This window comes from Argopecten irradians, chromosome 13, assembly GCF_041381155.1.
Source record: "Argopecten irradians isolate NY chromosome 13, Ai_NY, whole genome shotgun sequence".
Taxonomy (NCBI): Eukaryota; Metazoa; Mollusca; class Bivalvia; order Pectinida; family Pectinidae; genus Argopecten; species Argopecten irradians.
The window spans coordinates 38728410-38872588 of record NC_091146.1 but is presented as its reverse complement, the minus strand read 5'-3'; the positions used below and the strand labels follow the sequence as shown (position 1 = coordinate 38872588).

General features: G+C 35.3%; 1 protein-coding gene across 1 annotated transcript; it reads right to left on the bottom strand.

Annotated features, from left to right (window-relative positions):
• Positions 1 to 25559: 25559 nt before the first annotated feature.
• On the bottom strand, positions 25560 to 118960 carry LOC138305875 (aminopeptidase N-like). Its single transcript, XM_069246138.1, has 15 exons — positions 118805 to 118960; positions 113686 to 113799; positions 110587 to 110721; positions 108559 to 108666; positions 94380 to 94564; positions 93260 to 93360; positions 90250 to 90383; positions 89405 to 89460; positions 71773 to 71920; positions 57730 to 57794; positions 56870 to 56983; positions 53473 to 53640; positions 47284 to 47424; positions 34534 to 34615; positions 25560 to 29407 (listed from the first exon to the last, which is right to left on the bottom strand). Exons 1-15 carry the CDS (start codon positions 118955 to 118957, stop codon positions 29261 to 29263), a joined length of 1851 nt encoding a protein of 616 aa, XP_069102239.1. The 5' UTR covers positions 118958 to 118960; the 3' UTR covers positions 25560 to 29260.
• Between the last annotated feature and the right edge of the window lie 25219 nt (positions 118961 to 144179).

Genomic DNA, 144179 nt, shown 5'->3' with positions numbered 1-144179 from the left:
GTAACTCTGTTGGTACTTTGTTATGTAACTCTGTTGGTACTTTGTTATGTAACTCTGTTGGTACTTTGTTATGTAACTCTGTTGGTACTTTGTTATGTAACTCTGTTGGTACTTTGTTATGTAACTCTGTTGGTACTTTGTTATGTAACTCTGTTGGTACTTTGTTATGTAACTCTGTTGGTACTTTGTTATGTAACTCTGTTGGTACTTTGTTATGTAACTCTGTTGGTACTTTGTTATGTAACTCTGTTGGTACTTTGTTATGTAACTCTGTTGGTACTTTGTTATGTAACTCTGTTGGTACTTTGTTATGTAACTCTGTTGGTACTTTGTTATGTAACTCTGTTGGTACTTTGTTATGTAACTCTGTTGGTACTTTGTTATGTAACTCTGTTGGTACTTTGTTATGTAACTCTGTTGGTACTTTGTTATGTAACTCTGTTGGTACTTTGTTATGTAACTATGTTGGTACTTTGTTATGTAACTCTGTTGGTACTTTGTTATGTAACTCTGTTGGTACTTTGTTATGTAACTTTGTTTTGTATGTAACTCTGTTGGTACTTTGTTATGTAACTCTGTTGGTACTTTGTTATGTAACTAACTTTGTTATGTAACTCTGTTGGTACTTTGTTATGTAACTCTGTTGGTACTTTGTTATGTAACTCTGTTGGTACTTTGTTATGTAACTCTCTGTTGGTACTTTGTTATGTAACTCTGTTGGTACTTTGTTATGTAACTCTGTTGGTACTTTGTTATGTAACTCTGTTGGTACTTTGTTATGTAACTCTGTTGGTACTTTGTTATGTAACTCTGTTGGTACTTTGTTATGTAACTCTGTTGGTACTTTGTTATGTAACTCTGTTGGTACTTTGTTATGTAACTCTGTTGGTACTTTGTTATGTAACTATGTTGGTACTTTGTTATGTAACTCTGTTGGTACTTTGTTATGTAACTCTGTTGGTACTTTGTTATGTAACTCTGTTGGTACTTTGTTATGTAACTCTGTTGGTATGTAACTTTTGGTTTTGTTATGTAACTCTGTTGGTACTTTGTTATGTAACTCTGTTGGTACTTTGTTATGTAACTCTGTTGGTACTTTGTTATGTAACTCTGTTGGTACTTTGTTATGTAACTCTGTTGGTACTTTGTTATGTAACTCTGTTGGTACTTTGTTATGTAACTCTGTTGGTACTTTGTTATGTAACTCTGTTGGTACTTTGTTATGTAACTCTGTTGGTACTTTGTTATGTAACTCTGTTGGTACTTTGTTATGTAACTTGTTGGTACTTTGTTATGTAACTCTGTTGGTACTTTGTTATGTAACTCTGTTTGTACTTTTATGTAACTCTGTTGGTACTTTGTTATGTAACTCTGTTGGTACTTTGTTATGTAACTCTGTTGGTACTTGTTATGTAACTCTGTTGGTACTTTGTTATGTAACTCTGTTGGTACTTTGTTATGTAACTCTGTTGGTACTTTGTTATGTAACTCTGTTGGTACTTTGTTATGTAACTCTGTTGGTACTTTGTTATGTAACTCTGTTGGTACTTTGTTATGTAACTCTGTTGGTACTTTGTTATGTAACTATGTTGGTACTTTGTTATGTAACTCTGTTGGTACTTTGTTATGTAACTCTGTTGGTACTTTGTTATGTAACTCTGTTGGTACTTTGTTATGTAACTCTGTTGGTACTTTGTTATGTAACTCTGTTGGTACTTTGTTATGTAACTCTGTTGGTACTTTGTTATGTAACTCTGTTGGTACTTTGTTATGTAACTATGTTGGTACTTTGTTATGTAACTCTGTTGGTACTTTGTTATGTAACTCTGTTGGTACTTTGTTATGTAACTCTGTTGGTACTTTGTTATGTAACTCTGTTGGTACTTTGTTATGTAACTCTGTTGGTACTTTGTTATGTAACTCTGTTGGTACTTTGTTATGTAACTCTGTTGATACTTTGTTATTTAACTCTGTTGGTACTTTGTTATGTAACTATGTTGGTACTTTGTTATGTAACTCTGTTTCGTACTTTGTTATGTAACTCTGATGGTACTTTGTTACAACTCTGTTGGTACTTTGTTATGTAACTCTGTTGGTACTTTGTTATGTAACTCTGTTGGTACTTTGTTATGTAACTCTTTGTTGGTGGTACTTTGTTATGTAACTCTGTTGGTACTTTGTTATGTAACTCTGTTGGTACTTTGTTATGTAACTCTGTTGGTACTTTGTTATGTAACTCTGTTGGTACTTTGTTATGTAACTCTGTTGGTACTTTGTTATGTAACTCTGTTGGTACTTTGTTATGTAACTCTGTTGGTACTTTGTTATGTAACTCTGTTGGTACTTTGTTATGTAACTCTGTTGGTACTTTGTTATGTAACTCTGTTGGTACTTTGTTATGTAACTCTGTTGGTACTTTGTTATGTAACTCTGTTGGTACTTTGTTATGTAACTATGTTGGTACTTTGTTATGTAACTCTGTTGGTACTTTGTTATGTAACTCTGTTGGTACTTTGTTATGTAACTCTGTTGGTACTTTGTTATGTAAACTATGTTGGTACTTTGTTATGTAACTCTGTTGGTACTTTGTTATGTAACTCTGTTGGTACTTTGTTATGTAACTCTGTTGGTACTTTGTTATGTAACTCTGTTGGTACTTTGTTATGTAACTCTGTTGGTACTTTGTTATGTAACTCTGTTGGTACTTTGTTATGTAACTCTGTTGGTACTTTGTTATGTAACTCTGTTGGTACTTTGTTACAACTCTGTTGGTACTTTGTTATGTAACTCTGTTGGTACTTTGTTATGTAACTCTGTTGGTACTTTGTTATGTAACTCTGTTGGTACTTTGTTATGTAACTCTGTTGGTACTTTGTTATGTAACTCTGTTGGTACTTTGTTATGTAACTCTGTTGGTACTTTGTTATGTAACTCTGTTGGTACTTTGTTATGTAACTCTGTTGGTACTTTGTTATGTAACTCTGTTGGTACTTTGTTATGAAACTATGTTGGTACTTTGTTATGTAACTCTGTTGGTACTTTGTTATGTAACTCTGTTGGTACTTTGTTATGTAACTTGTTGGTACTTTGTTATGTAACTCTGTGTGTATTGTTGGTACTTTGTTATGTAACTCTGTTGGTACTTTGTTATGTAACTCTGTTGGTACTTTGTTATGTAACTCTGTTGGTACTTTGTTATGTAACTCTGTTGGTACTTTGTTATGTAACTCTGTTGGTACTTTGTTATGTAACTCTGTTGGTACTTTGTTATGTAACCTTGTTGGTACTTTGTTATGTAACTCTGTTGGTACTTTGTTATGTAACTCTGTTGGTACTTTGTTATGTAACTCTGTTGTTACTTTGTTATGTAACTCTGTTGTTACTTTGTTATGTAACTCTGTTGGTACTTTGTTATGTAACTCTGTTGGTACTTTGTTATGTAACTCTGTTGGTACTTTGTTATGTAACTCTGTTGGTACTTTGTTATGTAACTCTGTTGGTACTTTGTTATGTAACTCTGTTGGTACTTTGTTATGTAACTCTGTTGGTACTTTGTTATGTAACTATGTTGGTACTTTGTTATGTAACTCTGTTGGTACTTTGTTATGTAACTCTGTTGGTACTTTGTTATGTAACTATGTTGGTACTTTGTTATGTAACTCTGTTGGTACTTTGTTATGTAACTCTGTTGGTACTTTGTTATGTAACTCTGTTGGTACTTTGTTATGTAACTCTGTTGGTACTTTGTTATGTAACTCTGTTGGTACTTTGTTATGTAACTCTGTTGGTACTTTGTTATGTAACTCTGTTGGTACTTTGTTATGTAACTCTGTTGGTACTTTGTTATGTAACTCTGTTGGTACTTTGTTATGTAACTCTGTTGGTACTTTGTTATGTAACTCTGTTGGTACTTTGTTATGTAACTCTGTTGGTACTTTGTTATGTAACTCTGTTGGTACTTTGTTATGTAACTTTGTTGTTTGTATGTAACTCTGTTGGTACTTTGTTATGTAACTTTGTTGGTACTTTGTTATGTAACTCTGTTGGTACTTTGTTATGTAACTCTGTTGGTACTTTGTTATGTAACTCTGTTGGTACTTTGTTATGTAACTCTGTTGGTACTTTGTTATGTAACTCTGTTGGTACTTTGTTATGTAACTCTGTTGGTACTTTGTTATGTAACTCTGTTGGTACTTTGTTATTAACTCTGTTGGTACTTTGTTATGTAACTCTGTTGGTACTTTGTTATGTAACTCTGTTGGTACTTTGTTATGTAACTCTGTTGGTACTTTGTTATGTAACTCTGTTGGTACTTTGTTATGTAACTCTGTTGGTACTTTGTTATGTAACTCTGTTGGTACTTTGTTATGTAACTCTGTTGGTACTTTGTTATGTAACTTGTTGTTGGTACTTTGTTATGTAACTCTGTTGGTACTTTGTTATGTAACTCTGTTGGTACTTTGTTATGTAACTCTGTTGGTACTTTGTTATGTAACTCTGTTGGTACTTTGTTATGTAACTCTGTTTGGTACTTTGTTATGTAACTCTGTTGGTACTTTGTTATGTAACTCTGTTGGTACTTTGTTATGTAACTCTGTTGGTACTTTGTTATGTAACTCTGTTGGTACTTTGTTATGTAACTCTGTTGGTACTTTGTTATGTAACTCTGTTGGTACTTTGTTATGTAACTCTGTTGGTACTTTGTTATGTAACTCTGTTGGTACTTTGTTATGTAACTCTGTTGGTACTTTGTTATGTAACTCTGTTGGTACTTTGTTATGTAACTCTGTTGGTACTTTGTTATGTAACTCTGTTGGTACTTTGTTATGTAACTCTGTTGGTACTTTGTTATGTAACTCTGTTGGTACTTTGTTATGTAACTCTGTTGGTACTTTGTTATGTAACTCTGTTGGTACTTTGTTATGTAACTCTGTTGGTACTTTGTTATGTAACTCTGTTGGTACTTTGTTATGTAACTCTGTTGGTACTTTGTTATGTAACTCTGTTGGTACTTTGTTATGTAACTCTGTTGGTACTTTGTTATGTAACTCTGTTGGTACTTTGTTATGTAACTCTGTTGGTACTTTGTTATGTAACTCTGTTGGTACTTTGTTATGTAACTCTGTTGGTACTTTGTTATGTAACTCTGTTGGTACTTTGTTATGTAACTCTGTTGGTACTTTGTTATGTAACTCTGTTGGTACTTTGTTATGTAACTCTGTTGGTACTTTGTTATGTAACTCTGTTGGTACTTTGTTATGTAACTCTGTTGGTACTTTGTTATGTAACTCTGTTGGTACTTTGTTATGTAACTCTGTTGGTACTTTGTTATGTAACTCTGTTGGTACTTTGTTATGTAACTCTGTTGGTACTTTGTTATGTAACTCTGTTGGTACTTTGTTATGTAACTCTGTTGGTACTTTGTTATGTAACTCTGTTGGTACTTTGTTATGTAACTCTGTTGGTACTTTGTTATGTAACTCTGTTGGTACTTTGTTATGTAACTCTGTTGGTACTTTGTTATGTAACTCTGTTGGTACTTTGTTATGTAACTCTGTTGGTACTTTGTTATGTAACTCTGTTGGTACTTTGTTATGTAACTCTGTTGGTACTTTGTTATGTAACTCTGTTGGTACTTTGTTATGTAACTCTGTTGGTACTTTTGTTATGTAACTCTGTTGGTACTTTGTTATGTAACTCTGTTGGTACTTTGTTATGTAACTCTGTTGGTACTTTGTTATGTAACTCTGTTGGTACTTTGTTATGTAACTCTGTTGGTACTTTGTTATGTAACTCTGTTGGTACTTTGTTATGTAACTCTGTTGGTACTTTGTTATGTAACTCTGTTGGTACTTTGTTATGTAACTCTGTTGGTACTTTGTTATGTAACTCTGTTGGTACTTTGTTATGTAACTCTGTTGGTACTTTGTTATGTAACTCTGTTGGTACTTTGTTATGTAACTCTGTTGGTACTTTGTTATGTAACTCTGTTGGTACTTTGTTATGTAACTCTGTTGGTACTTTGTTATGTAACTCTGTTGGTACTTTGTTATGTAACTCTGTTGGTACTTTGTTATGTAACTCTGTTGGTACTTTGTTATGTAACTCTGTTGGTACTTTGTTATGTAACTCTGTACTTTGTTATGTAACTCTGTTGTTTACTCTGTTGGTACTTTGTTATGTAACTCTGTTGGTACTTTGTTATGTAACTATGTTGGTACTTTGTTATGTAACTCTGTTGGTACTTTGTTATGTAACTCTGTTGGTACTTTGTTATGTAACTCTGTTGGTACTTTGTTATGTAACTCTGTTGGTACTTTGTTATGTAACTCTGTTGGTACTTTGTTATGTAACTCTGTTGGTACTTTGTTATGTAACTCTGTTGGTACTTTGTTATGTAACTCTGTTGGTACTTTGTTATGTAACTCTGTTGGTACTTTGTTATGTAACTCTGTTGGTACTTTGTTATGTAACTCTGTTGGTACTTTGTTATGTAACTCTGTTGGTACTTTGTTATGTAACTCTGTTGGTACTTTGTTATGTAACTCTGTTGGTACTTTGTTATGTAACTCTCTGTTGGTACTTTGTTATGTAACTCTGTTGGTACTTTGTTATGTAACTCTGTTGGTACTTTGTTATGTAACTCTGTTGGTACTTTGTTATGTAACTCTGTTGGTACTTTGTTATGTAACTCTGTTGGTACTTTGTTATGTAACTCTGTTGGTACTTTGTTATGTAACTCTGTTGGTACTTTGTTATGTAACTCTGTTGGTACTTTGTTATGTAACTCTGTTGGTACTTTGTTATGTAACTCTGTTGGTACTTTGTTATGTAACTCTGTTGGTTGTTGGTACTTTGTTATGTAACTCTGTTGGTACTTTGTTATATAACTCTGTTGGTACTTTGTTATGTAACTCTGTTGGTACTTTGTTATGTAACTCTGTTGGTACTTTGTTATGTAACTCTGTTGGTACTTTGTTATGTAACTATGTTGTTGGTACTTTGTTATGTAACTCTGTTGGTACTTTGTTATGTAACTCTGTTGGTACTTTGTTATGTAACTCTGTTGGTACTTTGTTATGTAACTCTGTTTGTACTTTGTTATGTAACTCTGTTGGTACTTTGTTATGTAACTCTGTTGGTACTTTGTTATGTAACTCTGTTGATACTTTGTTATGTAACTCTGTTGGTACTTTGTTATGTAACTCTGTTGGTACTTTGTTATGTAACTCTGTTGGTACTTTGTTATGTAACTCTGTTGGTACTTTGTTTGTTATGTAACTCTGTTGGTACTTTGTTATGTAACTCTGTTGGTACTTTGTTATGTAACTCTGTTGGTACTTTGTTATGTAACTATGTTGGTACTTTGTTATGTAACTCTGTTGGTACTTTGTTATGTAACTCTGTTGGTACTTTGTTATGTAACTATGTTGGTACTTTGTTATGTAACTCTGTTGGTACTTTGTTATGTAACTCTGTTGGTACTTTGTTATGTAACTCTGTTGGTACTTTGTTATGTAACTCTGTTGGTACTTTGTTATGTAACTCTGTTGATACTTTGTTATGTAACTCTGTTGGTACTTTGTTATGCAACTCTGTTGTTGGTACTTTGTTATGTAACTCTGTTGGTACTTTGTTATGTAACTCTGTTGGTACTTTGTTATGTAACTCTGTTGGTACTTTGTTATGTAACTCTGTTGGTACTTTGTTATGTACCTCTGTTGGTACTTTGTTATGTAACTCTGTTGGTACTTTGTTATGTAACTCTGTTGGTACTTTGTTATGTAACTCTGTTGGTACTTTGTTATGTAACTCTGTTGGTACTTTGTTATGTAACTCTGTTGGTACTTTGTTATGTAACTCTGTTGGTACTTTGTTATGTAACTCTGTTGGTACTTTGTTATGTAACTCTGTTGGTACTTTGTTATGTAACTCTGTTGGTACTTTGTTATGTAACTCTGTTGGTACTTTGTTATGTAACTCTGTTGGTACTTTGTTATGTAACTCTGTTGGTACTTTGTTATGTAACTCTGTTGGTACTTTGTTATGTAACTCTGTTGGTACTTTGTTATGTAACTATGTTGGTACTTTGTTATGTAACTCTGTTGGTACTTTGTTATGTAACTATGTTGGTACTTTGTTATGTAACTCTGTTGGTACTTTGTTATGTAACTCTGTTGGTACTTTGTTATGTAACTCTGTTGGTACTTTGTTATGTAACTCTGTTGGTACTTTGTTATGTAACTCTGTTGGTACTTTGTTATGTAACTCTGTTGGTACTTTGTTATGTAACTCTGTTGGTACTTTGTTATGTAACTCTGTTGGTACTTTGTTATGTAACTCTGTTGGTACTTTGTTATGTAACTCTGTTGGTACTTTGTTATGTAACTCTGTTGGTACTTTGTTATGTAACTCTGTTGGTACTTTGTTATGTAACTCTGTTGGTACTTTGTTATGTAACTCTGTTGGTACTTTGTTATTAACTCTGTTGGTACTTTGTTATGTAACTCTGTTGGTACTTTGTTATGTAACTCTGTTGGTACTTTGTTATGTAACTCTGTTGGTACTTTGTTATGTAACTCTGTTGGTACTTTGTTATGTAACTCTGTTGGTACTTTGTTATGTAACTCTGTTGGTACTTTGTTATGTAACTCTGTTGATACTTTGTTATGTAACTCTGTTGGTACTTTGTTATGTAACTATGTTGGTACTTTGTTATGTAACTCTGTTGGTACTTTGTTATGTAACTCTGTTGGTACTTTGTTATGTAACTCTGTTGGTACTTTGTTATGTAACTCTGTTGGTACTTTGTTATGTAACTCTGTTGGTACTTTGTTATGTAACTCTGTTGGTACTTTGTTATGTAACTCTGTTGGTACTTTGTTATGTAACTCTGTTGGTACTTTGTTATGTAACTCTGTTGGTACTTTGTTATGTAACTCTGTTGGTACTTTGTTATGTAACTCTGTTGGTACTTTGTTATGTAACTCTGTTGGTACTTTGTTATGTAACTCTGTTGGTACTTTGTTATGTAACTCTGTTGGTACTTTGTTATGTAACTCTGTTGGTACTTTGTTATGTAACTCTGTTGGTACTTTGTTATGTAACTCTGTTGGTACTTTGTTATGTAACTCTGTTGGTACTTTGTTATGTAACTCTGTTGGTACTTTGTTATGTAACTCTGTTGGTACTTTGTTATGTAACTCTGTTGGTACTTTGTTATGTAACTCTGTTGGTACTTTGTTATGTAACTCTGTTGGTACTTTGTTATGTAACTCTGTTGGTACTTTGTTATGTAACTCTGTTGGTACTTTGTTATGTAACTCTGTTGGTACTTTGTTATGTAACTCTGTTGGTACTTTGTTATGTAACTCTGTTGGTACTTTGTTATGTAACTCTGTTGGTACTTTGTTATGTAACTCTGTTGGTACTTTGTTATGTAACTCTGTTGGTACTTTGTTATGTAACTCTGTTGGTACTTTGTTATGTAACTCTGTTGGTACTTTGTTATGTAACTCTGTTGGTACTTTGTTATGTAACTCTGTTGGTACTTTGTTATGTAACTCTGTTGGTACTTTGTTATGTAACTCTGTTGGTACTTTGTTATGTAACTCTGTTGGTACTTTGTTATGTAACTCTGTTGGTACTTTGTTATGTAACTCTGTTGGTACTTTGTTATGTAACTCTGTTGTACTTTGTTATGTAACTCTGTTGGTACTTTGTTATGTAACTCTGTTGGTACTTTGTTATGTAACTCTGTTGGTACTTTGTTATGTAACTCTGTTGGTACTTTGTTATGTAACTCTGTTGGTACTTTGTTATGTAACTCTGTTGGTACTTTGTTATGTAACTCTGTTGGTACTTTGTTATGTAACTCTGTTGGTACTTTGTTATGTAACTCTGTTGGTACTTTGTTATGTAACTCTGTTGGTACTTTGTTATGTAACTCTGTTGGTACTTTGTTATGTAACTCTGTTGGTACTTTGTATACGTTATGTAACTCTGTTGGTACTTTGTTATGTAACTCTGTTGGTACTTTGTTATGTAACTCTGTTGGTACTTTGTTATGTAACTCTGTTGGTACTTTGTTATGTACCTCTGTTGGTACTTTGTTATGTAACTCTGTTGGTACTTTGTTATGTAACTCTGTTGGTACTTTGTTATATAACTCTGTTGGTACTTTGTTATGTAACTCTGTTGGTACTTTGTTATGTAACTCTGTTGGTACTTTGTTATGTAACTCTGTTGGTACTTTGTTATATAACTCTGTTGGTACTTTGTTATGTAACTCTGTTGGTACTTTGTTATGTAACTCTGTTGGTACTTTGTTATGTAACTCTGTTGGTACTTTGTTATGTAACTCTGTTGGTACTTTGTTATGTAACTATGTTGGTACTTTGTTATGTAACTCTGTTGGTACTTTGTTATGTAACTATGTTGTACTTTGTTATGTAACTCTGTTGGTACTTTGTTATGTAACTCTGTTGGTACTTTGTTATGTAACTCTGTTGGTACTTTGTTATGTAACTCTGTTGGTACTTTGTTATGTAACTCTGTTGGTACTTTGTTATGTAACTCTGTTGGTACTTTGTTATGTAACTCTGTTGGTACTTTGTTATGTAACTCTGTTGGTACTTTGTTATTAACTCTGTTGGTACTTTGTTATGTAACTCTGTTGTACTTTGTTATGTAACTCTGTTGGTACTTTGTTATGTAACTCTGTTGGTACTTTGTTATGTAACTCTGTTGGTACTTTGTTATGTAACTCTGTTGGTACTTTGTTATGTAACTCTGTTGGTACTTTGTTATGTAACTATGTTGGTACTTTGTTATGTAACTCTGTTGGTACTTTGTTATGTAACTCTGTTGGTACTTTGTTATGTAACTCTGTTGGTACTTTGTTATGTAACTCTGTTGGTACTTTGTTATGTAACTCTGTTGGTACTTTGTTATGTAACTCTGTTGGTACTTTGTTATGTAACTCTGTTGGTACTTTGTTATGTAACTCTGTTGGTACTTTGTTATGTAACTCTGTTGGTACTTTGTTATGTAACTCTGTTGGTACTTTGTTATGTAACTCTGTTGGTACTTTGTTATGTAACCTTGTTGGTACTTTGTTATGTAACTCTGTTGGTACTTTGTTATGTAACTCTGTTGGTACTTTGTTATGTAACTCTGTTGGTACTTTGTTATGTAACTCTGTTGGTACTTTGTTATGTAACTCTGTTGGTACTTTGTTATGTAACTATGTTGATACTTTGTTATTTAACTCTGTTGTTACTTTGTTATGTAACTCTGTTGGTACTTTGTTATGTAACTCTGTTGGTACTTTGTTATGTAACTCTGTTGGTACTTTGTTATGTAACTCTGTTGGTACTTTGTTATGTAACTCTGTTGGTACTTTGTTATGTAACTCTGTTGGTACTTTGTTATGTAACTCTGTTGGTACTTTGTTATGTAACTCTGTTGGTACTTTGTTATGTAACTCTGTTGGTACTTTGTTATGTAACTCTGTTGGTACTTTGTTATGTAACTCTGTTGGTACTTTGTTACAACTCTGTTGGTACTTTGTTATGTAACTCTGTTGGTACTTTGTTATGTAACTCTGTTGGTACTTTGTTATGTAACTCTGTTGGTACTTTGTTATGTAACTATGTTGGTACTTTGTTATGTAACTCTGTTGGTACTTTGTTATGTAACTCTGTTGGTACTTTGTTATGTAACTCTGTTGTACTTTGTTATGTAACTCTGTTGGTACTTTGTTATGTAACTCTGTTGGTACTTTGTTATGTAACTCTGTTGGTACTTTGTTATGTAACTCTGTTGGTACTTTGTTATGTAACTCTGTTGGTACTTTGTTATGTAACTCTGTTGGTACTTTGTTATGTAACTCTGTTGGTACTTTGTTATGTAACTCTGTTGGTACTTTGTTATGTAACTATGTTGGTACTTTGTTATGTAACTCTGTTGGTACTTTGTTATGTAACTCTGTTGGTACTTTGTTATGTAACTATGTTGGTACTTTGTTATGTAACTCTGTTGGTACTTTGTTATGTAACTCTGTTGGTACTTTGTTATGTAACTATGTTGGTACTTTGTTATGTAACTCTGTTGGTACTTTGTTATGTAACTCTGTTGGTACTTTGTTATGTAACTATGTTGGTACTTTGTTATGTAACTCTGTTGGTACTTTGTTATGTAACTCTGTTGGTACTTTGTTATGTAACTCTGTTGGTACTTTGTTATGTAACTCTGTTGGTACTTTGTTATGTAACTCTGTTGGTACTTTGTTATGTAACTCTGTTGGTACTTTGTTATGTAACTCTGTTGGTACTTTGTTATGTAACTCTGTTGGTACTTTGTTGCAACTCTGTTGTTGGTACTTTGTTATGTAACTATGTTGGTACTTTGTTATGTAACTCTGTTGGTACTTTGTTATGTAACTCTGTTGGTACTTTGTTATGTAACTCTGTTGGTACTTTGTTATGTAACTCTGTTGGTACTTTGTTATGTAACTCTGTTGGTACTTTGTTATGTAACTCTGTTGGTACTTTGTTATGTAACTCTGTTGGTACTTTGTTATGTAACTCTGTTGGTACTTTGTTATGTAACTCTGTTGGTACTTTGTTATGTAACTCTGTTGGTACTTTGTTATGTAACTCTGTTGGTACTTTGTTATGTAACTCTGTTGGTACTTTGTTATGTACTGTGTTGGTACTTTGTTATGTAACTCTGTTGGTACTTTGTTATGTAACTCTGTTGGTACTTTGTTATGTAACTCTGTTGGTACTTTGTTATGTAACTCTGTTGGTACTTTGTTATGTAACTCTGTTGGTACTTTGTTATGTAACTCTGTTGGTACTTTGTTATGTAACTCTGTTGGTACTTTGTTATGTAACTCTGTTGGTACTTTGTTATGTAACTCTGTTGGTACTTTGTTATGTAACTCTGTTGGTACTTTGTTATGTAACTCTGTTGGTACTTTGTTATGTAACTCTGTTGGTACTTTGTTATGTAACTCTGTTGGTACTTTGTTATGTAACTCTGTTGGTACTTTGTTATGTAACTCTGTTGGTACTTTGTTATGTAACTCTGTTGGTACTTTGTTATGTAACTCTGTTGGTACTTTGTTATGTAACTCTGTTGGTACTTTGTTATGTAACTCTGTTGGTACTTTGTTATGTAACTCTGTTGGTACTTTGTTATGTAACTCTGTTGGTACTTTGTTATGTAACTCTGTTGGTACTTTGTTATGTAACTCTGTTGGTACTTTGTTATGTAACTCTGTTGGTACTTTGTTATGTAACTCTGTTGGTACTTTGTTATGTAACTCTGTTGGTACTTTGTTATGTAACTCTGTTGGTACTTTGTTATGTAACTCTGTTGGTACTTTGTTATGTAACTCTGTTGGTACTTTGTTATGTAACTCTGTTGGTACTTTGTTATGTAACTCTGTTGGTACTTTGTTATGTAACTCTGTTGGTACTTTGTTATGTAACTCTGTTGGTACTTTGTTACAACTCTGTTAGTACTTTGTTATGTAACTGTGTTGGTACTTTGTTATGTAACTATGTTGGTACTTTGTTATGTAACTCTGTTGGTACTTTGTTATGTAACTCTGTTGGTACTTTGTTATGTAACTCTGTTGGTACTTTGTTATGTAACCTTGTTGGTACTTTGTTATGTAACTCTGTTGGTACTTTGTTATGTAACTCTGTTGGTACTTTGTTATGTAACTCTGTTGGTACTTTGTTATGTAACTCTGTTGGTACTTTGTTATGTAACTCTGTTGGTACTTTGTTATGTAACTCTGTTGGTACTTTGTTATGTAACTCTGTGTTGGTACTTTGTTATGTAACTCTGTTGGTACTTTGTTATGTAACTCTGTTGGTACTTTGTTATGTAAACTCTGTTGGTACTTTGTTATGTAACTCTGTTGGTACTTTGTTATGTAACTCTGTTGGTACTTTGTTATGTAACTCTGTTTGGTACTTTGTTATGTAACTCTGTTGGTACTTTGTTATGTAACTCTGTTGGTACTTTGTTATGTAACTCTGTTGGTACTTTGTTATGTAACTCTGTTGGTACTTTGTTATGTAACTCTGTTGGTACTTTGTTATGTAACTCTGTTGGTACTTTGTTAATGTAACTCTGTTGGTACTTTGTTATGTAACTCTGTTGGTACTTTGTTATGTAAACTCTGTTGGTACTTTGTTATGTAACTATGTTGGTACTTTGTTAGTAACTGTGTACTTTGTTATGTAACTCTGTTGGTACTTTGTTATGTAACTCTGTTGGTACTTTGTTATGTAACTCTGTTGGTACTTTGTTATGTAACTCTGTTGGTACTTTGTTATGTAACTCTGTTGGTACTTTGTTATGTAACTCTGTTGGTACTTTGTTATGTAACTCTGTTGGTACTTTGTTATGTAACTCTGTTGGTACTTTGTTATGTAACTCTGTTGGTACTTTGTTATGTAACTCTTTGTTATGTAACTTGTTGTACTTTGTTATAACTCTGTTGGTACTTTGTTATGTAACTCTGTTGGTACTTTGTTATGTAACTCTGTTGGTACTTTGTTATGTAACTCTGTTGGTACTTTGTTATGTAACTTGTTGGTACTTTGTTATGTAACTCTGTTGGTACTTTGTTATGTAACTATGTTGGTACTTTGTTATGTAACTCTGTTGGTACTTTGTTATGTAACTCTGTTGGTACTTTGTTATGTAACTCTGTTGGTACTTTGTTATGTAACTCTGTTGGTACTTTGTTATGTAACTCTGTTGGTACTTTGTTATGTAACTCTGTTGGTACTTTGTTATGTAACATGTTGGTACTTTGTTATGTAACTTGTTGGTAATTCTTTGTTATGTAACTCTGTTGGTACTTTGTTATGTAACTCTTTTGGTACTTTGTTATGTAACTCTGTTGGTACTTTGTTATGTAACTCTGTTGGTACTTTGTTATGTAACTCTGTTGGTACTTTGTTATGTAACTCTGTTGGTACTTTGTTATGTAACTCTTTTGGTACTTTGTTATGTAACTCTGTTGGTACTTTGTTATGTAACTCTGTTGGTACTTTGTTATGTAACTCTGTTGGTACTTTGTTATGTAACTCTGTTGGTACTTTGTTATGTAACTCTGTTGGTACTTTGTTATGTAACTCTGTTGGTACTTTGTTATGTAACTCTGTTGGTACTTTGTTATGTAACTCTCTGTTGGTACTTTGTTATGTAACTCTGTTGGTACTTTGTTATGTAACTCTGTTGGTACTTTTGTTATGTAACTCTGTTGGTACTTTGTTATGTAACTCTGTTGGTACTTTGTTATGTAACTCTGTTGGTACTTTGTTATGTAACTCTGTTGGTACTTTGTTATGTAACTCTGTTGGTACTTTGTTATGTAACTCTGTTGGTACTTTGTTATGTAACTCTGTTGGTACTTTGTTATGTAACTCTGTTGGTACTTTGTTATGTAACTCTGTTGGTACTTTGTTATGTAACTCTGTTGGTACTTTGTTATGTAACTCTGTTGGTACTTTGTTATGTAACTCTGTTGGTACTTTGTTATGTAACTCTGTTGGTACTTTGTTATGTAACTCTGTTGGTACTTTGTTATGTAACTCTGTTGGTACTTTGTTATGTAACTCTGTTGGTACTTTGTTATGTAACTCTGTTGGTACTTTGTTATGTAACTCTGTTGGTACTTTGTTATGTACCTCTGTTGGTACTTTGTTATGTAACTCTGTTGATACTTTGTTATGTACCTCTGTTGGTACTTTGTTATGTAACTCTGTTGGTACTTTGTTACAACTCTGTTGTTGGTACTTTGTTATGTAACTCTGTTGGTACTTTGTTATGTAACTCTGTTGGTACTTTGTTATGTAACTCTGTTGGTACTTTGTTATGTAACTCTGTTGGTACTTTGTTTATGTAACTCTGTTGGTACTTTGTTATGTAACTCTGTTGGTACTTTGTTATGTAACTATGTTGTTGGTACTTTGTTATGTAACTCTGTTGGTACTTTGTTATGTAACTCTGTTGGTACTTTGTTATGTAACTCTGTTGGTACTTTGTTATGTAACTCTGTTGGTACTTTGTTATGTAACTCTGTTGGTACTTTGTTATGTAACTCTGTTGGTACTTTGTTATGTAACTCTGTTGGTACTTTGTTATGTAACTCTGTTGGTACTTTGTTATGTAACTTGTGTACTTTGTTATGTAACTTGTTGGTACTTTGTTATGTAACTCTGTTGGTACTTTGTTATGTAACTCTGTTGGTACTTTGTTATGTAACTATGTTGGTACTTTGTTATGTAACTCTGTTGGTACTTTGTTATGTAACTCTGTTGGTACTTTGTTATGTAACTCTGTTGGTACTTTGTTATGTAACTCTGTTGGTACTTTGTTATGTAACTCTGTTGGTACTTTGTTATGTAACTCTGTTGGTACTTTGTTATGTAACTCTGTTGGTACTTTGTTATGTAACTCTGTTGGTACTTTGTTATGTAACCTCTGTTGGTACTTTGTTATGTAACTCTGTTGGTACTTTGTTATGTAACTCTGTTGGTACTTTGTTATGTAACTCTGTTGGTACTTTGTTATGTAACTCTGTTGGTACTTTGTTATGTAACTCTGTTGGTACTTTGTTATGTAACTCTGTTGGTACTTTGTTATGTAACTCTGTTGGTACTTTGTTATGTAACTCTGTTGGTACTTTGTTATGTAACTCTGTTGGTACTTTGTTATGTAACTATGTTGGTACTTTGTTATGTAACTCTGTTGGTACTTTGTTATGTAACTCTGTTGGTACTTTGTTATGTAACTCTGTTGGTACTTTGTTATGTAACTCTGTTGGTACTTTGTTATGTAACTCTGTTGGTACTTTGTTATGTAACTCTGTTGGTACTTTGTTATGTAACTCTGTTGGTACTTTGTTATGTAACTCTGTTGGTACTTTGTTATGTAACTCTGTTGGTACTTTGTTATGTAACTCTGTTGGTACTTTTACTTTGTTTGTAACTCTGTTGGTACTTTGTTATGTAACTCTGTTGGTACTTTGTTATGTAACTCTGTTGGTACTTTGTTATGTAACTCTGTTGGTACTTTGTTATGTAACTCTGTTGGTACTTTGTTATGTAACTCTGTTGGTACTTTGTTATGTAACTCTGTTGGTACTTTGTTATGTAACTCTGTTGGTACTTTGTTATGTAACTCTGTTGGTACTTTGTTATGTAACTGTTGGTACTTTGTTATGTAACTCTGTTGGTACTTTGTTATGTAACTCTGTTGGTACTTTGTTATGTAACTCTGTTGGTACTTTGTTATGTAACTCTGTTGGTACTTTGTTATGTAACTCTGTTGGTACTTTGTTATGTAACTCTGTTGGTACTTTGTTATGTAACTCTGTTGGTACTTTGTTATGTAACTCTGTTGGTACTTTGTTATGTAACTCTGTTGGTACTTTGTTATGTAACTCTGTTGGTACTTTGTTATGTAACTCTGTTGGTACTTTGTTATGTAACTCTGTTGGTACTTTGTTATGTAACTCTGTTGGTACTTTGTTATGTAACTCTGTTGGTACTTTGTTATGTAACTCTGTTGGTACTTTGTTATGTAACTCTGTTGGTACTTTGTTATGTAACTCTGTTGGTACTTTGTTATGTAACTTTGTTGGTACTTTGTTATGTAACTCTGTTGGTACTTTGTTATGTAACTCTGTTGGTACTTTGTTATGTAACTCTGTTGGTACTTTGTTATGTAACTATGTTGGTACTTTGTTATGTAACTCTGTTGGTACTTTGTTATGTAACTATGTTGGTACTTTTTTATGTAACTCTGTTGGTACTTTGTTATGTAACTCTGTTGGTACTTTGTTATGTAACTCTGTTGGTACTTTGTTATGTAACTCTGTTGGTACTTTGTTATGTAACTCTGTTGGTACTTTGTTATGTAACTCTGTTGGTACTTTGTTATGTAACTTGTTGGTACTTTGTTATGTAACTCTGTTGGTACTTTGTTATGTAACTCTGTTGGTACTTTGTTATGTAACTCTGTTGGTACTTTGTTATGTAACTCTGTTGGTACTTTGTTATGTAACTCTGTTGGTACTTTGTTATGTAACTCTGTTGGTACTTTGTTATGTAACTCTGTTGGTACTTTGTTATGTAACTCTGTTGGTACTTTGTTATGTAACTCTGTTGGTACTTTGTTATGTAACTCTGTTGGTACTTTGTTATGTAACTCTGTTGGTACTTTGTTATGTAACTCTGTTGGTACTTTGTTATGTAACTCTGTTGGTACTTTGTTATGTAACTCTGTTGGTACTTTGTTATGTAACTCTGTTGGTACTTTGTTATGTAACTCTGTTGGTACTTTGTTATGTAACTCTGTTGGTACTTTGTTATGTAACTCTGTTGGTACTTTGTTATGTAACTCTGTTGGTACTTTGTTATGTAACTCTGTTGGTACTTTGTTATGTAACTCTGTTGGTACTTTGTTATGTAACTCTGTTGGTACTTTGTTATGTAACTCTGTTGGTACTTTGTTTGTTAAACTCTGTTGGTACTTTGTTATGTAACTCTGTTGGTACTTTGTTATGTAACTCTGTTGGTACTTTGTTATGTAACTCTGTTGGTACTTTGTTATTTACTTTGTTATGTAACTCTGTTGGTACTTTGTTATGTAACTCTGTTGGTACTTTGTTATGTAACTCTGTTGGTACTTTGTTATGTAACTCTGTTGGTACTTTGTTATGTAACTCTGTTGGTACTTTGTTATGTAACTCTGTTGGTACTTTGTTATGTAACTCTGTTGGTACTTTGTTATGTAACTCTGTTGGTACTTTGTTATGTAACTCTGTTGGTACTTTGTTATGTAACTCTGTTGGTACTTTGTTATGTAACTCTGTTGGTACTTTGTTATGTAACTCTGTTGGTACTTTGTTATGTAACTCTGTTGGTACTTTGTTATGTAACTCTGTTGGTACTTTGTTATGTAACTCTGTTGGTACTTTGTTATGTAACTCTGTTGGTACTTTGTTATGTAACTCTGTTGGTACTTTGTTATGTAACTCTGTTGGTACTTTGTTATGTAACTCTGTTGGTACTTTGTTATGTAACTCTGTTGGTACTTTGTTATGTAACTCTGTTGGTACTTTGTTATGTAACTCTGTTGGTACTTTGTTATGTAACTCTGTTGGTACTTTGTTATGTAACTCTGTTGGTACTTTGTTATGTAACTCTGTTGGTACTTTGTTATGTAACTCTGTTGGTACTTTGTTATGTAACTCTGTTGGTACTTTGTTATGTAACTCTGTTGGTACTTTGTTATGTAACTCTGTTGGTACTTTGTTATGTAACTCTGTTGGTACTTTGTTATGTAACTCTGTTGGTACTTTGTTATGTAACTCTGTTGGTACTTTGTTATGTAACTCTGTTGGTACTTTGTTATGTAACTCTGTTGGTACTTTGTTATGTAACTCTGTTGGTACTTTGTTATGTAACTCTGTTGGTACTTTGTTATGTAACTCTGTTGGTACTTTGTTATGTAACTCTGTTGGTACTTTGTTATGTAACTCTGTTGGTACTTTGTTATGTAACTCTGTTGGTACTTTGTTATGTAACTCTGTTGGTACTTTGTTATGTAACTCTGTTGGTACTTTGTTATGTAACTCTGTTGGTACTTTGTTATGTAACTCTGTTGGTACTTTGTTATGTAACTCTGTTGGTACTTTGTTATGTAACTCTGTTGGTACTTTGTTATGTAACTCTGTTGGTACTTTGTTATGTAACTCTGTTGGTACTTTGTTATGTAACTCTGTTGGTACTTTGTTATGTAACTCTGTTGGTACTTTGTTATGTAACTCTGTTGGTACTTTGTTATGTAACTTGTTGGTACTTTGTTATGTAACTCTGTTGGTACTTTGTTATGTAACTCTGTTGGTACTTTGTTATGTAACTCTGTTGGTACTTTTTGTATGTAACTATGTTGGTACTTTGTTATGTAACTCTGTTGGTACTTTGTTATGTAACTATGTTGGTACTTTGTTATGTAACTCTGTTGGTACTTTGTTATGTAACTCTGTTGGTACTTTGTTATGTAACTCTGTTGGTACTTTGTTATGTAACTCTGTTGGTACTTTGTTATGTAACTCTGTTGGTACTTTGTTATGTAACTATGTTGGTACTTTGTTATGTAACTCTGTTGGTACTTTGTTATGTAACTCTGTTGGTACTTTGTTATGTAACTCTGTTGGTACTTTGTTATGTAACTCTGTTGGTACTTTGTTATGTAACTCTGTTGGTACTTTGTTATGTAACTCTGTTGGTACTTTGTTATGTAACTCTGTTGGTACTTTGTTATGTAACTCTGTTGGTACTTTGTTATGTAACTCTGTTGGTACTTTGTTATGTAACTCTGTTGGTACTTTGTTATGTAACTCTGTTGGTACTTTGTTATGTAACTCTGTTGGTACTTTGTTATGTAACTCTGTTGGTACTTTGTTATGTAACTCTGTTGGTACTTTGTTATGTAACTCTGTTGGTACTTTGTTATGTAACTCTGTTGGTACTTTGTTATGTAACTCTGTTGGTACTTTGTTATGTAACTCTGTTGGTACTTTGTTATGTAACTCTGTTGGTACTTTGTTATGTAACTCTGTTGGTACTTTGTTATGTAACTCTGTTGGTACTTTGTTATGTAACTCTGTTGGTACTTTGTTATGTAACTCTGTTGGTACTTTGTTATGTAACTCTGTTGGTACTTTGTTATGTAACTCTGTTGGTACTTTGTTATGTAACTCTGTTGGTACTTTGTTATGTAACTCTGTTGGTACTTTGTTATGTAACTCTGTTGGTACTTTGTTATGTAACTCTGTTGGTACTTTGTTATGTAACTCTGTTGGTACTTTGTTATGTAACTATGTTGGTACTTTGTTATGTAACTCTGTTGGTACTTTGTTATGTAACTATGTTGGTACTTTGTTATGTAACTATGTTGGTACTTTGTTATGTAACTCTGTTGGTACTTTGTTATGTAACTCTGTTGGTACTTTGTTATGTAACTCTGTTGGTACTTTGTTATGTAACTCTGTTGGTACTTTGTTATGTAACTCTGTTGGTACTTTGTTATGTAACTCTGTTGGTACTTTGTTATGTAACTATGTTGGTACTTTGTTATGTAACTCTGTTGGTACTTTGTTATGTAACTCTGTTGGTACTTTGTTATGTAACTCTGTTGGTACTTTGTTATGTAACTCTGTTGGTACTTTGTTATGTAACTCTGTTGGTACTTTGTTATGTAACTCTGTTGGTATACTTTGTTATGTAACTCTGTTGGTACTTTGTTATGTAACTCTGTTGGTACTTTGTTATGTAACTCTGTTTGGTACTTTGTTATGTAACTCTGTTGGTACTTTGTTATGTACTCTGTTGTTACTTGTTATGTACTTGTTGGTACTTTGTTATGTAACTCTGTTGTTGGTACTTTGCTACAACTCTGTTGTTGGTACTTTGTTATGTAACTCTGTTGATACTTTGTTATGTAACTCTGTTGATACTTTGTTATGTAACTCTGTTGGTACTTTGTTATGTAACTCTGTTGGTACTTTGTTATGTAACTCTGTTGGTACTTTGTTATGTAACTCTGTTGGTACTTTGTTATGTAACTCTGTTGGTACTTTGTTATGTAACTCTGTTGGTACTTTGTTATGTAACTCTGTTGGGTACTTTGTTATGTAACTCTGTTGGTACTTTGTTATGTAACTCTGTTGATACTTTGTTATGTAACTCTGTTGGTACTTTGTTATGTAACTCTGTTGGTACTTTGTTATGTAACTATGTTGGTACTTTGTTATGTAACTCTGTTGGTACTTTGTTATGTAACTCTGTTGGTACTTTGTTATGTAACTCTGTTGGTACTTTGTTATGTAACTCTGTTGGTACTTTGTTATGCAACTCTGTTGTTGGTACTTTGTTATGTAACTCTGTTGGTACTTTGTTATGTAACTCTGTTGGTACTTTGTTATGTAACTCTGTTGGTACTTTGTTATGTAACTCTGTTGGTACTTTGTTATGTAACTCTGTTGGTACTTTGTTATGTAACTCTGTTGGTACTTTGTTATGTAACTCTGTTGGTACTTTGTTATGTAACTCTGTTGGTACTTTGTTATGTAACTCTGTTGGTACTTTGTTATGTAACTCTGTTGGTACTTTGTTATGTAACTCTGTTGGTACTTTGTTATGTAACTCTGTTGGTACTTTGTTATGTAACTCTGTTGGTACTTTGTTATGTAACTATGTTGGTACTTTGTTATGTAACTCTGTTGGTACTTTGTTATGTAACTATGTTGATACTTTGTTATGTAACTCTGTTGATACTTTGTTTTTTAACTCTGTTGGTACTTTGTTATGCAACTATGTTGGTACTTTGTTATGTAACTCTGTTGGTACTTTGTTATGTAACTCTGTTGGTACTTTGTTATGTAACTCTGTTGGTACTTTGTTATGTAACTATGTTTGGTACTTTGTTATGTAACTCTGTTTTTGTTTGTAACTTGTTGTACTTTGTTATGTAACTCTGTTGGTACTTTGTTATGTAACTCTGTTGGTACTTTGTTATGTAACTCTGTTGGTACTTTGTTATGTAACTATGTTGGTACTTTGTTATGTAACTCTGTTGGTACTTTGTTATGTAACTATGTTGGTACTTTGTTATGTAACTCTGTTGATACTTTGTTATGTAACTCTGTTGGTACTTTGTTATGTAACTTTTGTTGGTACTTTGTTATGTAACTCTGTTGGTACTTTGTTATGTAACTATGTTGGTACTTTGTTATGTAACTCTGTTGGTACTTTGTTATGTAACTCTGTTGGTACTTTGTATGTATTGACTTTGTTTTGTATTACTTGTTGGTACTTTGTTATGTAAACTCTGTTGGTACTTTGTTATGTAACTCTGTTGGTACTTTGTTATGTAACTCTGTTGTTGTACTTTGTTAAACTCTGTTGTTGGTACTTTGTTATGTAACTCTGTTGTTGGTACTTTGTTATGTAACTCTGTTGTTGGTACTTTGTTATGTAACTCTGTTGTGGTACTTTGTTACAACTCTGTTGTTGGTACTTTGTTATGTAACTCTGTTGTTGGTACTTTGTTAAACTCTGTTGGTACTTTGTTATGTAACTCTGTTGTTGGTACTTTGTTATGTAACTCTGTTGGTACTTTGTTATGTAACTCTGTTGTTGGTACTTTGTTATGTAACTCTGTTGGGTACTTTGTTATGTAACTCTGTGTTGGTACTTTGTTACAACTCTGTTGTTGGTACTTTGTTAAACTCTGTTGTTATTTGTAAACTCTGTTGTTGGTGTTACTCTGTTGGTACTTTGTTATGTAACTCTGTTGGTACTTTGTTACAACTCTGTTGGTACTTTGTTATGAAACTCTGTTGGTACTTTGTTATGTAACTCTGTTGTTGGTACTTTGTTATGTAACTCTGTTGGTACTTTGTTATGTAACTCTGTTGGTACTTTGTTATGTAACTCTGTTGGTACTTTGTTATGTAACTCTGTTGGTACTTTGTTATGTAACTCTGTTGGTACTTTGTTATGTAACTATGTTGGTACTTTGTTATGTAACTCTGTTGGTACTTTGTTATGTAACTCTGTTGGTACTTTGTTATGTAACTCTGTTGGTACTTTGTTATGTAACTATGTTGGTACTTTGTTATGTAACTATGTTGGTACTTTGTTATGTAACTTGTTTATGTAACTCTGTTGTACTTTGTTATGTAACTCTGTTGGTACTTTGTTATGTAACTATGTTGGTACTTTGTTATGTAACTCTGTTGGTACTTTGTTATGTAACTCTGTTGGTACTTTGTTATGTAACTATGTTGGTACTTTGTTATGTAACTCTGTTGGTACTTTGTTATGTAACTCTGTTGGTACTTTGTTATGTAACTATGTTGATACTTTGTTATGTAACTCTGTTGATACTTTGTTATGTAACTCTGTTGGTACTTTGTTATGTAACTCTGTTGGTACTTTGTTATGTAACTCTGTTGGTACTTTGTTATGTAACTATGTTGGTACTTTGTTATGTAACTCTGTTGGTACTTTGTTATGTAACTCTGTTGGTACTTTGTTATGTAACTCTGTTGGTACTTTGTTATGTAACTCTGTTGGTACTTTGTTATGTAACTCTGTTGGTACTTTGTTACAACTCTGTTGTTGGTACTTTGTTATGTAACTATGTTGGTACTTTGTTATGTAACTCTGTTGTTGGTACTTTGTTACAACTCGGTTGTTGGTACTTTGTTACAACTCTGCAGTTGGTACTTTGTTACAACTCTGCTGTTGGTGCTTTGTTACAACTCTGCTGTTGGTACTTTGTTATGTAACTCTGTTGTTGGTACTTTGCTACAACTCTGTTGTTGGTACTTTGTTATGTAACTCTGTTGTTGGTACTTTGTTATGTAACTCTGTTGGTACTTTGTTATGTAACTCTGTTGTTGGTACTTTGTTACAACTCGGTTGTTGGTACTTTGTTACAACTCTGTTGTTGGTACTTTGTTACAACTCTGTTGTTGGTGCTTTGTTACAACTCTGTTGTTGGTACTTTGTTACAACTCTGTTGTTGGTACTTTGTTACAACTCTGCAGTTGGTACTTTGTTACAACTCTGCTGTTGGTGCTTTGTTACAACTCTGCTGTTGGTACTTTGTTACAACTCTGTTGTTGGTACTTTGTTATGTAACTCTGTTGTTGGTACTTTGTTATGTAACTCTGTTTTTGGTACTTTGTTATGTAACTCTGTTTTTGGTACTTTGTTACAACTCTGTTGTTGGTACTTTGTTATGTAACTCTGTTGTTGGTACTTTGTTATGTAACTGTTGTTGGTACTTTGTTATGTAACTCTGTTGTTGGTACTTTGTTACAACTCTGTTGTTGGTACTTTGTTACAACTCTGCTGTTGGTACTTTGTTACAACTCTGTTGTTGGTACTTTGTTATGTAACTCTGTTGTTGGTACTTTGTTATGTAACTCTGTTGTTGGTACTTTGTTACAACTCTGTTGTTGGTACTTTGTTATGTAACTCTGTTGTTGGTACTTTGTTATGTAACTCTGTTGGTACTTTGTTATGTAACTCTGTTGTTGGTACTTTGTTACAACTCTGTTGTTGGTACTTTGTTACAACTCTGTTGTTGGTACTTTGTTACAACTCTGTTGTTGGTACTTTGTTACAACTCTGCTGTTGGTACTTTGTTACAACTCTGTTGTTGGTACTTTGTTACAACTGTGTTGTTGGTACTTTGTTACAACTCTGCTGTTGGTACTTTGTTACAACTCTGTTGTTGGTACTTTGTTATGTAACTCTGATGGTACTTTGTTACAACTCTGTTGTTGGTACTTTGTTACAACTCTGTTGTTGGTACTTTGTTACAACTCTGTTTTTGGTAATTTGTTACAACTCTGTTTTTTGGTGCTTTGTTACAACTCTTTTTGTGCTTTGTTACACAATGGGAATACACACCATTCTTTAAAAAAGACAAGAACAGTGACATAAAGTAGATAAAATCCTGTTTATTTATGTGGATTTCTCAGATACGATCGATCCGGATGATTATATGGATACACATATATAGATACCGTACAAACCACGTCAAAATCTGGAAAATCATAACAAATATCCTTTTATATAAGCTATACGTTTTTTTCTGTAAATGACTTTTACAATAATTAACATATTTACAAAAATAGAAATAAGAAAACTAAAACCATTAGAGAGCCACGTTATGAAACACATGATTATTGTTGGAGCTAATCAGTTCCCTGTCAACACGAAATGGTTTAGACTTTGTACCATAATAGATATAGCGGAAACCTAACTCAGAACATGTTTCTCTAAATCATGGACATATCGCTGAAACAATAATTATTAAAACAATGTTACATTAAAATACTGTGTATATATGTATGACAAAATCTGGGTAATATTTTCCTAACTCTCTTGTACTGTCCAACACTGTAAACTGTGTACCGATGACTTCATTTTCGTGTTCATGTTTAATTACGTTTATCTGAGTTTTTTTATTTAGCTATTTTCTGGCGACTAATTCTCTCGTAAAAAGCGAAATATACCAATTATAATCACACGTGAAAATTCGTTAGTTTACAGAATAAGAAACACATATAGTATGTACATAACACAACAGCCAGTGACGTAGTATGTACATAACACAAAAACCAGTGACGTAGTATGTACATAACACAATAACCTGTGACAAAATGATGAGGTACTCTGACTGGTCGTCCATTATAAGTATATTGCTAGTTCCAGTGAAAAACAACCCACGCTAATGCTAGTACCAGTGAACTACAACCCACGCTAATGCTAGTTCCAGTGAAAAACAACCCACCCTAATGCTAGTACCAGTGAACTACAACCCACGCTAATGCTAGTACCAGTGAACTACAACCCACGCTAATGCTAGTTCCAGTGAACTACAACCCACGCTAATACTAGTACCAGTGAACTACAACCCACGCTAATACTAGTACCAGTGTAATACAACCCACGCTAATGCTAGTACCAGTGTAATACAACTCACGTTAATACTAGTTCCAGTGTAATACAACTCACGCTAATGCTAGTACCAGTGCACTACAACCCTTGCTAATGCTAGTACCAGTCTACTACAACCCATGCTAATGCTAGTACCAGTCTACTACAACCTACACTAATACTAGTACCAGTGAACTACAACCCACGCTAATACTAGTACCAGTCTACTACAACCCACGCTTATGCTAGTACCAGTGTACTACAACCTACGCTAATGCTAGTACCAGTGAACTACAACCCACGCTAATACTAGTACCAGTGTACTACAACCCACGCTAATGCTAGTACCAGTGTACTACAACCTACACTAATGCTAGTACCAGTGAACTACAACCCACGCTAATACTAGTACCAGTGTACTACAACCTACACTAATGCTAGTACCAGTGTACTACAACCTACGCTAATGCTAGTACCAGTGTACTACAACCTACACTAAACCTAGTACCAGTGTAATACAACCTACACTAATGCTAGTACCAGTCTACTACAACCCACGCTAATACTAGTACCAGTGTACTACAACCTACGCTAATGCTAGTACCAGTGTACTACAACCTACACTAAACCTAGTACCAGTGTAATACAACCTACACTAATGCTAGTACCAGTCTACTACAACTCACGCTAATACTAGTACCAGTCTACTACAACTCACGTTAATACTAGTACCAGTGTACTACAACCTACACTAATGCTAGTACCAGTCTACTACAACTCACGCTAATACTAGTACCAGTGTACTATAACCCACGCTAATGCTAGTACCAGTCTACTACAACCTACACTAATGCTAGTTCCAGTGAACTACAACCTACGCTAATGCTAGTACCAGTGTACTACAACCTACACTAATGCTAGTTCTAGTGTTTTACAACCTACGCTAATGCTAGTACCAGTGTACTACAACCCACGCTAATGCTAGTACCAGTGTACTACAACCTACGCTAATGCTAGTTCCAGTGTACTACAACCTACACTAATGCTAGTTCTAGTGTACTAGAACCTACGCTAATGCTAGTACCAGTGTACTACAACCCACGCTAATGCTAGTACCAGTGAACTACAACCCACGCTAATACTAGTACCAGTGTAATACAACCCACACTAATGCTAGTTCCAGTGTACTACAACCTACGCTAATGCTAGTACCAGTGTACTACAACCCACGCTAATGCTAGTTCCAATGTACTAAAACCTACGCTAATACTAGTACCAGTGTAATACATAATAATCCCCTGGACACGTACATACAGGATTATGTAATCCCCTGGACACGTACATACAGGATTATATAATCCCCTGGATACGTACATACAGGATTAAATAATCCCCTGGACACCTACATACAGGATTATATAGTCCACTGGACACGTACATACAGGATTATATAATTCCCTGGACACGTACATACAGGATTATATAGTCCACTGGACACGTACATACAGGATTATATAATCTCCTGGACACGTACATACAGGATTATATAATCCCCTGGACACGTACATACAGGATTATATAATCCCCTGGACACGTACATACAGGATTATATAATCCCTTGGACACGTACATACAGGATTACAAAATCCCCAGGACACGTACATACAAGATTATAAAATCCCCTGGACAAGTACATACAGGATTATGTAATCCCCTGGACACGTACATACAGGATTATATAATCCCTTGAACACGTACATACAGGATTATATAATCCTCAGGACACGTACATACAGGATTATATAATCCCCTGTACGTACATACAGGATTATATAATCCCCTGGACACGTACATACAGGATTATATAATCCCCTGGACACGTACATACAGGATTATATAATCCCTTGGACACGTACATACAGGATTATATAATCCCCTGGACACGTACATACAGGATTATATAATCCCCTGGACACGTACATACAGGATTATATTATCCTCAGGACACGTACATACAGGATTATATAATCCCCTGGACACGTACATACAGGATTATATAATTCCCTGGACACGTACATACAGGATTATATAATCCCCTGGACACGTACATACAGGATTATATAATCCCCTGGACACGTACATACAGGATTATATAATCCCTTGGACACGTACATACAGGATTATATAATCCCCTGGACACGTACATACAGGATTATATAATCCCCTGGACACGTACATACAGGATTATATAATCCCCTGAACACGTACATACAGGATTATATAATCCCCTGGACACGTACATACATGATTATATAATCCCCTGAACACGTACATACAGGATTATATAATCCCCTGGACACGTACATACATGATTATATAATCCCCTGAACACGTACATACAGGATTATATAATCCCTTGAACACGTACATACAGGATTATATAATCCTCAGGACACGTACATACAAGATTATATATTCCCCTGGACACGTACATACAGGATTATGTAATCCAGTGGACACATACATACAGGATTATAAAATCCCCTGGACACGTTCAATTATTCCTGCCGTTGATAAACTTTAGGTGTTACAGGCACACAAACCAGCTTTGCATTAGCTTTATTCCACTGTTTGTGAAATGAACTTTCTTTATCTTGACCTTGACCTTTGGTTCAGAAGCCTTGACCATCACCTTTGCTTCAGAAGCCTTGACCTTGCAGCCACGTTTCCACCTTATTGTAGTTCTCGCTCATCCATTTGACATTACTGGAGGTCTTCTCGATAGCCTGCTTGAAGGCACGGGTGCCTGAACCCATATCCGGGTGCTTCTCCATGAAATCATTGAGCTGATATTGAAAAAATAATCAGGTTATATATTGAACAATGAGTGAAAACAAACGTTAAAGAAGTGGTCAGATACATTATGGAAGTGATCGGTTACATTATAGAAGTGGTCGATTACATTATAGAAGTGGTCGGTTACATTATAGAAGTGGTCATTATAACAGAATGGTGATCATTTACACACACACACATACACACACATACACACACATACACACACATACACACACACACACACACATACACACACACACATACACACACATACACACACATATATATAAGTAATGTAATCAATCGATCATCAAAACGAAGGAAGTTATTACATCAAGTTATTATTTCTATCTGCCAGGATTTTCAAAAGGAAAGCAAATATTTGTATTGCCGACAAAGTTTAGAGTGATGCCTTGTATAATTGTCTCATCGAACCATTAATTCATTGAAATGTACATGTATGCCATCAAATATAACCTCATAGTTACGTTAGTAAGCATTGTTACCATTCCATTCTACACATCACAATTCTTGTCACGTACAAACTCACAATCATGCAGTTATAGTGGTAATACATAAGGATCTGACAATGAAGGCAAAACAAGGACTTAACAATCAAGAAAAACAAGGTATGTACAAGCCAAGCAAGGCAAAACAAGGATTGAACAAGCAAGGCAAAACAAGGATTGAACAAGCAAGAAAAAACACGGTATGTATAAGCAAGGCAAAACAAGGATTGAACAAGCAAGGCAAAACAAGGATTGAACAAGCAAGAATAAACACAGTATGTATAAGCAAGGCAAAACAAGGTATGTACAAGCAAGGCAAAACAAGCCCACTTTTAAGAAGATAGATAGCACAGTTATCGCTGGAGCCTAATATGATAACGTAATGACATTAGACAAAGCCACCTTGAGAGAAGCCACCGATAGACCCATTAAACCTACAGTATACCTGGTCAAACTCTATCTGGGTGTTAAAGTGTTTCAGTATTCCCGACACTAGCTTAGCTAGCTGAAATACTCCACCTCCTAATCTGAAATTTAATAAATTAGTTCATTTTACTGTCACAATAGTGATAATCTCAGGCCTCAGATTCTGTCCTTATAACCAACAATATAATGATATTCTCATTCCTCAGATTCTGTCCTTATAACCAACAATATAATGATATTCTCATTCCTCAGATTCTGTCCTTATAACCAACAATATAATGATATTGTCAGGCCTCAGATTCTGTCCTTATATCCAACAATATAATGATATTGTCATTCCTCAGATTCTGTCCTTATAACCAACAATATAATGATATTGTCAGGCCTCAGATTCTGTCCTTATATCCAACAATATAATGATAATCTCATTCCTCAGATTCTGTCCTTATAACCAACAATATAATGATATTGTCATTCCTCAGATTCTGTCCTTATAACCAACAATATAATGATAATCTCAGTCCTCAGATTCTGTCCTTATATCCAACAATATAATGATAATCTCATTCCTCAGATTCTGTCCTTATAACCAACAATATAATGATATTCTCATTCCTCAGATTCTGTCCTTATATCCAACAATATAATGATAATCTCATTCCTCAGATTCTGTCCTTATAACCAACAATATAATGATATTCTCATTCCTCAGATTCTGTCCTTATATCCAACAATATATTGATATTCTCATTCCTCAGATTCTGTCCTTATATCCAACAATATATTGATATTCTCATTCCTCAGATTCTGTCCTTATATCCAACAATATAATGATAATCTCATTCCTCAGATTCTGTCCTTATAACCAACAATATAATGATATTCTCATTCCTCAGATTCTGTCCTTATAACCAACAATATAATGATATTCTCATTCCTCAGATTCTGTCCTTATAACCAACAATATAATGATATTCTCATTCCTCAGATTCTGTCCTTATAACCAACAATATAATGATAATCTCAGTCCTCAGATTCTGTCTTTATAACCAACAATATAATGATATTCTCATTCCTCAGATTCTGTCCTTATAACCAACAATATAATGATATTCTCATTCCTCAGATTCTGTCTTTATAACCAACAATATAATGATATTCTCATTCCTCAGATTCTGTCCTTATAACCAACAATATAATGATATTCTCATTCCTCAGATTCTGTCCTTATAACCAACAATATAATGATATTCTCATTCCTCAGATTCTGTCCTTATAACCAACAATATAATGATATTTTCATTCCTCAGATTCTGTCCTTATAACCAACAATATAATGATATTGTCAGGCCTCAGATTCTGTCCTTATAACCAACAATATAATGATATTCTCATTCCTCAGATTCTGTCCTTATAACCAACAATATAATGATATTCTCATTCCTCAGATTCTGTCCTTATAACCAACAATATATTGATATTCTCATTCCTCAGATTCTGTCCTAATAAGTTTTTGACACAGTGTGTGATGCTGTCAAAATATTCTATACCTGTCCAAACTAGCTCTTACAGTATATAATGATGTATCAGGTAGATAGTTTACTAGTCTCTACAGTATTTACCTGGTACAGAGACTTATAGATGATGTATTAGGTAGATAGTTTACTAGTCTCTACAGTATTTACCTGGTACAGAGACTTGTAGATGATGTATTAGGTAGATAGTTTACTAGCATCTACAGTATTTACCTGGTACAGAGACTTTTAGATGATGTATTTGGTAGATAGTTTACTAGTCTCTACAGTATTTACCTGGTACAGAGAGACTTGTAGATGATGTATTAGGTAGATAGTTTACTAGTCTCTACAGTATTTACCTGGTACAGAGAGACTTGTAGATGATGTATTAGGTAGATAGTTTACTAGTCTCTACAGTATTTACCTGGTACAGACACTTGTAGATGATGTATTAGGTAGATAGTTTACTAGTCTCTACAGTATTTACCTGGTACAGAGAGATTTGTAGATGATGTATTAGGTAGATAGTTTACTAGCCTCTACAGTATTTACCTGGTACAGAGAGACTTGTAGATGATGTATTAGGTAGATAGTTTACTAGTCTCTACAGTATTTACCTGGTACAGACACTTGTAGATGATGTATTAGGTAGATAGTTTACTAGTCTCTACAGTATTTACCTGGTACAGACACTTGTAGATGATGTATTAGGTAGATAGTTTACTAGTCTCTACAGTATTTACCTGGTACAGAGACTTGTAGATGATGTATTAGGTAGATAGTTTACTAGCATCTACAGTATTTACCTGGTACAGAGACTTTTAGATGATGTATTTGGTAGATAGTTTACTAGTCTCTACAGTATTTACCTGGTACAGACACTTGTAGATGATGTATTAGGTAGATAGTTTACTAGTCTCTACAGTATTTACCTGGTACAGAGACTTGTAGATGATGTATTAGGTAGATAGTTTACTAGTCTCTACAGTATTTACCTGGTACAGACACTTGTAGATGATGTATTAGGTAGATAGTTTACTAGTCTCTACAGTATTTACCTGGTACAGAGACTTGTAGATGATGTATTAGGTAGATAGTTTACTAGTCTCTATACAGTATTTACCTGGTACAGAGACTTGTAGATGATGTATTAGGTAGATAGTTTACTAGTCTCTACAGTATTTACCTGGTACAGAGACTTGTAGATGATGTATTAGGTAGATAGTTTACTAGCCTCTACAGTATTTACCTGGTACAGAGAGACTTGTAGATGATGTATTAGGTAGATAGTTTACTAGTCTCTACAGTATTTACCTGGTACAGAGACTTGTAGATGATGTATTAGGTAGATAGTTTACTAGCATCTACAGTATTTACCTGGTACAGAGAGACTTGTAGATGATGTATTAGGTAGATAGTTTACTAGTCTCTACAGTATTTACCTGGTACAGAGAGACTTGTAGATGATGTATTAGGTAGATAGTTTACTAGTCTCTACAGTATTTACCTGGTACAGAGAGACTTGTAGATGATGTATTAGGTAGATAGTTTACTAGTCCTCTACAGTATTTACCTGGTACAGAGAGACTTGTAGATGATGTATTAGGTAGATAGTTTACTAGTCTCTACAGTATTTACCTGGTACAGAGACTTGTAGATGATGTATTAGGTAGATAGTTTACTAGTCTCTACAGTATTTACCTGGTACAGAGAGACTTGTAGATGATGTATTAGGTAGATAGTTTACTAGCCTCTACAGTATTTACCTGGTACAGAGAGACTTGTAGATGATGTATTAGGTAGATAGTTTACTAGTCTCTACAGTATTTACCTGGTACAGAGAGACTTGTAGATGATGTATTAGGTAGATAGTTTACTAGTCTCTACAGTATTTACCTGGTACAGACACTTGTAGATGATGTATTAGGTAGATAGTTTACTAGTCTCTACAGTATTTACCTGGTACAGAGAGACTTGTAGATGATGTATTAGGTAGATAGTTTACTAGCCTCTACAGTATTTACCTGGTACAGAGAGACTTGTAGATGATGTATTAGGTAGATAGTGTACTACATATGTAGCCTCTACAGTATTTACCTGGTACAGAGAGACTTGTAGATGATGTATTAGGTAGATAGTGTACTACATATGTAGCCTCTACAGTATTTACCTGGTACAGAGAGACTTGTAGATGATGGATTAGGTAGATAGTTTACTAGTTTTTACAGTATTTACCTGGTACAGAGACTTGTAGATGATGTATTAGGTAGATAGTTTACTAGTCTTTACAGTATTTACCTGGTACAGAGACTTTTAGTTGATGTATTAGGTAGATAGTGTACTAGCCTCTACAGTATTTACCTGGTACAGAGAGACTTGTAGATGATGTATTAGGTAGATAGTTTACTAGTCTTTACAGTATTTACCTGGTACAGAGACTTGTAGATGATGTATTAGGTAAATAGTTTACTAGCATCTACAGTATTTACCTGGTACAGAGAGACTTGTATATGTTGTATTAGGTAGATAGTTTACTAGTCTCTACAGTATTTACCTGGTACAGAGACTTGTAGATAATGTATTAGGTAGATAGTTTACTAGCCTCTACAGTATTTACCTGGTACAGAGAGACTTGTATATGATATATTAGGTAGATAGTTTACTAGCCTCTACAGTATTTACCTGTTCTAGTTCATATTCAGTGTTGAATTTACTACTTAGGCCCGATATCAAACCACTGAATGAAAATGAGCCTGCTCCATATCTGAAATATTGAGAATCTCTACACATTATCTGCAAATCACTTTGGACTGTTCACTTGATGTGATCCATCATCTGTCTGGGTACCTAACAGACCCATGATTGTAACGGAATACTACTGTAGATAAGTATCTAAGAATCAGTTTGGTTAAATGTTGTTCGTGAAGAAAAGTTTGGGCATGCAGACATAAATATATCACAAAGTGTAATTTTATCAAAGTTGAGAACTACAACATGCACAAGCAGTACGATACGATGGAATGATAAATCCAAATAAAGAAAAAAAATAAACAGACAATAGAGTAGATTCTGTGTGGCAATACAGCAGATGTGATTGGTCATGCAGGGGAGAGAATTGTATACAGTAGATGTGATTGGTCATTTAGAGGAGAGAACTGTATACAGTAGATGTGATTGGTCATCCAGGGAAGAGAACTGTATACAGTATATGTGATTGGTCATTTAGGGGAGAGAACTGTATACAGTAGATGTGATTGGTCATTTAGGGGAAAGAACTGTATACAGCAGATGTGATTGGTCATTTAGGGGAAAGAACTGTATACAGTAGATGTGATTGGTCATTTAGGGGAGAGAACTGTATACAGCAGATGTGATTGGTCATTTGTATACAGCAGATGTGATTGGTCATTTAGGGGAGAGAACTGTATACAGTGGATGTGATTGGTCATTCAGGGGAGAGAACTGTATACAGTAGATGTGATTGGTCATTCAGGGGAGATAACTGTATACAGTAGATGTGATTGGTCATTCAGGGGAGAGAACTGTATACAGTAGATGTGATTGGTCATTCAGAGAAGATAACTGTATACAGTAGATGTGATTGGTCATTCAGGGGAGAGAACTGTATACCGCAGATGTGATTGGTCATTTAGGGGAGAAAACTGTATACAGCAGATGTGATTGGTCATTTAGGGGAGAGAACTGTATACAGTAGATGTGATTGGTCATTCAGGGGAGAGAACTGTATACAGTAGATGTGATTGGTCATTCAGGGGAGAGAACTGTATACAGTAGATGTGATTGGTCATTCAGGGGAGAGAACTGTATACAGTAGATGTGATTGGTCATTCAGGGGAGAGAACTGTATACAGTAGATGTGATTGGTCATTCAGGGGAGAGAACTGTATACAGTAGATGTGATTGGTCATTCAGGGGAGAGAACTGTATACAGTAGATGTGATTGGTCATTCAGGGGAGAGAACTGTATACAGTAGATGTGATTGGTCATTTAGGGGAGAGAACTGTATACAGCAGATGTGATTGGTCATTTAGGGGAGATAACTGGATACAGTAGATGTGATTGGTCATTCAGGGGAGAGAACTGTATACAGTAGATGTGATTGGTCATTCAGGGGAGAAAACTGTATAAAGCAGATGTGATTGGTCATTTAGGGGAAAGAACTGTATACAGCAGATGTGATTGGTCATTCAGGGGAGAGAACTGTATACAGTATATGTGATTGGTCATTTACAGGAGAGAACTGTATACAGCAGATGTGATTGGTCATTAAGGGGAGAGAACTGTATACAGTAGATGTGATTGGTCATTCAGGGGAGAGAAATGTATACAGTAGATGTGATTGGTCATTTAGGGGAGAGAACTGTATACAGTAGATGTGATTGGTCATTTAGGGGAGAGAACTGTATACAGTAGATGTGATTGGTCATTAAGGGGAGAGAACTGTATACAGCAGATGTGATTGGTCATTCAGGGAACTGATACAGAGTGTGATTGGTCATTTAGGGGATAGAACTGTATACAGTAGATGTGATTGGTCATTTAGGGGAGAGAACTGTATACAGTAGATGTGATTGGTCATTTAGGGGAGAGAACTGTATACAGTAGATGTGATTGGTCATTTAGGGGATAGAACTGTATACAGTAGATGTGATTGGTCATTTAGGGGATAGAACTGTATACAGTAGATGTGATTGGTAATTCAGGGAAGAGAACTGTATACAGTAGATGTGATTGGTCATTTAGGGGAGAGAACTGTATACAGTAGATGTGATTGGTCATTTGTATACAGTAGATGTGACTGGTCATTTAGGGGATAGAACTGTATACAGTAGATGTGATTGGTCATTTAGGGGATAGAACTGTATACAGTAGATGTGATTGGTCATTTAGGGGATAGAACTGTATACAGTAGATGTGATTGGTCATTCAAGGAAGAGAACTGTATACAGTAGATGTGATTGGTCATTCAGGGGAGAGAACTGTATACAGTAGATGTGATTGGTCATTTAGGGGATAGAACTGTATACAGTAGATGTGATTGGTCATTCAGGGGAGAGAACTGTATACAGTAGATGTGATTGGTCATTTAGGGGAGAGAACTATCAGATTGGTCATGATCATTAATATGTATGAACCTGTCATTTCATCATAAATCATGTTATAAAAGGCGGAGTCGAACCACACGAGTTGATATTACACATATTATAAAAGGCGGAGTCAAACCACCCGTGTTGATATTACACATGTTATAAAAGGCGGAGTCAAACCACACGTGTTGATATCATACAAGTTATAAAAGGGGGAGTCAAACCACACGAGTTGATATTACACATATTATAAAAGGCGGAGTCAAACCACACGTGTTGATATATCACGTTAAAAAGGGGGAGTCAAACCACACGTGTTGATTGTATAAGGGATCAAACACTGTTGATACAGGTTATAAAAGGGGGAGTCAAACCACACGAGTTGATATTACACATATTATAAAAGGCGGAGTCAAACCACACGTGTTGATATATCACGTTATAAAAGGCGGAGTCAAACCACACGTGTTGATATCATACATGTTATAAAAGGCGGAGTCAAACCACACGTGTTGATATCATACAGGTTATGAAAGGGGGAGTCAAACCACACGAGTTGATATTACACATATTATAAAAGGCGGAGTCAAACCACACGTGTTGATATATCAGGTTATAAAAGGCGGAGTCAAACCACACGTGTTGATATCATACATATTATAAAAGGCGGAGTCAAACCACACGTGTTGATATCATACAGGTTATGAAAGGGGGAGTCAAACCACACGAGTTGATATTACACATATTATATAAAAGGCGGAGTCAAACCACACGTGTTGATATATCACGTTATAAAAGGCGGAGTCAAACCACACGTGTTGATATATCACATGTTATAAAAGGCGGAGTCAAACCACACGTGTTGATATTACACATGTTATAAAAGGCGGAGTCAAACCACACGTGTTGATATTACACATGTTATAAAAGGGGGAGTCAAACCACACGTGTTGATATATCACATGTTATAAAAGGCGGAGTCAAACCACACGTGTTGATATTACACATGTTATAAAAGGCGGAGTCAAACCACACGTGTTGATATATCACATGTTATAAAAGGCGGAGTCAAACCACACGTGTTGATATTACACATGTTATAAAAGGCGGAGTCAAACCACACGTGTTGATATCATACAGGTTATAAAAGGGGGAGTCAAACCACACGTGTTGATATTACACATGTTATAAAAGGCGGAGTCAAACCACACGTGTTGATATTACACATGTTATAAAAGGCGGAGTCAAACCACACGCGTTGATATCATACAGGTTATAAAAGGCGGAGTCAAACCACACGTGTTGATATTTCACATGTTATAAAAGGCGGAGTCAAACCACACGAGTTGATATTACAAATGTTATCAAAGGCGGAGTCAAACCACACGTGTTGATATAACACATGTTATAAAAGGCGGAGTCAAACCACACGTGTTGATATAACACATGTTATAAAAGGCGGAGTCAAACTACACGTGTTGATATATCACATGTTATAAAAGGCGGAGTCAAACTACACGTGTTGATATATCACATGTTATAAAAGGCGGAGTCAAACCACACGTGTTGATATCATACAGGTTATAAAAGGCGGAGTCAAACCACACGTATTGATGTCATATCGGTTATAAAAGGCGGAGTCAAACCACACGTGTTGATATTACACATGTTATAAAAAGCGGAGTCGAACCACACGAGTTACACATGTTATGAAAGGCGGAGTCAAACTACACGTGATGATATTACACATGTTATAAAAAGCGGAGTCGAACCACACGAGTTACACATATTATAAAAGGCGGAGTTAAACCACACATGTTCATATTATACAGGTTATAAAAGGCGGAGTCAAACCACACGTGTTGATATATCACATGTTATAAAAGGCGGAGTCAAACCACACGAGTTAATATTACACATGTTATAAAAGGCGGAGTCAAACCACACGTGTTGATATATCACATGTTATAAAAGGCGGAGTCAAACCACACGTGTTGATATTACACATATTATAAAAGGCGGAGTCAAACCACCCGTGTTGATATTACACATATTATAAAAGGCGGAGTCAAACCACACGAGTTAATATTACACATGTTATAAAAGGCGGAGTCAAACCACACGTGTTGATATCATACAGGTTATAAAAAGCAGAGTCAAACCACACGAGTTAAACATGTTATAAAAGGCGAAGTTAAACCACACGAGATAATATTACACATGTTATAAAAGGCGGAGTCAAACCACACGTGTTGATATCATAGAGGTTATAAAAGGCGGAGTCAAACCACACGAGTTACACATGTTATAAAAGGCGGAGTCAAACCACACGAGTTAATATTACACATGTTATAAAAGGCGGAGTCAAACCACACGTGTTGATATATCACATGTTATAAAAGGCGGAGTCAAACCACACGAGTTAATATTACGCATGTTATAAAAGGCGGAGTCAAACCACACGTGTTGATATATCACATGTTATAAAAGGCGGAGTCAAACCACACGTGTTGATATATCACATGTTATAAAAGGCGGAGTCAAACCACACGTGTTAATATTACACATGTTATAAAAGGCGGAGTCAAACCACATGTGTTGATATTACACATGTTATAAAAAGCGAAGTCAAACCACACGTGTTGATATTAAACATGTTATAAATGGCGGAGTCAAACCACACGTGTTGATATCATACAGGTTATAAATGGCGGAGTCAAACCACACATGTTGATATTACACATATTATAAAAGGCGGAGTCAAACCACACATGTTGATATCATACAGGTTATAAAAGGCGGAGTCAAACCACACGTGTTGATGTCATACAGGTTATAAAAGGCGGAGTCAAACCACACATGTTGATATTAAACAGGTTATAAAAGACGGAGTCAAACCGTGGTGTGATACGTGCTATTAATACAAAGATGTGACGTCAACAAAGTTAATCGTAGATTACCTGAACTAAGTCAACATCGGTGTTGAATTCGTATGTGACTCCTTTTATTAGTTTCGACAAGGAATAAAACTCACCGCCGAACCTGAAAGACAAACTCATCACGTGATTTTGGGCAGTAACTGCATAGCAATATGTTTTGTATGAACATCTCGGGCAGTCAGATACCAGAGGTACCACTACAACAATATCCCGGGCAGTCAGATACCAGAATTACCACCATAGGAACATCCCGGGCAGTCAGATACCAGAATTACCACTACAGGAACATCCCAGACAGTCAGATACCAGAATGACCACCATAGGAACATCCCGGGCAGTCAGATAACAGAATTACCACCATAGGAACATCCCGTGCAGTCGGATAACATAATTACCACCATAGGAACATCCCGGGCAGTCATATAACAGAATTACCACCATAGGAACATCCCGGGCAGTCAGATAACAGAATTACCACCATAGGAACATCCCGGGCAGTCAGATACCATAATTACCAACTTAGGAACATCCCGGGCAGTCAGATACCAGAATTACCACCATAGGAACATCCCGGGCAGTCAGATACCAGAATTACCACTACAGGAACATCCCAGACAGTCAGATACCAGAATTACCACTACAGGAACATCCCGGGCAGCCAGATACCAGAATCACCACCATAGGAACATCCCGGGTAGTCAGATACGAGAAGTACCACTACAGGAACATCCCGGACAGTCAGATACCAGAATTACCACCATAGGAACATCCCGCGCAGTCAGATACCAGAATTACCACCATAGGAACATCCCTGGCAGTCAGATACCAGAAGTACCACCATAGGAACATCCCGGGCAGTCAAATACCAGAATTACCACCATAGGAACATTCCGGGCAGTCAGATACCAAAATTACCACCATAGGAACATCCCGGGCAGTCAGATACCAGAAGTACCACCATAGGAACATCCCGGGCAGTCAGATACCAGAATCACCACCATAGGAACATCCCGGGGAGTCAAATACCAGAGGTACCACCATAGGAACATCCCGGGCAGTCAGATACCAGAATGACCACCATAGGAACATCCCGGGCAGTCAGATACCAGAATGACCACCATAGGAACATCCCGGGCAGTCAGATACCAGAATTACCACCATAGGAACATCCCGGGCAGTCAGATACCAGAATTACCACTACAGGAACATCCCAGACAGTCAGATACCAGAATTACCACTACAGGAACATCCCGGGCAGCCAGATACCAGAATCACCACCATAGGAACATCCCGGGTAGTCAGATACGAGAAGTACCACTACAGGAACATCCCGGACAGTCAGATACCAGAATTACCACCATAGGAACATCCCGCGCAGTCAGATACCAGAATTACCACCATAGGAACATCCCTGGCAGTCAGATACCAGAAGTACCACCATAGGAACATCCCGGGCAGTCAGATACCAGAATTACCACCATAGGAACATTCCGGGCAGTCATATACCAAAATTACCACCATAGAAACAATCCGGGCAGTCAGATACCAGAAGTACCACCATAGGAACATCCCGGGCAGTCAAATACAAGAAGTACCACCATAGGAACATCCCGGGCAGTCAGATACCAGAATTACCACCATAGGAACATCCAGGGCAGTCAGATACCAGAATTACCACTACAGGAACATCCCGGGCAGTCAGATAGCAGAATTACCACTACAGGAACATCCCAGACAGTCAGATACCAGAATCACCACCATAGGAACATCCCGGGAAGTCAGATACCAGAAGTACCACTACAGGAACATCCCGGACAGTCAGATACCAGAATTACCACCATAGGAACATCCCGGGCAGCCAGACACCATAATTACCACTATAGGAACATCCCGGGCAGTCAGATACCAGAATCACCACCATAGGAACATCCCGGGCAGTCAGATACCAGAATTACCACCATAGGAACATCCCGGGCAGTCAGATACCAGAAGTACCACCATAGGAACATCCCGGGCAGTCAGGTACCATAATTACCACTACAGGAACATCCCGGACAGTCAGATACCATAATTACCACTACAGGAACATCCCGGACAGTCAGATACCAAAATTACCGCCATAGGAACATCCCGGGCAGTCAGATACCAGAAGTACCACCATAGGAACATCCCGGGCAGTCAGATACCAGAAGTACCACCGTAGGAACATCCCGGGCAGTCAGATACCAGAATTACCACCATAGGAACATCCAGGGCAGTCAGATACCAGAATTACCACCATAGGAACATCCCGGGCAGTCAGATACCAGAATTACCACTACAGGAACATCCCAGACAGTCAGATACCAGAATTACCACTACAGGAACATCCCGGGCAGTCAGATACCAGAATCACCACCATAGGAACATTCCGGGTTGTCAGATACCAGAAGTACCACTACAGGAACATCCCGGGCAGTCAGATACCAGAATTACCACCATAGGAACATCCCGGGCAGTCAGATACCAGAATCACCACCATAGGAACATCCCGGAGAGTCAGATACCAGAAGTACCACCATAGGAACATCCCGGGCAATCAGATACCAGAATTACCACCATAGGAACATCCCGGGCAGTCAGATACCAGAAGTACCACCATAGGAACATCCCGGGCAGTCAGATACCAGAATTACCACCATAGGAACATTCCGGGCAGTCAGATACCAAAATTACCACCATAGGAACATCCCGGGCAGTCAGATACCAGAAGTACCACCATAGGAACATCCCGGGCAGTCAGATACCAGAATCACCACCATAGGAACATCCCGTGCAGTCAGATACCAGAAGTACCACCATAGGAACATCCCGGGCAGTCAGATAGCAGAATTACCACTACAGGAACATCCCAGACAGTCAGATACCAGAATTACCACTACAGGAACAACCCAGACAGTCAGATACCAGAAGTACCACCATAGGAACATACCGGGCAGTCAGATACCAGAATTACCACCATAGGAACATCCCGGGCAGCCAGACACCATAATTACCACTATAGGAACATCCCAGGCAGTCAGATACCAGAAGTACCACCATAGGAACATCCCAACCATACAGTAAAACGGCCTAACAGGTCTTCATAAAGTAAAACAAAAAACAAAAAGCGTACATATATTCGGTATACTAGAAGCCGGGAGCGCCATAGCAACAAAAAGTTTATGCTATATAGACAATAGTCATGAAACCGTCCGACCAATCCAGCTCTTCACAATACATCATAGACTTGGGTTTAAGCTGAGAGGTTTTGTGATAAAGGAACACTCGTGTTTCTAATGCTTAAATGGACGTAATTTGTGAGTAGGTAGGTTCACAGATGTGTGAGAGCTGGAATGGTACAACGATTTTCTTCCATGCGAATGACATTACCTGTTGTAATTCTAATTTGGAGTTGAAGTTTGCCGTTACACCGGATATCAACTTGCCAAACTTAGATAATCCACCTGAGTTTCTGTAATAATGTTATCTAATTACCGTAATATACTACAACACCACCAGTAGGCGTTATACCGGGATTGTTACCATATATATACTACAACACCATCGGTACAGACGTTTTACCGGGATTGTTACCATATATATACTACAACACCATCGGTACAGACGTTTTACCGGGATTGTTACCATATATATACTACAACACCATCGATACAGACGTTGTACCGGGATTGTTACCATATATATACTACAACACCATCGATACAGACGTTTTACCGGGATTGTTACCATGTATATACTACAACACCATCGGTAGGCGTTATACCGGGATTGTTACCATATATATACTACAACACCATCGGTACAGACGTTTTACCGGGATTGTTACCATATATATACTTCAACACCATCGGTACAGACGTTTTACCGGGATTGTTACCATATATATACCACAACACCATCGGTACAGACGTTTTACCGGGATTGTTACCATATATATACTACAACACAATCGATACAGACGTTTTACCGGGATTGTTATCATATATATACTACAACACCATCGGTACAGACGTTTTACCGGGATTGTTACCATATATATACTACAACACCATCGATACAGACGTTTTACCAGGATTGTTACCATATATATACTACAACACCATCGATACAGACGTTTTACCGGGATTGTTACCATATATATACTACAACACCATCGGTACAGACGTTTTACCGGGATTGTTACCATATATATACTACAACACCATCGGTAGGCGTTATACCGGGATTGTTACCATATATATACTACAACACCATCGATACAGACGTTTTACCGGGATTGTTACCATATATATACTACAACACCATCGATACAGACGTTTTACAGGGATTGTTACCATATATATACTTCAACACCATCGATACAGACGTTTTACCGGGGTTGTTACCATATATATACTACAACACCATCGATACAGACGTTTTACCGGGATTGTTACCATATATATACTACAACACCATCGATACAGACGTTTTACCGGGATTGTTACCATATACATACTACAACACCATCGGTAGGCGTTATACCGGGATTGTTACCATATATATACTTCAACACCATCGGTACAGACGTTTTACCGGGATTGTTACCATATACATACTACAACACCATCGATACAGACGTTTTACCGGGATTGTTACCATATATATACTACAACACCATCGGTACAGACGTTTTACCGGGATTGTTACCATATATATACTTCAACACCATCGATACAGACGTTTTACCGGGGTTGTTACCATGTATATACTTCAACACCATCGGTACAGACGTTTTACAGGGATTGTTACCATATATATACTTCAACACCATCGGTACAGACGTTTTACCGGGATTGTTACCATATATATACTACAACACCATCGGTACAGACGTTTTACCGGGATTGTTACCATATATATACTACAACACCATCGGTACAGACGTTTTACCGGGATTGTTACCATATATATACTTCAACACCATCGGTACAGACGTTTTACCGGGGTTGTTACCATGTATTTACTTCAACACCATCGGTACAGACGTTTTACCGGGATTGTTACCATATATATACTACAACACCATCGGTAGGCGTTATACCGGGATTGTTACCATATACATACTACAACACCATCGATACAGACGTTTTACCGGGATTGTTACCATATATATACTACAACACCATCGGTACAGACGTTTTACCGGGATTGTTACCATGTATATACTACAACACCATCGGTACAGACGTTTTACCGGGATTGTTACCATATATATACTTCAACACCATCGGTACAGACGTTTTACCGGGATTGTTACCATATACATACTACAACACCATCGATACAGACGTTTTACCGGGATTGTTACCATATATATACTTCAACACCATCGATACAGACGTTTTACCGGGGTTGTTACCATATATATACTACAACACCATCGATACAGACGTTTTACCGGGATTGTTACCATGTATATACTACAACACCATCGGTACAGACGTTTTACAGGGATTGTTACCATATATATACTTCAACACCATCGGTACAGACGTTTTACCGGGATTGTTACCATATACATACTACAACACCATCGATACAGACGTTTTACAGGGATTGTTACCATATATATACTACAACACCATCGGTACAGACGTTTTACCGGGATTGTTACCATATATATACTACAACACCATCGGTACAGACGTTTTACCGGGGTTGTTACCATATATATACTACAACACCATCGATACAGACGTTTTACAGGGATTGTTACCATATATATACTACAACACCATCGATACAGACGTTTTACAGGGATTGTTACCATATATATACTTCAACACCATCGATACAGACGTTTTACAGGGATTGTTACCATATATATACTACAACACCATCGATACAGACGTTTTACAGGGATTGTTACCATATATATACTTCAACACCATCGATACAGACGTTTTACCGGGATTGTTACCATGTATATACTACAACACCATCGATACAGACGTTTTACCGGGGTTGTTACCATATATATACTACAACACCATCGATACAGACGTTTTACCGGGGTTGTTACCATATATATACTACAACACCATCGATACAGACGTTTTACCGGGGTTGTTACCATATATATACGGGACTATAAATATAACACGTAGTTAATGATTACACAAGTGCCGTTGAAGGTGTTTAATTGTTACAAATTGTATATGGTAGTAAATCTAGAGGTTATGCGAGTGGTTGTTGCATATTGTATTTCCTTACAAAGTGGACAGAAAATCTAGAGGTAATGCGAGCGGTTGTTGTATATGATATTTCCTTACAAAGTGTACAGTAAATCTAGAGGTAATACGAATGGTTGTTGTATATGATATTTCCTTACAAAGTGTAAAGTAAATCTAGAGGTAACGCGAGCGGTTGTTGTATATGATAGTTCCTTACAAAGTGTACAGTAAATCTAGACGTAATGCGAGTGGTTGTTGCATATGATATTTCCTTATAAAGTGTACAGTAAATCTAGAGGTAATGCGAGTGATTGTTGCATATGATAATTCCTTACAAAGTGTACAGTAAATCTAGAGGTAACGCGAATGGATGTTCTATATGTTTTAAACATATCAAAACAAATAACATATTTTTCTGCTTCAACCAGAAAAAAACCTGTTTTTGTTATAAATATAAAGTGATTATATCTATTTAGACGTTGGATGGATTTCAGAAAGTACTGGGAGGATAGATTTTGTATATGTGTATTATTCTAAACCAGATATTCGTCCATGCAATCTGATAAAGCAAGCAGGTCATCACGTTTCCATTTTTACAGATTTTTCAGAAGAACACCAGATTACATGTACCAGCGATGTAACGATCGATTGTAAATAGAGAGCGGAACCCTGGGAAACTAATAAATCAACACTCGGTTTAGAAGAGATTCAATGAGTATTGCATGAGTTTTCCTTGTTATGATAGATACAAAAGGTAATAAAACACGTCCCATGATGCTCTCACAATAACCACCGAACTACCACGGGCACACACTATCACTACGTCATGCACGGATCTGACATCAGAAACATATGATGTCATCAACAGCTGACGTCATCCTACCTGTCGTAGCTGTAGTTCAGTGTTGAACTTTGACATAACGCGGCTAACAAGTTTGGAAAACTTTGCAACTCTGTATGATATAACACGGTAAAACATAGTTATAGGTGGAAAATAATCATCCAAACATTAATGTGAAAATAATAATTGTACAATTAAAGATCGGTTATTGTTAAACGTCTTTTTACCGATGAAAGGAGATCAAAATGTGTAAGTGTATTTATAGGAGCCTGACGTGGATACCTACTCGTTCATGAGGAAGTCCCAGTGTCCACGCACGAAGTCCCAGGCCAGAGCCCGTCCGATAGGGTTATTAGATATGTACACTATCACGCTAGTGGCATCCTGCTTCCGAATCTTATCGGGGCTGATGGAATAGACTAAATATCTGAAAATATACATCGTATCGGGAGTGATGGAATAGAATAAATATCTGTAAAGATATAAATATACATCGTATCGGGGGTGATGGAATAGACTAAATATCTGTAAAGATATAGATATACATCGTATCGGGGGTGATGGAATAGACTAAATATCTGTAAAGATATAGATATACATCGTATCGGGGGTGATGGAATAGACTAAATATCTGTAAAGATATAGATATACATCGTATCGGGGGTGGTGGAATAGACTAAATATATATAAAGATATATGGGACAAGGAAGTAATTCCAACCGTGTGGACAAAACAAAATTGTCGAATTTTCGAGGCGATCTGTCCCTTTATCAAGACATACAAAACGAACACGATTACATAATAGGATACGAACAGTAATGCGGGACAAAGTAGACAAATATTAAACTATATAGCAGCACAGTGGAACGCAATTAACCCTTCGGCAAGTGGCAGCCGAAGGCCGGATCTACAAAAGTGTATCCATGCTGTTCGGCAGAACGCTAAAATTTAATATGAGCGATGACTGGAAAGCGTGCCACGTGTGACGTCAAATGTGTGGCGAAATAGATTTATAGTGCTCATTGGTATAGGATGCAAATTTAGTCGCCTATCTCCTCGGTGTGTTGGCAAAGAAGCAAAGTCCCAAATTTAGTCGCCTTTTGCTGGGCAGCATATGTAAAGGATCAAAAACGCGTAGAACAGAACGGGAAAATGCTGGAAATAGGGATAATTAATTGAAAAGCAAGTGATCAATTGATGTCAATTTGTATATTTAACGTTCGTTAATGCCTTTGGGATAGCGGGTCTGTAGATAGGTAATCCAGAATCTCTCTCTCGATCGACGCTTGGTTTGTGTCCAGTAGGAACAGTGCTCAATTGCAATCACCTGCATGTCTTTCCAACTATGGATGGGCAAGTTGAAATGTCTGGCAACCGGATAGTCAGGTTTGTTCTGTTTGATAGACCAGCGGTGATTGTTGATTCTGACGTTGAGTGGACCACCGGTTTCCCCAACGTATTGCATTGTGCATTTCCTACACGAGAGGAGGTAGATGACATTGCTGGATTTGCACGTCAGGTTCTGTCGGATGTTGTATGCTCTGTTGTTGATAGCACATTCAAATGTGTCTGTGGATGATGTGTATGGACACATCATGCACCGTTTAGTGTTGCATGTTTGGAATGAACCCGTTTGTGCAGCCGACAATAAACGGTGCATGATGTGTCCATACAAAAGGCGACTAAATTTGGGACTTTGCTTCTTTGCCAACACACCGAGGAGATAGGCGACTAAATTTGCATCCTATACCAATGAGCACTATAAATCTATTTCGCCTCACATTTGACGTCACACGTGGCACGCTTTCCAGTCATCGCTCATATTAAATTTTAGCGTTCTGCCGAACAGCATGGATACACTTTTGTAGATCCGGCCTTCGGCTGCCACTTGCCGAAGGGTTAATTGGTTGGAATTACTTCCTTGTCCCATATTTACTATTTGAAGTAATTCGTATCCAACAGATTTACGTTTGATTGCATCCCGTGTCATATGGAAAATCCTGTTGATATTACTTCTTTGACCCTTATATAAAGACATAGATATACATCGTATCGGGGTGATGGAATAGACTAAATATCTGTAAAGATATAGATATACATCGTATCGGGGGTGATAGAATAGACTAAATATCTGTAAAGATATAGATATACATCGTATCGGGGGTGATAGAATAGACTAAATATCTGTAAAGTTATAGATATACATCGTATCGGGGGTGGTGGAATAGACTAAATATATATAAAGATATAGATATACATCGTATCGGGGGTGGTGGAATAGACAAAATATATATAAAGATATAGATATACATCGTATCGGGGGTGATGGAATAGACTAAATATCTGTATGTATAGTTATAGATATACATCGTATCGGGGGTGATAGAATAGACTAAATATCTGTAAAGATATAGATATACATCGTATCGGGGGTGATAGAATAGACTAAATATCTGTAAAGTTATAGATATACATCGTATCGGGGGTGATAGAATAGACTAAATATCTGTAAAGATATAGATATACATCGTATCGGGGGTGATGGAATAGACTAAATATCTGTAAAGTTATAGATATACATCGTATCGGGGGTGATGGAATAGACTAAATATATGTAAAGTTATAGATATACATCGTATTGGGGGTGGTGGAATAGACTAAATATCTGTAAAATTATAGATATACATCGTATCGGGGGTGATAGAATAGACTAAATATCTGTAAAGATATAGATACATGTATACATCGTATCGGGGGTGATGGAATAGACTAAATATATGTAAAGTTATAGATATACATCGTATCGGGGGTGATGGAATAGACTAAATATATGTAAAGTTATAGATATACATCGTATTGGGGGTGGTGGAATAGACTAAATATCTGTAAAATTATAGATATACATCGTATCGGGGGTGATAGAATAGACTAAATATATATAATGATATAGATATACATCGTATCGGGGGTGATGGAATAGACTAAATATCTGTAAAGATATAGATATACATCGTATCGGGGGTGATAGAATAGACTAAATATCTGTAAAGTTATAGATATACATCGTATCGGGGGTGGTGGAATAGACTAAATATCTGTATGTAAAGTTATAGATATACATCATTTCGGGGCTGATGGAATATCTATACAGATAAACAAAGAAAAAATAATAATTTTCATATGCTGTTATTTTTTTTTTTTGTAGGAAATAAAATATGACTTCATGGTTTGACGCCAGTAAATAATGATGTGACGACAGAATTCGAGGACGCCATGACAAAACGACGGCCTCCGCTGGATTTTTGCAAAATATTTTGACGTTGAAAATCTTCGTAAGGTTTGTTGCTGCATTTATGTGGTAAAACGTATCTTATATTTGTGTTCATTTCATTTGAGTTTTATGAAACTCATTTCATAAAATCGCATATGAAATGAACATTGATTTAAAGGGTTTGTGACACAAAAAGTGATAAGTTGTCTATATATTGGGACCCCTTTAATTTTACCGAAATAGCCCACTCCATGGGGATGGCAAATACACACACTGAGATACCAGGCCAGACATAGGGCCATCTGGGCAGCTGACCGATATGCATAAATTTATTGCGATAACGAGGCTGTCAGCCAGCACACGTCACTGGTTCACCGACTGGCTCACCGCTGCTGATGAGACAGACACCAATAGAGCTAAACACCTAAACTTACAGTTATCTTATCCTGTGTTTCACATGAAATAATTACAGGCTCTCATTATAAATTCAGTGTGATGCAATGTGCTGCTTATGGCTGCTATAACAATCACGGAAATAAAATAAGTTAAAATGAAATCAGTTTTTTAAAACAAGTTCTTTCGCTTTCTAAAGAAGAAGAGTATTCAAAATACATAGTTGCATTACATAAGTGTCAAGTTTGAGCTAACAGAAATTCATCATTTGTGTGAATGGAGTTTTATATGGAGGCATTAAATTACTTCAGGGTCAATTTAATTCATGTTTGAAAAGGTGACCTATTATCTATGACCTGATAATGGTATTTGCTGTACATTTATATCTTAATTATTCAGTCTTGTTTGTTAGTAAACATTATACATGGAATGTGCGTGTTTTAAATGTGTATTTGCTTCTAACAACTTAAGGACAATCTATCATCACCATTGCCTGCTACTTAATTACTCATTCGAATGCTACAGTACACATTATTAAATAGATAATTGCATAATATCAGTAATAGTATCTGGCTGTATAGTCCTATAAATACATTATATCGAGAAGAGGATTGATGTAATGTATATAAATATTGCAACAAAAGTAACACTTCGTTGATAAGAAATATATTAATCGGTAAAATTAATAACAATATAAACAATTTACAGAGGTGTTTTTTATTGAAAACTATGGAATTGATATCATTTATCTCACGACAGCAGACCGTAGATTCCGATTCCGTAACCATTGGATCACAGAAACCACATGAACACCTGTTGAAAATAAAAAGTACCAGTATAACTAAATATGTATCCACAACATAAAATGGAAAATTGACTTTTGGTAATTGAACCATGTATTTAGCTTTGTCTCACAGTAGTAACCATTATTTATTATTATAAATTCCTCTGTTGTTAAGAATATAATCCTCATTTACTGAATTCTTCAATTGTTTATTGACATAGTAATAAAGTGTATTACACATTGTTGTCATTGATGTTAATTTAAAAAAAAAAGAGATTTTATTGAGATACATGTTTATTTGTAATATTTAGGTATGTTAAATTAGTGTATTAATTATATAAGTCGTAAGTCACTGATATCAATCATACAAATGCATTTAGGTTACCGGTAATGCATTTATAAAGTAATAAAAGGAGAATTTAATTGATCTCAATGGATGATTTTAATGTAAAAAATTTAATTATGTAAGATATATTACAGATATATTCACTTATTAAAAAGACATTTTCTGATGAATACCCATGAAGGCATCCATATCTATATTTAAGGATGTATTCTTCTGAGGTTTCAGTCCCGTTGAAGACTCGTTTCGACAAAGATCAAAGAAGTTATGAGATTTTCAAATACAATTTATCAATATCTGTAGCAAATTGCCAGTTGCAAATTTTGTCAAACAATTACAGTTCTAACTTTAGCAGATTTTTTATACGGGGATTTTAAGAAATGGTCCATTTAGCGGCCATTTTGAAATTGTGTCTTTTTTCGCTTTGAGTAGAGCCAAAGTTTTACCATTTTTTACTGAAATTGTTTTTACTTAAATCATCACTGCACCAGCATTTTTAGCTGTATCGAGCTAATTTTTGCTGTAATCTTTACTTGGTTCGTGGTAATTAAAATATTGAACATTAATGTGTGAAATTATTCACTTTTTTTCAATTTATTTTTTACATTTAATGGTAATTTGAGCACTTTTATTTTTTACTCTAAAATACTGAAAAATAACAAATATTCAAGTGGGGCAAAAAAGTAAGCACACGGAACCCTCATTTTTCTGCCTGATTTTGAAAGAACAACCCTTTCCGTATTGATATGCAAAATATAAACAAAAGTTTAATACCAGAACTTTTTCTATAAAGGGTTAGATTTGGCAAAAATGGCTGAAAATTTTGTATTTTGTAGCTCAAAATTAAGGGGTAGGAGTAGCATATGTTGTTATTCTGAGAAAAAATATTAGTCTTATTAATCAAAACTGGTATATTTTAAAAGAAGACAACTGGAAAATAAATTCTACAAACATTATTACATATCAAACACCTCATTAGGAAATCATGGCTTAAATCTCTTGTGTATATGGTCAAAACGGCAAAATTCCCATAAAATCCAATATTTTGTCAACTAGGTATCTTTGAGTGACAGTAGCTCAAAAACGAGCACACGGACATTTTCATTCATTTTCTTTCATGGTATGAACTCGTCTTTTCAAAAATCTATATGAGAAAAAAAGTTTAATACAAGAAAATTTTGACTTCTCAGAGGATTACATCCTTAATGCCAATAAATTGAAATAATATCTGATGTATTACAAAACATGCTATGTTTGACAACCGATCCTCTTGATTACCTTCTTGCTTTTCTTGATCAGCATCTGAAACATCTGGCAATGTTATCCCCCTTCTCCGTAGAAAGAGAATTATCAGTGTTTAACAAAGGGTCAAACTGGTATGGGATAATGTCCGGAACAAACTCAAAGCATAGATATCACTATCATTGTTTTTCACTGCAGATATTTTAAAAAAATACTAGATATACAATATCAACGGATGACGCGTTGGTACCACGTGACCGGCTAGCTCATTAAAGTTTTCTCAGCCGCAGCAATTTACCCTTACTGCCCTTAAAGTAGATAAACAGCTTTGCGGAGTGCTGTGAAACGTGTGTCAGCCAACATTGATGGGGTCAAACTATCAGAAAATCTATAAAAAGATTCACAAATCCTTTAAGATGCTATGTACTGGGATCGTACTGACCTACTAAGCACCCAGGTCTCCTTACTACACGCTAAGGCGGCCATCAATCTGCCCTGTTCTCCGGCCACATTTGACGCTTTAAACATCCGGTAGGCGAAATCCCACTCCTCCACGCCGCCATGCGCAATAGCCGTACAGTATACTGTTCCTCTGAGGGACGCATCGATTCTAAATAGACAAAGGGTCTGTTGTGAGTCTTCCTTCGTATTGGACAGATGAAATGAGTGTGGCCCATAGATAAAATCTTAATCAATAATCTACTGAGGAGTAATGAATGATATAATCTGTTGCTCAAACATTTATTTTTCTCAATTTTAACAGCCTGCTCATGATCAATCCACTGAACAGTTTCGGACCGCGTCACTAAAACCAAATGTAGGTGAAATATAAATGTGTCTAAATATATCTAGTAAAAAAAATACTCCGACAGAAATATATGCCACCATACCGTGCACTGTATAAAGGTTTTTATTTTATATTGTTGTAATGGGCACATAAACAATTATACCGTATCGTTGTTATCAATAATGTAACCTTAGTCTCCGGAATACTATTTATCAATAATGTATACTAAGTCTCCGGAATACTATTTATCAATAATGTAACCTTAGTCTCCGGAATACCATTTATCAATAATGTATACTTAGTCTCCGGAATACTATTTATCAATAATGTAACCTTAGTCTCCGGAATACTATTTATCAATAATGTATACTTAGTCTCCGGAATACTATTTATCACTAATGTAAACTTAGTCTCCGGAATACCATTTATCAATAATGTATACTTAGTCTCCGGAATACTATTTATCAATAATGTAACCTTAGTCTCCGGAATACCATTTATCAATAATGTATACTTAGTCTCCGGAATACCATTTATCAATAATGTATACTTAGTCTCCGGAATACCATTTATCAATAATGTAACCTTAGTCTCCGGAATACCATTTATCAATAATGTATACTTAGTCTCCGGAATACCATTTATCAATAATGTATACTAAGTCTCCGGAATACCATTTATCAATAATGTATACTTAGTCTCCGGAATACCATTTATCAATAATGTATACTTAGTCTCCGGAATACTATTTATCAATAATGAAACCTTAGTCTCCGGAATACCATTTATCAATAATGTATACTTAGTCTCCGGAATACCATTTATCAATAATGTATACTTAGTCTCCGGAATACTATTTATCAATAATGTATACTTAGTCTCCGGAATACCATTTATCAATAATGTATACTTAGTCTCCGGAATACCATTTATCAATAATGTATACTTAGTCTCCGGAATACCATTTATCAATAATGTATACTTAGTCTCCGGAATACCATTTATCAATAATGTATACTTAGTCTCCGGAATATTATTTATCAATAATGTATACTAAGTCTCCGGAATACCATTTATCAATAATGTATACTCAGTTTCCAGAATACCATTTATCAATAATGTATACATAGTTTCCGGAATACCATTTATCAATAATGTATACTTAGTCTCCGGAATACTATTTATCAATAATGTATACTTAGTCTCCGGAATACCATTTATCAATAATGTATACTTAGTCTCCGGAATACCATTTATCAATAATGAATACTTAGTCTCCAGAATACCATTTATCAATAATGTATACTTAGTCCCCGGAATACCATTTATCAATAATGTATACATAGTTTCCGGAATACCATTTATCAATAATGTATACTTAGTCTCCGGAATACTATTTATCAATAATGTATACTTAGTCTCTGGAATACCATATATCAATAATGTATACTTAGTCTCCGGAATACCATTTATCAATAATGTAACCTTAGTCTCCGGAATACTATTTATCAATAATGTAACCTTAGTCTCCGGAATACCATTTATCAATAATGTATACTTAGTCTCCGGAATACCATTTATCAATAATGTATACTTAGTCTCCGGAATACCATTTATCAATAATGTAACCTTAGTCTCCGGAATACCATTTATCAATAATGTATACTTAGTCTCCGGAATACCATTTATCAATAATGTATACTAAGTCTCCGGAATACCATTTATCAATAATGTATACTTAGTCTCCGGAATACCATTTATCAATAATGTATACTTAGTCTCCGGAATACTATTTATCAATAATGTAACCTTAGTCTCCGGAATACCATTTATCAATAATGTATACTTAGTCTCCGGAACACCATTTATCAATAATGTATACTTAGTCTCCGGAATACTATTTATCAATAATGTATACTAAGTCTCCGGAATACCATTTATCAATAATGTATACTTAGTCTCCGGAATACCATTTATCAATAATGTATACATAGTCTCCGGAATACCATTTATCAATAATGTATACTTAGTCTCCGGAATACCATTCATCAATAATGTATACTTAGTCTCCGGAATACCATTTATCAAAAATGTATACTTAGTCTCCGGAATATTATTTATCAATAATGTATACTTAGTCTCCGGAATACCATTTATCAATAATGTATACTCAGTTTCCAGAATACCATTTATCAATAATGTATACATAGTTTCCGGAAAACCATTTATCAATAATGTATACTTAGTCTCCGGAATACTATTTATCAATAATGTATACTTAGTCTCCGTAATACCATTTATCAATAATGTATACTTAGTCTCCGGAATACCATTTATCAATAATGAATACTTAGTCTCCGGAATACCATTTATCAATAATGTATACTTAGTCTCCGGAATACCATTTATCAATAATGTATACATAGTTTCCGGAATACCATTTATCAATAATGTATACTTAGTCTCCGGAATACTATTTATCAATAATGTATACTTAGTCTCTGGAATACCATATATCAATAATGTATACTTAGTCTCCGGAATACCATTTATCAATAATGTAACCTTAGTCTCCGGAATACTATTTATCAATAATGTAACCTTAGTCTCCGGAATACCATTTATCAATAATGTATACTTAGTCTCCGGAATACCATTTATCAATAATGTATACTTAGTCTCCGGAAATTTATTTATCAATAATGTATACTTAGTCTCCGGAATACTATTTATCAATAATGTATACTTAGTCTCCGGAATACTATTTATCAATAATGTATACTTAGTCTCCGGAATACAATTTATCAATAATGTATACTTAGTCTCCGGAATACCATTTATCAATAATGTATACTTAGTCTCCGGAATACCATTTATCAATAATGTATACTTAGTTTCCGGAATACCATTTATCAATAATGTATACTTAGTCTCCGGAATACCATTTATCAATAATGTATACTTAGTCTCCGGAATACCATTTATCAATAATGTAACCTTAGTCTCCGGAATACCATTTATCAATAGGAAGGCTATATTTAGCGATACTCACGGATTGGGTGCGTTCGGATTCTGTTGCCATAACGCAAACAACTGTTTGGACTCGGTCACACATTGATCAATGCCATAAGCACAGGCTTGGGACGCCAGGGTGGCTCGTAGATATCTATATACAACATACACACAGACATTTAATACCATATCCACAGGCTTGGGACGTCAGGGGGGCTGGTAGATGTCTATATACAACATACACACAGACATTTAATACCATATCCACAGGCTTGGGACGTCAGGGGGGGCCTTAGATGTCTAAATAAAACATACATACAGACATTTTATACCATAACGGCAGGCTTGGGACGTCAGGGTGTCCCGTATATATCTATATACAACATACACACAGACATTTAATACCATATCCACAGGCTTGACACGTCAGGGTGGCCGGTAGATGTCTATACATAACATACACACAGACATTTTATACCATAACCACAGGCTTGGGACGTCAGGGTGGCCCGTAGATGTCTATACATAACATACACACAGACATTTTATACCATAACCACAGGCTTGGGACGTCAGGGTGTCCCGTATCTATATAGATGTCTATATACAACATACACACAGACATTTTATACCATAACCACAGGCTTGGGACGTCAGGGTGGCCGGTAGATGTCTAAATAAAACATACACACAGACATTTTATACCATATCCACAGGCTTGGGACGTCAGGGTGGCCCGTATATATCTATATACAATATACACACAGACATTTTATACCATATCCACAGGCTTGGGACGTCAGGGGGGCCCGTAGATGTCTATATACAGCATACACACAGACATTTTATACCATATCCACAGGCTTGGGACGTCACGGTGTCCCGTATATATCTATATACAACATACACACAGACATTTTATACCATAACCGCAGGATTGGGACGTCAAGGTGGCCGGTAGATGTCTAAACAAAACATACACACAGACATTTTATACCATATCCACAGGCTTGGGACGTCAGGGTAGCCGGTAAATGTCTATAAACAATATACACACAGACATTTTATACCATATCCACAGGCTTGGGACGTCAGGGTGGCCGGTAGATGTCTAAATAAAACATACATACAGACATTTTATACCATATCCACAGGCTTGGGACGTCAGGGTGGCCGGTAGATGTCTAAATAAAACATACACACAGACATTTTATACCATATCCACAGGCTTGGGACGTCAGGGTGGCCCGTATATATCTATATACAACATACACACAGACATTTTATACCATATCCACAGGCTTGGGACGTCAGGGTGGCCCGTATATATCTATATACAACATACACACAGACATTTTATACCATATCCACAGGCTTGGGACGTCAGGGTGGCCAGTAGATGTCTAAATAAAACATACACACAGCCATTTTAAACCATATCCACAGGCTTGGGACGTCAGGTTGGCCCGTATATATCTATATACAACATAAACACAAACATTGTATACCATAACCACAGGCTTTGGACGTCAGGGTGGCCGGTAGATGTCTAAATAAAACATACATACAGACATTTTATACCATATCCACAGGCTTGGGACGTCAGGGTGGCCCCTTATATATCTATATACAACATACACACATACATTTTATACCATAACCACAGGCTTGGGACGTCAGGGTGGCCGGTAGATGTCTAAATAAAACATACACACAGACATTTTATACCATATCCACAGGCTTGACACGTCAGGGTGGCCGGTAGATGTCTAAATAAAACATACACACAGACATTTTATACCATATCCACAGGCTTGACACGTCAGGGTGGCCGGTAGATATCTATATACAACATACACACAGACATTTTATACCATAACCGCAGGCTTGGGACGTCAGGGTGGCCGGTAGATATCTATATACAATATACACACGGACATTTTATACCATAACCACAGGCTTGGGACGTCAGGGTGGCCGGTAGATGTCTAAATAAAACATACACACAGACATTTTATACCATAACCACAGGCTTGGGACGTCAGGGTGGCCGGTAGATGTCTAAATAAAACATACATACAGACATTTTATACCATATCCACAGGCTTGGGACGTCAGGGTGGCCGGTAGATGTCTATATACAACATACACACAGACATTTTATACCATAACCACAGGCTTGGGACGTCAGGGTGGCCCGTAGATATCTATATACAACATACATACAGACATTTTATACCATATCCACAGGCTTGGGACGTCAGGGTGGCCGGTAGATGTCTATACATAACATACACACAGACATTTTATACCATAACCACAGGCTTGGGACGTCAGGGTGTCCCGTAGCTATATAGATGTCTATATACAACATACACACATACATTTTATACCATAACCACAGGCTTGGGACGTCAGGGTGGCCGGTAGATGTCTAAATAAAACATACACACAGACATTTTATACCATATCCACAGGCTTGGGACGTCAGGGTGGCCCGTAGATATCTATATACAATATACACACAGACATTTTATACCATATCCACAGGCTTGGGACGTCAGGGTGTCCCGTATATATCTATATACAACAAACACACAGACATTTTATACCATATCCACAGGCTTGGGACGTCAGGGGGGCCCGTAGATGTCTATATACAGCATACACACAGACATTTTATACCATATCCACAGGCTTGGGACGTCAGGGTGTCCCGTATATATCTATATACAACAAACACACAGACATTTTATACCATAACCGCAGGCTTGGGACGTCAAGGTGGCCGGTAGATGTCTAAATAAAACATACACACAGACATTTTATACCATATCCACAGGCTTGGGACGTCAGGGTAGCCGGTAAATGTCTATAAACAATATACACACAGACATTTTATACCATATCCACAGGCTTGGGACGTCAGGGTGGCCGGTAGATGTCTAAATAAAACATACATACAGACATTTTATACCATATCCACAGGCTTGGGACGTCAGGTTGGCCGGTAGCTATATAGATGTCTATATACAACATACACACAGACATTTTATACCATATCCACAGGCTTGGGACGTCAGGGTGGCCCGTATATATCTATATACAACATACACACAGACATTTTATACCATATCCACAGGCTTGGGACGTCAGGGTGGCCGGTAAATGTCTAAATAAAACATACACACAGACATTTTATACCATATCCACAGGCTTGGGACGCCAGGGTGGCCGGTAGATGTCTAAATAAAACATACACACAGCCATTTTAAACCATATCCACAGGCCTCGGACGTCAGGTTGGCCCGTATATATCTATATACAACATACACACAGACATTTTATACCATATCCACAGGCTTGACACGTCAGGGTGGCCGGTAGATGTCTAAATAAAACATACACACAGATATTTTATACCATATCCACAGGCTTGACACGTCAGGGTGGCCGGTAGATGTCTATATACAACATACACACAGACATTTTATACCATAACCACAGGCTTGGGACGTCAGGGTGGCCGGTAGATATCTATATACAACATACACACAGACATTTTATACCATAACCACAGGCTTGGGACGTCAGGGTGGCCGGTAGATGTCTAAATAAAACATACACACAGACATTTTATACCATAACCACAGGCTTGGGACGTCAGGGTGGCCGGTAGATGTCTAAATAAAACATACACACAGACATTTTATACCATATCCACAGGCTTGGGACGTCAGGGTGGCCGGTAGATGTCTATATACAACATACACACAGACATTTTATACCATAACCACAGGCTTGGGACGTCAGGGTGGCCGGTAGATATCTATATACAACATACACACAGACATTTTATACCATATCCACAGGCTTGGGACGTCAGGGTGGCCCGTAGATGTCTATATACAACATACACACAGACATTTTATACCATATCCACAGGCTTGGGACGTCCAGGGTTGCTGGTAGATATCTATATACAATATACACACAGACATTTTATACCATATCCACAGGCTTGGGACGTCAGGGTGGCCCGTATTATCTATATACAACATACACACAGACATTTTATACCAAAACCACAGTCTTGGGACGTCAGGGTGGCCGGTAGATGTCTAAATAAAACATACATACAGACATTTTATACCATATCCACAGGCTTGGGACGTCAGGGTGGCCCGTATATATCTATATACAACATACACACAGACATTTTATACCATTACTACAGGCTTGGGACGTCAGGGTGGCCGGTAGATGTCTATATACAACATACACACATACATTTTATACCATAACCACAGGCTTGACACGTCAGGGTGGCCCGTATTTATCTATATACAACATACACACAGACATTTTATACCATATCCACAGGCTTGGGACGTCAGGGTGGCCGGTAGATGTCTAAATAAAACATACACACAGACATTTTATACCATAACCACAGGCTTGGGACGTCAGGGTGGCGGGTAGATGTCTAAATAAAACATACACACAGACATTTTATACCAAAACCACAGGCTTGGGACGTCAGGGTGGCCGGTAGATGTCTAAATAAAATATACATACAGACATTTTATACCATAACCACAGGCTTGGGACGTTAGGGTGGCGGGTAGATGTCTATATACAACATACACACAGACATTTTATACCATATCCACAGGCTTGGGACGTCAGGGTGGCCCGTAGATATCTATAAACAATATACACACAGACATTTTATACCATATCCACAGGCTTGGGACGTCAGGGTGGCCCGTAGATATCTATATACAATATACACACAGACATTTTATACCATATCCACAGGCTTGGGACGTCAGGGGGGCCCGTAGATGTTTATATACAACATACACACAGACATTTTATACCATATCCACAGGCTTGGGACGTCAGGGTGGCCCGTAGATATCTATATACAACATACACACAGACATTTTATACCATATCCACAGGCTTGGGACGTCAGGGTGGCCCGTAGATATCTATATACAACATACACACAGACATTTTATACCATATCCACAGGCTTGGGACGTCAGGGTGGCCCGTAGATATCTATATACAATATACACACAGACATTTTATACCATATCCACAGGCTTGGGACGTCAGGGGGCCCCGTAGATGTTTATATACAACATACACACAGACATTTTATACCATATCCACAGGCTTGGGACGTCAGGGTGGCCCGTAGATGTCTATATACAACATACACACAGACATTTTATACCATATCCACAGGCTTGGGACGTCAGGGTGGCCGGTAGATATCTATATACAACATACACACAGACATTTTATACCATATCCACAGGCTTGGGACGTCAGGGTGGCCGGTAGATATCTATATATACAATATACACACAGACATTTTATACCATATCCACAGGCTTGGGACGTCAGGGTTGCTGGTAGATATCTATATACAATATACACACAGACATTTTATACCATATCCACAGGCTTGGGACGTCAGGGGGGCCCGTAGATGTTTATATACAACATACACACAGACATTTGATACCATATCCACAGGCTTGGGACGTCAGGGTGGCCGGTAGATGTCTATATACAACATACACACAGACATTTTATACCATATCCACAGGCTTGGGACGTCAGGGTGGCCGGTAGATATCTATATACAACATACACACAGACATTTTATACCATATCCACAGGCTTGGGACGTCAGGGTGGCCGGTAGATGTCTATATACAACATACACACAGACATTTTATACCATATCCACAGGCTTGGGACGTCAGGGTGGCCGGTAGATATCTATATACAACATACACACAGACATTTTATACCATATCCACAGGCTTGGGACGTCAGGGTGGCCCGTAGATGTCTATATACAACATACACACAGACATTTTATACCATATCCACAGGCTTGGGACGTCAGGGTGGCCCGTAGATATCTATATACAATATACACACAGACATTTTATACCATATCCACAGGCTTGGGACGTCAGGGTGGCCCGTATTATCTATATACAACATACACACAGACATTTTATACCAAAACCACAGTCTTGGGACGTCAGGGTGGCCGGTAGATGTCTAAATAAAACATACATACAGACATTTTATACCATATCCACAGGCTTGGGACGTCAGGGTGGCCCGTATATATCTATATACAACATACACACAGACATTTTATACCATTACTACAGGCTTGGGACGTCAGGGTGGCCGGTAGATGTCTATATACAACATACACACATACATTTTATACCATAACCACAGGCTTGACACGTCAGGGTGGCCCGTATTTATCTATATACAACATACACACAGACATTTTATACCATATCCACAGGCTTGGGACGTCAGGGTGGCCCGTATTTATCTATATACAACATACACACAGACATTTTATACCATATCCACAGGCTTGGGACGTCAGGGTGGCGGGTAGATGGCTCGTCAGGGTGGCGGTAGATGTCTAAATAAAATACACACAGACATTTATACCAAAACCACAGGCTTGGGACGTCAGGGTGGCCGGTAGATGTCTAAATAAAATATACATACAGACATTTTATACCATAACCACAGGCTTGGGACGTCAGGGTGGCGGGTAGATGTCTATATACAACATACACACAGACATTTTATACCATATCCACAGGCTTGGGACGTCAGGGTGGCCCGTAGATATCTATAAACAATATACACACAGACATTTTATACCATATCCACAGGCTTGGGACGTCAGGGTGGCCCGTAGATATCTATATACAATATACACACAGACATTTTATACCATATCCACAGGCTTGGGACGTCAGGGGGGCCCGTAGATGTTATATACAACATACACACAGACATTTTATACCATATCCACAGGCTTGGGACGTCAGGGTGGCCCGTAGATATCTATATACAATATACACACAGACATTTTATACCATATCCACAGGCTTGGGACGTCAGGGTGGCCCGTAGATATCTATATACAATATACACACAGACATTTTATACCATATCCACAGGCTTGGGACGTCAGGGTGGCCCGTAGATATCTATATACAATATACACACAGACATTTTATACCATATCCACAGGCTTGGGACGTCAGGGGGCCCCGTAGATGTTTATATACAACATACACACAGACATTTTATACCATATCCACAGGCTTGGGACGTCAGGGTGGCCCGTAGATGTCTATATACAACATACACACAGACATTTTATACCATATCCACAGGCTTGGGACGTCAGGGTGGCCGGTAGATATCTATATACAACATACACACAGACATTTTATACCATATCCACAGGCTTGGGACGTCAGGGTGGCCGGTAGATATCTATATACAATATACACACAGACATTTTATACCATATCCAGAGGCTTGGGACGTCAGGGTTGCTGGTAGATATCTATATACAATATACACACAGACATTTTATACCATATCCACAGGCTTGGGACGTCAGGGGGGCCCGTAGCCCGAGATACTCTGGCCCTGACACCAGACTTAGACATTATATGGACAGATAGATGTCTGGTTTAGGGCCAGAGCGCAGTATCAGTTCGATAAAAATGTTTGTGTCATTATTATAATCTAAAAAAACTTTAATTACTTTAGTTTGCATTGGTATCGTTTCACAGACGGACAGATTTGGCTTTCAATTCATAATAAATGTTTGTCAAGTGTATACTTACACTGGTTGCTAAACCTAGTCTGGCTCTACCTAAATTGTTTGTCAAACTCACCCTGTATACTCACACTGATGTACGTCTGGATAGACTTTCGTTTGTCAATGTATACTCACCTGATTACGTCTGATAGACTTGTTTGTTGTCAATGTATACTCACACTGATTACGTCTGGATAGACTTGTGTTGTCATGTATACTCCACACTGATTTACGTCTGGCTACACCTAAGTTTATTGTCAATGTGTATACTCACACTGATTACGTCTGGATAGACTTGTTTAGTCAATGTATACTCACACTGATTACGTCTGGAACTAGACTTGTTTGTCAATGTAATACTCACACTGATTACGTCTGGATAGACTTGTTTGTCAATGTATACTCACACTGATTACGTCTGGATAGACTTGTTTGTCAATGTATACATCACACTGATTACGTCTGGATAGACTTGTTTGTCAATGTATACTCACACTGATATTACGTCTGACTACACCTAAGTTGTTTGTCAATGTATACTCACACTGATTACGTCTGGGATAGACTTGTTGTTTGTCAATGTATACTCACACTGATTACGTCTGACTAGACTTGTTTGTCAATGTATACTCACACTGATTACGTCTGGATAGACTTGTTTGTCAATGTATACTCACACTGATTACGTTTAGACTTGTTTGTCAATGTATACTCACACTGATTACGTCTGGCTACACCTATTGTTTGTCAATGTATACTCACACTGATTACGTCTGGATTGTTGTTTGTCAATGTATACTCACACTGATTACGTCTGGATAGACTTGTTTGTCAATGTATACTCACACTGATTACGTCTGGATAGACTTGTTTGTCAATGTATACTCACACACTGATTACGTCTGGATAGACTTGTTTGTCAATGTATACTCACACTGATTACGTCTGGATAGACTTGTTTGTCAATGTATACTCACACTGATTACGTCTGGATAGACTTGTTTGTCAATGTATACTCACACTGATTACGTCTGGCTACACCTAATTGTTTGTCAATGTATACTCACACTGATTACGTCTGGATAGACTTTGTTTGTCAATGTATACTCACACTGATTACGTCTGGATAGACTTGTTTGTCAATGTATACTCACACTGATTACGTCTGGATAGACTTGTTTGTCAATGTATACTCACACTGATTACGTCTGGATAGACTAAGTTGTTTGTCAATGTATACTCACACTGATTACGTCTGGATAGACTTGTTTGTCAATGTATACTCACACTGATTACGTCTGGATAGACTTGTTTGTCAATGTATACTCACACTGATTACGTCTGGATAGACTTGTTTGTCAATGTATACTCACACTGATTACGTCTGGATAGACTTGTTTGTCAATGTATACTCACACTGATTACGTCTGGATAGACTTGTTTGTCAATGTATACTCACACTGATTACGTCTGGATAGACTTGTTTGTCAATGTATACTCACACTGATTACGTCTGGATAGACTTGTTTGTCAATGTATACTCACACTGATTACGTCTGGATAGACTTGTTTGTCAATGTATACTCACACTGATTACGTCTGGATAGACTTGTTTGTCAATGTATACTCACACTGATTACGTCTGGCTACACTTGTTTGTCAATGTATACTCACACTGATTACGTCTGGCTACACCTAAGTTGTTTGTCAATGTATACTCACACTGATTACGTCTGGTACTCACACTGATTACGTCTGACTAAGTTGTTTGTCAATGTATACTCACACTGATTACGTCTGGATAGACTTGTTTGTCAATGTATACTCACACTGATTACGTCTGGATAGACTTGTTTGTCAATGTATACTCACACTGATTACGTCTGGATAGACTTGTTTGTCAATGTATACTCACACTGATTACGTCTGGATACACTTGTTTGTCAATGTATACTCACACTGATTACGTCTGGATACACTTGTTTGTCAATGTATACTCACACTGATTACGTCTGGATACACTTGTTTGTCAATGTATACTCACACTGATTACGTCTGACTACACTTGTTTGTCAATGTATACTCACACTGATTACGTCTGGATAGACTTGTTTGTCAATGTATACTCACACTGATTACGTCTGGATAGACTTGTTTGTCAATGTATACTCACACTGATTACGTCTGGATAGACTTGTTTGTCAATGTATACTCACACTGATTACGTCTGGATAGACTTGTTTGTCAATGTATACTCACACTGATTACGTCTGGCTACACTTGTTTGTCAATGTATACTCACACTGATTACGTCTGGCTACACTTGTTTGTCAATGTATACTCACACTGATTACGTCTGGCTACACCTAAGTTGTTTGTCAATGTATACTCACACTGATTACGTCTGGCTACACCTAAGTTGTTTGTCAATGTATACTCACACTGATTACGTCTGGCTACACCTAATTGTTTGTCAATGTATACTCACACTGATTACGTCTGGATAGACTTGTTTGTCAATGTATACTCACACTGATTACGTCTGGATAGACTTGTTTGTCAATGTATACTCACACTGATTACGTCTGGCTACACTTGTTTGTCAATGTATACTCACACTGATTACGTCTGGCTACACCTAAGTTGTTTGTCAATGTATACTCACACTGATTACGTCTGGATAGACTTGTTTGTCAATGTATACTCACACTGATTACGTCTGGCTACACCTAAGTTGTTTGTCAATGTATACTCACACTGATTACGTCTGGCTACACCTAAGTTGTTTGTCAATGTATACTCACACTGATTACGTCTGGCTACACCTAAGTTGTTTGTCAATGTATACTCACACTGATTACGTCTGGATAGACTTGTTTGTCAATGTATACTCACACTGATTACGTCTGGCTACACCTAAGTTGTTTGTCAATGTATACTCACACTGATTACGTCTGGATAGACTTGTTTGTCAATGTATACTCACACTGATTACGTCTGGATAGACTTGTTTGTCAATGTATACTCACACTGATTACGTCTGGATAGACTTGTTTGTCAATGTATACTCACACTGATTACGTCTGGATAGACTTGTTTGTCAATGTATACTCACACTGATTACGTCTGGATAGACTTGTTTGTCAATGTATACTCACACTGATTACGTCTGGATAGACTTGTTTGTCAATGTATACTCACACTGATTACGTCTGACTACACTTGTTTGTCAATGTATACTCACACTGATTACGTCTGGATAGACTTGTTTGTCAATGTATACTCACACTGATTACGTCTGGATAGACTTGTTTGTCAATGTATACTCACACTGATTACGTCTGGATAGACTTGTTTGTCAATGTATACTCACACTGATTACGTCTGGCTACACCTAAGTTGTTTGTCAATGTATACTCACACTGATTACGTCTGGATAGACTTGTTTGTCAATGTATACTCACACTGATTACGTCTGGATAGACTTGTTTGTCAATGTATACTCACACTGATTACGTCTGGATAGACTTGTTTGTCAATGTATACTCACACTGATTACGTCTGGATAGACTTGTTTGTCAATGTATACTCACACTGATTACGTCTGGATAGACTTGTTTGTCAATGTATACTCACACTGATTACGTCTGGTCCTAGACTTGTTATTGTTTGTCAATGTATACTCACACTGATTACGTCTGGATAGACTTGTTTGTCAATGTATACTCACACTGATTACGTCTGGATAGACTTGTTTGTCAATGTATACTCACACTGATTACGTCTGGATAGACTTGTTTGTCAATGTACACTTGTCTGGATTTGTTTGTCAATGTATACTCACACTGATTACGTCTGGATAGACTTGTTTGTTAATTTATTCTCACACTAAATTACGTCTGGCTACACCTAAGTTGTTTGTCAATGTATACTCACACTGATTACGTCTGGATAGACTTGTTTGTCAATGTATACTCACACTGATTACGTCTGGATACACCTAAATTGTTTGTCAATGTATACTCACACTGATTACGACTGGTTCGCTTGTTAGTGGGGCGGCTAAGGTCGATTTTTTGGCAAAATCTTTCAAAGTTTGAAGAAAGCATGAAACTTTGCATATGACCTCTTTAGGATATAAGGTTTCAGGAAAAAAATGGACCCCAAAAAATCACGACCCTTGGCGGCCGCCATTTTGGTTTTCAAATTGGCCGTCAAAAACCACCTTCTATGACCAATATCTCGCGTTCTATACCAGCTAGGCTCAAATTTTAAACGTCTACCCCCATATTATTGATACTTAGGAACATTCTGAGAATGTTAAACTTCATGTAGGAAGACCGCCATTTTGTATTTCATGATGGCCGCCAACTTTGCGAGCTTTATCTGTATATAATACATCTAATTGCTAAGCTTACTTTAAGCAAATAAGCACATGCAAATATAGTGAGAGCATTTATATTTTTGTAGTGTTTGATACATAAATAATTTTATTCTTATTTTAACTTCAAAATGACCGCAATTTTAAGATCCAAGATGGCCGTTTGAATTAAAGTTGTCTCTGTATTTTACTCTGTAAGAGAAGTAAAAAGTTAAAATGTTGATACTTATGAGATGCCTTGAATTATATTGGAATAAATATCTGTATTGCAACTCTACAGACGTCATCAGATGATCATCATTCATGTGCTTCATCGAGTCCTCAGTTGGAACATCTTCAAAGTCATAAATCAGCAGTGATTGGCTAAAGCTCTCTCCATCTGTGGATTACACCCAGCTCTTACCTTGTCGCTTCTACTGCGATCAGTCGGGCGCCTTCTCTCCTGTTTTGACATTTGATAGTACATCTTCAGCTGATTTCTTTTCAATGCGCATTACTTCCAATCTTGGAAATAGCTTTTAAGTTGAACATGTAGGAAACAGGAACACCAATTCCGACATTCTAGGTATTGATATCTTCTACCAATCCTTTATACTTCGGCTTCCTACTTTCAAATCCCTCCTCACAGTGTAACTCCGATGAAACTGTCAAGTTATCCATGACCACACGCAAGAGTTATTGTGGTACAATCAGCAGCTGCATTATCGTCCCTACTTTTTGTCACATATCGATGTCAACCTAAACTAAAGTTGGCAAGGTTCCAGATGACAATATAGTGTTCAGTCTACGTGCTTCCCAATCTTGATAATACTCCTTATCATCTCCACATTTTGCACTTAGTTTTAATTACCATATATACTTTCTCTTTGAAGACTTAACGTTCTCTTGTTCTCCATGGCTGCTATTTATTTTCATCCAGTTCTTGGTGCCGTATGCAAATTTCACTGACGGTTAATTCAACACCATTATCTATTCTACCTTCGCCATCTTTTTCTCTTAACCCTGCATTGGAATTGTGAGTTCTGGTTCTGAGGCACAGCTTACATTTGTAAAAAAAATGTCATAGAGGTAGGTATGACTATTTTCGCAAGGACTTGTTTGTGGTTAATTTCTAGGGCCACTACTGTCAAATTCATAAACGTACCACAAGGTGTCATGTCAGATCAGGTAGACATCCAAGTTTTGGCGGAAAAACCTTGCTTTGGACTTAAACGAAGTCCTTCCTTAAGTGGAGTGTCCTGATGTTGTTGGAGTCGTGCAGGATTACATCGAACAAATTTTCCTGGCATTTTATCTTATTATTATAGAGGGAATATCTTCCCCTGAATCCACATAAGATTCCCTGAGACGCGGTTGACGACCGGACATGAACGTGGTTATGCAATATGATCCATGAAACCTTCTTTGGTAGACGGATCCCAAATGATCTTGCATTTATTACGTCTGTTTGCAGGTCTGATATTAAGGTGAACCTCCATCACGCAAAGTATTTCGGATACCTGCCAAAGTGATTTCGTTTAGATATTTTCTGATAATTTCCTTGCTTTGTTGAGAGATAGTGATGTGGTATCATCCATATGCATTAAGCAGTTTCAGTCATAATAAACCATTTGAAGCCTTGCTTTTTGCTTTATCCAAAATATATTCGTTAGCCGTCATGAATATTACCATCTTCTGGCAAATACGATCTTCCATTCCACACTCAAAAAGGAGATGATCTTTGATTGTTTTTGTTGTTTACAATTTGAATCTTTCGGAAACACCTCTGTTCTCTACAGTTTATCAGATATCCTTTCTCTCTTACAAATAACATTAATGAGTCTGTACAGCATCTTTTATAATGTTTGGGTACATCTTGCATTTTTAGACAGTGTAAGGTATACCAATAGGACATTGATTTTATCTATGCAGATTGGTTCAGAGAATAATGGTATGTCTCATATTTGTAGAAGTTAATATCAAGTGTTTACGTAATGTTTCCGAAATTATCAGCCAATTTGGTTAATTTATGTACCTTTAATTTAACACTGCCGGACATCTTGAATTTCAGAACAGAGGCCATTTTGAAATTCAAATAAGAATGGAATTATTTTGTATCAAACGCTGCAAAATATAAATACAGTGAGTATAGTTTTTTTTTATTTAACTAAAATCAGCTAAGCCAATTGTTATATTATTATCATAAACAGATATAGGTAAATGAAGTAAATTGGTTGCCATCTTAGAATACGAAATGGCGTCATTTACATGAAGTTTAACACTACCAGAATGATCCTAAGTAATAATAATAATAACTATCAATAATTTGGGTGTAGACGTTAAAGAATGTTAAATTAATTTTACAGATAAATTGGGAAACAACTTGAATTTATACGGTATGTTGGATTTCAAAATGGCAGTCATTTTGAAAATAAAATAATAATCAAATTATTTATGTATCAAACACTATAAAAGTATTGACACTTTCATTTTATTTGCAAGTGTTTATTTGCTTAAAGTTAGCTTAGCCAATTAGATGTATTTTATAGATATATAGCTCGCAAAGTTGGCGGCCATCTTGAAATTCAAAATGGCGGTCCTTCTCCATGAAGTTTAACGCTACCAGAATGTTCCTAAGCATCAATAATATGGGTGTAAACGTTTAAAGTTTTGGTCTAGCTGGTATAAAACATAAGATATGTGTCGCAGAATTTGGTTTTTGGCGCCCATTTTGAAAAACAATGTTGCGGCCGCCAGGGGCCGTGATTTTTTAGGGTCCTTTTTTTTCCTGAAACCTTATGTCCTAAAGAGGTCATATGCAAAGTTTCATGCTTTCTTCAAAATTGAATGATTTTCATGCTTAGCCGCTCCACTATGTTTGTTAGTGAATACTCACACTGAAGAGTCCGTACAACTCGGTCCTCTCTAACATGGACTTCACATAGCCGAGTTCCCCTAACGCAGAGTCCCATACAATATACTCGGGCTCCTTATCCAGGTATTCCACTGTGCTAAGTGCGGTCTCTATCGGCAGGTCACCAGACCTGTAAATAATAGGGGGTAAGTACAGAGATCTGTAAATAATAAGGGTATGTACACAGATCTGTAAATAATAGGGGTTTGTACAGAGATCTGTAAATAATAGGGGTAAGTACAGAGATCTGTAATAATAGGGGTAGGTACAGAGATCTGTAATAATAGGGGTATGTACAGAGATCTGTAAATAATAGGGGTATGTACAGAGATCTGTAAATAATAGGGGTATGTACAGAGATCTGTAAATAATAGGGGTATGTACAGAGATCTGTAATAATAGGGGTATGTACAGAGATCTGTAATAATAGGGGGTAAGTACAGAGATATGTAATGATAAGGGTATGTACAGAGATATGTAAATAATAGGGGTATGTACAGAGATCTGTAAATAATAGGGGTATGTACAGAGATCTGTAATGATAGGGGGTATGTACAGAGATCTGTAATGATTGGGGGTAAGTACAGAGATCTGTAAATAATTAGGGGTATGTACAGAGATCTGTAAATAATAGGGGGTATGTACAGAGATCTGTAAATAATAGGGGTATGTACAGAGATCTGTAAATAATAGGGGTATGTACAGAGATCTGTAAATAATAGTGGTATGTACAGAGATCTGTAATAATAGGGGTATGTACAGAGATCTGTAAATAATAGGGTAAGTAAGTACAGAGATTGTAAATAATAGGGTATGTACAGAGATCTGTAAATAATAGGGGTATGTACAGAGATCTGTAAATATAGGGTATGTACAGAGATCTGTAATAATAGGGGGTAAGTACAGAGATCTGTAAATAATAGGGGTATGTACAGAGATCTGTAAATAATAGGGGTATGTACAGAGATCTGTAAATAATAGGGGTATGTACAGAGATCTGTAAATAATAGGGGTATGTACAGAGATCTGTAATAATAGGGGTATGTACAGAGATCTGTAAATAATAGGGGTATGTACAGAGATCTGTAAATAATAGGGGTATGTACAGAGATCTGTAAATAATAGGGGTATGTACAGAGATCTGTAAATAATAGGGCTATGTACTGATACTGTACAGGAACCCACGGGGACATGTGTTACTTTATTGAATACTTATTGATACTGTACAGGAACCCACGGGACATGTGTTACTTTATTGGAATACTTATTGATACTGTACAGGAACCCACGGGACATGTGTTACTTTATTGGAATACTTATTGATACTGTACAGGAACCCACGGGACATGTGTTACTTTATTGGAATACTTATTGATACTGTACAGGAACCCACGGGACATGTGTTACTTTATTGGAATACTTATTGATACTGTACAGGAACCCACGGGACATGTGTTACTTTATTGGAATACTTATTGATACTGTACAGGAACCCACGGGACATGTGTTACTTTATTGGAATACTTATTGATACTGTACAGGAACCCACGGGACATGTGTTACTTTATTGGAATACTTATTGATACTGTACAGGAACCCACGGGACATGTGTTACTTTATTGGAATACTTTATTGATACTGTACAGGAACCCACGGGACATGTGTTACTTTATTGGAATACTTATTGATACTGTACAGGAACCCACGGGACATGTGTTACTTTATTGGAATACTTATTGATACTGTACAGGAACCCACGGGACATGTGTTACTTTATTGGAATACTTATTGATACTGTACAGGAACCCACGGGACATGTGTTACTTTATTGGAATACTTATTGATACTGTACAGGAACCCACGGGACATGTGTTACTTTATTGGAATACTTATTGATACTGTACAGGAACCCACGGGACATGTGTTACTTTATTGGAATACTTATTGATACTGTACAGGAACCCACGGGACATGTGTTACTTTATTGGAATACTTATTGATACTGTACAGGAACCCACGGGACATGTGTTACTTTATTGGAATACTTATTGATACTGTACAGGAACCCACGGGACATGTGTTACTTTATTGGAATACTTATTGATACTGTACAGGAACCCACGGGACATGTGTTACTTTATTGGAATACTTATTGATACTGTACAGGAACCCACGGGGCATGTGTTACTTTATTGAATACTTATTGATACTGTACAGGAACCCACGGGACATGTGTTACTTTATTGGAATACTTATTGATACTGTACAGGAACCCACGGGACATGTGTTACTTTATTGGAATACTTATTGATACTGTACAGGAACCCACGGGACATGTGTTACTTTATTGGAATACTTATTGATACTGTACAGGAACCCAGGGACATGTGTTACTTTATTGGAATACTTATTGATACTGTACAGGAACCCACGGGACATGTGTTACTTTATTGGAATACTTATTGATACTGTACAGGAACCCACGGGACATGTGTTACTTTATTGGAATACTTATTGATACTGTACAGGAACCCACGGGACATGTGTTACTTTATTGGAATACTTATTGATACTGTACAGGAACCCACGGGACATGTGTTACTTTATTGGAATACTTATTGATACTGTACAGGAACCCACGGGACATGTGTTACTTTATTGGAATACTTATTGATACTGTACAGGAACCCACGGGACATGTGTTACTTTATTGGAATACTTATTGATACTGTACAGGAACCCACGGGACATGTGTTACTTTATTGGAATACTTATTGATACTGTACAGGAACCCACGGGACATGTGTTACTTTATTGGAATACTTATTGATACTGTACAGGAACCCACGGGACATGTGTTACTTTATTGGAATACTTATTGATACTGTACAGGAACCCACGGGACATGTGTTACTTTATTGGAATACTTATTGATACTGTACAGGAACCCACGGGACATGTGTTACTTTATTGGAATACTTATTGATACTGTACAGGAACCCACGGGGACATGTGTTACTTTATTGGAATACTTATTGATACTGTACAGGAACCCACGGGACATGTGTTACTTTATTGGAATACTTATTGATACTGTACAGGAACCCACGGGACATGTGTTACTTTATTGGAATACTTATTGATACTGTACAGGAACCAATGGAGACATGTGTTACTTTATTGGAATACTTATTGATACTGTACAGGAACCCACGGGGACATGTGTTACTTTATTGGAATACTTATTGATACTGTACAGGAACCCACGGGACATGTGTTACTTTATTGGAATACTTATTGATACTGTACAGGAACCCACGGGACATGTGTTACTTTATTGGAATACTTATTGATACTGTACAGGAACCCACGGGACATGTGTTACTTTATTGGAATGCTTATTGATACTGTACAGGAACCCACGGGACATGTGTTACTTTATTGGAATACTTATTGATACTGTACAGGAAACCCACGGGACATGTGTTACTTTATTGGAATACTTATTGATACTGTACAGGAACCCACGGGACATGTGTTACTTTATTGGAATACTTATTGATACTGTACAGGAACCCACGGGACATGTGTTACTTTATTGGAATACTTATTGATACTGTACAGGAACCCACGGGACATGTGTTACTTTATTGGAATACTTATTGATACTGTACAGGAACCCACGGGACATGTGTTACTTTATTGGAATACTTATTGATACTGTACAGGAACCCACGGGACATGTGTTACTTTATTGGAATACTTATTGATACTGTACAGGAACCCACGGGACATGTGTTACTTTATTGGAATACTTATTGATACTGTACAGGAACCCACGGGACATGTGTTACTTTATTGGAATACTTATTGATACTGTACAGGAACCCACGGAGACATGTGTTACTTTATTGGAATACTTATTGATACTGTACAGGAACCCACGGGACATGTGTTACTTTATTGGAATACTTATTGATACTGTACAGGAACCCACGGGACATGTGTTACTTTATTGGAATACTTATTGATACTGTACAGGAACCCACGGGACATGTGTTACTTTATTGGAATACTTATTGATACTGTACAGGAACCCACGGGACATGTGTTACTTTATTGGAATACTTATTGATACTGTACAGGAACCCACGGGACATGTGTTACTTTATTGGAATACTTATTGATACTGTACAGGAACCCACGGGACATGTGTTACTTTATTGGAATACTTATTGATACTGTACAGGAACCCACGGGACATGTGTTACTTTATTGGAATACTTATTGATACTGTACAGGAACCCACGGGACATGTGTTACTTTATTGGAATACTTATTGATACTGTACAGGAACCCACGGGACATGTGTTACTTTATTGGAATACTTATTGATACTGTACAGGAACCCACGGGACATGTGTTACTTTATTGGAATACTTATTGATACTGTACAGGAACCCACGGGACATGTGTTACTTTATTGGAATACTTATTGATACTGTACAGGAACCCACGGGACATGTGTTACTTTATTGGAATACTTATTGATACTGTACAGGAACCCACGGAGACATGTGTTACTTTATTGGAATACTTATTGATACTGTACAGGAACCCACGGGACATGTGTTACTTTATTGGAATACTTATTGATACTGTACAGGAACCCACGGGACATGTGTTACTTTATTGGAATACTTATTGATACTGTACAGGAACCCACGGGACATGTGTTACTTTATTGGAATACTTATTGATACTGTACAGGAACCCACGGGACATGTGTTACTTTATTGGAATACTTATTGATACTGTACAGGAACCCACGGGACATGTGTTACTTTATTGGAATACTTATTGATACTGTACAGGAACCCACGGGACATGTGTTACTTTATTGGAATACTTATTGATACTGTACAGGAACCCACGGGACATGTGTTATTACTTTATTGGAATACTTATGATGATTACTGCACAGGAACCCACGGAAACATGTGTTACTTTATTGGAATACTTATTGATACTGTACAGGAACCCACGGGGACATGTGTTACTTTATTGGAATACTTATTGATACTGTACAGGAACCCACGGGACATGTGTTACTTTATTGGAATACTTATTGATACTGTACAGGAACCCACGGGACATGTGTTACTTTATTGGAATACTTATTGATACTGTACAGGAACCCACGGGACATGTGTTACTTTATTGGAATACTTATTGATACTGTACAGGAACCCACGGGACATGTGTTACTTTATTGGAATACTTATTGATACTGTACAGGAACCCACGGGACATGTGTTACTTTATTGGAATACTTATTGATACTGTACAGGAACCCACGGGACATGTGTTACTTTATTGGAATATTATTGATACTGTACAGGAACCCACGGGACATGTGTTACTTTATTGGAATACTTATTGATACTGTACAGGAACCCACGGGACATGTGTTACTTTATTGGAATACTTATTGATACTGTACAGGAACCCACGGGACATGTGTTACTTTATTGGAATACTTATTGATACTGTACAGGAACCCACGGGACATGTGTTACTTTATTGGAATACTTATTGATACTGTACAGGAACCCACGGGACATGTGTTACTTTATTGGAATACTTATTGATACTGTACAGGAACCCACGGGACATGTGTTACTTTATTGGAATACTTATTGATACTGTACAGGAACCCACGGGACATGTGTTACTTTATTGGAATACTTATTGATACTGTACAGGAACCCACGGGACATGTGTTACTTTATTGGAATACTTATTGATACTGTACAGGAACCCACGGGACATGTGTTACTTTATTGGAATACTTATTGATACTGTACAGGAACCCACGGGGCATGTGTTACTTTATTGAATACTTATTGATACTGTACAGGAACCCACGGGACATGTGTTACTTTATTGGAATACTTATTGATACTGTACAGGAACCCACGGGACATGTGTTACTTTATTGGAATACTTATTGATACTGTACAGGAACCCACGGGACATGTGTTACTTTATTGGAATACTTATTGATACTGTACAGGAACCCACGGAGACATGTGTTACTTTATTGGAATACTTATTGATACTGTACAGGAACCCACGGGACATGTGTTACTTTATTGGAATACTTATTGATACTGTACAGGAACCCACGGGACATGTGTTACTTTATTGGAATACTTATTGATACTGTACAGGAACCCACGGGACATGTGTTACTTTATTGGAATACTTATTGATACTGTACAGGAACCCACGGGACATGTGTTACTTTATTGGAATACTTATTGATACTGTACAGGAACCCACGGGACATGTGTTACTTTATTGGAATACTTATTGATACTGTACAGGAACCCACGGGACATGTGTTACTTTATTGGAATACTTATTGATACTGTACAGGAACCCACGGGACATGTGTTACTTTATTGGAATACTTATTGATACTGTACAGGAACCCACGGGACATGTGTTACTTTATTGGAATACTTATTGATACTGTACAGGAACCCACGGGACATGTGTTACTTTATTGGAATACTTATTGATACTGTACAGGAACCCACGGGACATGTGTTACTTTATTGGAATACTTATTGATACTGTACAGGAACCCATGGGACATGTATTACTTCATTGGAATACTTATTGATACTGTACAGGAACCCACGGGACATGTGTTACTTTATTGGAATACTTATTGATACTGTACAGGAACCCACGGGACATGTGTTACTTTATTGGAATACTTATTGATACTGTACAGGAACCCACGGGACATGTGTTACTTTATTGGAATACTTATTGATACTGTACAGGAACCCACGGGGACATGTGTTACTTTATTGGAATACTTATTGATACTGTACAGGAACCCACGGGGACATGTGTTACTTTATTGGAATACTTATTGATACTGTACAGGAACCCACGGGACATGTGTTACTTTATTGGAATACTTATTGATACTGTACAGGAACCCACGGGACATGTGTTACTTTATTGGAATACTTATTGATACTGTACAGGAACCCACGGGGACATGTGTTACTTTATTGGAATACTTATTGATACTGTACAGGAACCCACGGGACATGTGTTACTTTATTGGAATACTTATTGATACTGTACAGGAACCCACGGGGACATGTGTTACTTTATTGGAATACTTATTGATACTGTACAGGAACCCACGGGACATGTGTTACTTTATTGGAATACTTATTGATACTGTACAGGAACCCACGGGACATGTGTTACTTTATTGGAATACTTATTGATACTGTACAGGAACCCACGGGACATGTGTTACTTTATTGGAATACTTATTGATACTGTACAGGAACCCACGGGACATGTGTTACTTTATTGGAATACTTATTGATACTGTACAGGAACCCACGGGACATGTGTTACTTTATTGGAATACTTATTGATACTGTACAGGAACCCACGGGACATGTGTTACTTTATTGGAATACTTATTGATACTGTACAGGAACCCACGGGACATGTGTTACTTTATTGGAATACTTATTGATACTGTACAGGAACCCACGGGACATGTGTTACTTTATTGGAATACTTATTGATACTGTACAGGAACCCACGGGACATGTGTTACTTTATTGGAATACTTATTGATACTGTACAGGAACCCACGGGACATGTGTTACTTTATTGGAATACTTATTGATACTGTACAGGAACCCACGGGACATGTGTTACTTTATTGGAATACTTATTGATACTGTACAGGAACCCACGGGACATGTGTTACTTTATTGAATACTTATTGATACTGTACAGGAACCCACGGGACATGTTTACTTTATTGAATACTTATTGATACTGTACAGGAACCCACGGGACATGTGTTACTTTATTGGAATACTTATTGATACTGTACAGGAACCCACGGGACATGTGTTACTTTATTGGAATACTTATTGATACTGTACAGGAACCCACGGGACATGTGTTACTTTATTGGAATACTTATTGATACTGTACAGGAACCCACGGGACATGTGTTACTTTATTGGAATACTTATTGATACTGTACAGGAACCCACGGAGACATGTGTTACTTTATTGGAATACTTATTGATACTGTACAGGAACCCACGGGACATGTGTTACTTCATTGGAATACTTATTGATACTGTACAGGAACCCACGGGACATGTGTTACTTTATTGGAATACTTATTGATACTGTACAGGAACCCACGGGGACATGTGTTACTTTATTGGAATACTTATTGATACTGTACAGGAACCCACGGGACATGTGTTACTTTATTGGAATACTTATTGATACTGTACAGGAACCCACGGGACATGTGTTACTTTATTGGAATACTTATTGATACTGTACAGGAACCCACGGGACATGTGTTACTTTATTGGAATACTTATTGATACTGTACAGGAACCCACGGGACATGTGTTACTTTATTGGAATACTTATTGATACTGTACAGGAACCCACGGGGACATGTGTTACCTTTATTGGAATACTTATTGATACTGTACAGGAACCCACGGGACATGTGTTACTTTATTGGAATACTTATTGATACTGTACAGGAACCCACGGGACATGTGTTACTTTATTGGAATACTTATTGATACTGTACAGGAACCCACGGGACATGTGTTACTTTTGATCTTATTGATACTGTAAGGAACCACGGACTTGGTACTTGAATACTGATACAGGAACCCACGGGACATGTGTTACTTTATTGGAATACTTATTGATACTGTACAGGAACCCACGGGACATGTGTTACTTTATTGGAATACTTATTGATACTGTACAGGAACCCACGGGACATGTGTTACTTTATTGGAATACTTATTGATACTGTACAGGAACCCACGGGACATGTGTTATTTTTATTGGAATACTTATTGATACTGTACAGGAACCCACGGGACATGTGTTACTTTATTGGAATACTTATTGATACTGTACAGGAACCCACGGGAGACATGTGTTACTTTATTGGAATACTTATTGATACTGTACAGGAACCCACGGGACATGTGTTACTTTATTGGAATACTTATTGATACTGTACAGGAACCCACGGGACATGTGTTACTTTATTGGAATACTTATTGATACTGTACAGGAACCCACGGGACATGTGTTACTTTATTGGAATACTTATTGATACTGTACAGGAACCCACGGGACATGTGTTACTTTATTGGAATACTTATTGATACTGTACAGGAACCCACGGGACATGTGTTACTTTATTGGAATACTTATTGATACTGTACAGGAACCCACGGGACATGTGTTACTTTATTGGAATACTTATTGATACTGTACAGGAACCCACGGAGACATGTGTTACTTTATTGGAATACTTATTGATACTGTACAGGAACCCACGGGACATGTGTTACTTTATTGGAATACTTATTGATACTGTACAGGAACCCACGGGACATGTATTACTTTATTGGAATACTTATTGATACTGTACAGGAACCCACGGGACATGTGTTACTTTATTGGAATACTTATTGATACTGTACAGGAACCCACGGGGACATGTGTTACTTTATTGGAATACTTATTGATACTGTACAGGAACCCACGGGGACATGTGTTACTTTATTGGAATACTTATTGATACTGTACAGGAACCCACGGGACATGTGTTACTTTATTGGAATACTTATTGATACTGTACAGGAACCCACGGGACATGTGTTACTTTATTGGAATACTTATTGATACTGTACAGGAACCCACGGGACATGTGTTACTTTATTGGAATACTTATTGATACTGTACAGGAACCCACGGGACATGTGTTACTTTATTGGAATACTTATTGATACTGTACAGGAACCCACGGGACATGTGTTACTTTATTGGAATACTTATTGATACTGTACAGGAACCCACGGGACATGTGTTACTTTATTGGAATACTTATTGATACTGTACAGGAACCCACGGGACATGTGTTACTTTATTGGAATACTTATTGATACTGTACAGGAACCCACGGGACATGTGTTACTTTATTGGAATACTTATTGATACTGTACAGGAACCCACGGAGACATGTGTTACTTTATTGGAATACTTATTGATACTGTACAGGAACCCACGGGACATGTGTTACTTTATTGGAATACTTATTGATACTGTACAGGAACCCACGGGACATGTGTTACTTTATTGGAATACTTATTGATACTGTACAGGAACCCACGGGACATGTGTTACTTTATTGGAATACTTATTGATACTGTACAGGAACCCACGGGACATGTGTTACTTTATTGGAATACTTATTGATACTGTACAGGAACCCACGGGACATGTGTTACTTTATTGGAATACTTATTGATACTGTACAGGAACCCACGGAAACATGTGTTACTTTATTGGAATGCTTATTGATACTGTACAGGAACCCACGGAGACATGTGTTACTTTATTGGAATACTTATTGATACTGTACAGGAACCCACGGGACATGTGTTACTTTATTGGAATACTTATTGATACTGTACAGGAACCCACGGGACATGTGTTACTTTATTGGAATACTTATTGATACTGTACAGGAACCCACGGGACATGTGTTACTTTATTGGAATACTTATTGATACTGTACAGGAACCCACGGGACATGTGTTACTTTATTGGAATACTTATTGATACTGTACAGGAACCCACGGAGACATGTGTTACTTTATTGGAATACTTATTGATACTGTACAGGAACCCACGGGACATGTGTTACTTTATTGGAATACTTATTGATACTGTACAGGAACCCACGGAGACATGTGTTACTTTATTGGAATACTTATTGATACTGTACAGGAACCCACGGGACATGTATTACTTCATTGGAATACTTATTGATACTGTACAGGAACCCACGGGACATGTGTTACTTTATTGGAATACTTATTGATACTGTACAGGAACCCACGGGACATGTGTTACTTTATTGGAATACTTATTGATACTGTACAGGAACCCATGGAGACATGTGTTACTTTATTGGAATACTTATTGATACTGTACAGGAACCCACGGGGACATGTGTTACTTTATTGGAATACTTATTGATACTGTACAGGAACCCACGGGACATGTGTTACTTTATTGGAATACTTATTGATACTGTACAGGAACCCACGGGACATGTGTTACTTTATTGGAATACTTATTGATACTGTACAGGAACCCACGGGACATGTGTTACTTTATTGGAATACTTATTGATACTGTACAGGAACCCACGGGACATGTGTTACTTTATTGGAATACTTATTGATACTGTACAGGAACCCACGGGACATGTGTTACTTTATTGGAATACTTATTGATACTGTACAGGAACCCACGGGACATGTGTTACTTTATTGAATACTTATTGATACTGTACAGGAACCCACGGGAACATGTGTTACTTTATTGGAATACTTATTGATACTGTACAGGAACCCACGGAGACATGTGTTACTTTATTGGAATACTTATTGATACTGTACAGGAACCCACGGGACATGTGTTACTTTATTGGAATACTTATTGATACTGTACAGGAACCCACGGGACATGTGTTACTTTATTGGAATACTTATTGATACTGTACAGGAACCCACGGGACATGTGTTACTTTATTGGAATACTTATTGATACTGTACAGGAACCCACGGGGACATGTGTTACTTTATTGGAATACTTATTGATACTGTACAGGAACCCACGGGACATGTGTTACTTTATTGGAATACTTATTGATACTGTACAGGAACCCACGGGACATGTGTTACTTTATTGGAATACTTATTGATACTGTACAGGAACCCACGGGACATGTGTTACTTTATTGGAATACTTATTGATACTGTACAGGAACCCACGGGACATGTGTTACTTTATTGGAATACTTATTGATACTGTACAGGAACCCACGGGACATGTGTTACTTTATTGGAATACTTATTGATACTGTACAGGAACCCACGGGACATGTGTTACTTTATTGGAATACTTATTGATACTGTACAGGAACCCACGGGACATGTGTTACTTTATTGGAATACTTATTGATACTGTACAGGAACCCACGGGACATGTGTTACTTTATTGGAATACTTATTGATACTGTACAGGAACCCACGGGACATGTATTACTTTATTGGAATACTTATTGATACTGTACAGGAACCCACGGGACATGTGTTACTTTATTGGAATACTTATTGATACTGTACAGGAACCCACGGGACATGTGTTACTTTATTGGAATACTTATTGATACTGTACAGGAACCCACGGGACATGTGTTACTTTATTGGAATACTTATTGATACTGTACAGGAACCCACGGGACATGTGTGTTACTTTATTGAATACTTATTGATACTGTACAGGAACCCACGGGACATGTGTTACTTTATTGGAATACTTATTGATACTGTACAGGAACCCACGGGACATGTGTTACTTTATTGGAATACTTATTGATACTGTACAGGAACCCACGGGACATGTGTTACTTTATTGGAATACTTATTGATACTGTACAGGAACCCACGGGACATGTGTTACTTTATTGAAATACTTATTGATGCTGTACAGGAACCCACGGGACATGTGTTACTTTATTGGAATACTTATTGATACTGTACAGGAACCCACGGGACATGTGTTACTTTATTGGAATACTTATTGATACTGTACAGGAACCCACGGGACATGTGTTACTTTATTGGAATACTTATTGATACTGTACAGGAACCCACGGGACATGTGTTACTTTATTGGAATACTTATTGATACTGTACAGGAACCCACGGGACATGTGTTACTTTATTGGAATACTTATTGATACTGTACAGGAACCCACGGGGACATGTGTTACTTTATTGGAATACTTATTGATACTGTACAGGAACCCACGGGACATGTGTTACTTTATTGGAATACTTATTGATACTGTACAGGAACCCACGGGGCATGTGTTACTTTATTGAATACTTATTGATACTGCACAGGAACCCACGGGAACATGTGTTACTTTATTGGAATACTTATTGATACTGTACAGGAACCCACGGGACATGTGTTACTTTATTGGAATACTTATTGATACTGTACAGGAACCCACGGGACATGTGTTACTTTATTGGAATACTTATTGATACTGTACAGGAACCCACGGGACATGTGTTACTTTATTGGAATACTTATTGATACTGTACAGGAACCCACGGGACATGTGTTACTTTATTGGAATACTTATTGATACTGTACAGGAACCCACGGGACATGTGTTACTTTATTGGAATACTTATTGATACTGTACAGGAACCCACGGGACATGTGTTACTTTATTGGAATACTTATTGATACTGTACAGGAACCCACGGGACATGTGTTACTTTATTGGAATACTTATTGATACTGTACAGGAACCCACGGGACATGTGTTACTTTATTGGAATACTTATTGATACTGTACAGGAACCCACGGGACATGTGTTACTTTATTGGAATACTTATTGATACTGTACAGGAACCCACGGAGACATGTGTTACTTTATTGGAATACTTATTGATACTGTACAGGAACCCACGGGACATGTGTTACTTTATTGGAATACTTATTGATACTGTACAGGAACCCACGGGACATGTGTTACTTTATTGGAATACTTATTGATACTGTACAGGAACCCACGGGACATGTGTTACTTTATTGGAATACTTATTGATACTGTACAGGAACCCACGGGACATGTGTTACTTTATTGGAATACTTATTGATACTGTACAGGAACCCACGGGACATGTGTTACTTTATTGGAATACTTATTGATACTGTACAGGAACCCACGGGACATGTGTTACTTTATTGGAATACTTATTGATACTGTACAGGAACCCACGGAGACATGTGTTACTTTATTGGAATACTTATTGATACTGTACAGGAACCCACGGGACATGTGTTACTTTATTGGAATACTTATTGATACTGTACAGGAACCCACGGGACATGTGTTACTTTATTGGAATACTTATTGATACTGTACAGGAACCCACGGGACATGTGTTACTTTATTGGAATACTTATTGATACTGTACAGGAACCCACGGGACATGTGTTACTTTATTGGAATCTTATTGATACTGTACAGGAACCCACGGGACATGTGTTACTTTATTGGAATACTTATTGATACTGTACAGGAACCCACGGGACATGTGTTACTTTATTGGAATACTTATTGATACTGTACAGGAACCCACGGGACATGTGTTACTTTATTGGAATACTTATTGATACTGTACAGGAACCCACGGGACATGTATTACTTTATTGGAATACTTATTGATACTGTACAGGAACCCACGGGGACATGTGTTACTTTATTGAAATACTTATTGATACTGTACAGGAACCCCCGGGGACATGTGTTACTTTATTGGAATACTTATTGATACTGTACAGGAACCCACGGGACATGTATTACTTTATTGGAATACTTATTAATACTGTACAGGAACCCACGGGACATGTATTACTTTATTGGAATACTTATTGATACTGTACAGGAACCCACGGGGACATGTATTACCTTATTGGAATACTTATTGATACTGTACAGGAACCCACGAACATGTGTTACTTTACTGAATACTTATTGATACTGTACAGGAACCCACGGGACATGTATTACTTTATTGGAATACTTATTGATACTGTACAGGAACCCACGGGGACATGTGTTACTTTATTGGAATACTTATTGATACTGTACAGGAACCCACGGGACATGTATTACTTTATTGGAATACTTATTGATACTGTACAGGAACCCACGGGGACATGTATTACTTTATTGGAATACTTATTGATACTGTACAGGAACCCACGGGACATGTGTTACTTTATTGGAATACTTATTGATACTGTACAGGAACCCACGGGACATGTAATACTTTATTGGAATACTTATTGATACTGTACAGGAACCCACGGGGACATGTGTTACTTTATTGGAATACTTATTGATACTGTACAGGAACCCACGGGACATGTGTTACTTTATTGGAATACTTATTGATACTGTACAGGAACCCACGGGGCATGTGTTACTTTATTGAATACTTATTGATACTGCACAGGAACCCACGGGAACATGTGTTACTTTATTGGAATACTTATTGATACTGTACAGGAACCCACGGGGACATGTGTTACTTTATTGGAATACTTATTGATACTGTATAGGAACCCACGGGAGATGTATTACTTTATTGGAATACTTATTGATACTGTACAGGAACCCACGGGACATGTGTTACTTTATTGGAATACTTATTGATACTGTACAGGAACCCACGGGACATGTGTTACTTTATTGGAATACTTATTGATACTGTACAGGAACCCACGGGGCATGTGTTACTTTATTGAATACTTATTGATACTGTACAGGAACCCACGGGACATGTAATACTTTATTGGAATACTTATTGATACTGTACAGGAACCCACGGGAGATGTATTACTTTATTGGAATACTTATTAATACTGTACAGGAACCCACGGGACATGTGTTACTTTATTGGAATACTTATTGATACTGTACAGGAACCCACGGGACATGTATTACTTTATTGGAATACTTATTGATACTGTACAGGAACCCACGGGACATGTGTTACTTTATTGGAATACTTATTGATACTGTACAGGAACCCACGGGGACATGTATTACTTTATTGGAATACTTATTGATACTGTACAGGAACCCACGGGGACATGTGTTACTTTATTGGAATACTTATTGATACTGTATAGGAACCCACGGGAGATGTATTACTTTATTGGAATACTTATTGATACTGTACAGGAACCCACGGGACATGTGTTACTTTATTGGAATACTTATTGATACTGTACAGGAACCCACGAACATGTGTTACTTTACTGAATACTTATTGATACTGTACAGGAACCCCCGGGGACATGTAATACTTTATTGGAATACTTATTGATACTGTACAGGAACCCACGGGGACATGTATTACTTTATTGGAATACTTATTGATACTGTACAGGAACCCACGGGACATGTGTTACTTTAATGGAATACTTATTGATACTGTACAGGAACCCACGAACATGTGTTACTTTACTGAATACTTATTAATACTGTACAGGAACCCACGGGGACATGTATTACTTTATTGGAATACTTATTGATACTGTACAGGAACCCACGGGGACATGTGTTACTTTATTGGAATACTTATTGATACTGTATAGGAACCCACGGGAGATGTATTACTTTATTGGAATACTTATTGATACTGTACAGGAACCCACGGGACATGTATTACTTTATTGGAATACTTATTGATACTGTACAGGAACCCACGAACATGTGTTACTTTACTGAATACTTATTGATACTGTACAGGAACCCCCGGGGACATGTAATACTTTATTGGAATACTTATTGATACTGTACAGGAACCCACGGGGACATGTATTACTTTATTGGAATACTTATTGATACTGTACAGGAACCCACGGGACATGTGTTACTTTAATGGAATACTTATTGATACTGTACAGGAACCCACGAACATGTGTTACTTTACTGAATACTTATTGATACTGTACAGGAACCCACGGGACATGTATTACTTTATTGGAATACTTATTGATACTGTACAGGAACCCACGGGGACATGTGTTACTTTATTGGAATACTTATTGATACTGTATAGGAACCCACGGGAGATGTATTACTTTATTGGAATACTTATTGATACTGTACAGGAACCCACGGGACATGTATTACTTTATTGGAATACTTATTGATACTGTACAGGAACCCACGGGGACATGTATTACTTTATTGGAATACTTATTGATACTGTACAGGAACCCACGGGACATGTGTTACTTTATTGGAATGCTTATTGATACTGTACAGGAACCCACGGGGACATGTATTACTTTATTGGAATACTTATTGATACTGTACAGGAACCCACGGGGACATGTGTTACTTTATTGGAATACTTATTGATACTGTATAGGAACCCACGGGAGATGTATTACTTTATTGGAATACTTATTGATACTGTACAGGAACCCACGGGACATGTATTACTTTATTGGAATGCTTATTGAGACTGTACAGGAACCCACGAGACATGTGTTACTTTATTGGAATACTTATTGATACTGTACAGGAACCCACGAGGACATGTGTTACTTTATTGGAATACTTATTGATACTGTATAGGAACCCACGGGAGATGTATTACTTTATTGGAATACTTATTGATACTGTACAGGAACCCACGGGGACATGTATTACTTTATTGGAATACTTATTGATACTGTACAGGAACCCACGGGGACATGTATTACTTTATTGGAATACTTATTGATACTGTACAGGAACCCACGGGGACATGTATTACTTTATTGGAATACTTATTGATACTGTATAGGAACCCACGGGAGATGTATTACTTTATTACTTACTTAGCAAGGTTCCATGCATCGTTGATAATCTGGGCTCGATTTACTGGATCTATTACCTGAAACACATGATGTTTATGTGATATTAATAATCCCATCTTGGTTTATATGATTTGTATATTTGATATAGCATGACGTCATAATGTCAGTTTTCGCGCCATTCTTAGATTTGTTTCATAGAGTCAGATTTAGTATAAAAACAAAAACAAATATTTCAGTTGAGTTACTATCAGTACTTACCAGTGGGTTAGTTTTCAGTTGAGTTACTATCAATACTTACCAGCGGGTTAGTTTTCAGTTGAGTTACTATCAATACTTACCAGTGGGTTAGTTTTCAGTTGAGTTACTATCAATACTTACCAGTGGGTTAGTTTTCAGTTGAGTTACTATCAATACTTACCAGCGGGTTAGTTTTCAGTTGAGTTACTATCAATACTTACCAGTGGGTTAGTTTTCAGTTGAGTTACTATCAATACTTACCAGTGGGTTAGTTTTCAGTTGAGTTACTATCAATACTTACCAGTGGGTTAGTTTTCAGTTGAGTTACTATCAATACTTACCAGTGGGTTAGTTTTCAGTTGAGTTACTATCAATACTTACCAGTGGGTTAGTTTTCAGTTGTTTTCAGTTGAGTTACTATCAATACTTACCAGTGGGTTAGTTTTCAGTTGAGTTACTATCAATACTTACCAGTGGGTTAGTTTTCAGTTGAGTTACTATCAATACTTACCAGTGGGTTAGTTTTCAGTTGAGTTACTATCAGTACTTACCAGCGGGTTAGTTTTCAGTTGAGTTACTATCAGTATATACTTACCAGCGGGTTAGTTTTCAGTACTAAAAGTACTTACCAACGGGTTAGTTTTCAGTTGATTTACTAGAGCTACCCAATTCGCCGAGTCATAGTTTACACGGTAGTAGCCATACTGCTTAACATTAGCTATCACCCAGCTGTCAGGATCACCAACAGCGTTATCGATGTATACTGAAATCAAAGAGCAAAATTCAGACTAGTCAGGTAAATTGTGAGATAGAGAGCAAAATTCAGATTAGCGTTGTAAACTGAAATGAAAAGCAGAGAGCAAAATTCAGATTAGCCAGGTAAACTGTGAGGTAGAGGGCAAAGTTATCATTAGCCATGTGAACGGTGAGGTAGAGGGCAAAATTCAGATTAGCCAAGTAAACTGTGAAGTTGAGGAAACAAGGCCCTATGACCTAGAATTGCTCACATGTTACAGTCCAAGTATCAGGCCTCTAATAAATGACAATTTTTAGTCTATTCGATATCTGTGACCTAGAATGAAAGTCAAGGTAATTAATCTGAACACACTTGGTAATCCGTTATCACAGCATGTTACAGGCAATATATCGCATTCAAGCCTATTTGACCCCTGTGACACAGGTTATTTGTATCTAAGCCTATTTGACCCCTGTGACACAGGTTATTTTTATCTAAGCCTATTTGACCCCTGTGACACAGGTTATTTTTATCTAAGCCTATTAGACCCCTGTGGCACAGGTTATTTTTATTTAAGCCTATTTGACCCCTGTGACACAGGTTATTTTTATTTAAGCCTATTTGACCCCTGTGATACAGGCTATTTTTATCTAAGCCTATTTGACCCCTGTGGCACAGGTTTATTTTTATCTAAGCCTATTTGACCCCTGTGGCACAGGTTATTTTTATCTAAGCCTATTTGACCCCTGTGACACAGGTTATTTTTATCTAAGCCTATTTGACCCCTGTGACACAGGTTATTTTTATCTAAGCCTATTTGACCCCTGTAGCACAGGTTCTTTTTATCGAAGCCTACTTGACCCCTGTGACACAGGTTATTTTTATTTAAGCCTATTTGACCCCTGTCACACAGGTGTTTTTATTTAAGCCTATTAAACCCTTGTGACACAGGTTATTTTTATCTAAGCCTATTTGACCCCTGTGGCACAGGTTATTTTTATTTAAGCCTATTTGACCCCTGTGACACAGGTTATTTTTATCTAAGCCTATTAGACGCTTGTGACACAGGTTATTTTTATTTAAGCCTATTAGACCCCTGTGGCACAGGTTATTTTTATCTAAGCCTATTTGACCCCTGTGACACAGATTATTTTTATTTAAGCCTATTTGACCCCTGTGGCACAGGTTATTTTTATCTAAGCCTATTTGACCCCTGTGGCACAGGTTATTTCTATCTAAGCCTATTTGACCCCTGTTACACAGGTTATTTTTATTTAAGCCTATTAGACCCCTGTGGCACAGGTTATTTTTATTTAAGCCTATTTGACCCCTGTGACACAGGTTATTTTTATTCAAGCCTATTTGACCCCTGTGACACAGGTTATTTTTATCTAAGCCTATTTGACCCCTGTGACACAGGTTGTTTTTATTTAAGCCTATTTGACCCCTGTGACACAGGTTGTTTTTATTTAAGCCTATTAGACCCCTGTGGCACAGGTTGTTTTTATTTAAGCCTATTTGACCCCTGTGGCACAGGTTGTTTTTATTTAAGCCTATTTGACCCCTGTGACACAGGTTGTTTTTATTTAAGCCTATTTAACCCCTGTGACACAGGTTATTTTTATTTAAGCCTATTAGACCCCTGTGGCACAGGTTGTTTTTATTTAAGCCTATTTGACCCCTGTGGCACAGGTTGTTTTTATTTAAGCCTATTTGACCCCTGTGGCGCAGGTTGTTTTTATCTAAGCCTATTTGACCCCTGTGACACAGGTTATTTTTATCTAAGCCTATTTGACCCCTGTGACACAGGTTATTTTTATCTAAACCTATTTGACCCCTGTGGCACAGGTTGTTTTTATTTAAGCCTATTAGACCCCTGTGACACAGGTTGTTTTTATTTAAGCCTATTTGACCCCTGTGACACAGGTTGTTTTTATTTAAGCCTATTAGACCCCTGTGACACAGGTTATTTTAATCTAAGCCTATTTGACCCCTGTGACACAGGTTGTTTTTATTTAAGCCTATTTGACCCCTGTGACACAGGTTGTTTTTATTTAAGCCTATTTGACCCCTGTGACACAGGTTGTTTTTATCTAAGCCTATTTGACCCCTGTGACACAGGTTATTTTTATTCAAGCCTATTTGACCCCTGTGACACAGGTTATTTTTATTCAAGCCTATTTGACCCCTGTGACACAGGTTATTTTTATTCAAGCCTATTTGACCCCTGTGACACAGGTTGTTTTTATTTAAGCCTATTAGACCCCTGTGACACAGGTTGTTTTTATTTAAGCCTATTTGACCCCTGTGGCACAGGTTGTTTTTATTTAAGCCTATTTGACCCCTGTGACACAGGTTATTTTTATTTAAGCCTATTTGACCCCTGTGGCACAGGTTGTTTTTATTTAAGCCTATTAGACCCCTGTGGCACAGGTTGTTTTTATTTAGGCCTATTTGACCCCTGTGGCACAGGTTGTTTTTATTTAAGCCTATTTGACCCCTGTGACACAGGTTATTTTTATTTAAGCCTATTTGACCCCTGTGGCACAGGTTGTTTTTATTTAAGCCTATTTGACCCCTGTGACACAGGTTATTTCTATTTAAGCCTATTTGACCCCTGTGACACAGGTTGTTTTTATTTAAGCCTATTAGACCCCTGTGACACAGGTTGTTTTTATTTAAGCCTATTTGACCCCTGTGACACAGGTTGTTTTTATTTAAGCCTATTAGACCCCTGTGGCACAGGTTGTTTTTATTTAAGCCTATTAGACCCCTGTGGCACAGGTTGTTTTTATTTAAGCCTATTAGACCCCTGTGGCACAGGTTTATTTTTTATCCTGTATGTAAGACAGAGTGCCTAGCCACAATAACCCTGAACAACGGCAAGTGTCTGATATACTTACTTGTGTCTGAATCTTTCCTCATCCATTTTACGTCGGCATCAGTCTGATCAAACATAGGGTTGGAGGACGTCGTGTAGGTGAAGGGGATTTCCCAGCGGTAACTAAATAATCAACAAGTACTCCTTGTAATAGGCACCCTAAAGGACCCCGCAGTTTTATCATTGTGTACACTATCACTCATTAACTCACATTTTCATCTTTTGCGAACAATATCTGAAGTTTGCCAATCAGATGCCTCCATTTTGTTACCAAAGCAACCAATCTTTTCGATAACATTGTTGTTGGTCATCCATTTAAATCCTTATTTACCAATGATTTAACGGTAGATAATGCCTCAGATGAAGATTTTGTCCAAATTATCTTTGGAAGATGTGACCCAAACACAGATTCTAGCAAAGAGTTTGAATTGATGGCCACAAGCTTGATCAGAGCAGCGTCCCACGCACTCCTCGCGGCTGAGGACAAGTTTAAACTTAAATAACTGTGTAAATTGTTACTTTTTTCTGTCGTGATAACCTAATGTGTTGAACTTTTTTTTTCATTCTCTCTTTGAATTTATTGAACATTTTTTTAGACCATGATTAAACTAGTGATATTTTGCTTGCCTATATACCACTTCGTTTGTGTACCTGAAATTCGAATTTCCGAAGAGACTTTCTTCCGTAAAACGACGCACATCGTATCAAGTACCCCATAATATCAGACCGCAACATAGTGTAGGCTGATTACGTGGGTAACCGAGGATGGGTACCCGGATGTTTCACTTACTTGTACGGAGAGGGGTAGGTACCCGGATGTTTCACTTACTTGTACGGAGAGGTGTAGGTACCCGGATGGTTTATTTACTTGTACGGAGAGGGGTAGGTACCCGGATGTTTCACTTACTTGTACGGAGATGAGGTAGGTACCCAGATGGTTCACTTACTTGTACGGAGAGGGGTAGGTACCCGGATGGTTCACTTACTTGTACGGAGAGGGGTAGGAACCCGGATGGTTCACTTACTTGTACGGAGAGGGGTAGGAACCCGGATGGTTCACTTACTTTTACGGAGAAGGGTAGGTACCCGGATGTTTCACTTACTTGTACGGAGAGGTGTAGGTACCCAGATGGTTCACTTACTTGTACGGAGAGGGGTATGTACCCGGATCGACCGCGTTGTAGTCCCTCAAATATCGTTTTTGAGTCGCCTTAAGTCCGGTGCCGCCATTTTTAGTGACAGTAACCACTGGGAAGTTCATCTGAAGGGTCCACGTGTCCATGATGGCTTTCACGTCAGACCGGGGCTTGTTTTCTTTCATCGATTGCTAAACAATGAAGACATGTTATGATACTCAACTTCATTTTCCTAGTGAACTTATTTCATTTAAATATTCTGCCCGAGAGTGAACAGCAGTGTTCTCATATTAAAATCATGGTTATTTGATCTCATTACATTCTTCATTTTCCACTTTTGTTTAATTGTAATTGTTACCAACAGGAACCTATCTAAACTAAGGACCAACACAAACATATCTAAACTAGGGACCAACAGGAACATCAACACAAACATATCTAAACTAGGGACCATCACGAACATATCTAAACTAGGGACCAACACGAACATATCTAAACTAGGGACCAACACGAACCTATCTAAACTAGGGACCAACACGAACATATCTAAACTAGGGACCAACACGAACATATCTAAACTAGGGACCAACACGAACATATCTAAACTAGGGACCAACACGAACCTATCTAAACTAGGGACCAACACGAACCTATCTCAACTAGGGACCAACAGGAACCTATCTAAACTAGGGACCAACACGAACCTATCTAAACTAGGGACCAACAGGAACCTATCTAAAGTAGGGACCAACACGAACCTATCTAAACTAGGGACCAACATGAACCTATCTAAACTAGGGACCAACACGAACCTATCTAAACTAGGGACCAACACGAACCTATCTAAACTAGGGACCAACACGAACCTATCTAAACTACGGACCAACACAAACCTATCTAAACTAGGGACCAACACAAACATATCTCAACTAGGGACCAACACGAACCTATCTCAACTAGGGACCAACAGGAACCTATCTAAAGTAGGGACCAACACGAACCTATCTAAACTAGGGACCAACACGAACCTTTCTAAACTAGATACCAACACGAACCTATCTAGGAACATAACTAGATACCAACAGGAACATATCTAAACTAGGGACAAACAGGAACATATATAAACTTAGGACCAACACGAACCTATCTAAGCTAGGGACCAACACGAACCTATCTAAACTAGGGACCAACACGAACCTATCTAAACTAGGGACCAACACGAACTTATCTAAACTAGGGACCATCAGGAACATATTTAAACTAAGGACCAACACGAACCTATCTAAGCTAGGGACCAACACGAACCTATCTAAACTAGGGACCAACACGAACCTATCTAAACTAGGGACCAACACGAACCTATCTAAACTAGGGACCAACACGAACATATCTCAACTAGGGACCAACACGAACATATCTAAACTAGGGACCAACACGAACATATCTCAACTAGGGACCAACAAGAACCCATCTAAACTAGGGACCAACACGAACCTATCTAAACTAGGGACCAACACGAACCTATCTAAACTAGGGACCAACACGAAACCTATCTAAACTAGGGACCAACACGAACCTATCTAAAACTAGGGACCAACACGAACCATATCTAAACTAGGGAAACTAGGGACCAACACGAAACATATCTCAACTAGGGACCAACACGAACCTATTCAAACTAGGGACCAACACGAACATATCTAAACTAGGGACCAACACGAACATATCTAAACTAGGGACCAACACTATACGAACATTGAGGTATGTCTGTAATCTATATATAACATCACTACCACCGTACGACATTGAGGTATGTGTGTAATCTATATATACACAACATCACTACCACCGTACGACATTGAGGTATGTGTGTAATCTATAATATAACATCACTACCACCGTACGACATTGAGGTATGTGTGTAATCTATATATAACATCACTACCACCGTACGACATTGAGGTATGTCTGTAATCTATATGATAACATCACTACCACCGTACGACATTGAGGTATGTGTGTAATCTATATATAACATCACTACCACCGTACGACATTGAGGTATGTCTGTAATCTATATATAACATCACTACCACCGTACGAACATTGAGGTATGTGTGTAATCTATATATAAACATCACTACCACCGTACGACATTGAGGTATGTGTGTAATCTATATATAACATCACTACCACCGTACGACATTGAGGTATGTCTGTAATCTATATAAAACATCACTACCACCGTACGACATTGAGGTATGTGTGTAATCTATATATAACATCACTACCACCGTACGACATTGAGGTATGTCTGTAATCTATATATAACATCACTACCACCGTACGACATTGAGGTATGTGTGTAATCTATAATATATAACATCACTACCACCGTACGACATTGAGGTATGTGTGTAATCTATATATAAACATCACTACCACCGTACGACATTGAGGTATGTGTGTAATCTATATATAACATCACTACCACCGTACGACATTGAGGTATGTGTGTAATCTATATATAACATCACTACCACCGTACGACATTGAGGTATGTCTGTAATCTATATATAACATCACTACCACCGTACGACATTGAGGTATGTCTGTAATCTATATATAACATCACTACCACCGTACGACAATTGAGGTATGTCTGTAATCTATATATAACATCACTACCACCGTACGACATTGAGGTATGTGTGTAATCTATATATAACATCACTACCACCGTACGACATTGAGGTATGTGTGTAATCTATATATAACATCACTACCACCGTACGACATTGAGGTATGTGTGTAATCTATATATAACATCACTACCACCGTACGACATTGAGGTATGTGTGTAATCTATATATAACATCACTACCACCGTACGACATTGAGGTATGTCTGTAATCTATATATAACATCACTACCACCGTACGACATTGAGGTATGTCTGTAATCTATATATAAACATCACTACCACCGTACGACATTGAGGTATGTCTGTAATCTATATATAACATCACTACCACCGTACGACATTGAGGTATGTGTGTAATCTATATATAAACATCACTACCACCGTACGACGACATTGAGGTATGTCTGTAATCTATATATAACATCACTACCACCGTACGACATTGAGGTATGTGTGTAATCTATATATAACATCACTACCACCGTACGACATTGAGGTATGTCTGTAATCTATATATAACATCACTACCACCGTACGACATTGAGGTATGTGTGTAATCTATATATAACATCACTACCACCGTACGACATTGAGGTATGTGTGTAATCTATATATAACATCACTACCACCGTACGACATTGAGGTATGTGTGTAATCTATATATAACATCACTACCACCGTACGACATTGAGGTATGTCTGTAATCTATATATAACATCACTACCACCGTACGACATTGAGGTATGTGTGTAATCTATATATAAACATCACTACCACCGTACGACATTGAGGTATGTGTGTAATCTATATATATAACATCACTACCACCGTACGACATTGAGGTATGTCTGTAATCTATATATAACATCACTACCACCGTACGACATTGAGGTATGTGTGTAATCTATATATCACATCACTACCACCGTACGACATTGAGGTATGTCTGTAATCTATATATATAACATCACTACCACCGTACGACATTGAGGTATGTGTGTAATCTATATATAACATCACTACCACCGTACGACATTGAGGTATGTGTGTAATCTATATATAACATCACTACCACCGTACGACATTGAGGTATGTGTGTAATCTATATATAACATCACTACCACCGTACGACATTGAGGTATGTCTGTAATCTATATATAACATCACTACCACCGTACGACATTGAGGTATGTGTGTAATCTATATATAACATCACTACCACCGTACGACATTGAGGTATGTGTGTAATCTATATATAACATCACTACCACCGTACGACATTGAGGTATGTGTGTAATCTATATATAACATCACTACCACCACCGTACGACATTGAGGTATGTGTGTAATCTATATATAACAACACTCACTACCACCGTACGACATTGAGGTATGTGTGTAATCTATATATAACATCACTACCACCGTACGACATTGAGGTATGTGTGTAATCTATATATAACATCACTACCACCGTACGACATTGAGGTATGTGTGTAATCTATATATAACATCACTACCACCGTACGACATTGAGGTATGTGTGTAATCTATATATAACATCACTACCACCGTACGACATTGAGGTATGTGTGTAATCTATATATAACATCACTACCACCGTACGACATTGAGGTATGTGTGTAATCTATATATAACATCACTACCACCGTACGACATTGAGGTATGTGTGTAATCTATATATAACATCACTACCACCGTACGACATTGAGGTATGTGTGTAATCTATATATAACATCACTACCACCGTACGACATTGAGGTATGTGTGTAATCTATATATAACATCACTACCACCGTACGACATTGAGGTATGTGTGTAATCTATATATAACATCACTACCACCGTACGACATTGAGGTATGTGTGTAATCTATATATAACATCACTACCACCGTACGACATTGAGGTATGTGTGTAATCTATATATAACATCACTACCACCGTACGACATTGAGGTATGTCTGTAATCTATATATAACATCACTACCACCGTACGACATTGAGGTATGTCTGTAATCTATATATAACATCACTACCACCGTACGACATTGAGGTATGTGTGTAATCTATATATAACATCACTACCACCGTACGACATTGAGGTATGTGTGTAATCTATATATATAACATCACTACCACCGTACGACATTGAGGTATGTGTGTAATCTATATATAACATCACTACCACCGTACGACATTGAGGTATGTGTGTAATCTATATATAACATCACTACCACCGTACGACATTGAGGTATGTGTGTAATCTATATATAACATCACTACCACCGTACGACATTGAGGTATGTGTGTAATCTATATATAACATCACTACCACCGTACGACATTGAGGTATGTGTGTAATCTATATATAACATCACTACCACCGTACGACATTGAGGTATGTGTGTAATCTATATATAACATCACTACCACCGTACGACATTGAGGTATGTGTGTAATCTATATATAACATCACTACCACCGTACGACATTGAGGTATGTGTGTAATCTATATATAACATCACTACCACCGTACGACATTGAGGTATGTGTGTAATCTATATATAACATCACTACCACCGTACGACATTGAGGTATGTGTGTAATCTATATATAACATCACTACCACCTTACGACATCACTACCACCGTACGACATTGTGGTATGTGTGTAATCTATATATAACATCACTACCACCGTACGACATTGAGGTATGTCTGTAATCTATATATAACATCACTACCACTACACGACATTGTGGTACCACCTTATATAACATCACTACCACCGTACGACATTGAGGTATGTGTGTAATCTATATATAACATCACTACCACCGTACGACATTGAGGTATGTGTGTAATCTATATATAACATCACTACCACCGTACGACATTGAGGTATGTCTGTAATCTATATATAACATCACTACCACCGTACGACATTGAGGTATGTCTGTAATCTATATATAACATCACTACCACCTTACGACATCACTACCACCGTACGACATTGAGGTATGTGTGTAATCTATATATAACATCACTACCACCGTACGACATTGAGGTATGTGTGTAATCTATATATAACATCACTACCACCGTACGACATTGAGGTATGTGTGTAATCTATATATAACATCACTACCACCGTACGACATTGAGGTATGTGTGTAATCTATATATAACATCACTACCACCGTACGACATTGAGGTATGTGTGTAATCTATATATAACATCACTACCACCGTACGACATTGAGGTATGTGTGTAATCTATATATAACATCACTACCACCGTACGACATTGAGGTATGTGTGTAATCTATATATATAACATCACTACCACCGTACGACATTGAGGTATGTGTGTAATCTATATATAACATCACTACCACCGTACGACATTGAGGTATGTGTGTAATCTATATATAACATCACTACCACCGTACGACATTGAGGTATGTGTGTAATCTATATATAACATCACTACCACCGTACGACATTGAGGTATGTGTGTAATCTATATATAACATCACTACCACCTTACGACATCACTACCACCGTACGACATTGAGGTATGTGTGTAATCTATATATAACATCACTACCACCGTACGACATTGAGGTATGTGTGTAAATCTATATATAACATCACTACCACCGTACGACATTGAGGTATGTGTGTAATCTATATATAACATCACTACCACCGTACGACATTGAGGTATGTGTGTAATCTATATATAACATCACTACCACCGTACGACATTGAGGTATGTGTGTAATCTATATATAACATCACTACCACCGTACGACATTGAGGTATGTGTGTAATCTATATATAACATCACTACCACCGTACGACATTGAGGTATGTGTGTAATCTATATATAACATCACTACCACCGTACGACATGAGGTATGTCAATCTACATCACTACACCGTACGACATTGAGGTATGTCTGTAATCTATATATAACATCACTACCACCGTACGACATTGAGGTATGTCTGTAATCTATATATAACATCACTACCACCGTACGACATTGAGGTATGTGTGTAATCTAATATAACATCACTACCACCGTACGACATTGAGGTATGTGTGTAATCTATATATAACATCACTACCACCGTACGACATTGAGGTATGTGTGTAATCTATATATAACATCACTACCACCGTACGACATTGAGGTATGTGTGTAATCTATATATAACATCACTACCACCGTACGACATTGAGGTATGTGTGTAATCTATATATAACATCACTACCACCGTACGACATTGAGGTATGTGTGTAATCTATATAACATCCTAAAACATCACATCACTACCACCGTACGACATTGAGGTATGTGTGTAATCTATATATAACATCACTACCACCGTACGACATTGAGGTATGTGTGTAATCTATATATAACATCACTACCACCGTACGACATTGAGGTATGTGTGTAATCTATATATATAACATCACTACCACCGTACGACATTGAGGTATGTGTGTAATCTATATATAACATCACTACCACCGTACGACATTGAGGTATGTCTGTAATCTATATATAACATCACTACCACCGTACGACATTGTGTGTAATCTATATATAACATCACTACCACCGTACGACATTGAGGTATGTGTGTAATCTATATATAACATCACTACCACCGTACGACATTGAGGTATGTGTGTAATCTATATATAACATCACTACCACCGTACGACATTGAGGTATGTGTGTAATCTATATATAACATCACTACCACCGTACGACATTGAGGTATGTGTGTAATCTATATATAACATCACTACCACCGTACGACATTGAGGTATGTGTGTAATTTATATATAACATCACTACCACCGTACGACATTGAGGTATGTGTGTAATCTATATATAACATCACTACCACCGTACGACATTGAGGTATGTGTGTAATCTATATATAACATCACTACCACCGTACGACATTGAGGTATGTGTGTAATCTATATATAACATCACTACCACCGTACGACATTGAGGTATGTGTGTAATCTATATATATAACATCACTACCACCGTACGACATTGAGGTATGTGTGTAATCTATATATAACATCACTACCACCGTACGACATTGAGGTATGTGTGTAATCTATATATAACATCACTACCACCGTACGACATTGAGGTATGTCTGTAATCTATATATAACATCACTACCACCGTACGACATTGAGGTATGTGTGTAATCTATATATAACATCACTACCACCGTACGATAGTCCGTGTATCAGGACCAAGTCTTACCGTGAGTCCGTGTATCAGGACCAAGTCTTACCATGACAAGTCCGTGTGTATCAGGACCAAGTCTTACCGTGAGTCCGTGTATCAGGACCAAGTCTTACCGTGTATCAGGACCAAGTCCGTGAGTCCGTGTATCAGGACCAAGTCTTACTGTGAGTCCGTGTATCAGGACCAAGTCTTACCGTGAGTCAGTGTATCAGGACCAAGTCTTACTGTGAGTCCGTGATCAGGACCAAGTCTTACCATGAGTCCGTGTATCAGGACCAAGTCTTACCGTGAGTACGTTATCAGACCAAGTCTTACTGTGAGTCGTGATCATCAGGACCAAGTCTTACCGTGAGTCCGTGTATCAGGACCAAGTCTTACCATGAGTCCGTGTATCAGGACCAAGTTTACTGTGAGTCCGTGTATCAGGACCAAGTCTTACCTGAGTCCGTGTATCAGGACCAAGTCTTACCGTGAGTCCGTATATCAGGACCAAGTCTTACTGTGAGTCAGTGTATGAAGACCAAGTGTGTCCGTGTAGGCAAGTCTTACATGTGAGTCCGTGTATCAGGACCAAGTTTTTACTGTGAGTAGTCGTATATCAGGACCAAGTCTTACCGTGAGTCCGTGTATCAGGACCAAGTCTTACTGTGAGTCCGTGTATCAGGACCAAGTCTTACCGTGAGTCCATGTATCAGGACCAAGTCTTACGTGAGTCCGTGTATCAGGACCAAGTCTTACCGTGAGTCCGTATATGAGGACCAAGTCTTACTGTGAGTCGTGAGTCCAGTGTGTATCAGGACCAAGTCTTACGTGAGTCCGTGTATCAGGACCAAGTCTTACCGTGAGTCCGTGTATCAAGACCAAGTCTTACCGTGAGTCCGTGTTCAGGACCAAGTCTTACCGTGAGTCCGTGTATCAGGCCAAGTCTTACCGTGAGTCCGTGTATCAAGGACCAAGTCTTACGTGAGTCCTGTGTATCAGGACCAAGTCTTATCGTGAGTCCGTGTATCAGGACCAAGTCTTACCGTGAGTCCGTGTTCAAGACCAAGTCTTACCGGAGTCCGTGTATCAGGCCACGTCTTACCGTGAGTCCGTGTATAGGACCAAGTCTTACTGTGAGTCTGTGAATCAGGACCAAGTCTTACCGTGAGTCCGTGTATCGGACCAAGTTTATCTTGATCGACGATCCAAGTCTTCCGTGAGTCCGTGTGTACCAGGACCGAGTCTTACAGTGAGTCCGTGTGTCAAGACCAAGTCTTACTGTGAGTCCGTGTATCAGGGCCACGTCTTACCGTGAGTCCGTGTATAAAGACCAAGTCTTACTGTGAGTCCGTGTATCAGAACCAAGTCTTACCGTGATTCCATGTATCAGGGCCAAGTCTTACTGTGAGTCCGTGAATCAGGACCAAGTCTTACCATGAGTCCGTGTATCAGGCCCAAGTCTTACCGTGATTCCATGTATCAGAGCCAAGTCTTACTGTGAGTCCGTGAATCAGGATCAAGTCTTACCGTGAATCCGTGTATCAGGGCCACGTCTTACCATGGGTCCGTGTATCAGGACCAAAGTTTACTGTGAGTCCGTATATCAGGACCAAGTCTTACCATGAGTCCGTGTATCAGGACCAAGTTTTACTGTGAGTCCGTATATCAGGACCAAGTCTTACTGTGAGTCAGTGTATCAGGACCAAGTCTTACTGTGAGTCCGGATATCAGGGCCAAGTCTTATCATGAGTCCGTGTATCAGGACCAAGTTTTACTGTGAGTACGTATATCAGGACCAATTCTTACCGTGAGTCCGTGTATCAGGACCAAGTCTTACTGTGAGTCACTGTATCAGGACCAAGTCTTACCGTGTGTCCATGTATGAGGACCAAGTCTTATCGTGAGTCCGTGTATCAGGACCAAGTCTTACCGTGAGTCCGTGTATCAGGGACCAAGTCTTACTGTGAGTCAATGTATGAAGACCAAGTGTGTCCGTGTAGCAGGACAAAGTCTTACTGTGAGTCAGTGTATCAGGACCAAGTCTTACCGTGAGTCCGTGTATCAAGACCTAGTCTTACTGTGAGTCCGTGTATCAGGACCAAGTCTTACCGTGAGTCTGTGTATCAGGACCAAGTCTTACCGTGAGTCCGTGTATCAAGGCCAAGTTTTACGGTGAGTCCGTGTATCAGGACCAAGTCTTATCGTGAGTCCGTGTACCAGGACCAAGTCTTACCATGAGTCCGTGTGTCAAGACCAAGTCTTACCGAGAGTCCGTGTATCAGGGCCACGTCTTACCGTGAGTCCGTGTATAAAGACCAAGTCTTACTGTGAGTCTGTGAATCAGGACCAAGTCTTACCGTGAGTCCGTGTATCAGGACCAAGTCTTACCGTGAGTCCATGTATCAGGACCAAGTCTTACCATGAGTCTGTGTATCAGGACCAAGTCTTACCGTGAGTCTGTGTATCAGGACCAAGTCTTCCCGTGAGTCCGTGTACCAGGACCGAGTCTTACAGTGAGTCCGTGTGTCAGGACCAAGTCTTACTGTGAGTCCGTGTATCAGGGCCACGTCTTACCGTGAGTCCGTGTATAAAGACCAAGTCTTACTGTGAGTCCGTGTATCAGAACCAAGTCTTACCGTGATTCCATGTATCAGGGCCAAGTCTTACTGTGAGTCCGTGAATCAGGACCAAGTCTTACCATGAGTCCGTGTATCAGGCCCAAGTCTTACCGTGATTCCATGTATCAGAGCCAAGTCTTACTGTGAGTCCGTGAATCAGGACCAAGTCTTACCGTGAATCCGTGTATCAGGGCCACGTCTTACCATGGGTCCGTGTATCAGGACCAAAGTTTACTGTGAGTCCGTATATCAGGACCAAGTCTTACCATGAGTCCGTGTATCAGGACCAAGTTTTACTGTGAGTCCGTATATCAGGACCAAGTCTTACTGTGAGTCAGTGTATCAGGACCAAGTCTTACTGTGAGTCCGGATATCAGGGCCAAGTCTTACCATGAGTCCGTGTATCAGGACCAAGTTTTACTGTGAGTACGTATATCAGGACCAATTCTTACCGTGAGTCCGTGTATCAGGACCAAGTCTTACTGTGAGTCACTGTATCAGGACCAAGTCTTACCGTGTGTCCATGTATGAGGACCAAGTCTTATCGTGAGTCCGTGTATCAGGACCAAGTCTTACCGTGAGTCCGTATATGAGGACCAAGTCTTACTGTGAGTCAATGTATGAAGACCAAGTGTGTCCGTGTAGCAGGACAAAGTCTTACTGTGAGTCAGTGTATCAGGACCAAGTCTTACCGTGAGTCCGTGTATCAAGACCTAGTCTTACTGTGAGTCCGTGTATCAGGACCAAGTCTTACCGTGAGTCTGTGTATCAGGACCAAGTCTTACCGTGAGTCCGTGTATCAAGGCCAAGTTTTACGGTGAGTCCGTGTATCAGGACCAAGTCTTATCGTGAGTCCGTGTACCAGGACCAAGTCTTACCATGAGTCCGTGTGTCAAGACCAAGTCTTACCGTGATTCCATGTATCAGGGCCAAGTCTTACCGTGAGTCCGTGTATAAAGACCAAGTCTTACTGTGAGTCCGTGTATCAGAACCAAGTCTTACCGTGATTCCATGTATCAGGGCCAAGTCTTACTGTGAGTCCGTGAATCAGGACCAAGTCTTACCATGAGTCCGTGTATCAGGCCCAAGTCTTACCGTGATTCCATGTATCAGAGCCAAGTCTTACTGTGAGTCCGTGAATCAGGACCAAGTCTTACCGTGAATCCGTGTATCAGGGCCACGTCTTACCATGGGTCCGTGTATCAGGACCAAAGTTTACTGTGAGTCCGTATATCAGGACCAAGTCTTACCATGAGTCCGTGTATCAGGACCAAGTTTTACTGTGAGTCCGTATATCAGGACCAAGTCTTACTGTGAGTCAGTGTATCAGGACCAAGTCTTACTGTGAGTCCGGATATCAGGGCCAAGTCTTACCATGAGTCCGTGTATCAGGACCAAGTTTTACTGTGAGTACGTTTATCAGGACCAATTCTTACCGTGAGTCCGTGTATCAGGACCAAGTCTTACTGTGAGTCACTGTATCAGGACCAAGTCTTACCGTGTGTCCATGTATGAGGACCAAGTCTTATCGTGAGTCCGTGTATCAGGACCAAGTCTTACCGTGAGTCCGTATATGAGGACCAAGTCTTACTGTGAGTCAATGTATGAAGACCAAGTGTGTCCGTGTAGCAGGACAAAGTCTTACTGTGAGTCAGTGTATCAGGACCAAGTCTTACCGTGAGTCCGTGTATCAAGACCTAGTCTTACTGTGAGTCCGTGTATCAGGACCAAGTCTTACCGTGAGTCCGTGTATCAGGACCAAGTCTTACCGTGAGTCCGTGTATCAAGGCCAAGTTTTACGGTGAGTCCGTGTATCAGGACCAAGTCCTATCGTGAGTCCGTGTACCAGGACCAAGTCTTACCATGAGTCCGTGTGTCAAGACCAAGTCTTACCGAGAGTCCGTGTATCAGGGCCACGTCTTACCGTGAGTCCGTGTATAAAGACCAAGTCTTACTGTGAGTCTGTGAATCAGGACCAAGTCTTACCGTGAGTCCGTGTATCAGGACCAAGTCTTACCGTGAGTCCATGTATCAGGACCAAGTCTTACCATGAGTCTGTGTATCAGGACCAAGTCTTACCGTGAGTCTGTGTATCAGGACCAAGTCTTCCCGTGAGTCCGTGTACCAGGACCGAGTCTTACAGTGAGTCCGTGTGTCAAGACCAAGTCTTACTGTGAGTCCGTGTATCAGGGCCACGTCTTACCGTGAGTCCGTGTATAAAGACCAAGTCTTACTGTGAGTCCGTGTATCAGAACCAAGTCTTACCGTGATTCCATGTATCAGGGCCAAGTCTTACTGTGAGTCCGTGAATCAGGACCAAGTCTTACCATGAGTCCGTGTATCAGGCCCAAGTCTTACCGTGATTCCATGTATCAGAGCCAAGTCTTACTGTGAGTCCGTGAATCAGGACCAAGTCTTACCGTGAATCCGTGTATCAGGGCCACGTCTTACCATGGGTCCGTGTATCAGGACCAAAGTTTACTGTGAGTCCGTATATCAGGACCAAGTCTTACCATGAGTCCGTGTATCAGGACCAAGTTTTACTGTGAGTCCGTATATCAGGACCAAGTCTTACTGTGAGTCAGTGTATCAGGACCAAGTCTTACTGTGAGTCCGGATATCAGGGCCAAGTCTTACCATGAGTCCGTGTATCAGGACCAAGTTTTACTGTGAGTACGTATATCAGGACCAATTCTTACCGTGAGTCCGTGTATCAGGACCAAGTCTTACTGTGAGTCACTGTATCAGGACCAAGTCTTACCGTGTGTCCATGTATGAGGACCAAGTCTTATCGTGAGTCCGTGTATCAGGACCAAGTCTTACCGTGAGTCCGTATATGAGGACCAAGTCTTACTGTGAGTCAATGTATGAAGACCAAGTGTGTCCGTGTAGCAGGACAAAGTCTTACTGTGAGTCAGTGTATCAGGACCAAGTCTTACCGTGAGTCCGTGTATCAAGACCTAGTCTTACTGTGAGTCCGTGTATCAGGACCAAGTCTTACCGTGAGTCAGTGTATCAGGACCAAGTCTTACTGTGTGTCCGTGTATAAGGACCAAGTCTTACCGTGAGTCTGTGTATCAAGACCTAGTCTTACTGTGAGTCCGTGTATCAGGACCAAGTCTTACCGTGAGTCTGTGTATCAGGACCAAGTCTTACCATGAGTCCGTGTATAAGGACCAAGTCTTACCGTGATTCCATGTATAAGGACCAAGTCTTACTGTGAGTCCGTGTATGAGGACCAAGTCTTATTGTGAGTCCGGGTATGAGGATCAGGTCTTACTGTGAGTCCGTGTATGAGGACCAAGTCTTACTGTGAGTCAGTGTATCAGGACCAAGTCTTACCGTGTGTCCATGTATGAGGACCAAGTCTTACCGTGAGTCTGTGTACCAGGACCAAGTATGTCCTTGTATCAGGACAAGTCTTACCGTGAGTCCGTGTATCAGGGCCACATCTTACCGTGAGTCAGTGTATCAGGACCAAGTCTTACTGTGAGTCCGTGTATCAGGACCAAGTCTTACCGTGAGTCCGTGTATCAGGACCAAGTCTTACTGTGAGTCAGTGTATGAGGACCAAATGTGTCGGTGTATCAGGACCAAGTCTTACCGTGAGTCCTCGTTTAAACGTGTCCTCTCCAAGAAAGAATCGCATCATCCTGATAATGGACGCACCCTGTAGACAGAGAGTTTAACTCAACATGGTTGGCCAATGAACTTTTAATATGATATGTATACATATGTAACAGTATCAGTAACCCTACACATATATGTGTACATAACTGTATCAGAAACTCTACACATATATGTGTACATAACTGTATCAGTAACCCTACACATATATGTGTACATAACTGTATCAGAAACTCTACACATATATGTGTACATAACTGTAACCCTACACATATATATGTGTACATAACTGTAACCCTACACATATATATGTGTACATAACTGTAATCCTACACATATATATGTGTACATAACTGTAACCCTACACATATATATGTGTACATAACTGTAACCCTACACATATATGTGTACATAACTGTAATCCTACACATATATATGTGTACATAACTGTAATCCTACACATATATATGTGTACATAACTGTAATCCTACACATATATATGTGTACATAACTGTAACCCTACACATATATATGTGTACATAACTGTAATCCTACACATATATGTGTACATAACTGTAACCCTACACATATATATATGTACATAACTGTAATCCTACACATATATATGTGTACATAACTGTAATCCTACACATATATATGTGTACATAACTGTAATCCTACACATATATATGTGTACATAACTGTAATCCTACACATATATATGTGTACATAACTGTAATCCTACACATATATGTGTACATAACTGTAACCCTACACATATACATGTGTACATATCTGTAATCCTACACATATATGTGTACATAACTTTAATCCTACACATATATGTGTACATAACTGTAATCCTACACATATATATGTGTACATAACTGTAATCCTACACATATATATGTGTACATAACTGTAACCCTACACATATATATGTGTACATAACTGTAATCCTACACATATATGTGTACATAACTGTAACCCTACACATATACTTGTGTACATAACTGTAATCCTACACATATATGTGTACATAACTGTAATCCTACACATATATGTGTACATAACTGTAATCCTACACATATATGTGTGTACATAACTGTTTCAGTAACCCGGCATACACATATATGTGTACATAACAGTATCCATAACAACAACATGTATCTGAGTATATTAGATATGCTCTGAATTTCAATTATTCTCATTCTAATACATGGTCACATGGAGTGTGATATAAAGCATAATGACTCGTGTTTTCATTTTTCCTTTGTGAACTTCATTGGCAAAACGTTGAGTTCTTCAGGGTGGTGTCCTATTGTCAACGTTTTTCTTAACATGCACATCAGAGAATGGTTTTGGACATATGTCAAAGAAACTACATATCTACATATCTAATTTAAAGGACATACGTTGTTATACCATCCTAGTAGAATCTAAAATAATAATCATATTAGATATGCTCTGATTTTCCACTATTTTCTTTGGCTAATGCATGGTCACGTGATGTTCAATATATAGTATATTGACTCGGTGTTTCCATTTTCAGAAACATCGAGTCAAATACCTTTGTGAACTTCATTGCACAAACGCTGCATTCTTCAGTATGCCGTTCATTGACCAACGTTTTTCTTATAATTAATACGCACATTAGAGATTGTGTAATTTGTTGAAGAAACGATATATCTAATTTAAAAGTTAAAGACCTTTGTTGAGGTCCATATGATGTTATGTCACCCTTGTAGAATTTAAAAGAATGACCTTGGGCTACGCCCTCAGTCATCACTTATTTTACTCGGGTGATATAATACCATATCAAAGTATTATCAGTGTAGCTGGTCCTCGGAAATGTCTCATCTTAAAGACTTTGAATTGAAGTCAGAAAATCTCTAAAAGCTTCATTTGATTTTTAGCAACTTCGCTTGTGCCATTTTTCCGGGGGGGGGGTGTCGTCATATACCTTCCCATAGGAGATCCGATCAAATATCTCGTTGATTTCGTCCGGATGGGATACGGGGACATACACCGGATGTGACGTCACAAGTCCATCGAAGTTAAAAACACTCTGGACATCTTCCACGACAAACTGGTCAAACTGAGAAAACGAGAAATGACATTCAGATTTATATTTAAAAGCAGAGATTGCAACGATATTGTAACGGTCGCGTGACCGACTATGCCTGTTGCTACCCTGTACTGCAACTACAACTGTAGTACGGTCCGTTACCAAGTTCTATCTTGGACCCAGGCACTGTTAAAGACAACAAACTAAATACTGCCGACAATATATACAAATAAATGGTTAGTCTACTTGACTCATAATCACATGCTAACAACCATGATCCGATTCATTTACACCTGGTAAATACAACAACTGAATTACCTTGAGCACCCTGTGTCTTCAATACCACAGGTCTAAGTAAAGAGGCTGCTTCACTATGGCAGTCAGTTCCTCGTGTACAAAGTACACATTATCACGACACCTATACCGAGACACCTGTGACTACAATACCGAGTCACCCTTTTACCGCGGCACCGAGTGCTTTGGCGAACCTTGTCTCATTGTTCAAGTAACACGTCGCCCTGTGTTGCTGAACACCTGGTATCGAACTGACACCCCGTTACCCTGTACTCGTCAGTACGTCACCCTGTACTGCAGAACCCTGTAACGTATACCCCATAGTGGTAGCAACAGTGGAACCCCAACTTTCTCAGCTGGGCCCAAACTTATTCAGCTTGGTCACTGACAGAACCTTGCCGAAGCAGAGATTCGCCTCTTACATCGTGCTCCCCATTGACGATCATGCTGAACTACTTAACTTAGAATCAGTAAATTATTCCTGGTATACAGAATTTCAATAATTAAATACTTATTTATTTCAACAGTAATCAACTTTTATTTTGCTAATATATCTTTCCTACATGTAACTGTAAAATTAGAAACTATTTACAATATTCCAGACCTGCACATTGATTAGTCATTAATTAATTAAAGAATCATTATAAACTTCCGGAAATCAAGGGGAATAACTCTAATCAAAATATCTTACATTACAATCATTCGCTTCAATATGTTTTGTCGTTCAAGGGGCCCAAAAGGGATCAAATTTGGCCATTTTTCAGATACCATGTAAAAATAACAAGAGGCCCATGGGGCTTACCGGTCATCTGACTATTGGCACAAAACAATAGTCACAGTATACAGTAATGGCAATTAAGACAATACAAGTAATTCCTTAAGGTTCATGTAATGACTTTAACCAGTGATATTTTGCAAGCCTAAAACGCATTACTGTGCTGCTATTGAACAGAACTAATTTCATTAATTGTTGGTATATACCCTGGCTAACTGTCAGTCTTACTGTTGATAAGTAATTTGTGAAGCTGCTTGTAAATTTCAGTAAAATAAAAGAAAAATGTATATTTCTGGAGAAGACATAGAACTCGTGTGAATTGCATTGATGGCACCAAATAAACATGCTATCGTGTTCAGTAGTGACTATGCCAGGTACTCCAACAGTTTGTTTGGCAAAATCGGACCAGCGAATAGCGCAGGAGCCTATTGTTGTAAATGCAAATGGCTGCTTTAAATGGCGGATCACAAATATAGCATATAAGAAGACATTTTAATTGATACAAGTGCTCTTATATACACTATAAGGTGCTCTGAACATGACAAGAAGAATATTTACGAAAAAAATAGTTAAAATGTGGACTTTGAGGCTCTTTCCGGAAATTTGCATTTTTTGCCCCAAACAGATTGTTTGAACTATTTTTTTCGTGAAGAGTCTTCTTGTTATGTTCAGAGTACCTTATGGTGTCTATAAAAACATTTGTATCAATTGAGATGGCTTCTTATATGCGATATTTTTGATCCGCCATTTATAGCAGCCATTTGCATTTACTACACTAGGCTCCTGCGCTATTTGCTGGTCCGATTTTGCCAAACAAACTGTTGGAGTACCTGGCATATTCACAACTGAACACGATGGCATGATTATTTGGTTCCATCAATGCAATTCACACGAGTTCTATGTCTTCTCCAGAAATATTCATTTTTCTCATATTTTACTGTATTTTACACGCAGCTTCACAAATTACATATCAACAGTAAGACTGACAGTTAGCCAGGGTATATACCAACAATTAATGAAATTAGTTCTGTTCAATTGCAGCACAGTAATGAGTTTTAAGCTTGCAAAATATCACTGTGTAAAGCCATTACATGAACCTTAATTGAAGTTGTAAGATTCCGAAATAACTAATTACTTTGATCTCAAAAGCTAATGTAAAGGTCATTCACTTGAACAAACTTGGTAGCCCTTCATCCTAGTATGCTACAGACCCAATATCCGGTCTCTGGGCTTTTTAGTTATTGTCAAGAAGTCGTTTAAAGAGTTAAAACTATTTGACCTTTTTAAACTTGAATTAAGGTCAAGGTCATTCGTAACAACAAACGTTGTAGCACTTCATCTTATCATGTCACAGGCCCAATATCAGTTCTCTAGGCCTCTTAGTTATTCACAAGAAGTTGTTAAAAAATTTAGCCAATTTGACCTCTTCTGACCTTAAATGATGGCCGAGATCATTCATTTGAACAAACGTCTGTGTAGTAGCACTTCATTCCAGCATTCTACAGACCAGATAGGAAGTCTCTAAACCCCTTAGTTATTCACAAGAGGTCGTATAAAGGTTTTAGACTATTTGACCCATATGTGACATTGAATGTAGTTCAATGTCATTTATATAAACAATCTTGGAAGCCCTATATCCCAGCATGCTGCAGGCCAAATATCAATACCCTAGACCTTTCAGTTATTAAGAAGAAGTCATTTATATGAAAGTTTACGCACTGCCCACGGCGCACGACGACGGACGGAACATGATGACTATAGGTTATCCTAACACACCCGACATATCCTTTAGTGTCTAAGATGGCTTTTCATTTTCATATGACCTAAAATTGTGGAGCAGGATCAACAAATAAATTATAAAAAGAATTTGAAAATTAGAAATAAATATTATTCTTAATGTACTGGAGAAAATGTGTGACGTTTACCATTTTCCAGTCGGGGTGTACGTAGTCAACTCCCATGTACTCTACAAAGCTAGCGAATCCCTCATTGAGCCATAGATCATCCCACCAGGAGGGTGTTACTAGGTTACCAAACCACTGTAAATATCAACGGTAAACATCAACAGTAAACATCAACATTAAACATCAACGGTAACACAGTAAACATCAACTTTAAACATCAACAGTAACACTGTTAACATCAACAGTAACACTGTAAACACCAATAGTAACACTGTAAACATCAAAAGTAACACTGTAAACACCAACAGTAAACATCAACAGTAACTCTGTAAACATCAACAGTAACTCTGTAAACATCAACAGTAAACATCAACAGTAACACAGTAAACATCAACAGTAACTCTGTAAACATCAACAGTAAACATCAACAGTAACACAGTAAACATCAACAGTAACACAGTAAACATCAACAGTAACACAGTAAACATCAACAGTAAACATCAACAGTAACACAGTAAACATCAACAGTAAACATCAACAGTAACACAGTAAATATCAACAGTAACTCTGTAAACATCATCAGTAACACAGTAAACATCAACAGTAAACATCAACACTAACACTGTAAACATCAACAGTAAATATCAACAGTAACACAGTAAACATCAACAGTAACACCAGTAACATCAACAGTAAACATCAACAGTAAACATCAACAGTAACACAGTAAACATCAACAGTAACACTGTAAACATCAACAGTAAACATCAACAGTAACACTGTAAACATCAACAGTAAATATCAACAGTAACACAGTAAACATCAACAGTAACACAGTAAACATCAACAGTAACACAGTAAACATCAACAGTAACACTGTAAACATCAACAGTAACACAGTAAACATCAACAGTAAACATCAACAGTAACACTGTAAACATCAACAGTAACACTGTAAACATCAACAGTAAATATCAACAGTAACACAGTAAACATCAACAGTAACACAGTAAACATCAACAGTAACACTGTAAACATCAACAGTAACACTGTAAACATCAACAGTAACACTGTAAACATCAACAGTAAACATCAACAGTAACACAGTAAACATCAACAGTAACACTGTAAACATCAACAGTAACACTGTAAACATCAACAGTAAACATCAACAGTAACACTGTAAACATCAACAGTAAACATCAACAGTAAACATCAACAGTAAACATCAACAGTAACACTGTAAACATCAACAGTAACACTGTAAACATCAACAGTAAACATCAACAGTAACACTGTAAACATCAACAGTAACACTGTAAACATCAACAGTAACACTGTAAACATCAACAGTAACACTGTAAACATCAACAGTAAACATCAACAGTAACACAGTAAACATCAACAGTAACACTGTAAACATCAACAGTAAACATCAACAGTAACACAGTAAACATCAACAGTAACACAGTAAACATCAACAGTAACACTGTAAACATCAACAGTAAACATCAACAGTAAACATCAACAGTAACACAGTAAACATCAACAGTAACACAGTAAACATCAACAGTAACACTTTAAACATCAACAGTAAACATCAACATCAACAGTAAACATCAACAGTAACACTGTAAACATCAACAGTAACACTGTAAACATCAACAGTAAACATCATCAGTAACACTGTAAACATCAACAGTAAACATCAACATCAACAGTAAATATCAACAGTAACACAGTAAACATCAACAGTAAACATCAACAGTAACACAGTAAACATCAACAGTAACACAGTAAACATCAACAGTAACACTGTAAACATCAACAGTAAACATCAACAGTAACACTGTAAACATCAACAGTAACACTGTAAACATCAACAGTAAACATCAACAGTAACACTGTAAACATCAACAGTAACACAGTAAACATCAACAGTAAACATCAACAGTAAACATTAACAGTAACACTGTAAACATCAACAGTAAACATCAACAGTAACACTGTAAACATCAACAGTAACACAGTAAACATCAACAGTAAACATCAACAGTAACACAGTAAACATCAACAGTAACACAGTAAACATCAACAGTAACACTGTAAACATCAACAGTAAATATCAACAGTAACACTGTAAACATCAACAGTAAATATCAACAGTAACACAGTAAACATCAACAGTAACGTAACACTGTAAACATCAACAGTAACACAATACATCAACAGTAAACATCAACAGTAACACTGTAAACATCAACAGTAACACAATAACATCAACAGTAAATATCAACAGTAACACTGTAAACATCAACAGTAACTCTGTAAACATCAACAGTAACACAGTAAATATCAACAGTAACACTGTAAACATCAACAGTAAACATCAACAGTAACACTGTAAATATCAACAGTAACACTGTAAACATCAACAGTAAATATCAACAGTAACACTGTAAACATCAACAGTAAATATCAACAGTAACTCTGTAAACATCAACAGTAAACATCAACAGTAAACATCAACAGTAACACTGTAAACATATACAGTAAACATCAACAGTAACACAGTAAACATCAACAGTAAACATCAACAGTAACACTGTAAACATCAACAGTAACACAGTAAACATCAACAGTAACACAGTAAACATCAACAGTAACACAGTAAACATCAACAGTAACACAGTAAACATCAACAGTAACACAGTAAACATCAACAGTAACACAGTAAACATCAACAGTAAACATCAACAGTAACACAGTAAACATCAACAGTAACACAGTAAACATCAACAGTAACACAGTAAACATCAACAGTAACACTGTAAACATCAAAAGTTAATATCAACAGTAACACAGTAAACATCAACAGTAACACAGTAAACATCAACAGTAACACAGTAAACATCAACAGTAACACATCAGTAAAACAGTAACACAGTCAACAGTAAACATCAACAGTAACACAGTAAACATCAAACACAGTAAACATCAACAGTAACACAGTAAACATCAACAGTAACACAGTAAACATCAACAGTAACACAGTAAACATCAACAGTAACACAGTAAACATCAACAGTAACACAGTAAACATCAACAGTAACACAGTAAACATCAACAGTAACACAGTAAACATCAACAGTAACACAGTAAACATCAACAGTAACACTGTAAACATCAACAGTAACACTGTAAACATCAACAGTAACACTGTAAACATCAACAGTAAACATCAACAGTAACACAGTAAACATCAACAGTAACACTGTAAACATCAACAGTAAACATCAACAGTAACACAGTAAACATCAACAGTAACACTGTAAACATCAACAGTTAATATCAACAGTAACACAGTAAACATCAACAGTAACACTGTAAACATCAACAGTAAACATCAACAGTAACACTGTAAACATCAACAGTAACACTGTAAACATCAACAGTAACACAGTAAACATCAACAGTAACACTGTAAACATCAACAGTAAATATCAACAGTAACACTGTAAACATCAACAGTAAACATCAACAGTAACACAGTAAACATCAACAGTAACACAGTAAACATCAACAGTAACACAGTAAACATCAACAGTAACACAGTAAACATCAACAGTAACACAGTAAACATCAACAGTAACACAGTAAACATCAACAGTAACACAGTAAACATCAACAGTAACACTGTAAACATCAACAGTAAACATCAACAGTAACACTGTAAACATCAACAGTAAATATCAACAGTAACACTGTAAACATCAACAGTAACACAGTAAACATCAACAGTAAACATCAACAGTAAACATCAACAGTAACACAGTAACATCAACAGTAAACATCAACAGTAAACATCAACAGTAACACAGTAAATATCAACAGTAACACTGTAAACATCAACAGTAAATATCAACAGTAACACAGTAAATATCAACAATAAATATCATCAGTAAACATCAACAGTAACACAGTAAATATCAACAGTAACACAGTAAACATCAACAGTAATTATCAACAGTAACACAACAGTAAACATCAACAGTAACACTGTAAACATCAACAGTAAACATCAACAGTAACACTGTAAACATCAACAGTAAACATCAACAGTAACACAGTAAACATCAACAGTAACACTGTAAACATCAACAGTAAACATCAACAGTAACACTGTAAACATCAACAGTAACACTGTAAACATCAACAGTAACACTGTAAACATCAACAGTAAACATCAACAGTAACACAGTAAACATCAACAGTAACACTGTAAACATCAACAGTAACACTGTAAACATCAACAGTAACACTGTAAACATCAACAGTAACACAGTAAACATCAACAGTAAACATCAACAGTAACACTGTAAACATCAACAGTAAACATCAACAGTAACACTGTAAACATCAACAGTAAACATCAACAGTAACACTGTAAACATCAACAGTAAACATCAACAGTAACACAGTAAACATCAACAGTAACACTGTAAACATCAACAGTAACACTGTAAACATCAACAGTAACACTGTAAACATCAACAGTAAATATCAACAGTAACACTGTAAACATCAACAGTAAACATCAACAGTAACACTGTAAACATCAACAGTAAACATCAACAGTAACACTGTAAACATCAACAGTAAACATCAACAGTAACACTGTAAACATCAACAGTAAACATCAACAGTAAACATCAACAGTAAACATCAACAGTAAACATCAACAGTAACACTGTAAACATCAACAATAACATCAACAGTAAACATCAACAGTAAACATCAACAGTAACACAGTAAACATCAACAGTAAGTATGAACAGTAACACTGTAAACATCAACAGTAAATATCAACAGTAAACATCAACAGTAACACAGTAAACATCAACAGTAAACATCAACAGTAACACTATAAACAACAACAGTAACACAGTAAATATCAACAGTAAACATCAACAATAACACAGTAAACATCAACAATAACACAGTAAACATCAACAGTACGCTGTAAACAACAACCGTAAACATCAACAGTAAACATCAACAGTAAGATTTATCAATATAAAAAACGTTTTACAAACGTCCCATCCATGGCATTATAAATGGAAAGGCGCGCCATCTATACCTGATGAGCCAATTCATGGGAGACAACCACGGCAACTCTCTGTTTGTTGACCTCAGAGGACTCCAGGGGATCGTACAACATGGCCGTCTCCCGGTAAGTAATGAGCCCCCAGTTCTCCATGGCACCGGCAGCAAAGTCCGGCAGGGCGATCATGTCTACAAAGAGGAGCAGCTTATCAAAATCTACCACATCACTCATCAATTATCTCCCTTGTTAAATATTTAAGATGTGAAATATTCAAGTTACGACTGCAATGTGAGCAACGACTTTAAAATAATGTGAGCAACAACTACAAACCAATGTGAGCAACGACTACAAAACAATGTGAGCAACAACTACAAACCAATGTGAGCAACAACTACAAACCAATGTAAGCAACAACTACAAAACAATGTGAGCAACGACTTTAAAACAATGTGAGCAACAACTACAAACCAATGTAAGCAACAACTACAAACCAATGTGAGCAACAACTACAAACCAATGAGATCAACAGCTAAAAAATGTGAGCAACGACTACAAACCAATGTGAGCAACGACTAAAAACCAATGTGAGCAACAACTACAAAACAATGTGAGCAACGACTTTAAAACAATGTGTGCAATGACTTTAAAACAATGTGAGCAATAACTACAAACCAATGTGAGCAACAACTACAAACCAATGTGAGCAACAACTACAAAACAATGTGTGCAATGACTTTAAAACAATGTGAGCAACAACTACAAACCAATGTGAGCAACAACTACAAACCAATGTGAGCAACAACTACAAACAAATGTGAGCAATAACTACAAACCAATGTGCCCAACGACTACAAAACAATGTGAGCAACAACTACAAACCAATGTGAGCAATGACTAAAAACAATGTGAGCAACGACTACAAAACAATGTGAGCAACGACTTTAAAACAATGTGAGCAACAACTACAAACCAATGTGAGCAACAACTACAAAACAATGTAAGCAACAACTACAAAACAATGTGAGCAACGACTTTAAAACAATGTGAGCCACAACTACAAACCAATGTGAGCAACGACTACAAACCAATGTGAGCATTAACTAAAAAACAATGTGACCAACGACTACAAACCAATGTGAGCAACAACTACAAAACAATGTGATCAACAACTACAAACCAATGTGAGCAACGACTTTCAAAAAATGTGAGCAACAACTACAAACCAATGTGAGCAACAACTACAAAACAATGTGAGCAACAACTACAAAACAATGTGAGCAACAACTACAAAACAATGTGAGCAACTACAAAACAATGTGAGCAACAACTACAAACCAATGTGAGCAACAACGACAAACCAATGTGAGAAACAACTAAAAACCAATGTGAGCAATGACTAAAAAACAATTTGAGCAACGACTACAAAACAATGTGAGCAACGACTACAAAACAATGTGAGCAACAACTACAAAACAATGTGAGCAACGACTACAAAACAATGTGAGCAACAACTACAAAACAATGTGAGCAACAACTACAAACCAGTGTGAGCAACGACTAAAAATAATGTGAGCAACGACTAAAAACCAATGTGAGCAACGACTTTAAAACAATGTGAGCAACAACTACAAACCAATGTGAGCAACGCCTACAAAACAATGTGACAACGACTTTAAAACAATGTGAGCAACAACTACAAACCAGTGTGAGCAACGACTAAAAATAATGTGAGCAACGACTAAAAACCAATGTGAGCAACGACATTAAAACAATGTGAGCAACAACTACAAACCAATATGAGCAATAACTACAAAACAATGTGAGCAACAACTACAAAACAATGTGAGCAACAACTGAAAAACAATGTGAGCAACAACTACAAACCAATGTGAGTAACAACTACCAACCAATGTGAGCAACAACGACAAACCAGTGTGAGCAACGACTACAAACCAATGTGAGCAACGACTACAAAACAATGTGAGCAACGACTACAAAACAATGTGAGTAACGACTACAAAACAATGTGAGCAACAACTACCAACCAATGTGAGCAACAACGACAAACCAGTGTGAGCAACGACTACAAACCAATGTGAGCAACGACTACAAAACAATGTGAGCAACGACTACAAACCAATGTGAGCAATGACTAAAAACAATGTGAGCAACAACGACAAACCAGTGTGAGCAACGACTACAAACTAATGTGAGCAACGACTACAAAACAATGTGAGCAACGACTACAAACCAATGTGAGCAACGACTACAAAACAATGTGAGCAACGACTACAAAACAATGTGAGCAACAACTACAAAACAATGTGAGCAACAACTACAAAACAATGTGAGCAACAACTACAAAACAATATGAGCAACAACTACAAACCACTGTGAGAAACAACTACAAAACAATGTGAGCAACAACTACAAACCAATGTGAGCAACGACTACAAAACAATGTGAGCAACAACTACAAAACAATGTGAGCAACAACTACAAACCAATATGAGCAACAACGACAAACCAATGTGAGCAACAACGACAAACCAATGTGAGCAACAACTACAAACCAATGTGGCCAACGACTACAAAACAATGTGAGCAACGACTACAAAACAATGTGAGCAACGACTACAAACCAATGTGAGCAACAACTACAAACCAATGTGAGCAACAACTACAAACCAATGTGAGCAACAACTACAAAACAATGTGAGCAACAACTACAAACCAATGTGAGCAACAACGACAAAACAATTTGAGCAACAACTACAAACCAATGTGAACAACAACGACAAACCAATGTGAGCAACAACTCCAAACTAATGTGAGCAACAACTACAAACCAATGTGACCAACGACTACAAAACAATATGAGCAACGACTACAAAACAATGTGAGCAAAGACTACAAACCAATGTAAGCAACGACTGCAAACCAATGTGAGCAACAAACACAAAACAATGTGAGCAACGACTACAAACCAATGTGAGCAACAACTACAAACCAATGTGAGCAACGACTACAAAACAATGTGAGCAACAACTACAAAACAATGTGATCAACAACTATAAACCAATGTGAGCAACAACGACAAACCAATGTGAGCAACAACTACAAACCAATGTGAGCAACAACTACAAACCAATGTGAGCAACAACTACAAAACAATGTGAGAAACAACTTCAAAACAATGTGAGCAACGACTACAAAACAATGTGAACAACCACTACAAACCAATGTGAGCAACAACTACAAACCAATGAGAGCAACGACTACGAAACAATGTGAGCAACGACTACACAACAATGTGAGCAATGACTACAAAACAATGTGAGCAACGACTACAAACCAATGTGAGCAACGACTACAAAACAATGTGAGCAACAACAACAAACCAACGTGAGAAACAACGACAAACCAATGTGAGCAACAACTACAAAACAATGTGAGCAACAACTACAAAACAATACGACTTCATGTATTTTACTATCAGGTTAACAAGTGAACTACATGGGACCTAATACAGTATTTATACATTTTCGCTGCAACCCCACTATGTAACCTTACGAAACCCTCTATATAACCTTACCAAACCCAGTTGGCATTCACCAGTGCATGAACTGTCATCTGCTTATTTTGATGTCATTGCTTACATAACAACATTTATAATAACTGTACTTTGATCAGTGTTATTACAACATTTATAATAACTGTACTTTGATCAGTGTTATTGTAACATTTATAATAACTGTACTTTGATCAGTGTTATTACAACATTTATAATAACTGTACTTTGATCAGTGTTATTACAACATTTATAATAACTGTACTTTGATCAGTGTTATTGTAACATTTATAATAACTGTACTTTGATCAGTGTTATTACAACAGTTATAATAACTGTACTTTGATCAGTGTTATTACAACATTTATAATAACTGTACTTTGATCAGTGTTATAACAACATTTATAATAACTGTACTTTGATCAGTGTTATTACAACATTTATAATAACTGTACTTTGATCAGTGTTATTACAACATTTATAATAACTGTACTTTGATCAGTGTTATTACAACATTGATAATAACTGTACTTTGATCAGTGTTATTACAACATTTATAATAACTGTACTTTGATCAGTGTTATTACAACATTTATAATAACTGTACTTTGATCAGTGTTATAACAACATTTATAATAACTGTACTTTGATCAGTGTTATTACAACATTTATAATAACTGTACTTTGATCAGTGTTATTACAACATTTATAATAACTGTACTTTGATCAGTGTTTATAACAACATTTATAATAACTGTATTTTGATCAGTGTTATTACAACATGTATAATAACTGTACTTTGATCAGTGTTATAACAACATTTATAATAACTGTACTTTGATCAGTGTTATAACAACATTTATAATAACTGTACTTTGATCAGCGTTATAACAACATTTATAATAACTGTATTTTGATCAGTGTTATTACAACATGTATAATAACTGTACTTTGATCAGTGTTATTACAACAGTTATAATAACTGTACTTTGATCAGTGTTATTACAACATTTATAATAACTGTACTTTGATCAGTGTTATTACAACATTATAAATACTGTACTTTATCAGTGTTATAAACATTTATAATAACTGTACTTTGATCAGTGTTATTACAACATTTATAATAACTGTACTTTGATCAGTGTTATTACAACATTTATAATAACTGTACTTTGATCAGTGTTATAACAACATTTATAATAACTGTACTTTGATCAGTGTTATAACAACATTTATAATAACTGTACTTTGATCAGTGTTATAACAACATTTATAATAACTGTACTTTGATCAGTGTTATTACAACATTTATAATAACTGTACTTTGATCAGTGTTATTACAACATTTATAATAACTGTACTTTGATCAGTGTTATTACAACATTTATAATAACTGTACTTTGATCAGTGTTATTACAACATTTATAATAACTGTACTTTGATCAGTGTTATTACAACATTTATAATAACTGTACTTTGATCAGTGTTATAACAACATTTATAATAACTGTACTTTGATCAGTGTTATTACAACATTTATAATAACTGTACTTTGATCAGTGTTATAACAACATTTATAATAACTGTACTTTGATCAGTGTTATTAAACAACATTTATAATAACTGTACTTTGATCAGTGTTATAACAACATTTATAATAACTGTACTTTGATCAGTGTTATATACAACATTTATAATAATAACTGTACTTGATCAGTGTTATTACAACATTTATAATAACTGTACTTTGATCAGTGTTATAACAACATTTATAATAACTGTACTTTGATCAGTGTTATTAAACATTATAATAACTGTACTTTGATCAGTGTTATTACAACATTTATAATAACTGTACTTTGATCAGTGTTATTACAACATTTATAATAACTGTACTTTGATCAGTGTTATTACAACATTTATAATAACTGTACTTTGATCAGTGTTATTACAACATTTATAATAACTGTACTTTGATCAGTGTTATTACAACATTTATAATAACTGTACTTTGATCAGTGTTATTACAACATTTATAATAACTGTACTTTGATCAGTGTTATTACAACATTTATAATAACTGTACTTTGATCAGTGTTATTACAACATTTATAATAACTGTACTTTGATCAGTGTTATTACAACATTTATAATAACTGTACTTTGATCAGTGTTATTACAACATTTATAATAACTGTACTTTGATCAGTGTTATTACAACATTTATAATAACTGTACTTTGATCAGTGTTATAACAACATTTATAATAACTGTACTTTGATCAGTGTTATTACAACATTTATAATAACTGTACTTTGATCAGTGTTATTACAACATTTATAATAACTGTACTTTGATCAGTGTTATAACAACATTTATAATAACTGTACTTTGATCAGTGTTATAACAATATTTATAATAACTGTACTTTGATCAGTGTTATTACAACATTTATAATAACTGTACTTTGATCAGTGTTATTACAACATTTATAATAACTGTACTTTGATCAGTGTTATAACAACATTTATAATAACTGTACTTTGATCAGTGTTATAACAACATTTATAATAACTACTTTGATCAGTGTTATAACAACATTTATAATAACTGTACTTTGATCAGTGTTATAACAACAGTTATAATAACTGTACTTTGATCAGTGTTATTATAACATTTATAATAACTGTACTTTGATCAGTGTTATTACAACATTTATAATAACTGTACTTTGATCAGTGTTATTACAACATTTATAATAACTGTACTTTGATCAGTGTTATAACAACAGTTATAATAACTGTACTTTGATCAGTGTTATTACAACATTTATAATAACTGTACTTTGATCAGTGTTATAACAACATTTATAATAACTGTACTTTGATCAGTGTTATTACAACATTTATAATAACTGTACTTTGATCAGTGTTATTACAACAGTTATAATAACTGTACTTTGATCAGTGTTATTACAACATTTATAATAACTGTACTTTGATCAGTGTTATAACAACATTTATAATAACTGTACTTTGATCAGTGTTATTACAACATTTATAATAACTGTACTTTGATCAGTGTTATTACAACAATTATAACAGCTGTACTTTGATCAGTGTTATTACAACAGTTATAATAACTGTACTTTGATCAATGTTATTACAACATTTATAATAACTGTACTTTGATCAGTGTTATAACAACTTTTATAATAACTGTACTTTGATCAGTGTTATTACAACATTTATAATAACTGTACTTTGATCATTGTTATAACAACATTTATAACAGCTGTACTTTGATCAGTGTTATTATAACATTCATAATAACTGTACTTTGATCAGTGTTATTATAACATTCATTATAACTGTACTTTGATCAGTGTTATAACAACATTTATAATAACTGTACTTTGATCAGTGTTATAACAACATTCATAATAACTGTACTTTGATCAGTGTTATAACAACATTCACAATAACTGTACTTTGATCAGTGTTATAACAACATTTACAATAACTGTACTTTGATCAGTGTTATTATAACATTCATTATAACTGAACTTTGATCAGTGTTATTACAAACATTTATAATAACTGTACTTTGATCAGTGTTATTACAACATTTATAATAACTGTACTTTGATCAGTGTTATTACAACATTTATAATAACTGTACTTTGATCAGTGTTATTACAACATTTATAATAACTGTACTTTGATCAGTGTTATAACAACATTTATAATAACTGTACTTTGATCAGTGTTATTACAACATTTATAATAACTGTACTTTGATCAGTGTTATAACAACATTTATAATAACTGTACTTTGATCAGTGTTATAACAACATTTATAATAACTGTACTTTGATCAGTGTTATTACAACATTTATAATAACTGTACTTTGATCAGTGTTATACAACATTTATAATAACTGTACTTTGATCAGTGTTATTACAACATTTATAATAACTGTACTTTGATCAGTGTTATAACAACATTTATAATAACTGTACTTTGATCAGTGTTATAACAACATTTATAATAACTGTACTTTGATCAGTGTTATTACAACATTTATAATAACTGTACTTTGATCAGTGTTATTACAACATTTATAATAACTGTACTTTGATCAGTGTTATAACAACATTTAAATAACTGTACTTTGATCAGTGTTATTATAACATTTATAATAACTGTACTTTGATCAGTGTTATAACAACATTTATAATAACTGTACTTTGATCAGTGTTATAACAACATTTATAATAACTGTACTTTGATCAGTGTTATTAACAACATTATAATAACTGTACTTTGATCAGTGTTAAACACATTATATAACTGTACTTTGATCAGTGTTATTACAACATTTATAATAACTGTACTTTGATCAGTGTTATTACAACATTTATAATAACTGTACTTTGATCAGTGTTATAACAACATTTATAATAACTGTACTTTGATCAGTGTTATAACAACATTTATAATAACTGTACTTTGATCAGTGTTATAACAACATTTATAATAACTGTACTTTGATCAGTGTTATAACAACATTTATAATAACTGTACTTTGATCAGTGTTATAACAACATTTATAATAACTGTACTTTGATCAGTGTTATAACAACATTTATAATAACTGTACTTTGATCAGTGTTATTACAACATTTATAATAACTGTACTTTGATCAGTGTTATTACAACATTTATAATAACTGTACTTTGATCAGTGTTATTACAACATTTATAATAACTGTACTTTGATCAGTGTTATTACAACATTTATAATAACTGTACTTTGATCAGTGTTATTACAACATTTATAATAACTGTACTTTGATCAGTGTTATTACAACATTTATAATAACTGTACTTTGATCAGTGTTATTACAACATTTATAATAACTGTACTTTGATCAGTGTTATTACAACATTTATAATAACTGTACTTTGATCAGTGTTATTACAACATTTATAATAACTGTACTTTGATCAGTGTTATTAACAACATTTATAATAACTGTACTTTGATCAGTGTTATAACAACATTTATAATAACTGTACTTTGATCAGTGTTATTATAACATTTATAATAACTGTACTTTGATCAGTGTTATTACAACATTTATAATAACTGTACTTTGATCAGTGTTATAACAACATTTATAATAACTGTACTTTGATCAGTGTTATTACAACATTTATAATAACTGTACTTTGATCAGTGTTATTACAACATTTATAATAACTGTACTTTGATCAGTGTTATTACAACATTTATAATAACTGTACTTTGATCAGTGTTATAAAACATTTATAATAACTGTACTTTGATCAGTGTTATAACAACATTATAATAACTGTACTTTGATCAGTGTTATAACAACATTTATAATAACTGTACTTTGATCAGTGTTATTAACAACATTTATAATAACTGTACTTTGATCAGTGTTATTACAACATTTATAATAACTGTACTTTGATCAGTGTTATTACAACATTTATAATAACTGTACTTTGATCAGTGTTATTACAACATTTATAATAACTGTACTTTGATCAGTGTTATAACAACATTTATAATAACTGTACTTTGATCAGTGTTATACAACATTTATAATAACTGTACTTTGATCAGTGTTATAACAACATTTATAATAACTGTACTTTGATCAGTGTTATTACAACATTTATAATAACTGTACTTTGATCAGTGTTATTACAACATTTATAATAACTGTACTTTGATCAGTGTTATTACAACATTTATAATAACTGTACTTTGATCAGTGTTATTACAACATTTATAATAACTGTACTTTGATCAGTGTTATTACAACATTTATAATAACTGTACTTTGATCAGTGTTATTACAACATTTATAATAACTGTACTTTGATCAGTGTTATTACAACATTTATAATAACTGTACTTTGATCAGTGTTATATAAAACATTTTAATAACTGTACTTTGATCAGTGTTATTACAACATTGATAATAACTGTACTTTGATCAGTGTTATTACAACATTGATAATAACTGTACTTTGATCAGTGTTTATTACAACATTTATAATAACTGTACTTTGATCAGTGTTATTACAACATTTATAATAACTGTACTTTGATCAGTGTTATTAACAACATTTATAATAACTGTACTTTGATCAGTGTTATTACAACATTTATAATAACTGTACTTTGATCAGTGTTATTACAACATTTATAATAACTGTACTTTGATCAGTGTTATTACAACATTTATAATAACTGTACTTTGATCAGTGTTATTACAACATTTATAATAACTGTACTTTGATCAGTGTTATTACAACATTTATAATAACTGTACTTTGATCAGTGTTATTAACAACATTTTAATAAACTGTACTTTGATGTACTTTGATCAGTGTTATTACAACATTTATAATAACTGTACTTTGATCAGTGTTATTACAACATTTATAATAACTGTACTTTGATCAGTGTTATTACAACATTTATAATAACTGTACTTTGATCAGTGTTATTACAACATTTATAATAACTGTACTTTGATCAGTGTTATTACAACATTTATAATAACTAACTGTACTTTGATCAGTGTTATTACAACATTTATAATAACTGTACTTTGATCAGTGTTATATACAAACATTTATAATAACTGTACTTTGATCAGTGTTATAACAACATTTATAATAACTGTACTTTGATCAGTGTTATTACAACATTTATAATAACTGTACTTTGATCAGTGTTATTAACATATCAGTGGTTATTATAAATGTTGTAATAACACTGATCAAAGTACAGTTATTATAAATGTTGTTATAACACTGATCAAAGTACAGTTATTATAAATGTTGTAATAACACTGATCAAAGTACAGTTATTATAAATGTTGTTATAACACTGATCAAAGTACAGTTATTATAAATGTTGTAATAACACTGATCAAAGTACAGTTATTATAAATGTTGTTATAACACTGATCAAAGTACAGTTATTATAAATGTTGTTAATAACACTGATCAAAGTACAGTTATTATAAATGTTGTAATAAACACTGATCAAAGTACAGTTATTATAAATGTTGTAATAACACTGATCAAAGTACAGTTATTATAAATGTTGTAATAACACTGATCAAAGTACAGTTATTATAAATGTTGTAATAACACTGATCAAAGTACAGTTATTATAAATGTTGTAATAACACTGATCAAAGTACAGTTATTATAAATGTTGTTAATAACACTGATCAAAGTACAGTTATTATAAATGTTGTAATAACACTGATCAAAGTACAGTTATTATAAATGTTGTAATAACACTGATCAAAGTACAGCTGTTATAAATGTTGTAATAACACTGATCAAAGTACAGTTATTATAAATGTTGTAATAACACTGATCAAAGTACAGTTATTATAAATGTTGTTATAACACTGATCAAAGTACAGTTATTATAAATGTTGTTATAACACTGATCAAAGTACAGTTATTATAAATGTTGTAATAACACTGATCAAAGTACAGTTATTATCAATGTTGTAATAACACTGATCAAAGTACAGTTATTATAAATGTTGTAATATAACACTGATCAAAGTACAGTTATTATAAATGTTGTAATAACACTGATCAAAGTACAGTTATTATAAATGTTGTTATAACACTGATCAAAGTACAGTTATTATAAATGTTGTTATAACACTGATCAAAGTACAGTTATTATATATAAATGTTGTAATAACACTGATCAAAGTACAGTTATTATAAATGTTGTAATAACACTGATCAAAGTACAGTTATTATAAATGTTGTTATAACACTGATCAAAGTACAGTTATTATAAATGTTGTAATAACACTGATCAAAGTACAGTTATTATAAATGTTGTAATAACACTGATCAAAGTACAGTTATTATAAATGTTGTAATAACACTGATCAAAGTACAGTTATTATAAATGTTGTAATAACACTGATCAAAGTACAGTTATTATAAATGTTGTAATAACACTGATCAAAGTACAGTTATTATAAATGTTGTTATAACACTGATCAAAGTACAGTTATTATAAATGTTGTTATAACACTGATCAAAGTACAGTTATTATAAATGTTGTAATAACACTGATCAAAGTACAGTTATTATAAATGTTGTTATAACACTGATCAAAGTACAGTTATTATAAATGTTGTAATAACACTGATCAAAGTACAGTTATTATAAATGTTATAATAACACTGATCAAAGTACAGTTATTATAAATGTTGTAATAACACTGATCAAAGTACAGTTATTATAAATGTTGTAATAACACTGATCAAAGTACAGTTATTATAAATGTTGTTATAACACTGATCAAAGTACAGTTATTATAAATGTTGTAATAACACTGATCAAAGTACAGTTATTATAAATATTGTTATAACACTGATCAAGGTACAGTTATTATAAATGTTGTAATAACACTGATCAAAGTACAGTTATTATAAATGTTGTTATAACACTGATCAAAGTACAGTTATTATAAATGTTGTAATAACACTGATCAAAGTACAGTTATTATAAATGTTGTAATAACACTGATCAAAGTACAGTTATTATAAATGTTGTTATAACACTGATCAAAGTACAGTTATTATAAATGTTGTAATAACACTGATCAAAGTACAGTTATTATAATTGTTGTAATAACACTGATCAAAGTACAGTTATTATAAATGTTGTAATAACACTGATCAAAGTACAGTTATTATAAATGTTGTAATAACACTGATCAAAGTACAGTTATTATAAATGTTGTAATAACACTGATCAAAGTACAGTTATTATAAATGTTGTAATAACACTGATCAAAGTACAGTTATTATAAATGTTGTAATAACACTGATCAAAGTACAGTTATTATAAATGTTGTAATAACACTGATCAAAGTACAGTTATTATAAATGTTGTAATAACACTGATCAAAGTACAGTTATTATAAATGTTGTTATAACACTGATCAAAGTACAGTTATTATAAATGTTGTAATAACACTGATCAAAGTACAGTTATTATAAATGTTGTTATAACACTGATCAAAGTACAGTTATTATAAATGTTGTAATAACACTGATCAAAGTACAGTTATTATAAATGTTGTTAATAACACTGATCAAAGTACAGTTATTATAAATGTTGTTAATAACACTGATCAAAGTACAGTTATTATAAATGTTGTAATAACACTGATCAAAGTACAGTTATTATAAATGTTGTAATAACACTGATCAAAGTACAGTTATTATAAATGTTGTATAATAACACTGATCAAAGTACAGTTATTATAAATGTTGTAATAACACTGATCAAAGTACAGTTATTATAAATGTTGTAATAACACTGATCAAAGTACAGTTATTATAAATGTTATAATAACACTGATCAAAGTACAGTTATTATAAATGTTGTTATAACACTGATCAAAGTACAGTTATTATAAATGTTGTTATAACACTGATCAAAGTACAGTTATTATAAATGTTGTTATAACACTGATCAAAGTACAGTTATTATAAATGTTGTTATAACACTGATCAAAGTACAGTTATTATAAATGTTGTAATAACACTGATCAAAGTACAGTTATTATAAATGTTGTAATAACACTGATCAAAGTACAGTTATTATAAATGTTGTTATAACACTGATCAAAGTACAGTTATTATAAATGTTGTTATAACACTGATCAAAGTACAGTTATTATAAATGTTGTAATAACACTGATCAAAGTACAGTTATTATAAATGTTGTAATAACACTGATCAAAGTACAGTTATTATAAATGTTGTAATAACACTGATCAAAGTACAGTTATTATAAATGTTGTAATAACACTGATCAAAGTACAGTTATTATAAATGTTGTAATAACACTGATCAAAGTACAGTTATTATAAATGTTGTTATAACACTGATCAAAGTACAGTTATTATAAATGTTGTAATAACACTGATCAAAGTACAGTTATTATAAATGTTGTAATAACACTGATCAAAGTACAGTTATTATAAATGTTGTAATAACACTGATCAAAGTACAGTTATTATAAATGTTGTTATAACACTGATCAAAGTACAGTTATTATAAATGTTGTAATAACACTGATCAAAGTACAGTTATTATAAATGTTGTAATAACACTGATCAAAGTACAGTTATTATAAATGTTGTAATAACACTGATCAAAGTACAGTTATTATAAATGTTGTAATAACACTGATCAAAGTACAGTTATTATAAATGTTGTTATAACACTGATCAAAGTACAGTTATTATAAATGTTGTTATAACACTGATCAAAGTACAGTTATTATAAATGTTGTTATAACACTGATCAAAGTACAGTTATTATAAATGTTGTAATAACACTGATCAAAGTACAGTTATTATAAATGTTGTAATAACACTGATCAAAGTACAGTTATTATAAATGTTGTAATAACACTGATCAAAGTACAGTTATTATAAATGTTGTAATAACACTGATCAAAGTACAGTTATTATAAATGTTGTAATAACACTGATCAAAGTACAGTTATTATAAATGTTGTTATAACACTGATCAAAGTACAGTTATTATAAATGTTGTAATAACACTGATCAAAGTACAGTTATTATAAATGTTGTTATAACACTGATCAAAGTACAGTTATTATAAATGTTGTAATAACACTGATCAAAGTACAGTTATTATAAATGTTGTTATAACACTGATCAAAGTACAGTTATTATAAATGTTGTTATAACACTGATCAAAGTACAGTTATTATAAATGTTGTAATAACACTGATCAAAGTACAGTTATTATAAATGTTGTAATAACACTGATCAAAGTACAGTTATTATAATGTTTAATAACATGATCAAAGTACAGTTATTTAATGTTTATAACACTGATCAAAGTACAGTTATTATAAATGTTGTAATAACACTGATCAAAGTACAGTTATTATAAATGTTGTAATAACACTGATCAAAGTACAGTTATTATAAATGTTGTAATAACACTGATCAAAGTACAGCTATTATAAATGTTGTAATAACACTGATCAAAGTACAGTTATTATAAATGTTGTAATAACACTGATCAAAGTACAGTTATTATAAAAGTTGTTATAACACTGATCAAAGTACAGTTATTATAAATGTTGTAATAACACTGATCAAAGTACAGTTATTATAAATGTTGTTATAACACTGATCAAAGTACAGTTATTATAAATGTTGTAATAACACTGATCAAAGTACAGTTATTATAAAAGTAGTTATTATAAATGTTGTTATAACACTGATCAAAGTACAGTTATTATAAATGTTGTAATAACACTGATCAAAGTACAGTTATTATAAATGTTGTTAATAACACTGATCAAAGTACAGTTATTATAAATGTTGTAATAACACTGATCAAAGTACAGTTATTATAAATGTTAATAATAACACTGATCAAAGTACAGTTATTATAAATGTTGTAATAACACTGATCAAAGTACAGTTATTATAAATGTTGTTATAACACTGATCAAAGTACAGTTATTATAAATGTTATAATAACACTGATCAAAGTACAGTTATTATAAATGTTGTAATAACACTGATCAAAGTACAGTTATTATAAATGTTGTTATAACACTGATCAAAGTACAGTTATTATAAATGTTGTTATAACACTGATCAAAGTACAGTTATTATGAATGTTGTAATAACACTGATCAAAGTACAGTTATTATAAATGTTGTAATAACACTGATCAAAGTACAGTTATTATAAATGTTGTAATAACACTGATCAAAGTACAGTTATTATAAATGTTGTAATAACACTGATCAAAGTACAGTTATTATAAATGTTGTTATAACACTGATCAAAGTACAGTTATTATAAATGTTGTTATAACACTGATCAAAGTACAGTTATTATAAATGTTGTAATAACACTGATCAAAGTACAGTTATTATAAATGTTGTTATAACACTGATCAAAGTACAGTTATTATAAATGTTGTAATAACACTGATCAAAGTACAGTTATTATAAATGTTGTAATAACACTGATCAAAGTACAGTTATTATAAATGTTGTAATAACACTGATCAAAGTACAGTTATTATAAATGTTGTAATAACACTGATCAAAGTACAGTTATTATAAATGTTGTTATAACACTGATCAAAGTACAGTTATTATAAATGTTGTAATAACACTGATCAAAGTACAGTTATTATAAATGTTGTAATAACACTGATCAAAGTACAGTTATTATAAATGTTGTAATAACACTGATCAAAGTACAGTTATTATAAATGTTGTTATAACACTGATCAAAGTACAGTTATTATAAATGTTGTAATAACACTGATCAAAGTACAGTTATTATAAATGTTGTAATAACACTGATCAAAGTACAGTTATTATAAATGTTGTTATAACACTGATCAAAGTACAGTTATTATAAATGTTGTTATAACACTGATCAAAGTACAGTTATTATAAATGTTGTTATAACACTGATCAAAGTACAGTTATTATAATTGTTGTAATAACACTGATCAAAGTACAGTTATTATAAATGTTGTAATAACACTGATCAAAGTACAGTTATTATAAATATTGTTATAACACTGATCAAGGTACAGTTATTATAAATGTTGTAATAACACTGATCAAAGTACAGTTATTATAAATGTTGTTATAACACTGATCAAAGTACAGTTATTATAAATGTTGTAATAACACTGATCAAAGTACAGTTATTATAACTGTTGTAATAACACTGATCAAAGTACAGTTATTATAAATGTTGTAATAACACTGATCAAAGTACAGTTATTATAAATGTTGTAATAACACTGATCAAAGTACAGTTATTATAAATGTTGTAATAACACTGATCAAAGTACAGTTATTATAAATGTTGTAATAACACTGATCAAAGTACAGTTATTATAAATGTTGTAATAACACTGATCAAAGTACAGTTATTATAAATGTTGTTATAACACTGATCAAAGTACAGTTATTATAAATGTTGTAATAACACTGATCAAAGTACAGTTATTATAAATGTTGTAATAACACTGATCAAAGTACAGTTATTATAAATGTTGTAATAACACTGATCAAAGTACAGTTATTATAAATGTTGTAATAACACTGATCAAAGTACAGTTATTATAAATGTTGTTATAACACTGATCAAAGTACAGTTATTATAAATGTTGTAATAACACTGATCAAAGTACAGTTATTATAAATGTTGTAATAACACTGATCAAAGTACAGTTATTATAAATGTTGTAATAACACTGATCAAAGTACAGTTATTATAAATGTTGTAATAACACTGATCAAAGTACAGTTATTATAAATGTTGTTATAACACTGATCAAAGTACAGTTATTATAAATGTTGTAATAACACTGATCAAAGTACAGTTATTATAAATGTTGTAATAACACTGATCAAAGTACAGTTATTATAAATGTTGTAATAACACTGATCAAAGTACAGTTATTATAAATGTTGTAATAACACTGATCAAAGTACAGTTATTATAAATGTTGTAATAACACTGATCAAAGTACAGTTATTATAAATGTTGTTATAACACTGATCAAAGTACAGTTATTATAAATGTTGTAATAACACTGATCAAAGTACAGTTATTATAAATGTTGTTATAACACTGATCAAAGTACAGTTATTATAAATGTTGTTATAACACTGATCAAAGTACAGTTATTATAAATGTTGTTATAACACTGATCAAAGTACAGTTATTATAAATGTTGTAATAACACTGATCAAAGTACAGTTATTATAAATGTTGTAATAACACTGATCAAAGTACAGTTATTATAAATGTTGTAATAACACTGATCAAAGTACAGTTATTATAAATGTTGTAATAACACTGATCAAAGTACAGTTATTATAAATGTTGTAATAACACTGATCAAAGTACAGTTATTATAAATGTTGTAATAACACTGATCAAAGTACAGTTATTATAAATGTTGTAATAACACTGATCAAAGTACAGTTATTATAAATGTTGTTATAACACTGATCAAAGTACAGTTATTATAAATGTTGTAATAACACTGATCAAAGTAATAGTTATTATAAATGTTGTTATAACACTGATCAAAGTACAGTTATTATAAATGTTGTTATAATAACACTGATCAAAGTACAGTTATTATAAATGTTGTAATAACACTGATCAAAGTACAGTTATTATAAATGTTGTAATAACACTGATCAAAGTACAGTTATTATAAATGTTGTTATAACACTGATCAAAGTACAGTTATTATAAATGTTGTAATAACACTGATCAAAGTACAGTTATTATAAATGTTGTAATAACACTGATCAAAGTACAGTTATTATAAATGTTGTAATAACACTGATCAAAGTACAGTTATTATAAATGTTGTAATAACACTGATCAAAGTACAGTTATTATAAATGTTGTTATAACACTGATCAAAGTACAGTTATTATAAATGTTGTAATAACACTGATCAAAGTACAGTTATTATAAATGTTGTAATAACACTGATCAAAGTACAGTTATTATAAATGTTGTAATAACACTGATCAAAGTACAGTTATTATAAATGTTGTAATAACACTGATCAAAGTACAGTTATTATAAATGTTGTAATAACACTGATCAAAGTACAGTTATTATAAATGTTGTTATAACACTGATCAAAGTACAGTTATTATAAATGTTGTAATAACACTGATCAAAGTACAGTTATTATAAATGTTGTTATAACACTGATCAAAGTACAGTTATTATAAATGTTGTAATAACACTGATCAAAGTACAGTTATTATGAATGTTGTTATAATAACACTGATCAAAGTACAGTTATTATAAATGTTGTTATAACACTGATCAAAGTACAGTTATTATAAATGTTGTAATAACACTGATCAAAGTACAGTTATTATAAATGTTGTAATAACACTGATCAAAGTACAGTTATTATAAATGTTGTAATAACACTGATCAAAGTACAGTTATTATAAATGTTGTTATAACACTGATCAAAGTACAGTTATTATAAATGTTGTAATAACACTGATCAAAGTACAGTTATTATAAATGTTGTTATAACACTGATCAAAGTACAGTTATTATAAATGTTGTTATAACACTGATCAAAGTACAGTTATTATAAATGTTGTTATAACACTGATCAAAGTACAGTTATTATAAATGTTGATAATAGTTATTATAAATGTTATAATAACACTGATCAAAGTACAGTTATTATAAATGTTGTTATAACACTGATCAAAGTACAGTTATTATAAATGTTGTAATAACACTGATCAAAGTACAGTTATTATAAATGTTGTAATAACACTGATCAAAGTACAGTTATTATAAATGTTGTAATAACACTGATCAAAGTACAGTTATTATAAATGTTGTTATAACACTGATCAAAGTACAGTTATTATAAATGTTGTAATAACACTGATCAAAGTACAGTTATTATAAATGTTGTTATAACACTGATCAAAGTACAGTTATTATAAATGTTGTAATAACACTGATCAAAGTACAGTTATTATAAATGTTGTTATAACACTGATCAAAGTACAGTTATTATAAATGTTGTTATAACACTGATCAAAGTACAGTTATTATAAATGTTGTAATAACACTGATCAAAGTACAGTTATTATAAATGTTGTTATAACACTGATCAAAGTACAGTTATTATAAATGTTGTTAATAACACTGATCAAAGTACAGTTATTATAAATGTTGTAATAACACTGATCAAAGTACAGTTATTATAAATGTTGTAATAACACTGATCAAAGTACAGTTATTATAAATGTTGTAATAACACTGATCAAAGTACAGTTATTATAAATGTTGTAATAACACTGATCAAAGTACAGTTATTATAAATGTTGTAATAACACTGATCAAAGTACAGTTATTATAAATGTTGTAATAACACTGATCAAAGTACAGTTATTATAAATGTTGTTATAACACTGATCAAAGTACAGTTATTATAAATGTTGTTATAACACTGATCAAAGTACAGTTATTATAAATGTTGTAATAACACTGATCAAAGTACAGTTATTATAAATGTTGTTATAACACTGATCAAAGTACAGTTATTATAATGTTGTAATAACACTGATCAAAGTACAGTTATTATAAATGTTGTAATAACACTGATCAAAGTACAGTTATTATAAATGTTGTAATAACACTGATCAAAGTACAGTTATTATAAATGTTGTAATAAACACACTGATCAAAGTACAGTTATTATAAATGTTGTAATAACACTGATCAAAGTACAGTTATTATAAATGTTGTAATAACACTGATCAAAGTACAGTTATTATAAATGTTGTAATAACACTGATCAAAGTACAGTTATTATAAATGTTGTAATAACACTGATCAAAGTACAGTTATTATAAATGTTGTAATAACACTGATCAAAGTACAGTTATTATAAATGTTGTAATAACACTGATCAAAGTACAGTTATTATAAATGTTATAATAACACTGATCAAAGTACAGTTATTATAAATGTTGTTATAACACTGATCAAAGTACAGTTATTATAAATGTTGTAATAACACTGATCAAAGTACAGTTATTATAAATGTTGTAATAACACTGATCAAAGTACAGTTATTATAAATGTTGTAATAACACTGATCAAAGTACAGTTATTATAAATGTTGTTATAACACTGATCAAAGTACAGTTATTATAAATTGTTGTTATAACACTGATCAAAGTACAGTTATTATAAATGTTGTAATAACACTGATCAAAGTACAGTTATTATAAATGTTGTAATAACACTGATCAAAGTACAGTTATTATAAATGTTGTAATAACACTGATCAAAGTACAGTTATTATAAATGTTGTAATAACACTGATCAAAGTACAGTTATTATAAATGTTGTAATAACACTGATCAAAGTACAGTTATTATAAATGTTGTTATAACACTGATCAAAGTACAGTTATTATAAATGTTGTAATAACACTGATCAAAGTACAGTTATTATAAATGTTGTAATAACACTGATCAAAGTACAGTTATTATAAATGTTGTAATAACACTGATCAAAGTACAGTTATTATAAATGTTGTTATAACACTGATCAAAGTACAGTTATTATAAATGTTGTAATAACACTGATCAAAGTACAGTTATTATAAATGTTGTTATAACACTGATCAAAGTACAGTTATTATAAATGTTGTTATAACACTGATCAAAGTACAGTTATTATAAATGTTGTAATAACACTGATCAAAGTACAGTTATTATAAATGTTGTAATAACACTGATCAAAGTACAGTTATTATAAATGTTGTAATAACACTGATCAAAGTACAGTTATTATAAATGTTGTAATAACACTGATCAAAGTACAGTTATTATAAATGTTGTAATAACACTGATCAAAGTACAGTTATTATAAATGTTGTTATAACACTGATCAAAGTACAGTTATTATAAATGTTGTAATAACACTGATCAAAGTACAGTTATTATAAATGTTGTAATAACACTGATCAAAGTACAGTTATTATAAATGTTGTAATAACACTGATCAAAGTACAGTTATTATAAATGTTGTAATAACACTGATCAAAGTACAGTTATTATAAAATGTTGTAATAACACTGATCAAAGTACAGTTATTATAAATGTTGTAATAACACTGATCAAAGTACAGTTATTATAATTGTTGTAATAACACTGATCAAAGTACAGTTATTATAAATGTTGTAATAACACTGATCAAAGTACAGTTATTATAAATGTTGTAATAACACTGATCAAAGTACAGTTATTATAAATGTTGTAATAACACTGATCAAAGTACAGTTATTATAAATGTTGTAATAACACTGATCAAAGTACAGTTATTATAACTGTTGTAATAACACTGATCAAAGTACAGTTATTATAAATGTTGTAATAACACTGATCAAAGTACAGTTATTATAACTGTTGTAATAACACTGATCAAAGTACAGTTATTATACATGTTGTAATAACACTGATCAAAATACAGTTATTATAAATGTTGTTATAACGCTGATCAAAGTACAGTTATTATAAATGTTGTTATAACACTGATCAAAGTACAGTTATTATAAATGTTGTTATAACAATGATCAAAGTACAGTTATTATAAATGTTGTAATAACACTGATCAAAGTACAGTTATTATAAATGTTGTAATAACACTGATCAAAGTACAGTTATTATAAATGTTGTAATAACACTGATCAAAGTACAGTTATTATAAATGTTGTAATAACACTGATCAAAGTACAGTTATTATAAATGTTGTAATAACACTGATCAAAGTACAGTTATTATAAATGTTGTTATAACACTGATCAAAGTACAGTTATTATAAATGTTGTAATAACACTGATCAAAGTACAGTTATTATAAATGTTGTAATAACACTGATCAAAGTACAGTTATTATAAATGTTGTAATAACACTGATCAAAGTACAGTTATTATAAATGTTGTAATAACACTGATCAAAGTACAGTTATTATAAATGTTGTAATAACACTGATCAAAGTACAGTTATTATAAATGTTGTAATAACACTGATCAAAGTACAGTTATTATAAATGTTGTAATAACACTGATCAAAGTACAGTTATTATAAATGTTGTAATAACACTGATCAAAGTACAGTTATTATAAATGTTGTAATAACACTGATCAAAGTACAGTTATTATAAATGTTGTTATAACACTGATCAAAGTACAGTTATTATAAATGTTGTTATAACACTGATCAAAGTACAGTTATTATAAATGTTGTAATAACACTGATCAAAGTACAGTTATTATAAATGTTGTAATAACACTGATCAAAGTACAGTTATTATAAATGTTGTAATAACACTGATCAAAGTACAGTTATTATAAATGTTGTAATAACACTGATCAAAGTACAGTTATTATAAATGTTGTTATAACACTGATCAAAGTACAGTTATTATAAATGTTGTTATAACACTGATCAAAGTACAGTTATTATAAATGTTGTAATAACACTGATCAAAGTACAGTTATTATAAATGTTGTAATAACACTGATCAAAGTACAGTTATTATAAATGTTGTTATAACACTGATCAAAGTACAGTTATTATAAATGTTGTAATAACACTGATCAAAGTACAGTTATTATAAATGTTGTTATAACACTGATCAAAGTACAGTTATTATAAATGTTGTAATAACACTGATCAAAGTACAGTTATTATAAATGTTGTATAACACTGATCAAAGTACAGTTATTATAATGTTGTTATAACACTGATCAAAGTACAGTTATTATAAATGTTGTAATAACACTGATCAAAGTACAGTTATTATAAATGTTGTAATAACACTGATCAAAGTACAGTTATTATAAATGTTGTAATAACACTGATCAAAGTACAGTTATTATAAATGTTGTTATAACACTGATCAAAGTACAGTTATTATAAATGTTGTAATAACACTGATCAAAGTACAGTTATTATAAATGTTGTAATAACACTGATCAAAGTACAGTTATTATAAATGTTGTAATAACACTGATCAAAGTACAGTTATTATAAATGTTGTTATAACACTGATCAAAGTACAGTTATTATAAATGTTGTAATAACACTGATCAAAGTACAGTTATTATAAATGTTGTTATAACACTGATCAAAGTACAGTTATTATAAATGTTGTTATAACACTGATCAAAGTACAGTTATTATAATTGTTGTAATAACACTGATCAAAGTACAGTTATTATAAATGTTGTAATAACACTGATCAAAGTACAGTTATTATAAATGTTGTAATAACACTGATCAAAGTACAGTTATTATAAATGTTGTAATAACACTGATCAAAGTACAGTTATTATAAATGTTGTAATAACACTGATCAAAGTACAGTTATTATAAATGTTGTAATAACACTGATCAAAGTACAGTTATTATAAATGTTGTTATAACACTGATCAAAGTACAGTTATTATAAATGTTGTTATAACACTGATCAAAGTACAGTTATTATAAATGTTGTAATAACACTGATCAAAGTACAGTTATTATAAATGTTGTAATAACACTGATCAAAGTACAGTTATTATAAATGTTGTAATAACACTGATCAAAGTACAGTTATTATAAATGTTGTTATAACACTGATCAAAGTACAACAGTATTATAAATGTTGTTATAACACTGATCAAGGTACAGTTATTATAATTGTTGTAATAACACTGATCAAAGTACAGTTATTATAAATGTTGTTATAACACTGATCAAAGTACAGTTATTATAAATGTTGTAATAACACTGATCAAAGTACAGTTATTATAAATGTTGTAATAACACTGATCAAAGTACAGTTATTATAAATGTTGTAATAACACTGATCAAAGTACAGTTATTATAAATGTTGTAATAACACTGATCAAAGTACAGTTATTATAAATGTTGTTATAACACTGATCAAAGTACAGTTATTATAAATGTTGTTATAACACTGATCAAAGTACAGTTATTATAACTGTTGTAATAACACTGATCAAAGTACAGTTATTATAAATGTTGTTATAACACTGATCAAAGTACAGTTATTATAAATAATGTTATAACACTGATCAAAGTACAGTTATTATAAATGTTGTAATAACACTGATCAAAGTACAGTTATTATAAATGTTGTAATAACACTGATCAAAGTACAGTTATTATAAATGTTGTTATAACACTGATCAAAGTACAGTTATTATAAATGTTGTAATAACACTGATCAAAGTACAGTTATTATAAATGTTGTAATAACACTGATCAAAGTACAGTTATTATAAATGTTGTAATAACACTGATCAAAGTACAGTTATTATAAATGTTGTAATAACACTGATCAAAGTACAGTTATTATAAATGTTGTAATAACACTGATCAAAGTACAGTTATTATAAATGTTGTTATAACGCTGATCAAATACACAGTACAGTTATTATAAATGTTGTAATAACACTGATCAAAGTACAGTTATTATAAATGTTGTAATAACACTGATCAAAGTACAGTTATTATCAAGGTAAATGAATAATTTACATTTTAATATAGTTTTACATACATTTATAAGAGGCATCACTCCATAGGCACATACACACACACATACACACAAACACCCTCACACATAAAACTTTTAGAGTAAATACTTGTGTTTCCATGCATAAACATACTCATACACACAGCCTAGCACACTCACAGTTATAATAATTCTCTTGACAAAAACAATGAAAATAAATTTTTAATTCTAGAAAATTTAGAAAAAGAAGAAGAAGGAAAAAGAAAAAAAAAGAAAATAAGAAAGTAAAAGGATGAGGAAAATGAGAGGAAGAGAAAATAGAGGAAAGGTGCAGAGGAAAGTGGTTAGAAATGTATTTGTTTGAGATGTGGCTAGTAACATCACAGTTGCTTCGGATATAAAATTATAAAGGAACTGTCAGATAGCTTTGACAATCATATGTCAAGGTGGATAAGATTTATCCACTTACTCCAGGTATTGGCGAATTTTGTTTTTAAACTGTCATTCTGTCCATTTGATATATATTTTAGTATGTTGTAATACTCTTTTATATTGTTTACCAATGCATGAACATTTAAAGATTTATTAAAACATCTGGTCCT

Coding starts and splice junctions, on each gene's coding strand:
- LOC138305875 (XM_069246138.1), bottom strand. CDS start 118,957: ATGATCGCCCTGCCGGACTTTGCTGCCGGTGCCATGGAGAACTGGGGG. Junction 93,361..94,379: donor ACATACCCCTCTCCGTACAA/GTAAGTGAACCA, acceptor TTGATTATTTAG/TTACCGCTGGGAAATCCCCT. Junction 57,795..71,772: donor AGTTGTACGGACTCTTCAGT/GTGAGTATTCAC, acceptor TGTTTTGTTTAG/ACATCTACCGGCCACCTTGA.